Raw genomic sequence first — 144179 nt, forward strand, 5'->3', positions numbered from 1 at the left:
AGAGGGAGAGAGAGGGAGAGAAAGAGAGGGAGAGGGAGGGGAAGGAAATTTAAGATAATAGACTTATCGATAATGGTATGCAATGTGCTTTGCCATGGGCCACGTACATTGGTCTCTTTAAGATGGCTTAAAAATGGTCAATTCCTTCATAATGTCCAAGTAGGGGATCTAATTGTGATATGCATAATTCATTGTTTTTGTATTAACTTTATAGGCATAACAAATTAGAAATCATGCCAACTAGTCAACGGAAGGACTAAAAGAAAATGATACCCTAGCTAATGGTCATTACGGTAGTTCATCAAAATGAACCCAAAAGTATTGTTATAGAGGAAGAAACCCTTAAATTGAGTATAAGATATTTTCTCTCAGGTCTTATGACTATGAGTAGAATTGATTGAAATAAATTTTATTACTATAGTTATTAAAATTCATAGATGGCACGCATTAATTTTAATACGCGATCCTAGGACAAAAAAACCACATTTCTAAGATACTTTTTGTTGAGACTGATTTATTATTAGACTAAGAGATCCTCAATGATGCTCAAAATGGATTACTTATACTCAAAGTCAAGATATAACAAATAATTATCTACCGGGACAAACAAATCCTTGAGCATGATACAAGGCCGAGATATAACATCGGAAAATCTCTCAACTACTATATACAATGCAAGATTTATGGTTAACTTGCAACTTGACGTACATCTCCATAAAGCTATCCATTTAAGCCTCGTTTGCTGTAATGTAGATAAGATGGAAAACAAAGAAGGTCTTATTGTTCAAGACCGCGAGACGTATCTTAATCAGCGTGTCCCATGTCCTTGCTCTCAATGCAAGTTGGCAATTAGACGAAAACGCCGATTGTCTATAGAACACGTACGATGATTTGGCGAGTTTCAATCTGAGATCATTGATCAGGTGATTGCGGATTTTCAGCAAACGGTAATTTGAAGTTAATATTAATCATACATTGTACTCTCAAGCTAATTGAAAACCATACACAATAAGATTGGGTCTTGTTGGCAAATTTTCTATCCAGGGGGGTGATGTCTCGACCCAAGGGGGAGTGCACCCTTTGCAGCCAATTAGAAGAGTTCGTGGACGTGCGATGGATGGATTGCAGGAGCCAATCGACCACTCGCAAGGCCCATCTATACTGTCAATGCCAGAGGAGACAGACAACCTTCCCGACCTACCTACAATCTTGGAGCCTGAGATGGAGGCAATGATCGATGCATTGATTCCCATGGATGTTGAGACATCTGACCCACTTAGAGAGGAAGCATCCATACCATTATATGATGGGTGCCGAGTATCTCGGTTGAAGACATTTCTTGCACTCTTAAGTGTGCAAGCAAAATACGGTTGGAGCGATACGAGTGTGACTGAGTTATTCAGGTACCTTGCACATAGGCTTCATTGATTTTTTTTAACAGTATTATTGCAAACATTTGTGTTTTTTCAAGGTGTTTTATGATTTTTTTCAGGTTATTAAAATATCATATATTACCACCTGCAAATACCATGCCTGAGTCTCGTGATGATGCACGACATGTTTTACGGAAGCTTGGCATGGACTACAATAACATCCATGCATGTATCAACGACTGCATATTGTTTCGAGATGAATACGAGACTATGGAGACATGTCCAAAGTGTGGTGCTCACAGGTATCGACAGGACTTGCAAGGGAAAACCATCCCTCAAAAAGTTCTCAGACACTTTCCGCTCATCCCCCGCATAAACCACATGTTTCGCACGTCTGCCATGGCAAGCTTGACAACATGGCATGTGCAGAATAGGTCCACGGATGGAGCTCAACGAATATCAGCGGATTCGCGCGCATGGAGCCACATTGACTCTACCTTCCCAGGCTTTGCGCGAGAGCCAAGGAATCTTCGGCTCGGTCTCGCCATGGATGGTGTGAACCCATTCAGTTTGCGCTCGACTTCTTACAGTGTGTGGCCTATAGTGCTTGTCAACTACAACATGCCTCCATGGCTTTGTACGAAGAAAGGACATCTCATCCTTAGCTTGCTCATCCCGGGCCGCTACAAAGTAAAAAATATGGACGTGTATCTTCGTCCATTAGTCGATGAGCTTAAGATTTTGTGGGAGGGGGTCACTGTGCAAGATATGAGCAGGCGCGATGGTCGGCGGTCAGCCAACATTCGAGCCATTCTCATGTGGACGATGCATGACTTTCCAGGATTGGGAGAGTGCTCAGGTGAGCAGACCTTTGTTCTCGCTGGTAATATCTATATTTTATTTCATTCAATCAAGTATTCACTAGGTCGTGGCTCGCCTTACAGGTCTGGTTACCTCAGGTTATCATGCATGTCCACCACAGTTAGACTCCCGAAGGTCATGAACCATGAAGAAGATGGTATATCAAGGACACGCCGCTTTCTTGCCGAAGGATCATGAACTCAGGGAAGGTTTTCTTGGACGACCTCCAGCATATATGAACGCTACAAGCTGGTATGAGCTGAAAATGGTAAACACGGTATCTAAATTTGCTTGCTATATCTAATTTGAGTGTTTCAATGTACAATACAAAATATATAGTGCAGCGTGGTCGCGCGGACGGCATTTTCACGTGGAGCATATTGACAAAATGCGCTCCACAATGGACTATGGTGTCATGGCAAGGTTTGAGCAAGAGAGCCGGTGACGAGCAACGGATCCGAACACGGTTGTGGATGAGATGGAGTATTTTGGGAACTTGCAAAGTATTATTACGGTGGATTACCGTAGCTTCTCCATGATACTATTCGATGTGCAGTGGTTCAAAGTGGTACTTGGAGGAGCTGGAGCAACAGTTCGACGAGGTCCATCTGGATTTCTCGAAATAGATTCCGAAAAAAAATGGACGGATTTGCGCGATACCTTTGTGTTGCCGGCCCATTGTGAATAGGTGCAAAGAGTCATTTGCTTGCTAATTGTAATACGACATGGTTTATGTCACAATGGTTTGAACTCGCTTTGTAAGTGTTTGTGAACAGGTAATCTTCTATCCAAACCCCCAACAATCTCGATGGTGGTATGTTATACCTTCAACTCCTCGAGGTGCGAGAGTATATGATCAAAGCGATGTTCCAGGCATAGATGAAGAAAATATGCAAATAGAGGGGTCGATATTACAAGGGGTGGAGGCCACCGCAAGCTTAGAGCCCGCATCGGCTAACAATGATGGAAATACAGAAGTCCTAGAATTTTTTGAGAACAAGGCAGACTTGTTATTTTGTGGTGACATGTCTATCGACCTTCCAGTGTATGCAAAGTTGTGTCAAGAGATTAACATGGGACCATAGAATACTACATTCTTGGAGAATTGTATTACTCAATTCGTTGTTTAGATCTTTCATAAAGGTACATAAGATATGCATTTTAGGAGGCATTTTTCAAAAATGATTTATATTACTGTGCTTTGTATAGTTTAAATTGATTATTCTAACATCATTTTTTATCTGTGCAGGTGACATTTTCAGGATGAGTCAAGGGATGAGCGATGAGGAGTTTCAGGACATGATGGCACACATGTCTCCAGATCAGCTCGCGAGATTCAGAGAGATGCCAGACCAGGAGTTGTCTCGTTCTTCGTCAGGGCACTCTGCTAGATCTGCTTGAGCGCGATCAGATGCTTCAGCTTCGAGCAGACGATCTCGACGCTCACGACTTGGGCCAGAGGGAGGGACTGCAGGAGGATCAGGGGGGTGCTGCTGTGGAGACACGGACATGGTGTCTCTGTCTCGTCATTCAACTGGAGCTGCGTCACCTCCAGGATTTGTCATACCTGTGGGGACGTCTACTCCAGTTACTTCGGCTTTTACGCAGCCGTCAGTAGGTGGCATGCCTTTTGATGGCACTCCTTTTGGTGGCACCCCCTTTGGTGGCACCCCTTTGAGTGGCACTCCGGGAGAGGGTACCCCCGTCGGTACACCGGATGTACAGGGGTCTCCTGGATATACCGAGGAGCGTGGACGGAGATGGGAGAGGGCCCATCTTAGGCAGACTCCTAGGGGTTATGGATACCTAGTGGATAGTAGGTCAGGAGCCATCATCATGAATGATGAGGGGAGGAGGGTGATGGCTCGCATGAGGGAGTTGTGCCAACAAGTTTTTCGACACAACGTCCTGGATCATTGGAGGAACATACCGGAGGGGAGCAAGGACTACATAGTAGCATCCTTGCACGAGGAGTTTTCGGTGCCAGCCGCAATAGATAGATTCTCTACGGGCTGGCTGATGGATTGCATGCGTGCATACATGTCACATAGATGATCCGACGCACGCAAGGCAATCAAGAGTGGGGCTCCAAAGCCCGAGTGGTTAGATACAGACGACTGGTGCCGACTGAGGGAGGAGGCTACAGATTCGCCAGGACGTTGGAGTCAACAACGGAAGGCGGCGAGGGCATGAATCGAGGCCGGAGCAGTGCATCATCTTGGGAGTGGCGGCCACAGGACATATTTGGAGGACTTTGTAAGTTTCTCTTTTGTTTTGCTTATTTATTATTTTGAAATATTATTTGTACTGACAATCATATTTCTAACAGTTAGCATTTTGTTTTCTTTGCAGTACTCCATTACAAATCACGATCCATAAGGCCTTGAGACTCGATATGCAGAGAGGCACGGTCTCAGGGCATTGATCGACCGATTGTATAGACACGGCAGCCCTGTAAGTTACTCATCTTTCTTGTCCGTAGTTACCATGAGATATTTGAATGCATTATTGTATGGTGGATTGATATATTGTTTCTTTTTCTGCAGATTCCGTTTGATGCTCCTTTGCGACGGGATGAGCTTTCGGGGGACGAGGATTTTTAGCTCGCCCTTGAATCCTTAGAGCTCACACACCTTTAGTTTTTAGTCGCCTGATCTATGTAGACATTTTCTATGTACTGGTGATATCCTTTCATGATTGTACCAATCACATTTTATGCGATCATGTATTTATTTCATGTATCAGTTTTATGATTTCAGTATACATTCTTTTTTTTTGCAAGCGCTTTGTATGCAATAGTGCAGAAACTATTTTGTATGGCTCTCATACAGCACACAGTACTACACAAATTTTTTTTCCCCTATTACCGTCGCTATTTGCGTCGCAAATTTACTGCTCGCGTCGCTATTGGCGTCGCTATGAGCGTCCCAACTTTACTGGTTGCGTCATTATATGCGTCGCTATTTGCGTCGCTATCTGCGTCGCAAATAGCGTCGCATATAGCGACGCATGTAGCGATGTTTCTATGGCGTCGTCAATAACGATGTTTTTTGCGACGACGGGGGCAAATTTTGTTGTTTGTATTTTCGTCGCTTTAAACGTTGGTATAAGGTCTATATCTTGTAGTGTGCGTGAACTCTTTTTTTTTAAATTTTATTACGACATGGTATATGTCACAAATGTTAAATCTCTCTTATATGTTATTCTAAACAAGTAATTTTCTATCCAAAACCCCGACAACCTCAATGTGATATGTTATATCTTCAGCTCCCCGAAGTGCAAGAGTATATGATAAAAGCAATGTTCCCAATGTAGATGAGAATAATATGCAGATAGAGGGGTAGATATTGCAAGGAGTGGAGATCACCCAAAGCTTGGATCATGTAGAGGAGGCAGAATCGGGTAATGATGATGAAAAGACAAGAGGCCAAGAATTCTTTGAGAATGAGGTGGACTCATCCTTTTGTGGTGACCTTTCTATCAATCTTTCATTGTATGCAAAGTTGTGTTAAGAGATTGACATGGGACCATAGGCTACATCATACTTGTAGCATCCACCTACTCAATTTATTGATGAATTGCTTATAAGGGTACTCTAGAATATGCATTGTAAGTAATATCACTTTTTTCAAAGTTATATTATTGTGCTTTGCTTGAATCTTTATATTGATTATGCTAACATCAATTTTTATATGTGTAGGTGACCTTTGTGGATATTTGGATAGCACAATGAGTTTAGGGATGAGTGACAAGGAGCTACAGGAGATCTTCATACGTATATCTCTAGATTAGATGTCTCGATTTAGAGATATGGCAAACCAAGAGCTATCTCAAACACCATCAGGTTGTTCCATTAAATGTGCTTCGGTTTCTAGTAGACAAGGTCGATGCTCCGGAGGGAGTGGTTCTGGAGATACTGTGGAGACATGGATGCGGTCAGCCCACAATCGGCTCAAGATATAGGTGCTACTCCTCGCTCTCATGCAGGTTCGAGAGAGGGTGGCTCAAGTGGTTGTTGTGGAGGTATAGATGCAGTGTCTCCATCTCGTCATTGTGCTAGAGTTGCATCCCCTATGGGATTTGTCACACATGTGGAGACGCCTACTCTAGTCACTCCATCTTTCACTCAGTTGTTCGTAGTGGCACCCCTATGGGTGGTACTGTGAGAGATACCACCCCCATGGGTACGCCAGATGTACAAGGGTCTCCTCGATATGCCCAGGAGCATGGTCATAGGTGGGAGAAGACACATCTTAGACATACCCCAGAGCAGTATGGATACCTTATAGATGATAGGACAGGAGCCCTCATCATTTAGAGGGGAGAAGGGTGATGGCTCGTATGAGAGAGTTGTGCCAATAAGTTTTTTGTCACAATGTCTTGGATCATTGGAAGAACATAGTAAAGGGGAGCAAGGACTATATAGTAGCATCCTTGCATGAGGAGTTTCTCGTACCCACCATAGTAGATAGATTATCCACAAGCTGGATGATGGAGTGCATGCGTGCGTACATGTCACACAGATAATCGGATGCATGCAACACACTTAAGAGTGGGTCCTAAAAGCCCGAGTGGCTAGATGCAAATGATTGGTGGTGACTCAAGGAGGAGGCTACAGATTCTCCAGGATGTCAGAGATAGTAGCGTGAGGCAACGAGGGCAAGATTGGAGGCAAAAGTGGTCCATCATCTTGGAAGTGGCTAGCTAGAGAGGAAGCATGCCATGATTTGGCCTACCAAACAATGATAAAAGAAATATTTACCAAGAAGCAGAATCAGAAGTTGCAAGCTAAGTATCAAGAATTTTCCATTGATAATGGACTTGTCTACTACAGAACAAGGCTGTGTATACCAGCAAGCCAGTCACTTAAGCAGAAAATATTATGGGAAGCTCATGATTCTCCTTTTTCAGGACATCCTGGCTATGCTAAGACTCTTAATGCAGTTAGAAAGGGCTACCATTGGGAGAGGCTTAAAGGTGAGGTTCTCAAGTATGTCACTGAGTGTTTGTCTTGCCAACGTATCAAAACCGAACATGTCATGATGCCAGGGAAACTACAACCGCTTGACATTCCCCAAATGAAATGGGAATTCATCAGTATGGATTTTGTTCAATCATGGATTTTCTTCTAGATTTCAATGCTTACATCCTACCAATTTAATTTCACTTCTCTCTTAGGATTCCTTGCATTTAGGATGATCCATTCCATGCTGGAAATTCTCACTACTATTTACTGATTGCCTCACCCTAATCTCTTGACTTGTGATGATTGCTTGAGAAAATATTAATCCCTAAAATCCATTGTAAATTAGGTGAGTTAGCAGTGAGTCATTGCTCGGTAAGCCCTCTCTTTATTCCCAATTCAATTCCATGCACCTCATGAAAAGAATTACTTCCAAGCCACCCTGCATAGCATGCTGATTGCTTAGATAATAAATGTCTGCCATGTATACTCTGGGTGAGGAAAAAGCCCGATGCTAGGCGAGGTGGCAAGACAAAAGAGGGGTGACCCCCCCCTTGACATCAAAGACCCTGAAGGGGTGCACAACCCGGCCCGGGGGGAACTTTACCCACCTCTTGGTGATCCGAAGCCCAAAGTTGCTTGCAGGTGTAGGTACCCACTTGAAGAACCGAGATATTGACTTGGCACTGATGTATGGATGTATTAGTGGCTGCAAATATATGGAAATTTTATTGAGAATGTATTTGCAGACATGGGAATACATATGCAATCAATGGTAGTGAATGCAATGCTTGGGATGTATGAGAGATGTCTATGCATGGGAAAATTGTGCTAAGAGATGCTTATGACATGCTCAATTATGAAATAAGGCTACAAACAGTGAAATTAGATGACTAGGCAATGCATTATGCCATGTGGGATAACCCTTCAGTCATGCATTGACAAGATAATCCATTGTAACTCCTTTCTTAACCCTCACAGGGTGCTGTAAGCAGTTGTTTGCATTTACAAAGATAAACCTACTCCTTGGAACTGAGATGCAGGTCTTGGAGAGTGCCCACAGGTCCTAAAAAGGGCTTGGATCAGTTTTGGAACTCTATTTGGACTCCACAAGATACTTACAGGTCAAAACAGGTCTCCTACAGGTGTAGACAGGTTGCTGGACTACATAGTACAACAGTACTTTTCTTATTACAGAATTTTTTGTATAAAATCTGGGAGCGCATGCTTATGCTCAGTTCAAAGAGGGCATCCTTGGTTCCAGTTTGAAAAAAAAAATAGGTCAATCGAAGCTTCCTAGCTCAAGTTACGGGCAAAATAGTGACAAGTGGTCTAACGGGATTGCACCTAACCATGGCAGGGAATAAGGAAAAAATTAAGGCAAATGATGACCTTCAGCAACAAATAAGGGATGCATGCATCCCGAGGGCTAAAACTAACCCTGAGGTGGAAGATGAAGATTATTCTCATGGCATGGATAGCCTCAGTGCACTCACTAACACCCTCAGTTCGCATGAGACAAGGCATGCTGAGAGGCATAGAGAATTGATGGAAGGCATTGGTCAAATGAAGACTACTATGGACACCCTTGCTACCCAGCTCACTAATTGGATGGAATTCCAAATGAAGGGAAAAGAGCAAGAAGAGGAGTCACATGTACATGCTGAAAGAACCACCTTCCCATTAGTTAATGCAAATTATCATGGGTATTATGCACCCGATGCTTATGCTTATGGCCAACATATATATGCTGATGGTACACACTATGATCTGCATGCATTTTATGAATATGAATAGAAACAACATGCAAATGAACATGAGCAGTATGAAAGTATATTTGTACAGCATGTTAATGCTTATAAACATGATGTACCATGTCATAATGCAGAGTATCATTCCAGTGAACCTTGGCAGTAGAATGGCTATTATGGGCAACATGCTTATGCTTATGAGCATGCACCTTTTCAGCAACATCGTCATGATTATACTTGTGAACCTTTCTTAATTGAGCAGCCGAGTTCTTATGGACGTGACAATAATGGTCATGCTTATGAGTACTCTTCTCGCTTTGATCAACAGAAAGTTCATAACTACCATGGTACCCCATATCCCAATCAGTTCATACCTCATGATTACCCAAATGTAATGATGAGTTCTTTTCCAAGTGCTGATGATGAAGAGAGCAATGAGCAAGCTGAATAACAAGACTAGGATAATGAGCAACATGATCAAAAAGAAGATGGGTAAGAAGACCAAGAAGATGTACAAGAAAGGAACAATGAAGAGTAAGATGTACGAGCTGATGGCATCTTCGTTGATGAATTACACAAGGCACTCACTGATCTAGATGGTTATGTTGAAGGTTTTAGACTCTTGGAGAAACCTCATGATAATATTCTTGAGCATCAGTTTATACTTAATCAAGGTTTACAACAGCCATTGAACGCATTTGATAATGAGTACCTTGATCATGGCTATGATGATTGGCATATGTCCGATGATGATATAGTACATGATTTGGGCATACATGAATATGAAGATGGCATTGTGCTTCCCTATGATCCGGGAGATTATGGACGTGATCATGGACTTGATTGTGGGGATACTTCATTGTATCCATTTGATCCGAGGGGGATTGGAGTATGTGGTTGATGGGCATTCTCTTCTCTTGGACAATCATTATGACGGAATACCTTTTGATCCACGAGGTTAATGGATTTCTTGGGATCTCATTTAGACCAGCATCCAGCTTTTTGGTAGACTCTTTTGGCTGAAATCTAGCTAACTATGGCCCTATCTTCTCTCATATTAACTGCAGATAACTCTTTGTTTCAAAACAGATTTTACCGTGCACTATGGACAGCAATGGACACCATATATCAGCTGAAAGTACTCCTTGAGAGCTCCATTTTGATATATGGCCTACCCCGATCGGAGTCTCCTATAGAAAGTTATGACATATTTACTACAATAGGGTCCTGTAGTAAACAGCTTGCTATCCACTGTCTGCAATTCACATTTACTCAAGATACTTGGATCAAATTTCATTTTTATAATTCCCCAATAAGGCCCATGTAACATACATACCCCAATGACCCATCATACTCAATAATACCTCTTTATTCATTTGTATACCCTTGTAATAATGCAGCAGAGTAATACTCTGATTTGCTCTTGCCGAGTTATCATAAGTGCCCAAATTGTTTTTGAGGGAAAAAGCCTTCGGGTAGGGATGGAATGTAAGAGAGGGGGATTTAATAATGGGAAAATACTAGCTACACTGGCTGGTATATAAGGTGTTAGGGACTTGATTTTTGGACAACCAGATTTTAATACAAGTCTCCATTTTAATGCAAATGGTTCTATTAGTAGGTATAAGGCTAGGTCGGTTTCAAAAGGCTATGCTCAAATATATGGCATAGATTATGAAGAGACATTTATTCCAATTGCTAGAAGGGAAACTCTTAGATATGTGATTACTTTGGTAGTAGCTAAAGGTTGGATTATGTAGCAAATGGTTGTCAAGAATGCCTTCTTGCATGGTGAATTGCAAAAAGAGGTATATATGGAGTAGTCATAGCAAGTTATGAGGATTTAGAGTATTCCACATATATGTGTATGTTAAAAAAAGCACTTTATGGGCTAAAGCAAGCACCCAAAGCATGGGTTGACAAGATCATGGAGTATCTTGTCAACATTGGCTTTTATGTTTCTGATGTTGACCACTCACTTTATGTGAGAAAGGGAGATGCAGGTTTGGACATCATAGTTATCTATGTGGATGATTTGATTATTACAAGTGACAATGATAATGGGATTAGTGAAGTTAAGGAATTTTCAAAGGAGAAGTTTGAGATGAAGGATTTGGGGTGATAATATGTGACAATGGTATATGGCTATCCCAAAGGCGATATGGCTTGGATATGCTATCCAAAATGTGAAGTTGAGGTGATAAGATGTGACAATAGTATATAACTATCCCAAAAGTAATAAGGCTTGGATATGTTATCCAAAATGTGACGTTGAGTGCTGATATTGGGGATGAGATAGAAGTCCCTACTATGTTTAGGAGGATAGTAGGAAGTTTGATTTACATGACTATTACAAAGGCTAGACTTAGCTATACTATTAGCCTTGTTAGTCACAATTTAAATAGATGCCTAGAAAGCCTCACTTGAATGTAGTTAGATGCATATTGAGGTATGTGAAGTCCACTTTGCATTATGGAACTTTTTTATGAGGCAAGTAAGGGTATATAAGTGTTGGAACTTTTTTATGAGGCAGGTAAGAATATATAGGTGTTTGGATACACAAATAGAATTTGGGTTGGTTGAAAACATCTCTAGAAAATAAAAAAATTTACCAACAGGTTTATTTTTTAATCAAAAGCTACGATATAAAATGTAATAAAATAAATTTTGTTCCCTTTAGCTTAGGATATTTAACTTAAATGGGCTTGACTATAAAGGGAAAGAGTGTACCATTGTGAATATGTTTTAGTACATTTTTAAAATTCTTCATTTCTTGGAGCTTGAGGGTTCTTGCCTTCTCCACCAACATTGAGGGTGAATAATTAAGCCCACCATAGCAAGAAGTGGATTTCTTGTAGTAGCCTCTCATCCATGATTCTCATTGTACCTTTGATGTCATCTGGCTATTGCTTCATTATGTTGTAGATGTATTACATTTTCATCTATGGCACGACTATGGCCATTTCAATTTATCATTATTTTAATTAAGTCTAGGTAAAGGTCATTTCAATGGTATCAGAGCCTTGAATTTGATTCTTGGCAAGGTCCCTTTTAAGCCTAGATTTGGTTACTAGCACCATCCACGGTAGCTAGAGTTCAAGATTTGGTTATAAGACTTAGTATAGTTTAAATTGTGACTAGTTGGGGTTTTCTATAATTAGTTGTCTTCACTATTTTTGGAGCTCTTGGAGAATATCTAAAGAAGAAATGAAGGGATCTTGGATATTTTGGTAGCTTATGGACAAGAATCATACCACCTCCTTTCCAATCTTCCTTTTTTCATACTGAGGGATTGTTCTCTTTGAACTATGGTACGTTTATTTTCTCTTTGTACTCTCTATCATAGTAGTAATGATGACTGTTGTTGTTGGATGAACCACTTGATTATTGCCTTGGAGAAAGATTATCCAATATTGGTTGTCCATGGTTATTTATTAAAGGATTGCTAACCATTCTTGTTGTTGCCAAAAGAGAAATAACCAAATGAATCGGTTCCACGTGGCTGATAAACTATGAGGGGGATGAATAGGAGAAATCATATCCTCAAGAACATCATCTTAATGAATTATGTTCTCTCTTCTTGAATCTTTATGAAGGTATTGATATTGTATATTGCTTGCTCGAGGGAGGGGGGTGTGTCACTCATGAATATATGTATATATAACATGAGTTCAAAATAAGGGGTTTTTAAAACACCAATTTTTTACATTTTTTACATACAGAAGGGTGTCATATAAAGGGGTTACATTTTTTAAAACACTAATTTTTTACATTTGAATAGAAAAGGGTTGTGTTTTATTCAAGAAAAATTCACAGATTAGGATATTTATAAATAGGCCATGAACGCACATTATATAGAGAATATATATATAGTGAACCCCCCGAGATTGCTTGCAATAGGCATTTGTGAGTTTTGTGGATAAAACTGCTTATAGAATGAGTTGCACCCATGAATGTCTTCTTCTTTTTTAGCGTGCTGAGCTTTTTCAAGCTGTCCATGATCCCTTGAAGATTCAAAGTTTGGTCTTCCCAATTCCAAGAGTTAGAAGGAGACTAGAAATATTTCATTTTCTCTTGATGGATCAACTTGCTCATAGGTTGAGTACATAAACTGATGGGATATTCTTGACTTCACATTGTCATGCCAAATTGACTCCTCATTATCATTGAAAGGTGGAGTACTTTGCTACTTATTACGCAAGTTATTGAGAATGGAGACCATCTTATCAAACTTAGTGTCCAACAATTCATTATGATGTCCAAACTTCTCAAAGTGATTGACCATTTGTCCTAACTTTTCATCAATTTTTTGGTCCAATTGAATAATACTCTCTTTCATGCATTCAGTCCTATGAGAAATTTGTTGGAATTCATTTGAGTCATGCGATCCATTCACTTTAGACATATGTACCTCATCAATAAGGTCTTGTGGCCATTGTGATTCTTCATGTATATTTCCATTACTTCCATCCTTTTGTCCATGACACTACAAGATATAGGCCTTATACCAACATTTAAAGAGATGAAAATGCAAATAACAAAATTTGCCCCCGTCGTCGCAAAAAGCATCATTATTGGCGACGCCATAGAACAGTCAATATCACCATCACTATCAGCATCGGTATTGGTGTCGGTATCAGCGTCGCATTTGTGACGTTGATATTTCCGCTAATACCGGCACTGATAGCAATAATTTGCGACGTAAATAACGACACCAATAATGACGCGAGTAGTAAAATTTGCAACACTAATAGCGACAGTAACAAGAAAAAAAAAATTGTGGCAGGGCGGTTTGCAACGTAAATAACAACACCAATAACCACGCGAGTAGTAAAATTTGCGATGCTAATAGTGATGGTAACAGGAAAAAAAAAATGTTGGCAGGGCAGCTTGGCACTGTGTGCTTTATGAGAGCCATACAAAATAGTTTCTGCACTACTGTGTACAATGCGCTTGCAAACAAAAACAATGCATACTAAAATCATGAAAATGACACATGAAATAAATACATGATCGCATAATAAGTGATTGGTACAATCATGACAGGATATCACTAATACATAGAAAATGTCTACATAGATTAGGCGACTCAAAAATAAAGGTGTGTGAGCTCCAGGGATCCAAGGGCGAGCTACATATCCTCGTCCCCCGAAAGCTCATCCCACCACAAAGGACCATCGAACGGACTCTGCAGAAAAAGAAACAACACATCAGTCCACCATACAATAATGCATTCAAATATCTCATGGTAACTATGAACAAGAAAGATGAGTGACTTACAGGGCCGCCGCATCTATACAATCGGTCGATCAATGCAGTGAGACCGTGCCTCTCTGCATATCGAGTCTCAAGGCTAGCCGGATCGTGATTTGTAATGGAGTGCTGCAAAGAAAAAAAAATGCTAACTGTTAGAAACATGATTTTCAGTACAAAGAATATTTCAAAAAAATAAACAAACAAAACAAAAGAAAAACTTACAAAGTTCTCCAAATATGTCTTGTGGCCGCCACTCCCAAGATGATGGACCACTCCGGCCTCGAGTCGTGCCCTCGCCGCCTCGCGCTGCTCACTCCAACATCCTGGAGAATCTGTAGCCTCCTCCCTCAGTTGGTGCCAGTCATCTGCATCTAACCACTCGGGCTTTGCAGCCCCACTCTTGATTGCCTTACATGTGTTGAATCATCTATGTGACATGTATGCACGCATGTAATCCATCATCCAGCCTGTAGAGAATCTATCTACTGAGGCTGGCACCAAAAACTCCTCGTGCAAGGATGCTTCTATGTAGTCCTTGCTCCCCTCCAGTATGTTCTTCCAATGATCCAAGAAGTTGTGTCGAAAAACTTGTTGGCATAACTCTCTCATGCGAGCCATCACCCTCCTCCCCTCATCATTCATGATGATGGCTCCTGACCTACTATCGACTAGATATCCATAATCCCCTAGAGTCTGCCTAAGATAGGTCCTCTCCCATCTGCGTCCACGCTCTTGGGCATATCCAGGAGACCCCTATGCATCCGGTGTACCGACCGGGGTAATATCTCTCGGAGTAGCACCCACAGGGGTGCAACCTGCTAAAGGCTGAGCAAAAGCCAGAGTAACTGGAGTAGACGTCCCCACAGGTATGACAAATCCCTGAGGTGACGCAGCTCCAGCTAAACGATGAGATGGAGATACCACGTCCGTGTCTCCACAGCATCCACCTGAGCTTGAGCCATGCTCCTTGGAAGGGCCACGAGAGCAAGAGTCGCACATGTATCCCGTGTCGACCGTGAGCTCACTGCCTCTGTATCTCGTAGCATCCCCCTAATCCTGATGCACTCCCTCCCTCTGGCCCAAGTCGTGAGCGTCGAGCTCGTCTGCTCGAAGCCGAAGCATCCGATCGCACTAAAGCAGATATAGCAAAGCACCCTGACGAAGACCGAGATAGCTCCTGGTCTGCCATCTCTCTAAATCTCGCAATCTGGTCTGGAGACATGCGTGTGAAGATGTCCTGTAACTCCTCATCACTCATCCCTCGACTCATCCTAAAAATGTCACCTGCACAGACAAAAAATGATGTTAAAATAACCAATTTTAATCATACAAAGCACAGTAATATAAATCATTTTAAAAAAATCTCACTTAAAATGCATATCTTATGTACCCGCGATTGGTCAACGAATTGAGTAAGTGGATGCTCCAAGTATGAAGTATCCTATGGTCCCATGTTAATCTCCTGACACAACTCCGCATACACTAGAAGGTCAATAGACATGTCACCACAAAAGAATGAGTCCACCTCATTCTCAAAGAATTCTTGGACTCCTATATTTCCATCGTTGTTAGCCAATGCTGGCTCCAAGCTTTGGACGGCCTCCACCCCTTGCAATATCGACCCCTCTATTTGCATATTATCTTCATCTATGCTCGAAACATCGCTTTGATCATATACTCTCGCACTTCGGGGAGTTGAAGGTATAACATACCATCATCGAGGTTGTCGAGGGTTTGGATAGAAGATTACATATTCACAAACACGTACAAGAGAGTTCAAACCATTGTGACATAAACCATGTCGTAATACAATTAGCAAGCAAATGAATCCATGCACCTATTTACAATGGGCCGGCAACACAAAGGTGTCGCGCAAATCCGTCCATTTTTTTCGGAATCTATTTCGAGAAATCCAGATGGACCCTGTCAAACTGTTGCTCTAGCTCCTCCAAGTACCACTTTGAACCACTGCACATCGAATAGGATCATGGAGAAGCTACAGTAATCCACCATAACAATACTTTGCAAGTTCCCAAAATACTCCATCTCATCCACAACCCTGTTTGGATCCGTTGCTCGTCGCCGGCTCTCTTGCTCGAACCTTGCCATGATACCACAATCCATTGTGGAGCGCATTTTGTCAATACGCTCCACGCAAAAATGTCGTCCGTGTGACCACGCTGCACTATATATTTTGTACTATACATTGAAACACTCAAATTATATGTCACATATAAAATTTAGATACTACAGATTCTAAACCCCTCATCACCTTTGGACTACATCCCCTCAAGAATTCCCACTCCTCCATTGAGACCTCTGTCCCTTCGCAAGATACTGCGGTCAAAGCTCCATGCAACCATCGCATTGACATAAACCGTGGCATCTCATCCATGCCTTCGAGATATCAAATCAGTCGATGATGCGTACTACGTCAGAATCCAGCTCGTGCTTCCTCTCGATCTTGCCTAGCGATCTGGTACTTGGTGAGCCACGTCTCCATAGAGGCATGGTGCAACATACAAAAGCAATTCACCTTCTCTTCCATTGAGGCATCCATTCTTTTTTCTACCCCATTTCCAACCACCACATCTCAAGTTAGTCTATCATCGTCCTTCAGCGACCATAGCATTTCATTGTCTGTTTCCACCGTTGGTAGCCATTGTGAAATATACACTAGCATCTCAGACACCAACCAACCTTCGGCCATGCTACCTTCTGGCCGAGCTCGTTTTCGCACAAAGCCTTTCAGGGTTTTCATGAAGCGCTCCAAGAATAACATCCATTGCGTATGGACAGGTCCAACAATCTCCACTTCATCTACAAAATGCACAAGAAGGTGGATTTGTATCGTGACATGCTGGTGGGTAGGTATTTCTCAAAGAGACAGACCATCTCCACTGCTCCCCGCCTTGCAGATTCAATAGAGGACGTCTGAATCTCCTTCTGTGAGATCCATTGCACCAAAGTCGACAACCTATAAATGGCCCCGAGTATTTCTAGAGTAACATCCTGCGATCGCGATCGGTAGTACAAACTGCCGCAAATGAGAAAGCATTATGAATAATGGCTACATTCCAAATAGCAAAATTCCCACACTAATTACAATCCATTCGTAGTACAAAACTAACATATCTTATGCCAGTCATGGGATTTTAGCCCTGATAATTGGTCGTCTTTAGAAAATGCGAACATGAGAGAATGCATTATACCTGTCGGAGTGCGGATAGACTTGATTACTTGCTTCACAATGCACTCTTATTTAGTGGGAAAAACCCAAGGAGCGCGAGGAAGCTACACGCGACCATCAGCACTCGACTGCGGCCAAAGCGCCTCCATCTTACCTACCTCCTTCAAATCCATTCGTGCCCCTATAGTGTCTCTCTTTCCTGTGATGTGGTCCCATAGTTAGAGAGACATTTCGTAAACCTTTCCATGTACATTGAGGGCTTGTCTGATTCACACAAGTTGAATAAGTATATTTTTGGATTAGATCCAAACCTTTTAGTAGAGGTGGGGTAGCAAAGCCTGCAAATGTACATGCATCTATACAATATGTTGAATGTTATAGCCATAAATATAGAAGAGAAGCTATTTTTAGCCCAAGATAGGAGACACTTATCACTCAAATCATCCACCTGATGAGGTTTGGACAACAATTCTCCCAACAAAGAGAAGCTTATAGATACAAGAATAGGGCTTCAAACTCTTTTAACAAGATTCTTGCAAGAATCTTTTAACAAGATTCTTGCATATCCTACAATACATATTTCCAAGAAACGAAACAAATTCAGGATAATGTTGATCCAAAAGGAGACTTAAAGAGAGCTAAAAGTGGAGCTAAATAGGCACCCAATACCATTAGCACTAAGCTTTTCTCTAATGATAATATAAAATGACTATACTTCAAATGTGGAGAACAATGATCACCTAATCATAATTAAAAGTGTAAAGTTAAAAATGTAAAGTTTAATATGGTGATTGTAGAAGATTTAGATGAAGATGAAGCCCATGTGAGGAAGGTCCAAATGCAAGATGAGGCAACTCTTACTTGTGATGAGGTGCATGACCATGATGATTAGTTTGTACATGAGGATTTAGAGCTGATCAATAGGTTTTCATTCGATCCAAGTGGATTACCATTGGATAATTCTTCAGATCTTGCACATGACCCATGCTATGTTCTGTATCCCAAGATTCTTGGATGGGTTGTAAGGAGAGAGTACATTTTGGCTCAAAGGCATGATTAAATCTAAAGTTGCACATATTCTTATTGATACGAGAAGCACACATAGCTTTATCAATGATTCCAAATCATTATTTGAGTGGAAGTTATTACTTCAAGAGATAGACATCCCAGTGAAGGTACAAGTAGCAAATGGAGCTCAAGATTTGACCAAGAAGATATGCTTCCAAACATCCATTGAGCTCTCAGAGTCTTGTACCATTATGACATACCTAATTGTTCTAGATGTGGGTCCTATAGACATCATTATTGGCTGTGATTGGCTTAAAAAGATTAGAAAGTATTTATTAGATTGTAATTGAGTATTTTTAGAGTTTAGTTGTAAGGGAAAACAAGTAACACTTAATGGCATATAGAGAAAACAAGTGGAAGTAATTAAAAAAAGAAGATGAAGAGAGAGATCAATGCAATGTCTTGTATTTTCACACTTTTTCTCTCAAAGAAGGTGGATGACAATCAACAATATTTAGCACTTGAGGAGCATGATCCATGTCTTTATAAACTTTTGGAAGAGCTTAAAGACATATTTCAGCCTCCTATATCATTACCACTTAAAAGAGAAGTGGACCATGATATTGACACCTAACACTAAACCTATCAACAAACCCCCTTACAAGTTGTCAAATTTTGAAAGAGAAGAAGGGGAGAAACGTATTAAAGACTTGTTGGAAATGAGATTTAATAAGCCTAGTTAGGCACCCTTTGCTTCTCGCATACTACTTATTAAGAAGAAAGATGGATCCTATAGGATGTGCATTGATTATAGGGACCTCAATAAGAACACTAAAAAGAACATGTACCCAATGCCTTGCATTAATGATTTGTTGGATGAACTCAAGAATGCAAAGGTGTTTACCAAGTTTCACTCGAGGTTAGATGATTAGGATGAAGGAACGTGATGAGTACAAGATGGCTTTTAGAATAAAAGGTGTCTCTATCACTTCCTAGTTATGTCATTTGGGCTTTCCAATGCGCCTACTACTTTCCAAGCTCTTATGAACAAGGTTCAATAGCCATTCCTATATAGATTTGTCTTCGTATTCTTTGATAATATTCTCATATATAATATGAATAGAGAGGATCACTTGTAGCATGTCTGTGCAGTCCTTACATTGAGACAACACAAGCTTTTTGCAAAGAAAAGCAAGTGTGCTTTTATGGCTAGTGAGGTAGAATATTTGGGAGGACTTTAGTTGTGTCCAACTCCATTCTCACTCTCTTTTGTTAAGGAAGGATCCAACAATGGCTTCAATTTGATGATGACCTACTAAAATAGCAAGAAGACTGCCATTCTTTTGCCAAGATTCTCTGTAATGTCTTCAACTATAGCCATGGTTAATGGTAGAAGTCTTAGACTTGACACATCACCTAAGATTTGTAACCATACTTACCTATTCTAATTGTAGACTCTATATCTAAGCTTGAAAACAACATATTGGTTGGATCTAACTACTACCCTAATACTAATGAAAACAAGGCATGCTCTAACTAAACTAGACTAACATTTAATGTCTAGAAAATGAGATATTATTCAAAAATTGATGATTTCCCATTAGTCTAAGCTCCATGGAATCCATGGTTGCTACAAAGTAAAAGAAAAGTACAAATATGTACTATCTAGTACTAGACTAAGAGTTATTTATTGGATTCTTGTAAAATAAGCCAAAATTACAATTGAACCAGGGCCCCTTTTATACTGCTAAGAAAATTCTCTAAACCACTCTCCCTTTCTAAACAATTGTCTTCCTTCCAATTTAATAATGGTCCCCTGAAATAGTCTTTGATAGGCATTTTTCCTTCATAATATAGGTGATGAAAAATGCTTTTGTCAATTACAATCAAAATGTGTCTACTAATGAAGAGGGTACCCAAGGAGGTAGCTGATAGATAAGGTACTTGTGTGGTGTGGTGTAAGAAATTCCATATGTTGTAGGAGTCAAATGTTATATGGATTGAAAGATAGATTGCACCAAGGGAGATGGCTTTGGAACTGCATCTTGGAAATATCAACAAATGATTCAATAGGTTTGGACTGTAACAAATTCGAAATGATTATATGCCATTCGCATATGAAACCCCTCTTAGGGTAGGATAAGTCGTAGCGATAACTTTTTTTGGATAAATGAAAAAAATTTTAATTCCCCTTATCCCCCTAGTCGATTGACGAGCTGGAGAGGGAGGGGAATAGAAGGAGTGATTAAGCTTCTTGGTGGAGCTTGGAGTGAGGGAGAGCCATGCATGATGCCACGCAGGGGAGGGAGGATCCCCCTCCCCTCCCCTATTTAAATCGAGGGGGCGCAGGCTGAAGGGGGTGGCCGCCAGGAGATACAATGTGTGTGAAATCGTGAGAGTAAGTCTCTGTGATCAATTCGTGAGGGAGGGAGAGATTGAAGGTGGCTGCTGCCATAGAAATGGAGAGGGAGTGATGAGCCAAGAACCATTTGTGGAGGAGATGATCGTTGGCTACCGTGCAGTTGAAGGGAGATGCCACCAAACTACCAAGAGGGTCTGGAGGGGCTCTCTGCGTCCCCTGCCTGGAGCCGTAGGCCACGCTGCCCCCTGGCCTTCGTATCATTGCCTGGGGGAGTCATTTCCTTCCCCCCCCTGCCCACGTGCCTTTTCGGGAAGCTCCTTGGAAACTTCCAAGGATTGGGCTTTCTAAGCCTCCCCTTCCTGTGGCCTTTGGGACTACCCCCCCCCCCCCCCCCCAAAATTCCCCCTTAGGGCTTTATAAAGCCCCCTTTCCCCCCCAAAAAAAGGGTTTTACCCAAAGTTCCCTTGAAAGGCCTTAAGTGGTCTTTAAGGCCCTTTCCTCCCCCCCTAAAATTTCCCCCTTGAAGCCCTATAAGCCCCTTTTTTACCCAAAATATTTTTACCTTTAAGCCCTATTTTCCCGGATCTTAAAACTCCCTAAGGGCCCCCTTAGGCTTTTTTTTTTCCCATGCAAAAATACCCCTTTTAGCTCTCTCATACCTTTTCTTTTTCCCCCTTTCTTGTGAATCTTTAAAAGGCCATTAAGCCTTTCCTGTGGCTTTAATGGGTCTTATTCGCAAAAAATTTTGAAACACCCCCTTCCTGGTTTGGAACCCTTTTCGTGGTTTCTCCCCTCCTCCACAAATATCCCTTCAAAGAGCTACTATGAAAGGAAAGAATAGAAGACTCATAAAGGACAGTGGTATTTCAAAAAGGGAATTCGCAAATCTACATCCACGACGGGAAGGTTGCATTTGCGATGCCTCCTAAGAAAGCCCAAGGCGCAACCGCAGGAGGATCGTCTCCTACCATCCAGGTGGACGTCTCACCCCAAGTCCAGGTTTTCCTTCCTAATTTTTATTTGGTATTGATATATTCATGCGAGGATAATTGTTGGAAATAGGATGCATTTTTCATCTTAAATGCGTTATAAAAATAGATTAATGTCCATTGTTACAAAACAGAATTAAAATAATGTACTTTGTTTAAGCATGGAAGTATAAACTCCATGTTGTATTATTAAGCCATATCTTTTTCGCAATGAGTCATCATGAGAAGTGCTAAGAATCCATAGGAAAGTGCAAGGCATGAAATGATGCTTACGATGGATAACTCTAGGCAATTATCGTTTATCAATTGCATAAATTATTAGTAAAAGGTTTCTTGTTTAGCATGAATTTTTTTCGTAAGTTATAGGATGATTAGTTGGAATTAACCTAACCTATGCTTGACCTTAAATCGATAAGTTAGGGTTGAAAATCAATTTACGCATAGACAATGAGTCATGTGTTTATGGAAATGATAATGTAATTATCTTCAAGAATTAAACAAATTGGCATAAACCTAAACACCTAAAACGCGGAGTACTCGTTCAGAAAGAGTTAAATTCCAAAGAATTCCCTAGGAATTAATGCATGACCTAATCGCACATATTGCTAAAACTTAAACTCCTATACCCTAAATACTTTCCCACATTCACCGAATGTAGGGACAGCGGAACATACTTGAGAAGTGATCTAGGGTTTGTCCATAAGAATCTTACGCTAAAAAGATAGAACTTGGAACCCTAGGATTAACAATGTTAGCCTAATGTAATCAGGAACAGATTGTATCATGACTCCACTTGATGGGTAGAATAGTTCCATAGTTCGATGCGACACTTGTGCAACAAGTGCAGAGTCATATGATCTTGTGATTGGATCACAAGGGAATGGCCACCTCTCGGAATGAGGTTGGCAGATTCTTACGCAAGTTATCTTGAAAGAGGGTGAATAATCGTCCTAATATTGTATCTTTCTGGGGTAAAGATAATTGCTTAAAGCAAAAGACAGACCAATAAATTGGAATAACATATGAACTTCAGGTAATAACCAAGTCGGGTTAATAGGGTACGGCCCTAAACCAGGATATAGGGGATCTTGCCAAGTTGCAAGTCATCCCGGATCGAGTGTTGGATGCATTCAAAAAGAAGGATTCACTCCTTAACAGTTGGCCAACAATAAACGACCAATGGAAATGTTTATGCTTGCTACAGATTTAAGAGCATTGTTTTGCTTTGTTTGATCAATGAATTAAAGGATAAATGGATATCTAATGCTTCAGGTTGAAGGCCTGAAGGGAGAGGCAGCTTCAGTTACCCCCGACTGCATGCCTGACCCTAACCAAGGGGGTTGTTAACCGCACCGAGAAGGTGGAATGAACCCGCCACGAGAGGTCTCTTCGTTGAGTGCTACTTGGAGCAGGAAGATGCTTGGGGGCTCTGGCCGTAAATCCCTCGCCTTCCAGGCCCTGCACAAGAGGCTAACGTGACTCGGGATGGGATCTCGAGGCCCACATACTAGTCTACGGGTAGAAACTTGGATTAGTGATCCCTATGGGTTGCTGGATAGCCTTCGGGCGGGATTGTGAATAAGCCTACTAACAAAAAGTGTTTGGTTCCTTAATTTCCAATTTTTTTCTCACCTCTCCTTGCAAATTTTTCACAAAATGTTTTAATTTTAACATTTTCAGTGCTCTCTCTCTTGGGCCTAGGGATGCATTCCTACAATCCCAAAGTTTGGCGTACTCTAGAGCAAAAAACTCTATAGTCCAATCTTCTTTTTTTTGACAAATTTCTATTTTTCTCCAAAGGTCCTGGAAAGTTTTGATTTTCTTAAAACGATCAAGAAAGACCTAGTTGGTAGCTTCATATTCCATGGGAACGGGATAATTTCTCATTCTAAGGGGTTTTGCATAATCCTAAAACCAATTTTGAACTTCATTCAACAATTGAAATTTTAGAATTTGGAGTTTCAAGGTTGAGTCACTTATTTGCTGGATGATACATCTAAGCTCCAATTTTTTGAGGAATTGTTGAGGATCCTCTCATTTTTTGCCAAATAATTCAAAAGAGGAACTGGCATTGGAAAACAATCTCAAACAAGAAATCAATCCACAAATCACAAACAAGGTTAACTTTTTTTTACACTCCTTAATTGGGGCACCAAAAAAGAGATGTTTAGCAAGCAGGGATTGAAGGTTAGCCTCTCTCAAAACCCAAAAATGAGACATTAACGAGTGTCGGTGTCAAGGAATTGACTTTGTTGATGAACAACTCAAAACAAAAACTTTGACTTCTCAGCATCCAAATCTTCACAAGGTTTGACCAACAAACAAAAATGTCCATATACTTGTATGGGACACTGCACTCTCTTCCTTCAAAAGAGAACAATTAAGACTGCCAAGGGAAGGGCAAGGGCCACTCCTTTACTGATGGAGTAATCTTTGATCATCAAGCATAATAGAAGGATATTTTGCAATGGCACCCAAGAGAAGAGCAATTATAGCTAAGCAAGTCCCAATTATAGCTAGTATGGAATATATAGTTGCTATGATAAGAATAGCTCCCCTTCCACATCCTACTTTGGTATCCTAGGTACCTTCTCATATATTTGAATATTTTGTATTGAAATTGAAGATGATGCATAAGTAAGATGCACATTTCTGTAGATGGAAACATATTAAATGTTTGTCAAGGAATAACTTGGATTTTAGTCCAATAATACTTGCCTCAATGCATAACATGCCAAGTATATTATGAATCCATCCTAGAAGGGCTAGGTAAATGATGGTATGATCCATTTGGATATTCTTTTCAAACTATGAGGGGCTAGGAATACAAAAGAAATTGTAGAAGTCAAAGCTGACCCTATTACGGCATGAATAGGGAAGTTTTAATATTAAATAAGAGGTTTTGATGGCATGCAACATGCCTTGAGGGCTCTGGAGGATACTGCATGCAAGAAAACTACACTACAGCTCGTGCAAAAATTGTTAGAGGTAGAATGTCTCAGAACTTGACCATGGCCTCTTCTAGAAACTTGTTTGGACTTCACTCTTGCTTCAGAAAGCTTGGTGATTCGAGTTGTAGAATAAAAGATAAGATCAACAAATTTTTACAAGGCCATCTAGTCAACCAGATCTTCTAAAGAGGAGATATAAGTCTATCTAATAGGTAGATTCTTGGGGAGTGGATACATGTCCCTCCTGTCCTTCTAGGTTGTGGATAGTTTCGACTTATATGACCAACCTCACAACAGCTGAAGCAAGTTGGAAGTCTTGTAGGAAGACCTCTTCCAATTTTCCTAAGTATTTCTCCTTGTACTCCTTGATTTGAGAGGTCCTCTAGCTCCTTTACCCCATGGTCTATCTCTCAATGCTACAAGTCTCATGTTTTGCATTATCTTAGGCTAGAAGGCTAGGTGACTAAAAGGTGAAAGTCATTGTCCATGAATGCCATGGAGTTAAGGAAGTGTCCAATACTTGAATTGGGAAGGGCACTACTTGATATAATGGCCAAATTCAACTATTGGAAAGACCATCACATGGGCATGGTTTACTCCTATAGTAAGTTGTGAGCCAAGAAGGCTCTAGATGCTCTCAAGTTGGGAGATAGAAACCTCATTTGCTCTTATGGTAGTTCATGAGTTAGGAAGGCTTTAGATGATCTCAAGTTGGTCTTGGAATGGAGATAGAAACCTCAGTGGCCTCACATTTATGGATGTTAGAAGACCCAATTCTAGATAAGTGTGGATTATATTATCTAGTGCTTTGGATGCGAGTCACAGTGTGTGGGATGAGGCATAGTACCTTTTGGAGAAAGTATGGATTTGCACTTCTCTTTAGGGATTTTTTTTCAAAACAATTATTTTACACCTTTCAAAAACATAAATGGACCTCTACTAGAGGATTAATTAAGGAAGTTACTTTATTTGACTATAGTAATTGTGTTGTTAGAGACCTAATTAGATAATATTAAAGCTGGTTTGGGTGCATACATAGGAAATGCATGGATGGTTTTACTCATGGGAACATCTTACAGATGGGTGGGACATGATCTTGAGGGGTGCACCTATAACAAATCATCTATATAATGTGTATTAAAAGGACATTAAGGAATACCCTTTCTTTACATGCTATAAGGCCATAAAATGACTCTTTTTACTTTACTAAACTTATGGTTTTTTTCCAAATTATATTTTAAAACCCCCTTTTTAAATATAATCCTACAAATTTACTAAATAAAATACCCTTTCCTTTGAACTCATGTGGTATCTTGCATGTTCTACATGAACTCCCCAAGGACATGATTAGTCACGTAGCTTCTTAACAATGTTAGGGAAAGAGTTGAAACATTGACTTGCTTAAGGTCTAGGTCTTAGATCCTTGCATAGAATTGTTTTAGGGGACTGTGTAAGACTATGCATTATGGGAAGAGGACCCTTCTCTCTCCATTGAACTGAGTGCAGTGCTTGTCCAATCCAATAAGTCACTATTTTAGTTTGATGCTAGGTTTTTGATAGGTGACCTCAATTGAGTCACCAAGAACCTAGGTCAATCCTTGTGGGTCAAGCCAAGTACTTCCCTTGAGACTAGACCCAAAAGCAACCCAATTGACTAAGCCTAAACATTGCATGGGATATCTAGGTTGTGTCGCTTAGGACAAACAACCGTGTGACTAGTGAATGTCACCTACCTAGTTTTCTAGGTGGTATGCTTGGTCTTGCCAAAAGTGAGTTATTTCTCTAATGTGGTTATCAAAGCTTGGGTGGTGTTTAAAAACCAAGACCTTAGTCTTACCAAGATGTACTAGGAGGTATTTTGTACAAGATATCTATAGAGGATTTAAGTGTTGATGTAAATCCTTTGGTGAATTTGAGATGAGAACAATCTCATTAGCATACAAAAGGATGGATATGAAGAATTCAACTAAGCTTGCCACTTGCTCACTCCCCCTTCCCCTAGAAAAAAGAAAAAATTGTCGATATAGTTTTCCACTTCATCAATCTACTAGCTAAAAATCTTAGATGATTGTTAGTGGCCTACAATTCATGTGTGTTAGGCTCTTTCATACGCTTTGTATTGAGCATTTCTATGGGCAAGGGTAGCCCATTTAGGGCTAGGTCATTTGTCTCAAGTCTCACCCTACAAGTAATATGTATATTTCCCTTCTCCTCCACTCTCTTTTGTACTATGCTATGGATTCCATTATTTCTATAATTTGTGTATGTAAACTATGTTTGAACTATGGAAAGCTTGATTATTTGGGTTGTACCATAAATACCAAGGGATCTCTTCCTCTATTCTTTCTTATCTTCTTGCATATCACTGGATTTGTTTTATGAATTTTTTGAGTCGCTTGAGATTTCTTGACTATGGCCTAATCTTGATTTTCTAAGGATTTCTTTTTGAGGTTGGAGGGTGCTCGGTCTTTAGTTTGTGAGTTATCAACTTTTCACCTTTTTCTTACAATGTATTCCAAGCCTCATAGACTCACCCCACATCTCTTGTACTACTAGAGTCATCTTTGGACATTGGTGATTTAAGGCATACTTCATTGAGTTCTCTTGGTGGCCACTTTTTGATGGATTTATCTGTCCCATCTCTATGGTATTGAGATAATATGTTGTTGTGCTTCTTTTATAGTGATCATGTTAGTTGATGGACAATGGTGATTACGGTGACACCTATTTTTCTTCGATGCATGACTTGGCATGAATCAAGGATATCCTTGTCCTACAATAGTGGAGTCACTCATGCATTTGTAGGTCAAAGAGGGATGATTGTGAAAGGGCGACTGTTGGACATGTTAATACCTGCTATGCATCTAGATGGTGTACTAGATCATGAGGGAGGCTGGTTTGCATTGATATAGTTTGATTATTCAAATCTTGGAGCTTTTTTTACTTTCAGGTCCATGATAGAAGGTCTACAATGAATGGTGTTTTTCCCATAGTCTATTCCCACACGAGGACACATGGTCTACATAAATCCATGGCCATGATGTACTTTTACATGCCATTACTAATGTTGAAATATGCTTGTTTAACAAGTTCATATGGATCCTCCTCTATTTGGTGGAAAAATGGGAGATGTATCTAGACCCATTTGAGAGAAGTACTTGCAATTATGTGACTATAACATCACTGGTGATGTGATCAAGCAACTTGAATAAGCCTATATAAGAGGCTTATTCTCATTATAACAAACAACTCTTTGATCTATCAACTTGAATACAATTCTACTTTGCTTCTAGCTTATCTAGCTTGCTCTCTCTTCTTTCATCTCCAAATACACATTCTCTCTCACAAATCCATGAGCACTTTAAGGCATCATCTACCATATCTATGTGAATGTGTGGATACACAAAATTCTAACAACTAACATACATAGAGATTCATCTATTTCCACTTTCTATGATTAGGATTTTGAGTATGGTAAACATAGACTTGGTGCTTCTTTAGATATATTTGGTTTGGGGGTGGCTACCCAGAGATCGAGTTTTGGAGTATTTTTGGTGGTGCAATTGAATACTTTGAGTGTCTTCTTCAAGCATCAATTCTCATTGTTTTGTGTATTATATCGTACATGTTTTTGATAGATCATTGTTGTAGTATGGGACATGGGGATGGTTTCTAGGGGCTTGTTACCTTCCATAATTGTATGTTTACTTATACTAACCACCCATGATCTAAGAGAGAGTGTTAGGGCCTTAATTCTCATTGTTGTGTGTATTATAGTGTACATGTTTTTGATAGATCATTGCTATAGTATGGGACATGGGGATAATTTCTAAGGGCTTGTTACCTTCCATAATTGTATATTTACTTATACTATCCACCCATGATCTAAGAGAGGATGTTAGGGCCTTACCTTTTAGCATCATCCTTTCCTTTTGATAACTACTATACTCCTTGGCCTAATGTTCTATTTGTTTTGGTGTCTTTTGAAAATTTTGGATCATTTTAGAACATTTTGAATCTTTTCATACATTTTTGCCAAAATAGTTTTATACATTTTGAAACTTCATGGTAGATTTTGGTATATTAGGCTTGGTGTTGACCCTCATGTCCACTAAACACCTTATGGATCACCACCAAGTGAAGGGGGCCCTTGCTGCAGTGGAGGGTACCATGTCACTTAATGGTTACCCTCATGTGCACCAATCATCGTATGGGTCACCATCAAGTGAGGGGGGCCATCACTACAACGGAGGGCCTCCCGTTGCTTTGGTGGTGATCCTCATGTGAACTTTTTTGGAGGATCTCCCATCGCTTGGAGGAAGACTACCCATCGCTTGGTACCTTTACTGTATTTTTGGTGTTGTTTAGTACTTTTTATATTTTAATATAAAATGTTGTTTGGTATTTTCCATCTCTTAGTAGACTCCACATTGCTTGGTAGACCCCCATTGCTTGGCGAACCCTCCATCCCTTAGCAAAGGGTCCCCCATCGCTTTGGTGGTGACCCTCATGAGAACCATTTTAGAGAATCCCCCATTGCTTGGAGGAGGACCCCCCCATTGCTTAGCTTTATAGTATTTTTGGTGTTTTTTGGCATTTTTTATTTTTGAATATAAAATATTATTTGGTACTTTCCATCAGTTGGTGGACCCCCATTCGTTGTTGTTGGAGGGCTCCCCATCAGTTGATGGTGACCCTCATGTGAACTTTATCAAAGGATCCCCATCATTTGGTAGTTTTCGGTGTTTTTGGTATTGTTTTGTCCTTTTTATTTTTGAATATCAAATATTGTTTGGTACTCTATGATACTATTTGGTACTTTTTGCACACTTTTATTGCACACATTATAGTGCATTTTAATACCTTCTGAAAAGTTTTGGTATATTTTTTTGTTTTGGCACATTATGATTTACCTTTTGGTGCTTTTTCATAATATTAGTACTATTTGGTACTCTATTGACGACATTTTCATGTTTGTCCTTTGAATGGAATGTGATTCGCTCACGGTGTCGTGCCACTACGCAGACATGGTGTGAAAAACTCTGGAGTGCATCATCGTCCGACTTTCTTATTAATGTAGAGAGTCAATGTGATCTGAGTCATTAGTGCTAGTGTGAGTGGCATGAATGGTCCAAAAATACTAGATTTTTGGACAATTTTAGCCTATTTTTTATATTATTTATTGTAACAATCCAAAAAATTTAAAAAAGCTTCTAGATTAGGATGGCATGCAAAAAGCAAGTTGTTTTTTCAGCCAGTTATGGGATTTTTCATTAAAAATATTGATGGGAAAAATCATGCACGTTCACGATCGTTGTTAACAAGCTGAAAATTGCACTTTGAACTAGAAGAAGAAGAAGAACTGACCTAGGAGATCCCTAACCAAGTGTCCTAGGGGTTTAACCCCCCTTTCAAAGCCAACGAAGCCATCAGATTTGGGTTCTGAGTAGCACAGAAGGAGCTGTTATTTGGGGTTTAACCCCCCTTTCAAAGCCAACGAAGCCATCAGATTTGGGTTCCGAGCAGCACAGAAGGAGCTGTTATTTGGATGCACGTTTTTGGTCTACGAAGGAGCTCCAAGAGATCTAATGCCTGGAGAGTGCTTCTGAGTAGTGCTAAACAAAGGATTTCAGGTTCTGCCATTACATATTGATTCAATTCATTGTGCTTTGTCTTTGTTGTGTTTACCTCTTGTCTATTCTTTTTCTTCTCTTCCATCTCCTATCTCTACTTCCTTCTACCTCTGATCCCCGGTGGACGACTCCTATCTCTACTTCCCTAACCTCTGATCTTAAATTAAAGGTTGCAAAATTGGATGAAAAATGACAAGAGGAAAGGGGACGGGCAGCAGCCCCTAAGCCAAGAAAAAGGTGTATGTGGTGTGATAGTTTGTGGAATGAGAGAAAGGATTGTGTTGCCTATCAGAAGGCCTTGGCATGACAACTCATATTTTGGAAAGATGGCAAGATCCATGCACAATAAATGGGATTGCCTCTTGCTTTGAATTTTAGAAAGGGAGGTATGCAGAAGTTATTGGAAGACTTGGATGTTCGAAATGCTTATGCGACAGTACATGCTTCTACTTTTGGTCTACAGTTGGATAGAATGCATAGCCAAGTGATGGTTGGTCCAAAGGCTAAAATATGGACGCATGCTTTACAGGTAGCTGAAAAGAGAAAGGTTACTGATAGTGAAATGTCTCATGCAGGGCAAGACATTCGTGACATAACTTGTTGGGAATCACTGGTAGATGCATATTTAGTGTATGCATATTTAGCAAAGGTACAAAACACGGATATACTTGTGGAAGAGAAACGAAAGAGAGATGAAGATAATGCAGGGGCATCTAAAAGAGTGACAAGAAGAAGTGTGGATCAGCCTAAAGCCACAAATCAACCACCTCCTGAGCATGTTATGGATAGCAAACAAGAGGGCAAAAAGAAGGGCAAGCAGCAAGGATATAAGTTGCAATCTGACATTGAAACAACCACAGATCTTAAGAAGGTTCTTGAAGAATGGATCTTAAATAGTTGGGTGGAATTCACCTTGGGAGAGATGCTTGGCATCGGCAAGCGAGAATTTCATGATGAGCATTGACATAATTAAGAGGAAGCATTAGTTTCTTGGTGATACCACTAGTGCATTGCTGCAATTTGAAGAGAAAATTGGTTTGTTGGGTATTCAAGTTGAATATGAGCATGAAGTAAGTACTAGATTATCTATGCAAGATGCTACTAATCAGTGGACATCATGTGGAAAAGAGAAGAAAGTGGCTGAAAATGCATTGTCTTGTAGCAATATGCATAGTGGAGTAAGGCAGATGGAACAATATGGCGAAGAGACTCTAGGATTTATTCCTCGAAGTCATTATACAAGAAATCATTGGGCCAAGGCTACCACTGAAACGGTAGTGAAAATAGGGGAATGTGAAACTCCTTGTGTTGCTTTACTTAACCATGGGTTTGAGATAAATGTCATTGAGCGTGGATTGTATGAAAATGGTGCATGTCCTGTAGATACTGATCATGATTGGCCTATGAGGGCTGTAGATAATTCTTTGGGAGAGCTTTATGCTGCATGTCCTAATGTAAAAGTGACGATTGTGATGTACAAGAAGAGCAACACTTCTTTGTGCAATAAAATTCCTCATATGCAATGATTTTGGAACAACCCTATATTACAAGAGTGTGTGTATGGAAACAAAGGTACTTGATAATGGTTCTACTTATGCAAGAGTCAGAAGTAAGGATGGGAGGAAAGCAATCCAATTACTTATTGTTTGTGTTAATCATCCTACAAATCGTGATACGCTTCGAGAGTCTCCTTTGGATCCAAATGCAAGGGAATTCAAAGACCTGGGTTTTCATTAAGCACTGCTATAATGCAGGGCTACAATAGTGCTATTCAAAGGATATACTCACCTCTTGCTGGAATGAAGCATGTATTTACTATTGGTTATTCTCAGTTTACAGCAAACAATTCATGTTGGTTTAAGCCTATGGAAGCTATGTGCAAGGCTGAACACATATCTATGAAACGGGCTACTAAGGATTTAAGAGCATTGGGACTATTAGCTGAAAATGAAGGCATTTCAGGCATCTTTTATGGGCTGAATATTAATGACACTATGGCTGAAATTTCAGCAACTATACATGTAGAAAATGAGGCTAAAAACATAGTGTTGTCAGTATGTTCTTTGGACATGTATGATGTTATAGCATCGTTTGCTCAATAGGAAGGATTACAATGGGCTGAAGCACTTGTGGAGACAAAGTATACGACAATTGACAAAAAGGTGAACCAATTGCTTTGCCACTTCCACCAAAAAGTGAGGGTTTGTATGAAAAAGTGTCAAGGCAGCCAAGCTTACGGGATCCTAAAGATACAGGTCATCAGTTTACATCTGAAACATTACAGGAATTGAAAGTTGGTGTAGAAGGGTTTCTTTTTCCTGCTGAGAGAGATTGTTTTATGCATATGTTGGCTAGGCATGGAAAGGCATTTGCATTTCAGCCAACTCAAACAGGTTGTGTGGATCCAAATGTTGTCTCTCCTATGGTAATATTTACTGTGCCACATGTACCATGGAACTTGAGGCCTATTCTAGTGCCTAAAGCTTACTTGCCAAACTAATGGATTTGCTAAATGAAAAGATTCACATGAAGATCTTGAAGCCCTCTTCAGCCCCATACTCAAATCGTTGGTTTAATGTGCCCAAAAAGAATGGGGCTTTGAGATTTATTCAAGACATGCAACCGGTCAATAAAGTGACCATAAGAAATGTGGGTGTAGGTCCTGTGATTGATGAATTTACAGAGCCTTTTGTAGGTAGAGTGATCTATTCTTTGGGTGATCTTTACTCTGGGTATGATCAGTTTCAGCTTGCAATTGAAAGCAGGGATATCACAACCATGCAGACTCCCTTGGGGTTAGTATGGATGTGTACTCTCCCACAAGGTGTAACAAAATCAATGGCACATATGACAAATGCTATGAATAGGGTACTCAGGGATTTTATACCACAATTGACAATGCCCTTCTTGGATGATGTTCCAATCAAAGGGTGTGCAATGGATGAAAAGAATGAAGAGATGGATGCTCATGGATGCTGATAGTTTGTTGCATACCATATTGTGGACTGTGAGAGGATTTTGACGCATCTAGAAGAGGTGCATTTAACTCTTTCTGGAAAAAAATTTATATTTGGAGTTGAAGAAGTTTTGATTGTTGGGCATATGTGTGGGCCCTATGGGCGAAGACCATCACCAAGAAAAATAGATGGGATTGATAGAATGCAAGATGTATGCACCAATGTATCAAAGGTGCATAGATTCTTGGGTGCATGCGTGTTCTATTTGATATGGATTCCTCACTTTGCACATGTAGATGATGATCTATATCAGCTTTTGAGGAAAGGTTAGAGATTTCATTGGGAAAGGAAGCATCAAAAAGCAATGAGGAAACTGAAGCAGCTCTTAAAATCTACTCCTACATTGAGAATGGCTAACTATTCACATGGAAAGCCTATCATTATTACTGTTGATACAAAACAATCAGGATTGGATGGGAAATTGGGCAAGATGATGAGAAAGGGAAAAGATATGCAATTCACTTTGGTGCTAAAGTATGTATTGAACAACAAAGAAGGTATCCACAGGTAAAAAGAGAATTATGGGGAATTGTGACAGCCCTTAAATGTGACAAGGAGTATTTTATGGGTGCTCGTGTAGTCATTGAGACTGATTCTTTGCCGATATTGGGTATGATTATGCTTTGATGCATTTAGATCGGCCTCCACTTCATTTAGCTCTTTAGCATTATGTGGTCCTTTTGCAAGTGTAGCTCCTCTAGGCATTGTTCAAATGTGTTAATGTCACCCTTAATTCTTTTAGCCACAGCATTGGAGCCCTCAACTCTCAATAAGCTCTCCTTTTTTTGTTGGAGAGATACCCTCAGCTTATGTAACCTATGCAACTTCTACATGCAACTTGTCAAAACCCTCTCAACAATGCTCCACAAATAGAAAATGTAATCTAGTTCAGAAGGTTTGAAAGGTAAGAAGGATTGAGCAAGAGAGCACGGAGGTGAGAGCTATGGCAGATGGAGCAAGAGCAAGAAAGAGAGAGACTCCAAATGCGGGAGCTTCAATGGTCTGTGACCAGCCTTTCCTTTATTCAGATGTCATTGAAAGAATAAAGAATGAAGTGATGGTGATGGGCACTCGCCACTTGCAGTGTGTAGATGGGGGTACTATCAATGTAGTAATACACGGGTGGCTAGGCAGAGTCCCCTCAACAACCTCCCACTTAAAGGAAAATCTGCCTTAGTGAGGAGTGAGAAGAAAAAAGAAACAAGATAGTACAACATGTACATAGATACAAGAGGATGAGGAAAGACGTCATCTCATCAACACCCATCAACTTCCTAAGGAAGGCAAAGAGCTCTATAGAGAGGCTTTTTGTGAGCAAATCTATAGGATTTTGGTTAGTTAAGATCTTGATAAGGTCAATAGACTTGTCCTCAATGACCCCATGAATAAAGTGATATCTCACCTCAATGTGTTTAATCTTCACATTGAAAATCGGATTCTTGGCTAATTGGATAGCACTCATAGAATCCGAATGCAATGTAGGGATATCATCTACAGTACCAAGGTTAGTAACCAAACAATCCAACCAAATGGCCTGCTTGCAAGCCTCGGTGGCTGCAACATACTCGACCTCTATAGTAGGAAGGGTCATGCATTTCTGAACCCTAGACATCCATGAAACAACACCTCCAGCAAAAGTAAACACATAGCCAAAGGTGGACTTTCTACTATCTGCATGTCCTGCATAGTCAAAGTCAGTGTATCCCACAACTCTTGTATCCTGGCTGCTATAACATATGCACATATTAGCAGGTATCTCATGATACCCTTCATGGCATCCCAATGCCTCTTGCTAGGTCTAGCCATATAATGTGCCACAACACCAACTGCAAAAGCAATATCTGGATGGGTGGCTATCATGGCATACACAAGACTACCCACTGCAGATACATAGGGAATCTTGGCCATCTCGGCCTTTTTCTCATCTGTCTACAGACAATTGGCCTTTGATACCTTCGCACGAGAAGGCAATGGATAGCCAATAGGCTTTACATCTTGCATACAGAAGAGCTCAAGGACTTTATGAATGTACTCTCTCTCCGTGATAGATAGAGTAGTCCTTGATGCCTATCACACATAATGCGTATACCAAGAATAAGAGAGGCCTATCCTAGATCTTTCATCTCAAAGATCTTCTTGAGCTAAGCCATAAGAGCATCTAGCTCATCATGAGCTTTTCTTGCCAAAAGAATGTCATCCACATAGAGTACCAAAATCAATAAAGATCCATCATGGGCTTTCTCCATATACAAGCACAGATTCATAGCACTATGGTTGTAGCACTGTGTGAATGCATAACTGCATTGAACTTATGATACCATTCCCTATGTGCCTGCTTCAAGACATGAATACTTTTCCTCAATTTTCACACTAGGTGTTCCCTACTAGGCTCTACAAAGCCCTTAGCTTGCTCCATGTTAATCTCATCATGCAAGTCCCCATGTAAGAAAGTTGTATTGACATCCAACTGATATAAATCCAAGTCAACCTGTGCAACAAAAGCCAAGAATAAGCATAGGGTGGTCATCTTAACCACAAGAGAGAAGACCTCATCAAAGTGAACACCATGCTCCTTAAAATTGCTACCAATCTGGCCTTGTATGCCGGCCTGGGGTGTCCAGGGGTACTTTTCAACTTGTACACTCACTTGCAAGGCAAAGCCCTCTTACCACTAGGCAAGGAAACCAAATCCCATGTATGATTCTTATGCAACAAGTCAATCTCAAACTGCATAGCCCTGTCCCAGGAGTGACTCTCACCCCTGCGCATAGCCTCATCATAGGTGAGAGGCTCTCTTACATCTATAACCAAGGAATAATTTATGGAGGGTTCATAGTGGTCAAGAGGTTGTTTATCTCTAGTAGAATGCCTCAATGTAGGCTGTGCTACCTGTTCAATATCCTTTCTAACATATTGTGTAGCATCATGTCTAACATCCTGGCCATGAGGATCAGCTGGTGCAGGTTGTCTAGCTAGCTATGCGAGAGCAGGGGGCTCCTCTTGAAAGATAACCCTACATATCTCAACAACTTTCTCAGGCTGCATATGCATTTTATCCTCGTGGAGCACAACATCATGACTGCAGATCACTTTCTGCACTTGCGAATCCCAAAGACAATAGCCCATCTCACCTGCATCTCCATAGCCAAGGAAAATGCATTCCACACTTTTAGGATCTAGCTTATTGAGTTTATCCTTGGGCACATGGAAAAATGCCTCACATCACATCCAAAGACATGCAAATGAGCATATGAGGGAGGATTTCCTGTCCATACCTCCTCTACAAACCTAGAAGTCAATACCACTACAAGATGACCTGTTAATGAGATGCACAGTAGTAGAGACTACCTCAGCCCAAAAATGCTATGGTAAGCCTGCTTGGCTAAGCATACTGTAGACCCTCTTTTGGATAGTCCTATTCATACAATATCATAGGGGTTTTTGTTGAAAGGTCGTATCCACTGGGGATTAGAGATAGAAGGAAGCATACATAGGAGATGGAAGAGAAGAAAAGAATAGATAAGAGGTAAACATGATCAAGACAAAGCACAATGAATTGAATCAATATGTATTGACATAACCTGAAATCCTTTGTCTGGCACTACTAAAACAATCCCCAGGCATTTCGATCTCATGGAGCTCCTTCGTAGACCAAAAATGTGCATTAAAAAAATCAGCTTATCCTATGCTGCTCGAAACCCAAAGCTGATGGCTCCATTGGCTACGAAAGGGGGTAGAACTTCAAGACACCTGCTCCGGGATCTCCCAGCTCACTACTTTTTCTTCCGGTTCAAAGTGTAGTTTTCAACTTGTCAACAGTGATTGCGATGCGAGCAATTTTTCCAATCTTTCTTTTTTATGAAAATCAATGCACCACTTGGGTCAAACACCCATAATGTCAACTTGTCCCTTATCATGCGTATAAGAAAGCATCCCTTTGGATCATAGATCAAAATACTTGGCATTTGAACTCTTGAGCCATACCTAGTACTCCCTCTAGGTTCATAAGGCCTTGGGTGCATATCATACACTAGAGGTTGTTGAATCTCCATATACATACTATCAATGCATCCATCAACAAATACATAGCAACATGCCTGCTCTTTCAAAGTCCATCACATGGGAAGTTTCTTTTGATAACCTTTTTTCCCCTCATCCAACATAAACTGAGTCTCACTTGCATTCAACACATTCTCACCATCACCAAAAATAGTGAAACAATCCATATCTTGAAGCATCTTAGAATTTTCAATCAAGGTCTTTGACAAAGCATCTGAAACATTTTCCAGCTGTAAAGCATTACATCTAACATCTTGTAAATGCATATCCTCAAGCTCATTAACTATTTCAGAAGTGATAACTTTATCATCCTGCAAATCATGTGCATCCAACAAGTCACCAATCTCTGTTTGAGTATGTGCATCATCAAGTAAAACATAATCTTCACAAACCTCTTCAAATGCATTAAGAAAATCTATAGGTGCAATGGTTGAATCTTCCATTACAGGATCTTCCAAGGCATTTGTGGTTGTCTCAATATCAGACTGCAGCTTATATCCCAACTGTTTGCCCTCTTTCTTGCTATCTTATTTTTGCTCCTGATGACTGACCTCTTCCATAACATGTGTTGAGATATTTGCAATCACACTTGCTTTAGTCCCTTTATGAGGAGCAGTGAGGGCTCAGGATCAGAATCCCATATGCATAGTAGGAGAAAGTACCACCACTCAAATCCTATAAAGCATTGTACTTGCACTCTTTTTCTAATGCAATGATAGTACTCTTTTCTTTCTAGTAAAGTGTCATGTCACTGTCAATACACAAGATTGTGTTTATGAGTCCAAGTCTCAATCTTGGAACCTAATTCACTTGTGTAACAATTTGTCCTAGTCAGGGTCAATGTCTTCATGAGTTTCTTTTTCCTCTTTCAACCTCCATAGTTTCCGCATCTGCCATGCTCTAGATCCCGCGTATTACACATGGTATCAGAGCTCAGTTGAGCATGGCCCAACTCTCCTTTCACTCCTCTCAGCTCCTTTCCATCTTTGCTTAGCTCAGTTTGAGTACTGGACCCTATCTCCAACTTCATTTGCATTCTTACCTTCAATGAAGCTTCCATGGCAGCCATAGCTAGCAGCACCCTGTCAGCTTGAAGCTTTCATATCTCTCTCCATAGGCCAAATCTCTTTCAATTTCCTTCTAGAGAAGTATTTTTCTACTTCTATATCTCCTCCTTGGAATCTCAATCATTGAGTTTGGGCACTATAGCTTCAGTATTGCCTCTTTTTAGAGTTGCTGCCATAACTGTGTTTGTGGACAACACCTACCTACCTTTGTTGGAGCAACCATATCTCATCAACCAGGCCATATCTCTTCAATATTTCTCCTCGAGAGTTGTTCTTCAGGTCAAGGCACAACTTGTTGGCACAAAAATCAAGGAGATTGATGCACATCATGCTCGATATTTGCATTTTTCCAAATCTGGGTGCAATTTTGACAACGACCACTTTGAAGGCTTAGACCTCTCAACTCGAGAAAAATGAGTACAAACCCTCTTAGGGAGAGTTAGAACCATTAGTGAGGGTCTTCCATCTCAAAGGGTTTGAATAGATTCAACTTGTGGAGCTCATGGGAGCTCATTTACCAGTCATTGGTCCCTATTTTGACAAGACAGCCATAGCCAAACTTCACCAAGCTTAAAAATCTCATCATTTTCTCTCTTCTGCCAAACTGGAACAACCCACTTTCACTCAGACATGAAGGTCCTAGCATCAAATCAAGAAGGGGAAGATCTAGATCTGAAAGAACTTGAAGGATTTTTGCATGTTTGAAAGACTCAGGGAAGAAACATAGTGTCTATTGACACTCATTTTTAGTGATCTAAACACTTGTGTCTCTTGACACATCTCAACCAACTCTTCTACTACTTAAATGTGATAAGTCTGAAGCTGATTTTCTGCTAGTCTCTCAAGTCGAACATGGGAAAAGATTCTCCAACTACCCGTTTCAAAGGAGTCGAGTTTCATACCTAACAGACCCGCATCAAATTGATCCTGATGAAGAAGGGCCTCTGGGCCATTACCACTGGAAAAGAAAGGAAGCCTCATGATGCGGATCTTGCTATCACTTAGCAAAAGAACGATGATAAGGCTTAGGACATTATCAAACTGGAGCTAGACGACAGCTATATCCACCATGTGGATAACTGTGAGACTTCACATGATACATGGAAGAGACTTGACACTTTGTTCATTGCACAGTCTAAATCATCAAAGTATGGTCTCCTGATTGAGTTTTTCAGGCTTGAAATGAAGTCCAGCACATCACTTGCCATAGATCTAAATTACATGGAAGGACTTCTAACCCAACTTGCAGGAATCAACATTAAAATGGAAGAGGATGTTTGCATCAGTGTTCTTCTTAAGAGTTTGCCTCCTGAATATAATATTGTATCAACAACTCTAATTAATATGTCAAACCCTGAACTTGTTGATATCCAGGCATCACTGTTAGATGAGGAAAAGAAGCTAAAAACTAAGGAAGAACCAAGTACCTCTAGAGATGAGCATGCATTATATGTTGGCAACAAGTACAAAGGCAAGAAGGATCAGCTCTTCTGTGATTTCTATAGAAGGACCGGACACACCGAGAAGTTTTGCCACTCTAGAAAGAGGTCCCAAAAGGCCTATCTAGTTGCAGTCAAAGAAGAAGAAGAAAACGGAGAAAAGGAAGAAGAAGAAAAAGATCACTAGGAAAAGGACAAACCTCATCAGTCCTTCTATTCAGATAGACTTTTTTAGCTGTGTATTTCCTAGCCCTAATGCCTCAGACATAAACTTGTAAACTCCTCAGTTATCCTTGTACTACAGCCTCTGTACACTTTGTGAGGCCCCTGCTACAGCCTCTAGATATCCATCATGTTTGTGGTACCCACACTTAGCCTTTTCAATGACAGCCTCTAGTGTTTTTCCATGTTTATGGTGTGCCCACACTTTGCAGGTGTTGCTTTCACAAAAGCCTCTACACACTTTGTACTTTTGGTTGTGATTGAGGAGGGGTGTTGAGATATTTGCAATCACACCTACTTCAGTCCCTTTGTGAGGAGTAGTGAGGGCTCAAGACCAGAATCCCATATGCACAGTAGGAGAAAGTACCACCACTCAAATCCTATAAAGCATTGTACTTGCACTCTTTTTCTAATGCAATGATAGCGCTATTTTCTTTCCAGTAAAGTGTCATGTCACTGTCAATACACAAGATTGTATTTATGAGTCCAAGTCTCAATCTTAAAACCTAATTCACTTGTGTAACAATTTTTCCTAGTCAGGGTCAATGTCTTCATGAGTTTCTTTTTCCTCTTTCAACCTCCATAGCTTCCACATCTGCCATGCTCTAGATCCCGCGTATTTCACAACATGCTCAGGAGGTGGCTAATTTGCAACTTTAGACAAACTGGCACTTCTTCTTGTCACTTCCTTAGATATTCCTACATTATCTTCATCTCTCATGTGTTTCACTTCAATAAGTGTATCTGTGTTTTGTCCTTTTTCTAAATATGCATCCACTAAATATGCATCTACCGGTGATTCCCAACCAGTTATGTGACTAATTTCTTGCCATGCATGAGATATTTCGCTATTAGTAACTTTTCTCTTTTCAACTTCATGCAAAGCATGTGTCCATATTTCAGCCTTTGGACCAACCATCACCTGGCCATACATTCTATCCAACTATAGACCAAAAGTAGAAGCATGTACCCCCACATAAGCATTTTGAACAACCAAGTCTTCCAACAACTTCTGCATACCTCCCTTTCCAAGATTCAAAGCAAGAGTCAGTCCCATTTCTTGTGCATGGATCTTGCCATCTTTTTGAAAGATAAGCTATCATGCCAAGGCCTCCTGATAGGCAGCACAATCCTTTCTCTCATACTACAAACTATCACACCACATACATCTTTTTCCTGGCTTAGGGGCTGCTGCATATCCCCTATCCTCTTGACCTTTTTCATCCAAATTTGTAACCTTCAATTGAAGATCCCACATTCCTTTGACCAGTTCATCTAAGACATCTTCCCTAACAGAGGGAACGATAGCAGATATAGTCATAGGGTTAGCAACAGAAGTGGGTGGCTTACTGGATACTTCAAATGTTTTACCCGTAATAGTGGGCAAGCTAGAGACATGCAATCTTTCTCTTCTTCTATGCTTTTTCACAAGTGTAGTAATAGCTTCCTTGACATGTCTCCACTCTGTTTTCAAACTTGTCTCTGTAGTATGATCCTCTAGCAAATCATCAAGCTTCTCTTGAAGCTTAGGATCTGCTGCTTGTAGAAACGATTCAATTTTCTAACTTGCAAGAGTGTATTGTTCTACAAGATCCAACTACTCAAATTGACTTTCAAATTATCTTAACAATTATCTAGCCATAAGACCCTTATTAGGTTGTAAAACCCACTCCTGAAAAGTCTTGCACGTAATCAAACTGGTATCTTCAATGTAAAATTCTTCCCTGAGTGTCTTCTTGAAAGCTACCCAATGAGCATCCTGCATGTATAATTTAATAATTCACGCTTTCAGTTCATGTACAATAACACGTACAAAATACCGACTCCATGAAAGTTGAGCCACTCCAAAGAATTCCATCTTTTGAGCATAGGTATGTACATATGCAGATACATTCCTGCCATTGAATAACCTCATCTCACACTCAACTGCTTGCAGTGCATTCATCACAACACTTTTTGTTTGAGCAGAAGCCTGCATCACCTGTTGTTATTGTTGTTGTACATGCATAAGCATATTCATATTTTGCAACAATTATTGCAAAACATCACTAGAAATTGTACTCAAATGTTCTCCCATCTTGTCTTTCCTTTTGACGACCTTTCATGTCTGGTTCACCAATGTCGAAGGGGTTTTTGTCAAAAGGTCGTATCCACCAGGGATGAGAGATAGAAGGAAATAGAGATAGGAGATGAAAGATTAGAAAAAGCATAGACAAGAGATAAACACGTTAAAGACAAAGCACAATGAATTGAATCAATATGTATTAACAGAACGAAAAATCCTATGTCTTGCACTACTCAGAAGCAATCCTCATGCATTAGATCTCTTGAAGCTCCTTCCTAGACCAAAAACATGGATCAAAATAACAGCTTCCTCTCTAATGCTCGGAACCCAAATCTGATGGCTCTATTGGCTTCGGAATGGGGTTCCAGACTCTCCTAGTTTACTCCTTCTTCTTCTAGTTCCAGGTTCAGTTTTCAGCTTGTTAACAGTGATCGCAATGTGCACGATTCCAACCATCTTTCTTTTTTATGAAAAATCCCAAAACTAGCTAAAAAAGCCACTTGCTTTTTGTATGCCACCCTAATCTAGAAGCTTTCTTAGCTTTTTCAGATATTTACAATAAATAATAGGCTAAAATTGTCCAAAAATCTAGTATTTTTGGACCATCTATACCATGGACACTAGCACTAATTACTCAAATCACATTGACTCTCTACATCAATAAATAAGTTGGATGATGATGCACTCTAGAGTTTTTCACATTATGCCCATGTAGTGGTACGACAACACTCAACCATACCATTCTGGGGAGGGGTGTAAGGGGTGGTCAATTGATGCTTAATACCCCAGTCGTCACAGAACTACTCAAAGGCATGCAAGACATACTCACCCCTGTTATCGATCCTTAAGCATTTCAGCCTATGCCCATATTGATTCTTTGCTAGAGTAAGCCAACGCTGAAAGACGGCCAAGACATCAAATTTTTGCTTTATGGCATAAGGCCAAACCTTACGTAAATAATCATTAATAAATGTGACAAAGTACTTCACACCCCCTAATGACTGATAGGGCATGGGTCCACATACTTTTGAATGCACAAGAGCCAAAGTCTCACCCATGTGTGGAATACCAAAATTTTTATGCAAATTCCTAATCTGCCGGCCATATAAACAATGATCACATGACTCAAAATGCGAGTAGTCAAAAGGCGGAAGATACTGCAAAGCACTAAGAATTTTTATTCCCTTAAGTGATATATGCTCGTGGAAAAAATGGAATCTTGAAAGCATGAAGCTTCGCACTTCAGCTGACACAAAAGATGCTAGGAAGCAAAATCCTTAGTGCCACAGTCCTCATTAAGCATGAAGAACAGACCACCGAGCAAGAAGAACATACTTGAAAGAATAAGAACTACAAGAAGCCCAATCATTGCATGGCAGTCTAATCATGTAGGTAGCCATGTCTGATCGGTGTGAGCCTCAAAGCCCTATCATCACAAGGATGTTCAACAATCTAGTCATGTGGGTAGCTATGTCTCCATGTGAGAATTTCTTCTTTTGATTTTATATATTCCATTTTAATTCCAAATTTATATTATGTGGGTTTCTTTGAAGGCATAAAAAGAGATACAAAACTCTCTCCAAGTTTGCAGAAAAGAACCAAAAGGAAAAACTAAAAATGGGTACAATCCCTAAGAAGTAAAATCAAATATTAGATACAATAGAGGTTTGTGATGTCATGAAAAGACCAAAGTATTTTTATTGAACCAAATATGCCAAATGTATAATTCCCTAATGCACGTCCTTTGTAGAGTTGGGAGGTTGTTTGCGTAATAGTAGCTAAAGTAGATCCTTATGCTCACCCACTGGGAGACCTTGAGTTTGCTTGTGCTATCACCATGCCATAGCTAAGCACATGTCCTCCCCTGACTTTGTTTTTGGTGACCTTGCAATGGTCCCATGATCCCTTTCTCAGCTTCTTTGCCCACGGCTCTTTATAGCATCATGTTGGTGTTTGGAGAAACATCCATGGGGTGCACTAGCTCACAATCATTACACCTTGGGAAACACCATAAAACCAAGATTCCCCATCGAGAGAGAGAGAGAGAGAGAGAGAGAGAGAGAGAGAACATGCTATGGAGCTACTTGTTGTTACAACATGTATAAATCGTGAGCCTAGTTCTGTGTGTGTGTGTGTGTGTGTGTGTGTGTGTGTGTGTGTGTGTGTGTGTGTGTGTGTGTGTGTGTGTGTGTGTGTGTGTGTGTGTGTGTGTGTGTGTGTGTGTGTGTGTGTGTGTGTGTGTGTGTGTGTGTGTGTGTGTGTGTGTGTGTGTGTGTGTGTGTGTGTGTGTGTGTGTGTGTGTGTGTGTGTGTGTGTGTGTGTGTGTGTGTGTGTGTGTGTGTGTGTGTGTGTGTGTGTGTGTGTGTGTGTGTGTGTGAGCATGCTATGAGTAGTGAGCAAACCATGCATGCAGCTTATCTCTAGAGAGAGAGAAAACACAGAGAGAGAGAGAGAGAGAGAGAGGAGACGTTGAGTCCTAACCTTGACCCCTCCATCTTAGTCCCACCACGTCCACAATGAGTTGCAATGGGCATTAATAGGAGGCCATAGTACTTCAATCCTTAAGTTTAAATATTTTAATCCTTCCATTTCTTTTAAAAAAAATCTTCTAGACAATGAGGTGGTAACATTGTATTTTTTGTGTGGGTTTAGTTTCACCAAAGGAACAATCATCAAGCAACTAAAAATTGGTTTATTCTATACACAATTTACCAAACGCATGTGGTTTTGTGCCACCAAACCGTTCTTTTGGCCTAGTACTTTTGTTGTCTATCATCATTGACAATGAACTTTGAAGACGTCGCATGGACTAACTTCAATGCCTTGCCATTGCATAGAAACTACCCTTCCATGACTCTCTCACAATCTTTCCTCTCGTATTGCTATACTTGTTAGCATTTATCTAATGGTATAGTCTTTCTTGAGTAGAAAAGCCCCATGAAATGTTTATCTTTCTTTTGAGAAAAATACACATGTCTATAATTGTGAAAATGCTAGTTGATTTTGATTATAGTTGGGCTAATTCAAGTATTTATTGTGTGCGGTGAACCCCATGAGGGTCACCATCAAGCAAAGGAGGCCCCTCCCTACGTCAGAGGGCCTCCACTTTGCTTGGTGTTGGCCCTCGTGTGCATTGAATGTTGTATGGGTCACCATCAAGTGATTGAGGCACCTACTTGGGGCGATGGCCCTTCTATTGGCTTGGTTGTGACCCTCCAAGTGTAGATTGTTCAAATTTGGTGTCATTCTCAATGAGACTTAGCTCTAACTTGATTTTCTTACAACCCAAAGTAGACAAGTACACCTTGATATGAGAGATTACTCAAATAAGGCATAAGGAACCTGCATATATGAACCTATTTTTCTTGTACAAAAAGTACCTAGATGCCACAAAAAGATAATGTGGGACTACCAAATTTGGTACTCAAAAGTACCAAGACTACCAATAATGGTAAAGTGAGATAGATAGTAATAGTACTAAGGAAGTACCAAAAACTACTAATTTTGGTACCTAGGGATAGAGAAAACCACTAGTAAAGATAGTCCTAGACATAAGTATGAAATGATTGTAGATACAAAATAAGTATTGAGAGCTAGGGAATGTGCTATCCAAATGCAGATTGTGATGATTAAACTTAGTTATATTCTACTTTATGTATGTATGACTTCTATTCTATTTATGTATTCTCACTCTCTCTCTATCCATCTCTATCAATGTCATTGTAGTAGCTGTATCTATTTATAGGAGTGAGGTTAGCTTCATTTTGTGATTGCTGGGTAGATGGAATTCTTAGGTGATGATGACATGTAACTTTCTTTCACAAACCAAGCCTTGACTTTAGGTGTATCTCCTTGAATCTTGCAAGTAGGTGTATGCTATCTTGTAACTGTGTAGTCCTTAGAGTAGCTTTGCCGGGCTACTAATGGCAATGCAAATGCACAACATTGTTTGCTATCTCTTTATACATGAAGCTCTTTTTTTTCTTATTGGGACCTAAGAGACATCAAGAGATTGGTTAGAAATAAAGTGATGCAAAAAATCCCTTTCATCATATGAATGTAAAGCAAGATAAATAATGTAAATAGCAATGCACCTTTTTAGCATCAACATAGAAGCTAAACAAAGTGGAAAGCTGAATGTCTTTATTGTGCAAGTCTATCCTAAATTATCATAATGTGCACCTTGACTCTACCTTTATAATGATCAGAAGTTCACCATCATGGCAACACTATCGCAAACTCTAGGATAGTGTTTGCATTTAGGTTCTTCACTAGGAATATGGTTCTTGAGGTTTCGACTTCAGTGCTAGAGAAGGACATGAAAATGGCTATAGGCATAAAAGTGGATATTTTGCTTTGACTACTTGAAATGTTGTGGTCTTTTGGCATTTGTGCACCTCGTGAAATATTTTACATGTGTAACTCTTCATAATCTAAAATCTGTTAATAGCCACTCTATACTCTTGAAATCCAAAAGGGGAAGGTTGGACAAGGCTCCCCATTGCCCTCCTTTTCAACATTTGATCTTTATTTATCAGTCTTTGGAATACATCATATAATCCAGCCCAAAGACTATTCCACAATCCGCCCGAAGGCTAATCCATAATCCGCCCGAAGGCAATTCTAGCAATCCTCAAGGATCCCTATTCCAAGTTTCTGCCCATTGACTAGTATGTGGGCCTCGAGATCCAATCTCGAGTCACGTCGGCCTCTTGTGCAGGACCCGGAGGCAAGGGATTTATGGCCAGAGCCCCCTAGCACCCAAGCGTCCTCCTGCTCCAAGTAGCACCCACGGAGAGACCTCTCGTGGCGGGTTCGGTCCACGTACCCTGCACGGCTAACAACCCCCTTGGATAGGGTCAGGCAAACAGTCGAGGGTAACTGATGCTTCCTCTCCCTCCAGGCTTTCAACCTGAAGCATTAGTTATTTTCCAGCATTAGTTCCTTGAGCAAAGAATAACAAACAATGCTCCTAAGTATACAAACACAAACACTCCAGTGGTCGTTTATACGACCAACTACTAAGGTGTGAATCCTTCTCTCCAAATACATCCAGCATTCGATCCGGGATCAATTGCGACTTGGCAAGATCCCAAGGGTTTCGTAAACTAAGTTGTTTGTTTACCCTTTATCCTTTGGTTAGGGTTTATACCCTGTCAACCCAAATTGTCAATACTTTAGGCTTCCATATATTATGGTTAATAAATCCTTGACAACCCCGTTGTCCTCACTTGATTGGTCAATTGCTTGCTAGGCAATTTATAAATACCCTAACTTGGCAAATCAGTCCTAAGGAAGGGTGATGTAGCAGGATGACTACTCATCCTCTAGAAAATTAAACTTGTATTTAGAACTTGCCAAATTTGTTCTACGGAGTGGCAATACTATTTTTGTGATTTAGGCACAAAACCATGCGACGTTGCAACTTGTTGCACAAGATAGGTGTCGCATCTAACTTGTGGGATTATTTCTCCCATCACACGGTATTCCTTGGCCAAGAATACCTTTGACCAAGATATAGGGTTTGGGAGTCCTATTGACCCAATCCAACCTTAAACCTACTAGGCCGATAATGCTTTGGCCCTACGATTCCTAATTTCCTTGCGGAAATCTAGCATTTGGTCATTTGATCATTAGGGTAAGAACCCTAGATCAAACTTGCACGAGCGTTTAGCTAACCCTAACATTCCGTGAATGTGGATAGGATCTTTGGGATCGGAAATATTACGTCGGCAATCGGAGTGCGATTCTAGACAGAATTTTACCATGGCTTAATCCTACCTAGCACATTGAGGTGATCATCATACACTGACTGATCATACCTTTATGATTCTCATGTAAGCTATTCAACTATACTTGAATTACTTAGTTGATCTAACTAACCTGTGAGTAAAAATAATCTCCACTTTAAAAATGCAAATACTTTCTCCTAAATTTTCAAGTACTTACCTCCTAAAAGATGTAAGTAACTGCAAGAGAAGTGGGATGCATCATTCCATGCAAGTATGCAAATTCAAGTCCGTAGACCTTTTTGCAACTAAAGGATCTTTAGTGAACTTTTCTTTTCCTTGCCTTATGTGACGTTGATTTACATTCAGAACTATGCTTATAAACCCTACGTTTAATGCATTGAATTCAAGCTTTAATATGAAGATGCATCATTTCCTAAATACAAACTTTGATAAAAGAACTACATGCATGAGCGAATGCCATGAGACCATTATTGATCTAATCCGTCCTTTAGCACTTAACCCGACCTAGGATGTAATTATCATCGCATGCAATATGCAAGGTACATAAATCCTTTCCATGCATTGCAACTATTCGAACATCATTTAATGTCCGTCGATGACTACCTTAATCGCGAGACACAACCAAGAATTTAATTACATAAATGCGTTACAAGTTATATGTCCTATCCCTTGCGAGATGCCACAAGGATGCCTTCACACAATTCCGTCATATAACTTATGCATCATGCATTGAAAATTGCAGCTACTCTTGACCACGGAGGTGCAAGCAAAATACAAGTGCTCGACATGCCACTAAGTTTTTTAAATCAAATTAGTAAATGCATTTAAATTTCCCTAAAAACCAACATGCTTAATGCATCCCTTCATGTGGAATTAATCTTTAAGAACCTGGGCATTAAGGATCGGAGCATTGTCCACACGTGTACTTGGGGTGGAAGCTCCCGCGTGTGCGCCTCGCGACTTTTGCTTAGGAGCCATCGATGACGTAGATCACGACTCAACAAATCTTCTTCTTGGCTCTCTTACGAGTTACAAAGCTACTTCTGTCCGATATCTCCTCCTCCACGCAAGACACAAGCCTTACAGGACACGGTTTTAAAAACCGGGGAAGGCATACGTAAACAAGGCTTATGGAGGCCTTCAATGGAAGACACAAGCCTTACAGGACACAGTTTTAAAAACTGGGGAAGGCACACGTAAAAAGGCTTATGGAGGCCTTCAATGGAAGACACAAGCCTTACAAGACACGGTTTTAAAAACCAGGGAAGGGACACGTAAACAAGGCTTATGGAGGCCTTCAATGGAAGCTTCCAAAAGAAGCTTCCAAGCTTCTGTTCCAGATGACATGGAGAGAGAGGATGATAATTGGGAGGATGAAGATGACGATGCTGAAGAAGATGATGATGTTGGTAATGATGATGAAGATGATGGAGATGGTGATGGCGGTAGGAGGCGATGATGGCGGCAGCTCTAGGTGGCGTGGCAGCGTTCTCCACGGCAGCAACATGACTCTCTCCTCTCTCTCCTCCCCTCAAGCTTGAGAGAGGGGGGGTCATATAGGTTGTGAAGGGGGGGATAGCCACACACGTGGCTAGTTTGCATGCTCCCCTCCCTCATGCTTCTCCAACACCTACTCAAGCTCCTCTCACACTCCCTCTCCCCCGCCATGAAATGGCTGAAGGGGAGAGGGTTTTAAAAAAATTTGCACTAAATTATCCATTATCCCTTTTGTTTTTCTTGTGAAGGGTGTTCCCACGTGGGCTTGCGGTTTCAAGCCACGGCTTTCTACACACGAAGCGGGGTGGAGTTTGCTAGTGCACACAGAGGGAGTACTTAGCCCAAAATTTTATCGTTGTGAGAGATTATTTTGAATTGCTTTTGCGTGTGATTTTTGGGTCTTCAATATTTCGTAGTGGAAATATTACACATCTCCACTGCCAGGTCTATGACCTAGGTGGATGCCAGCAACCTAATGGCTTGGGTCCAGTACTTTGTGAATAAGGAAATGGGCAAGGAGTAGGACTAGGAACCCCCTGGTAGGGACCAAAAGACCGGATGTAGCGCAGAGGCCAAGTCAAGGTGAGACCCTAAGAAGCAAAATGTGGCAAGTTCTACAACCTCCATCCCTACAACAGAGAGGCCGCTCGAAGAATATGCTGAGTACGTCAAAGAGCTCCTCTCGCAACTAGAGAGAGCTAAGGAGGAGAAGAGAACCACGATAGCAGAGCTTGAAGTTGAAAAGGAGGCCATGGTGGCATTTCAATTGGAGAGAATACGCCAAATGGCCATGGCCCAAAGGGAAGTCAATGAGCTAAAAGAGCAGCTACAAGCTAAGGAAAAGACAAAAGTTGAATGGCAAGTGTGCTTGAACGGAAAAACCAAGGCCACACAATGCCTATGGTAGCACAATGAAGAGATTGTGGCACTCTACAAATGTTTGCAAGTTCAAATGGAGAAACTCACTAAAAAATCATGTACGCAGAAATAGCTTTCTTCATTTCTTTAGAAATGCTAACATGACCAACCATTGGCATAGGCCAATCTCCAGCATCAGCAATGCATACTATGTTCCGATCCTTGAATTGAAATGCAAGAATCTTCTTAACAAAATCGGGAAGAGGTCTAATCTTGTAATGCCAAGGCATGCCTAAGATAACATCACAATTACCAATGGGTGCAATTAGGAAAGTTTTCTTGGTCACGGTAATCCCCAATTCTAAGATTCAACTTTCCTTGGATAGGAGTAGAATTGGTTGTAAGTCCTTCAAATGCCGAACCTGATCCAATTGGTATTCCCAATTGATCCGATGGAATTTGTAGCCTTTCAACAGTATCCGTTGACACAAAATTATCTGTGGAACCTGGATCAAAGAGTATCAAAACTCGTTGATTGCTGAGGCTCCCAACCCTTTAAGAGTTGTCTTTTCTTCTCATTTGAATGAGTGTTAACTTCATTTTCTTCTCTTCATCGCTGATCTCCATAAAAGGAGTAACCTTGAGAAGAGTAGACCAAAACTTGTTCACATAACTAGTGACCTTCTCATGCTCTTTCTGGCCTAGCCAATCCCACTCCTTCTTGAGATCATTTTCAAAATCATGAGGAAAGAACTGAGCATAAAACTTCATCTTGAACTTTTCCCAAGTCGTGGGTTTCCTTCCCTCCAAAATGACAGTCAACCACCAATTGCTAGCAGTGTCTTTCAAGTGCATGCCTACATGCCTAAGCTTAGACTTTTCTGAGAAATTACCATCAGAAAAAGCAACTTCAAATTTCCTGACAAAGGCTAACACCTTAACAGGATCTCTCTTACTGGAGTAAGAGTCAAACTTTATGTCCTTATCCCCAGACTTGAAAGTCTTAGTCTTCTTAAGCTTGCTCCTATTATGGTCCCTCTTTGTCCGTTTGCGGATGCGGATTATATGAGACTTAGAACCAAGAGAGTAGGAACTAGAAGTTGATGAGGAGGATGACTCCATCCTTATCCGCCTCACTCGAGGTGAGGTCTTTTTACTCTTCTTGGTCGGAGAGTCCTTCCTTCTAGGAAGCATCTCAATAATTGGATGATTTGCACCTGCACCATCAATTGGTGCAATGGTGTTTCTTCCAGTATCACCATCTTTTGGAGGATTGGGTCCTTCATAAGTAGCTTCTTCCCTTTCCCTTAAGCTGTCAATCAATTGACGTACTTTGAGAATTTCCAAAAAGCTATGATACTCTGTCAATTGAGCCTGTAATTGCTCACTTGTAGGCACTTCATCAGTTTCCATCTTTACCTTCTTTTGTAAGTATTGCCTTTACTTTGAGAAACGCAAATAGATCTGCTCTGATACCACTGTTATAAGATTCAAGATACATGCTAGAATTTCTTATATATTTAAAATATATATGGTGAATATTATACTAGCACAGAGGGAGAATAGATGAGAGAAAAGAAAGATGTAGAGAGAGAGAGAGACGTAGAGAAATTGGTAACACACTAGGGACTGGAAGATGGGCCAGTCCCCCCCCCTTGTGGAGTTATATTATTGACAAGGAGAAAGCTCCTCTGTTACATATAAGCCAGTCCTTACTTATAGATCTTGGAAACAAGATCATGGTTCCTTGAACGGTATACAACCGGCTAACACTTGCACAACTTGGAAGTTGGCACCTTTTGATCCATGTCACTAAATTGATTGCTTATTATGCATTCTCTATTTAATAAATTCATGTCAATAAATTAATACTCACTTTTCTTTAAGTATTGATGATGATCTAGCATGGCCATGAGACCATTTAGAGACCAATATTCCTAGTGCATCACTTAATGGGGTGATCAAAGCACTGTGACAGGGATATCTGGTACATGCAGTACAAGTTATGAAGGGGGAAAGAAGTGTCTGCCAAGTGTAAGAGTGTACACAAGAACCAAGGAGTTACACATAAATGAATATGTGTTAAGTTCTAAGAAGAGGAAGTGCATTAGCATTGTGTATATCTATTTATGTGTGCATATGGGGACACCTGGGAACGTTTACTTGTGTGTAATGAACATTGCATTCATTTGGGGTCATCTTCTCCCTTAAAAGTCAAGGTTTAAGGTCTTTTGTTTCATTAAGAAAGAAAAGAGAGGTAATTCTCTCACTAAGAAAGACAAAAGATAGAAGCTTTTGTGTGGAAGTCAATCTTAAGGTTGAGGCCCAAGGCAATTTAATGAAATCTCCTTAAGGTGATTGTATGGACCACAAGTTAAGAGTACACTTTAAGAAGCTATTCTTTTTAAAAAAGACATGGTGAATCCATTTTTAAAATATCTCACCATAGAAAGACGATCTCTAAAAACGGGTTGTGTGGATTATCGAAAAGAACGAAATCTACAACTTTTGTGTTGGACGTTTTTTCATCCGAACAATGCATAGAGAGATATCTCCAAATTAGTGCTCCAGAGTAGGTCCTAGAACAACCACATATTGAATGAAGATCAACTCAAGTCTCTATCCAAGAAGAGAAGCTCTTGAAAGCCTATAAAAGAGGAGGCTCTCCTTGGGTGTGAGAGAGGAAAAGGAAGCATCACTTTGCATGCATCCAATAGGAGAAGAGAAGGTGCAAGTGTTGCGTGGAAGCTCTACTGAAATCAAGTGCTACAGAAGCTCTACTGAAATCAACTTCCAAGAGGAGAAGAGAAGGTGCAAGTGCTGTGGAAGCTCTACTGAAATCAAGTTCCAAGAGGAGAAGAGAATGTGCAAGTGCTGTGGAAGCTCTGTTGAAATCAAGAGCCAAGAGGAGAGCCCTACACATATTGTGTAGGAGAGAAGGAGACTCAAGAAGGATCAAAAGGTGCCAACTTCCAAGTTGTGCAAGTGTTAGCCGGTTGTATACTGTGCAAGGAACCGTAATCTTGTTTCCAAGATTTACAAGTAAGAACTGGCTTATGTGTAATGGAGGATCTTGTTGTTTGTCAATAATATAACTCCACAAGGGAGGGGACTCTGGCCCATCTTCCAGTCCCTAGTGTGTTGCCGATTTCTCTACCTCTCTCTCTCTCTCTCTCTAAATCTTTCTTTTCTCTCATCTATTCTTCCTCTGTGCTAGCATAATATTCGTCATATATATTTTAAGTATACAAGAAAGTCGAGCGTGTATCTCGGATCTTATAACAGTAAGGCTTTGCTTATGAACCTCATCATCAGAGATAATTGTAGAAGTTAATGGAGGGCTTATGAAGGTTTGGTCTAGAAATGTTGATGCCTCCCTAGTCCTCCTTGAGTATGGTTCCAATCCATGAATCTCTCTTCCTTCCATTAGCACCATGCCAAAAGCCTCCTCCCATGACTTTTTGATAAATATAACTTGGTTACAGCTCTCAACACATATTTTTCTACATTATGAGTGTACTTCAAGAAAATTACAATTGCTTCAACTTTTTGCAAGTATCAATCCAAAGGATCTCCTAGCTTGTAAGGAAGTAGGTAATGAATAAGTATCCTCCATCAAAAACATTGGGTCCATTAACTACGAGACTTACTATGGGGAAATCATGAGATTTAGCAATGTTGTGGCATGCTAACCTAATAACATGTGTTTTTTTAAAACTCTAGTTTACACAAAGCCATGCTAGCAATGCTGCAGTCTCTTCTTATCTTTGTCTCTATCATTTTTAGGCCTTCTCTATAGTCCCCCTTCATCCTTGAAACCTCCAAGAAATTCATTTTATCTTACTTTCAAAAAAAGCATTGAGGTACTTAGCAAGATCACAAGTTGAATTTATCAAGATATGAACTCTCCTTCCAATCAACCCACGCTCAGTTGCAAGCTCTTCAACACTAGAACGAGCACTCATATGAGCTTTCACACACACAGACATACACATAGTTTATTTGCACTTGAGTATATTGATTAATGAATACAAAAAAGTTAAGATGAAACCAAGTCATCAAATTTTCAAACTAGTAGTTCAAAATGAATGGCAAACAAAAAAAAACACACAATAGAAAACAAATTTCTAATGATACTGACTAAGGAGTTCAAATTCATGGCAAAAAACTCTGCCCTTAGGTTCGCAGTGGTGGACAAGTAGCGTCACGACAACATTGTCAAGATCGCCATGCACGACATAGGAAACATTGACGTATACACACTATAAGTGGAAAGTGTCTAAGAACTTTTTGAGAGATGGTTTGCCCTTGCAAGTCCTGTTGATACCTATGAGAACCACACTTCAGACATGTTTCCATAGTCCTGTAGTCTCCTCGAAACAGCACACAATCATTGACACATGTATAAATGTTGTTGTAGTCCATGACAAGCTTTCGTAATACTAGTCATGCATCATCACAAGACTCATGCATAATGTTTCCAGGTGGTAATATATGATACTTTAGTAACCTGAAAAAAAAATCATAAAACACCTTGAAAAATCACAAGTATTTTTTATAATGGAGTAAAAAAGATCAACAGAGCGTACACAAAATATAGCTAAACAACTCGGTCACACTCGCATCACTCCACCCGTATTTTGCTTGTACACTTAGGAGCGCAAGAAATGTCTTTAGGTAAGATACTCGGCACCCATCATATAATGGTATGTACACTTTCTCTCTTAGTGGATCGGATGACTCGACATCCATGTGCATCAATGCATCGATCATTGCCTCCATCTCAAGCTCTAAGATTGGAGGAAGGTTCGAAAGGCTGACTATCTCCTCTGGTATATCGTGGGTGTAAACTAAGTTGTACCTTCCAATTGGTGGATTGGCTTAGGCACTCCATCCATCACATGCCCATGAACTCTTCTAACTGACCACAATAGGTACATTCCTCCTTGGGATGAGGTGTCATCTCCCTGTATAAATTTTATGGGCATGTCTAATATTTTTGTATATGATATTCAATTACTTTGCGAATGTAAGGCATGATGGATACATATATTTCTTACCATTTGCTCAAAGTCTGAGATCGCGTGATCAATGATCTTCGATTGAAACTCTTTGAAGGGTCGTATGTGTTCTATAGACAAGTGACACTTTCATCTGATTACTAGCTTGCATTGAGAGTAAGGACACAGTACATACTGAGATACACCCTGTGATCTTAGACATCACGACCATCATTGTTCCCCATTTGGTCAACGTTATGACAAACAACAGGTCTTTGTTTTCCTCATTTATGATCTTTCTTTGTTTTAATCTCTACTCCTCTTTCTCTCCCTTTTCCTTTATTTGTTTGCCTCCCTCCATCTCTCTTTATCCCTTCCTTTTCTCTCTTTGTCCCTTTGTCTTTATCTATACCCCTTTTTATTTCTCTCCTTGTCCCTCTTTCTCTCTCTCTCTTTCCTTTTTTAATTTGCCTCCCTTTCTTCTTATTTATTTCTCTTTCTACCTTTCACATTCTCTTTCTCTTTCTCTTTTTTTATTTACCTCCCTTCATCCTTCTTTGTTTCTCTCTCCCTCTCTCTCTCTCTATGAATGTTTCTTTCTCTCCCCCATCTTTCCTCCCCATTCTCACTTCTTCTCTCTTTTCCTTTCCCTCCCTTCTTTTCTCTATGTCTTTCTCTCGTTTCCTCTCCAGTCGCACTTGATGCATCTCGTTACAATCAAAATCAAAGATAGAAAATAAAAACTCATAAAACAAGACATTGAAAGACCCTCTCTTCCCACCCCTCTTCCTGCGTCTCTTTCCCCTCTCCCTTTATTTTTCTATCATTCTGTTCTCTCTAATTCACTCGTTGTTTCCGTTTTTTTCTCTCCTTCTCTTGCTCTCTATTTGTTGTTTTCTCTATCTCTCTTTTTCTCCCTCTTTTTGTCCCTTTTTCTCCCCTTCTCTTTCTAGCTCTCTCTTTTTTTTTTCGCTCTCCTTTCTCTCTTTACCTCACCCTTTTATCCACCTCTTCCTTCACTCTACATTTCTTTTTCTCTCCCCCTTCTCTTTCTTTCTCTCTTTCTCTTTCTTTGTTGCCTCTCTCTTTGTTTCTCTTTGCCACCTCATTGTTTCTCTCACTCATTCTCCTCTCTCCCTCCCTTTGTATCTCTCTTTCTCTCTTTCTTTGTTATATTTCCTCTTCTTTCTCTCTCTCATTGTCTCTTCTTTTTCCTTCCTTCTTCTCCCTCTCTCCTTTCCTCTCTTTCTCTCTAAATGCATCTCATTACAAAGAAAAATAAACAAAAGAAAAGAAAAAAACACAAGAACAAAGCAAGATGAGGCAATGTACCTACCGCAAAGGCCCGAGGATGGATTCTTTGTCTCTCCTTTGCAACGTCCCTTCTTTCTCCCTCATGCACTTCTTTCTGTTCTTCGCATATTGTAGCGATGGCAGCTACGGTGGTGAGAAGCTCTCCTTCTCTATCTTTCCCTCTTCCTCTCCCTCTCCCTTTCAAAACCACGATCTCTCTCACTCTCTCTTGGAACTATTTATAGCAAATGCCGCACTCAGGTTTTCAACGTTTTTTTTAAAAAATAATGGCATCACTATTAGCATCACTAACAGCGTCACATTAGCGACGTTGTTAGCAACACTAACAATGAGCGATGCTGCTATTTTCCATCTTGCAAACCATGGTCGCTATTTGTCCATTCACTTGTAGTGATGGCTCAAGTAGGATTTTTTTTTAGAGCACAAACAAGGCTGCTCTACATAGGAGAAAATATTGATAAGAAAGGCATGAAGCATGCCTCATTAAGGTGGGAAAAAATAGAGAAACAAGAGGGTTGTAATGCAAAGAGAAGAAGATACAATCAAAGATCTACAAAGATAAATAAAGGCACAATTGTTAACAATAGGAACATACTTGAACTATTCTAATAAAGATGAACACTATTGTCGTAAATCAAGAGGAGTGGTCCAAGACTAACTTGAATCTTCATTTCATGATTGTTATTCGTGCTCAAGCTTAAGCTCAACATGGAGGCAATACGTCTCTCTCTTATATCTCTTTGACGGAAATTTGGGCATTGCTATCTTTTTTTATAATGATCTTATCCTAACCATCTCTATTTGTGATCTTGATTCAATCCTAGCCATCCCTATTGATTATCCCTAGCCATATCTGTTTATAATGTTTATTTGGCCCCATCCATTCCTATTTGAGATTTTTGTGAAGTTGCTTTCAAAAAATGAGAGAGTATACATGAAATGTTTCATAATGTAATGTGGTGAGCATAACTCAAGGCTTCATTTAGTATTTTGGCTCATCTTTTGAAAAAAATAAACTATGCCATTAATCCCAATCAGTCTAGATATGAACGGTCAAATTCTCAGCATCAAACATTTAATTCCAGGTATTGATCTCTAGATTCTTAATGACGACTAATTGGCAACTTATAGGATATGGGATAATTTGCTATTTTGAAAAAAATGAGAAAATTTTAAAACTTTTAACTTATTTATTATTATTATTATTATTTAAATTATTTCTCTTTATGCTAAGGTGGAATTTCTAACAAGGTCTAAACTTGAGTCCAAATTTTCTCTATGGCAACCTGAAGTAATTAGCCTTGCAATATTTAGCATGATCATAAAAGTATGATATCTTGATAATTGAGACTCACTTACTTGAGCACTCTCATAACTGGAAAGCCATACATGGTGCACATTAGAGTAGCCCTTATACTAGCAAATCACCTCCTAAAAGTATTACTCATGTCTTCCACTATAATTCCCTCCTTCCACAATAGCTTAAGCTCAATGGACAAAGATAGACATCCACATTCTTGACTTTATAGTGTCTAGGCATGCATAAACTAAGGGACATGTGTCCTTTCTTAGTAGAAAGCCATGGCAAAATGTTGTGGTTAACAAGGACTACTATCCACATACTGTAAGAGATTGAGGGCAATCCAAGTGGGTTTACGATGTCAAGTGTTTTTCAAAAATTGAAAACCCCTAGAACAACTATAGATAGGTTTAATTTTTGTTAACTTAAAGGTTTGGATGACTATTTGTTTTGGTGTTTTTTGTAGTCAGATTTTCTATGTTTGTTTAGTTTAAAAACTAGTTTTGTCATTATTTTGGATTTTTTGAGTGTGGAAACTTGATAAGCTTGGTGGAGATTGGAGTCATCTGATCAGCTTGGAGCTAAAATCTCTTAGAAGCTATCGAACATCTTACAATAGGTATACTTTTTTGTCAAGACTCTTGCACATCACAAGGATTGTGGATTCACGAGCACTTCACACTTAATGAACTACACTAAAGGGTTGTCTCCTAATCTTATCAATTATTTATATACCATGGGTTGGCTTTATGCACATTTTGCACCATCATTGAGCACTAGCATGGCACGAGACTTGCTATAGCTATATGCAGTAAATCTTAGTTGTACATGCACTTGAGAGAGCACCTTTCAATGAGCACACACAAATTTTTTACACCCAAGAAACTTAGGATTTTCATCACCAATTTAGGAATCTCTAGTTGAGTGGAAAAGGTAGTTACTTGGGTGAGTTCGAGGGCCGTGAAGGATGCCACAAGTTGTGAGACATGTTATTTTCTTGGTTGACATCTTGAAGACCATTATTTTCTTGAGTGACTGTGAGATTTTGGGTGGGTGGAGCAGAGTACAATATTTGTCTTTTTGAGTGTTGAGAGGTGAGGTTAAGGATTCAATTTAATGAAGGAATCGTGTTTGCATTTTGCTTGATGTATGGGCACAAGTAGATAGGCTAGGCACTATTTTTCCAATGCATCCATTTTTGTGTGTGTGGAGCATTTCTTGTTTATTTGCATCGCATAGATCCAAATTTGCATATTTTCTCAAATCATGGATGCTTAAGTATGGCGTACAATTTCAATAGTATATTTCTACTAGGTCACATTGCATGAAACCCAAAGCAAGAGGATAAAAGGAGATTATCATCAAAAGAGAAATTGTTACAAGAGTTATGAAGGAAACAAAAATTGCATGATATATCAAGGTCAAGTTTGGAAGGGAAACATTTGGAAACATCAAAGTGCTTTGGTATTATAAGAAGAGCTCACCTAGTAAATATGACAAGTTTTGACTTGGCAAGAAGAGATCACTTGATAAATATGACAGACATGGCCTTATTGAAGGGACAGATTCAAGGGACACTTCTAGGAATTATGCTGAGATATCAAGCCGACCTGAGTGGTACAAGTAGAAGTCTGAGCCTACCATATATGGAGAGCATCAGAAGCACTCGCCTATAAGGTACAATTGGGAACACCATAGCCCAAATGAGATGACTCCCAATAAGTTGTCTTATGGAAAAAGACCAAGATCTCCAGAAACACAGGGTTATGTTTGGGATACCAAAGCACAAAGCTTAAGGCATGGAAAATTTTTTGAGTGTGGAAACTTGATAGCCTTAGTCGAGATTGGAGTTTTCTGGTTAAGTTGGAGCTAAAGTTTGTTGGAAGCTACGGAACATCTTACAACACATATGATTTTTTGTCAAGACTTTTGCACATCACAGGGATTGTGTGTTCACGAGTACTTCACACTGCATTTGTTTGATGCATGCACTTGAGGGTCGTCCCCTGATCATATCAATTATTTCTATGCCATGGGTTGGGTTTATGCACATTTTGCACCATCGTTGAGTACTAGCATGGCATGAGGCCTGTTGTAGCTATATGCAATAAAGCTTAGTTGCACGTGTACTTGAGAGGGCATCTTCCAATGAGCACACGTAGGTTTTTTGCACCCACAAAACTTGGGATTTTCATCATTAAGTTAGAAACTTTTGGTTGAGTGGAAAAGGTGGTTGGGTGAGTTTGAGGGTCGTGAAGGACACTGCCAATTGTGAGATGGGTTGTTTTTTTGGTCAACATTTTGAGGACCATTATTTTCTTGAGTGGCTATGAGATTTTGGGTGGGTGGAGCGGAGTACAATATTTGTCTTCTTGAGTGTTGAGAGGTGAGGTTAAGGATACAATTTAATCAATGAATTTTGTTTGCATTTTGCATGACATATGGGCACATGTACATAGGCAAGGCACTATTTTTCCAATGCATCTATGTGAAACATCACTTGTCTCTTTGCATCACATAGATCCAAATTTGCATATTTTCTCAAATCATGAATGCTTGAGCATGGCGTACAATTTCAACAACATATTTCTACTAGGTCACATTACGTGAAACCAAAAGCAGGAGGACAAAAGGAGATTATCATCAAAAGAGCAATTACAAGAGCTATGAAGGAAGAAAAAATTGGATGATATATCAATGCCAAGTTTGGAAGGGAGACATTTGGAAACATCAAAGTGCTTTGGTACTATCAGAAGAAGGTCACCTAGTAAATACGACAACTCTAGACTTGGCAAGAAGAGATCACTTGATAAATATGACAGACATGGCCTTATTGAAGGGATAGGTTCAAGAGACACTTCTCGAAATTATGCTTAGATATCAAGCCAACATGAGTTGTACAAGTAGAAGTCTAAGCCTACCATATATGGAGATTATAGGAAGCACTCGCCTATAAGATACAATTGGGAAGGCCATAGCCCAAATGAGAGGACTCCTAAAAAGTTGTCTTATGGACAAAGACTAAGATTTCCAGAAACACAGGGTTACATTTGGGATGCCAAAGCACAAATCTCAAAGGATGGAAAAACAACTAACATATTGGTGAGAGAAGGCTAGGATAAAATAAAGTATCAAGGAAACTGTTCCAGTCACAAAATTGATCATAATGACAAGAGAAAGGATAGCAGAAAATGTAAATTTTCAAGGGGCAATAATGAATGTAACAAGGTTGTGAAAGCTACCAGACTGGACTTCAAAAAATAGATGCTCGTGGGAAGCCAAGACATAAGCCAAAAGGGAAACATGAGATACAAAGTCAAGTATGGAAATCACATGAGAAACACACATGAGAAACATAGGTCAGATGCAAAAAAGAGAAATGACATGAAAACCGCCAAAAAGGCATCTAAACAAGCTACCCTTAGTGACATTCATAAACAGATGACTAAAGATACTACTTTGATGGATTCCTAGAAAGCCCAAATCAAGGAGCTAGAAACTAAAGTAGCTACATTGGAAGCTGAGAATGTGTCTTTAACTAAAGAAAAGAATGCAGCCCTTGAGGACATGATAGAGTTAGCTCGTAAGTTGGGTACTTGTGAGGGTCAATTGCAGCATTCCCAAGACATTGTTGACTCCCAAAAGAAGCTTATTGAAGAGCTTATTAACCACAAAACTGATGCTCTCTTGATTCCTCCTCCAGCCCCTGTAGTTTCTTCTGTCTTATCTTCTAAAGAGGAGCTTGGCCAATTACAGTAGAAGGCTAAGCTATGTGATGGGTTTTCTACTAAGGTGGAATGTCTTCAGTAGTAAATGAACTGTGTGTAGGATGACTTTACTTGCTATGTTGAATTGGTGTCACCTCCCCCCCCCCTTTTGGATTAAGTATAATCAATAGATGTTTGCCTTGTACATTTCCTTGAGCAATGTGGATTTGGAACCTCCAAAGGATGGGTGGTGGTCAAATCTATGGTCTGCAAATTTGATGAGAGCTGTCTTTGATAGATTTGTGGATGAGCTAGTTTTACCTAAAACCTAATTATTGTATTTCATGTATCTCATAGGACATCTGCAAATTCCTGATGAGGAGGATCTAAATGTTTATGTGGGAGATGTCATTTTGCAAGCAATCATGTATGTTCATTCAATGGAGCTCTTGTTAGCAGAAAGCTTGAAGACTTATCATAAGTAGATGTCTTGGTGTAGAGGGCATGCTTGGCATCTGCCTTTGGAGGATGATGCTTTCAAACCTTGTAATTTAGGGAGTGTCTTCCATTAGTATGATATCCAGCCATTGCAAACCCAATTGTTGAGCTATATTGTTGATTACTGATCCCTTTTTCCAAGCCCTTAATTTTTGTTATTCTATTCACCCATTGGATCCTGCTAAAATTCTTTCCTATTCTCTCATGTCCTATTAGTTTCCATTGTATGTTTCCCTTCTTTCTTCTAGCTTTGGTTCAAAGGAACCCTAACCCTAGGCAGAGGACCCAACATAGTGGTGCTGAAGTTGTATGGGTCGTAGAAAGGTAATGGATCTACCTCCATTGAAGTCTTATCAGACTCCTCCAATGAAGGAATAGATGGTACATTAGGAGACGAAGAGGTTGTTAAATAGATATTTTGCAAGAAAATAGAGGCATAGTCCCTAATAGTGGGCACTGTAAGCCAACTACCGAAGAGGAAGCAAAGTCTTTGTCCATGGGAGAATACCTCCTACCTCAACCTGAATTGACTTCTGAAATCACCTCTGACAGCAAGATAGAAGCATGGATGTACTATTCTCCTTGTTACATGGCAGAAAGAGAATGTTTGCATCCAAGAATGAGGTACCCATCTCCTTCTTGGGAAGAGAGTTGGCCATGCTCACATGAATGAAAGTGATTCTATGATGATCGCATCACATTCATTCAAAAATTACATGAGTAGATGCTCAACATGAATGAGGTGACTCAAGGTGAGATGGTGAGATAGTGAACATCACCTTGAACTATGTGCAAAATTCATACCTTGGTTTCCACACTTCATTTAATTTGTCATCGCAAGGGGTAGATCAACCTCTTACGTTTGTGGAGTTGACCATCATCTTCCTTCAAGAGAAGCAAACTTGCATGAAGCAAAGACAAAGCCTCTAGAGGAAGAGGATGAAAATGATGAGGAAGAAAACGAAGTAGGTTATGAAAGTGCAGATGAAGAAGTTCCTTTGATAGCAAACGATGATGTCCTTACAGAGACCTCAGAGGCTTCATCTTGGGGTGTTGGATGGAATGACCATGGTTCCATTTGGGTTGACCGATGGACCACAAAGTATGCAGAATCTGCATAAGTAATGGATCAAAGGTATAAAAATTAAGTTCACCAGTGGCTCCTGTCACCTTGACCATTCATTTCGAAGAAAAGATGATGATGATGCCCCTTGTCAAAAGAAGCTAGAGCCATCAGAGCCATGGCTTCTAGAAGGTCTGTGCTATGTGACATTCCTAGACGTATCCTCTAAAAATGAATCCCTAAGTCCAAAAGAAATCACCACTCATACAGAAACAAACAAAGCTCTTTCCAATTGATTATATTAACCTTCCTCCCCAACCAATGTTGGATACACTTGGATATGACAATGACATTCTTTGCCAAAGGCAATGGACATGGTATGACTCTTTGACAAGACCGATGTTTAACTAGCCTCTTATTCCAGGGTCCTGGGAGATGTCTGCTACATGTTCGACTTCTTGTCTTCATTTGGCTTGGCATCTTGCTTTCATGCATTAGCAGTCTCATCTAAATACTTGAAAGAGTATCACACAATTGATCATAAATCCAAATGTGGACGCGACTATTGCTCAAATGAATGTAGTGTATTACTTTGCATAGGCTTTCCCTACCAGGTTCATTATCTTGCTAGAAAGGATGTGTTGTTTACAGTTCCTCCAAAATGTACTTCAGTATTTTATAGATGAGAGTAAGCTCTGGAGAGTCTCAAGGTTAGCATGCAGTTTAAAAAGAAATATCTTTTTCCTGATTTAAAGTGAAGTCTTTTCTTGGTTGTATCATATTTTCTTAATGGAAAAACTTTTTCTTTGCTCTCCATTTTTTGGGGGCATGTGTCATTCAGACTACCTGGTATTGTGTGTTGAAAGACGCAAGATCTAGAGCATGGCTATGGCGGATGGAAGATGAAGATTAGGTTCATGATGACATAGACTAAAGACTTATGACCTGTTACACAAGTGAATTAGGTTCCAAGATTGAGACTTGGACTCATAAACACAATCTTGTGTATAAGACTGACAATGACCAAGACACTAACTGAGATGGAAAAGCATCATGATATTGTATTCATCATATATAAAAAAGTGGTAGTCAAGTACAATGCTTTATAGTTGCTGGATGGGTAGCGGTTTCCCTCTCTATGCATATGGGATTTAGTCTACCTGCATGCCCTAATCCTAGAACTACCTCATACAATGAGGCTACAGTAGGTGTGATTGCAAATATCTTAACATTGTGTATGTATAAGTTTTATGTATGTTCTGTGATGTATGTGTGGTATATTATCCTTCTTACATGGAGTTGAAGATGATGATGGACTTGATTGATAGATGGAAGTAACCTCTTATATCCTTTACAAATTTGTCATGATTTTTTGTTATTTTTTAGATGTGTTAATGGATAAAGGGTTTTCCTTTCATTATATTCTTTATTAGATGTAGGTTATAAGTTGGATGGTGTTTCCTAACGATTGTTGTTGAAGATCAAGTTGAGTTGATTGATGATCTTGTATTCTCTTTTTTCTAGGTTGCGAGGACGCTCCCTTATTAAGTGTGGGGATATGTTGAATGCTGAAATGACCTGTGTTTTTTTGTTGATTCTTGTTGTTTTTGAGGGCTGAATGGATGGTTTTATATGATGATTGATTGGTTTGGAAGTGGTTTGAGAGTGTTTTGGATAGGGTGGAATCCTTTTGATAAGTTCATGATGTTTTTCAGTAGACATATGAGGTTTTGCTAGGTTCTGTTGAGGTTTTGTGTTTGTTATGTTTTTCTTTTGTATAGAAAAATGGAGTAATGATTGATAAAGTTTGAGGTTGTTTGAAAGCTCATTGAATGGTTTTTGATGGTTTGGAATGGTTTTACTATAATTTATGTGGTTCTATTGACTTTCTGTTGACCTTCTGTAATATTCTATTGAGCTTCTGAAGTAGAGCCTTTGTTCCTATTCTGTTATGTTCTATATGCCTCTGTAAGTGTTCTATTGGATGAGGGTATAGCATGGGAAATTTTTTTAGAGTTGGAAAGAGGTGAATGTAAGTTCAAATGAGTTTAAGAAAGTGGAAGAAGTAGCTAATGAAGACTCAAGAGAAGAATGGAGTGAAGTGATAGTAGTGAGCTATGAAGAGTCACTGTAGTGGCTCTAGTGACCTTTCCTATCAGACACACCTCTTGGGAGGGGTATTGACGACTAAAGAAGGGTTATTGTGAGTGATTAATGAGTGTTGTAGTGAGAAGATGATGTACTATTGAGAGACAGAGTCAAATATAGCCAATTCTATGCAAGACAATGTATCTACTTATGAGAGATTGTGAGAGAAAGCTATGGAATCTTGGAAGATGAATCATATGTGATATCTTTCCATTCAAAGTGGTGTATTATTTTGTATTTTTGTGCTTATCAAAGAATTTTATGAAGAATATGAATAGCACAATGGATTTTGTTAAAGTTAAAGCCGTGGGAGAATTGTTTCTATGAAGCTACGTGAAGATTTCTTGTTCGTGGTGTTCTTTTCTTTGTTGTGATTATATCAAATATGAAAAAGATGGTTGTTGATAGTACAATATAGATTTTCTTGTAGTAGAATCCTTGTTTTCCTTGGTGTTCCTTTTGGGGCTCTAAAGCTTCATTAACGAGAGTTTGAGGTCACTTTTCAACATTTTAGCATGTAGAGAGAGTGTGTGATACACCAATGGAAATCATTTTGTATTCTCAAAAAAGTAGATTAATTGTCCCTTTCTAGCAATAAAGCGGAGCATTGTCATTTTCCAATAGTAATTTTTTACCGTCATATTTCAACAGTTTCTCTTACTGGGGGGAAAAAAAGGTGGTAGAAGCCTCTCCTCATTTAAAATCTTTGAGTGCTCAATACTCCTTCCCTCTCTCTTGCCTCCATTCTACACCCTTTTTTTTGTATTGTTTTTTCTCCACTCAATTGCACAATTCTGACCTCCATCTTCCTACTCCATGGAGGCCTCTTCTCGATAGGGAAGACCCAATGCTACCATCAATTCCATAATCACTTTCAATATGCTCGATGAGCACGATAGGTGGGTTTCCTTGACCATAATGAAAGGAAGTTGGATAATCATGTAGTGAAGAAAGAAAAAGAGATCTTCAAGAAGCCAACCCTTTTTTATCATATTGGAAGGGCACAGTAAGAAATTCAAGGCTTGGTGGCTTTAAGAAGATAATCAAAGAAGTGCCTATGTAGTATGTTTTCATGCATAAAGAGCTTCACCTTGAGCCTACTACCTCTAATCTCCTACTACTTTATAGACCTAGTTGTTGGTGAATTTTGGTTGCATCTACTTTTTGGTATGAATGAAGGTCCATGTTTCTTATTCACCTTGTAACTGACAAGACCATTTGATGTTAACAGAATTGTATCCATCAAGCGTCCAAGAGTGGCAGCTAGTAGAATGTGTGGTAGGTATTCTAGATATCATCCATGGCTCTATTTGCAAAGATTTTTATAAGCGAAGGACCAAAGTTGCACTAGTTGAGGGGCATATTCTTTTACGACCATTTTTACATAGCACCTCCCTCCAACTTGTTTGACATTGTTTTTCTATGTCAGTACTACCTAAGTTACGTGAAAGAAGTAGTGATTAATTGGTTAATTAAGGAAGTTATTTTTGCTTATCAAACTAAATGTGGTAGGTAATTAGATAACTAAAGCAACCTGAGGAAAGTGCGTGGATGTGTCCCTGGGTCCGTCCTACGGAAGGGTGGTCCCGATTGGCCGGGAACTTTTCTCAAAGGAATTGATAGCAAGGTAAACGATGACCTAGAATCTTTAGAGCTAGAGTCCCGATTTGTGTTGTTTTAGGGGAAGAGAATAGGACTATGCCTTACGGGTAGAGAGGTCGAGCTTCGCATCCCTCTCATTTCCCATTCTCCTTGAACCAAGTGCAGTATAAATTCGCTTTGACCGTGATGTTTCTGCGTAAAGTAATTCGCCTGGGGCTCGATGCTAGCTACCATTCTAGGAATTTGACCACTAGGAAAACCCTGATTCACGTTGGTCCTAAGTGGGAATGGCCGAAATGCTTCTGCTTCATGGCAGACTTGGAAAGACCTAGATCGCAAACCTCGTGACATTCCTTGGGAGTGCCGGGCGGCACTTTCTAGACTCTCTTCCCGATGGGCTGCTAAGACGTGTCCTACAAGTAGACAGGGGGACACTTTACAGTTGGTATTAGAGCAAACCAGCGGATCTAATATTTACAAGAAAACTTAATGAGGAGAAGTAGAGCAAATGTTGTTGTTAAGAACATTTCCTTACTTACTTATCGATGCTAGCCTGCAGAGTCGCGAAGCATGTGATGCATGTTTCGGATTATCGACGAAGGCTAGGTATGATGAATATCCTAGACCGCATCTACAATCCTTCACCCCTGTACGTGGAATGGAGACGGACGAGTGATTCAGGAATTTATTACATAGTTGCTCGTCGACTTGCGTACCTTCGGACCAACTTGAAGAGAATCAAGTGGATGGAGGACTTAAAGATCGTGAAGCTGTTCATCTTTGTTGAGGCTCACAGAAATGCAACCCTACATGTCGGCAGTCGAAAGGTTAAGCAAAACGAGTATGTGTACGAGGAAGTGACTCGAATAATCCCTGTCAACAGAATCAAAGTGTTGGGATGTTATGAGAAAAACGGGTATCAAAGGAAGGGATACCCTAAGCTTCCTATGACCTATCAATTCCTGAAAATCTATGACCCCAATCCATATTATTACTCAGTTCCCGTGGCTGAATGTAACACAATCTTATTCTCCCCAAACTAATGTATCAGCTTGCTCTACCTTCCCAAATAAATGTACTCAAAAGGGCTATGCCCACATGAATGAAATAGATTTTTATCACTTTCTGTCATGGCTGTAAGTGTTGGTAAAGGAGTTAAGTGATTGGTCACTTGGCTAAAAGCTAAACTAGGCATATTAATGTAATGTGAGAAATGCTTAGTAAGTTTTTAACGTAAAGAATCTTATTGCCCAGGCACAACCTCAAGTGCAGATTCCTAGTCCAACCCCTACACCAAGTATGGCCGTATTCAAGAGAAGAAGTTTCTTCTCAAGCAAATCAAGCCACTAGAATTTGATGGTAAGGGAAGGACCGTCCAAACTGATGCCGAGATCTGGATTGAATCCATGGAGGATTACTTCGAAGCAGCAGGTACTGCACCCACTAACCAAGCAATGCTCGCCAAACTGAAGCTTACCAGTGAAGCAAGACTTTGGTGGAAGCAATGGTGTAGAGACCAAGGGATCTCGGAAGGGTCAGTTAGTTGGGAGAAGCTTAAAAGAGCTATGCGAGGGAGATATCTACCACTTGCCTACCGCACGCAGAAGATGAATGAGTTCTATGAACTACTGAAGCAACTTGTCTATCTCTTGATGCTTACTATTCGAAATTCATCTCTCTTTTAAAGTACGCACCACAAATGGATATGACACAACAGGTGTCAAAGTTTTGTGCTAGATTAAACCCACCCATAAACACCCGCCTAGAATCAATGTGCCTAACAGACCTTCAGGATGTGCTCATTTGAGCTGCACCGGTAATACAGGAGGTGCAGACTAAGCCAAGAATTAACAGGACTTGGTCTTACAAGGATCAAAACAAGGGAGTGTATAGGTCTCAAACCAAGAGAGCGCAGGGCCAAAATCAGGCACAAAGGAAGAAAGCTAGGGCGAACGTTGCCAATAACTTCGTCCCTACCCAAGGTAATGGCCGCAATCTCTGTTGCTTCCATTGCAACGAGCCGGGTCACTTTAAAAGGCAGTGTCCCAAGCTTAGTAGAGGATAACGTCAAGGACCATTCCAAGGAGCCGCCCATGGGCAAGGAGCCCAGTCCAGAGGGAGAACCGCCAGTGTTGCCAACAAGGAGCTCGGTGATGAAGAAGATCCAAACATGGAAGCTATCTTTGAGAGGGCAATAGTACATGCCGCTCTTCACAAGAGAGGCCCGAATCGCCAATTCTCGGTGATTCAAACTCCATCGGACTACCAAGGTAAAAGCTTCAAAATTTTGATTGATTGTGGCAGTACACATTCTTTCATTTCACCAATCTGTGCAAAAAGATTAGGAATAGCCACAATAGATGCACCTACCTTACTTATGGAATTAGCAAATGGTTGTGAGGTCACTTGTATTAGGCAAACTGCTAAGGTGAAATTCCTATTGGGTGGAAAGTCGACTTGGGTCAGATTCAGGGTTATGAATCTGGGTGTCCACAAGTGTTTGCTTGGTATGGATTGGCTAATACCCAATGACGCCTACATTCAATGTGGAAAGGGCTAAGTCTCCTTCCGAAATTCTAAAGGGGAACTAGTTACAACTCAAGGAGAGGCTGGTATGCCAAAAATTCAACTAGCCAAAGCATCTCGGATAATAAAAGGAGTTAGAAAGGGGCTACCTTTCTATTTGATTAAGCTAAATAAGCTAGATCAGAATCAGGAGTCTAGGAAAGAACCTTCATGGTTAAAGGAATACGCCGACGTATTTCTAGAAGAGCTTATAGAACTTCCTCCTCAAAGGGAAGTCGATCACGAGATCAAGCTAGTGCCAGGAGCTACACCAATCGCAAAGAGACCATATAGGATGTCCATCTCGGAAGTGATTAAGCTGAAGGAGCAACTCAAGCAACTGTTAGACCAAGGCTACATCCGTCCTAGTAGTTCACCATGGGGAGCTCCAGTGCTGTTCCAGAAGAAGAAAGATGGAATGCTTCAGCTATGCATTGACTACAGAGGGTTGAATCAATTAACCATTAAGAACAAATACCCTATTCCAAGAATAGATGAACTTCTTGACCGTCTTCAAGGTCCGAAGATCTTCTCTAAGATTGATCTCAAGTCTAGATATTATCAGATAAGAATTAAGGAAGAAGATATTCCAAAGACAGCATTTAGCACAAGGTATGGACACTTTGAATTCCTAGTCATGTCATTCGGGCTAACAAATGCTCCTGCTACCTTCAATAGGCTAATGCAGGATATCTTTAGGCCCTATCTTGATGACTTCGTACTCGTTTTCTTCGACGATACCCTAGTCTAATCCAAACAGGAAGAAGATCATGAACCCCAGCTTTGCATTGTTCTTGAAACAATGAGAGCACACAAGCTTTATGCCAAGAAGAAGAAGTGTGCATTTTTCAAGCGATAGATTGAATATCTGGGATTCATTGTATCAGCGGAAGGAATTTCAGTAGATTCGGCTAGACATTCTGGAGTGGCCAACACCAACTTCTGTCAAAGAGATACGTAGTTTTCTTGGATTGACAGGATGGTACAGGGTCTTTATCAAAAACTATGATTTGATTGCAGCACCTTTGACTGATCTACTAAAGAAGCAAGTATCAATTGTATGGTCACCTGCTGAACAGACCAGCTTTGACAAACTAAAGCAAAGCTTGGCATCAGCACTGTCCTGAAACTTCTGGATCTTAGTAAAAAGTTTGAAGTGATAATGATGCTAGCACACTCGCCTTAGGATGTGTGCTGGACAGACCAGCTTTGACAAACTAAAGCAAAGCTTGGCATCAGCACCGTCCTGAAACTTTCAGATCTTAATAAGAAGTTTGAAGTGATAACTGATGCTAGCATACTTGCCTTAGGATGTGTGCTTATGCAAGAAGGTCATCTCGTAGCATACTCTTCAAGGAAACTAAAGAGCCATGAAAGGAACTATGCTACCCACGATCTGGAATTGTTGGCTGTCCTACATGCTCTCAAACTTTGGAGACACCACTTGCTGGGTAACAAGTTTACCTTAGTGACGGACCACAAGCGTCTTAAATGGATTTTCACCCAAAATGAGCTCAATATGAGGAAACATCGATGGATTGAAGTGCTAGAAGAGTATGATTTTGAAATCAAATAGTTGCCAAGAAAGGAGAATGTAGTTGCTGATGCACTCAGTCGCAAGGCATTTCTGAATTCTCTAATTTTGCAAGATCCATCAACAGCAAGATCTCTAGCCACAAAGGCATCCATGCCAAACAATCCAATTCTTGAGCTAGCTAGAGAAGAGGCATGCCATGACCCAACCTATCAGAGAATGCTAAGGGAGATCCCCATCAAGGATCAAGACCCGAAGCTACAAACAAAGTATCAAGAATTCTCTATCAATAGTGGACTTGTCTACTATAGAACGAGATTATGTATACCAGCAAGCCAATCACTTAAGAAGAAGATACTTTGGGAAGCCCATGACTCCCCTTTCTGAGGACATCCTGGCTATGCCAAGACCCTCAATGCGGTCAGAAAGAGCTATTATCAGGATAGACTTAAAGGTGACGTTCTCAAATATGTCACTGAATGTTTGTCTTGTCAATGCATTAAGGCCGAACATGTCAAAATGCTAGGGAAATTGCAACCACTTGATATTCCCCAAATGAAATGGGAATTCATCAGCATGGACTTTGTTGTTGGCCTACCCCAAGTTTAGGGAGGATACAACTCCATTATGGTTGTGGTAGATATGCTCAGCAAGGTTGCACATCTTATTCCTATTAAGACAAACTATAAAGACTCAGACATTGCAAGGTTATTCATCAAGAAAATATTCAAAATGCATGGGTTACCCAGAAGAATCATTAGTGATCGTGACTCTCTCTTCACGTCACACTTCTGGAGGGCTATCTTCAAGGCCATTGGGACTCAACTCTGTTTCAGTACAGCTTATCATCCCCAAACTGATGGTCAAACAGAATGAGTCAACCAAGTCATTGAAGATGTGCTTGGGGCACACTATTGTCGCGAACCCAAAAAGTGGATTCAATATTTGCCATTGGTCGAGTTTGCCTACAATGCTTCCTACCAACAAAGCATTCAGATGACCCTTTTTCAAGCTTGTATGGGCACGATTATCGTAGTCCTTTAAGCTTTTCAGATCCAACCTTGAGGGTTGAAGCTTCAAGCCAGATGCTGGAAGATATGGATGACCAAATCATGTTAATAAAACAGGACATCCAAGCTGCCAAGGATAGATAGAAGGCTTACGCGGACCTGAAACGGCAAGATAAATCCTTCGTTAAAGGTGATATGGTCTTCATTCGTGTGTGCCCAAAGAAGAATTCCCAATCCTTGGGTGAATGCAAAAAGCTAAGTCCAAGGTATTGTGGACCCTACAAGATTCTCAAGTGCCTAGGGCCTAATGCTTACAGACTGCAACTCCCTGAAAACCTAAAAGTTCATAATGTATTCCATATCAATCTATTGAAAAAGTATGTACCTAACCCTAGTCATGTGCTTGATGATCAACAAGTTGTAATGCCTAGCCAAGGAGACCTTGAGCTACGGCCTGATAGGATCTTAGATGTTAGGGAGAGGCATTTAAGATCTAGGACCTTGAGAGAATACCTCGTCCAATGGAAAGATTATTCCGAAGAGGATGCCACTTGGATGGATGAAAGTACTCTCAACCAACAATACCCCCAGTTCTTCTCGAGATGAGGACATCTCGATTCCTCTAAGCCGGAGAGAATGTAATATTTCCACTATGAAATATTGAAGACCCAAAAATCACACGCAAAAGCAGTGCAAAATAATCTCCTGCAACGATAAAATTTTGGGCGAAGTACTCCCTCCGTGTGCACTAGCAAACTCCACCCCGCATCATGTGTAGAAAGCCATGGCTTGAAACCGTAAGCCCACGCGGGAACACCCTCCATGGGAAGAGAAAAAGGGATAATGGATAATTTAATGTAAATTTTTTTAAAACCCCCTCCCCTTTAGCCATTGCATGGCAGGGGAGAGGGAGTGTGAGAGAAGCTTGAGTAGGTGTTGGAGAAGCATGAGGGAGGGGAGCATGCAAACTAGCCACGTGTGTGGATATCCCCCCCTTCACAACCTATATGACCCCCCCTCTCTCAAGCTTGAGGGGAGAAGAGAGAGGAGAGAATCGTGTTGATGTCATGGAGGACGCTGCCACACCGCCTAGAGCTGCCGACATCATCGCCTGCTGCCACCATCACCATCTCCATCATCTTCATCATCATCACCAACATCATCATCTTCTTCAACATCGCCATCTTCATCCTCCCAATTATCATCTTCTCTCTCCACGTCATCTGGAACAAAACCTTGGAAGCTTCCAAAAGAAGCTTCCATTGAAGGCCTCCATAAGCCTTGTTTACGTGTGCCTTCCCCGGTTTTTAAAACTGTGTCCTATAAGGCTTGTGTCTTGCGCGGAGGAGGAGATATCGGACAGAAGTAGCTTCGTAACGTGTAAGAGAGCCAAGAGGAAGATTTGCTGAGTCGTGATCAACGTCATCGATGGCTCCTAAGCAAAAGTTGCAAGGCGCACACGCGGGAGCTTCCACCTCGAGTACACGTGTGGACAATGCTCCGATCCTTAATGCCCAGGTTCTTAAAAATTAATTCCGCATGAAGGGATGCATTAAGCATGTTGGTTTTTAGGGAAATTTAAATGCATTTACTCATTCGATTTAAAAAACTTAGTGGCATGTCGAGCACTTTATTTTGCTTGCACCTTCGTGGTCAAGAGTAGCTACAAATTTCAACGCATGATGCATAAGTTATATGACGGAATTGTGCAAAGGCATCCTTGTGGCATCTTGCAAGGGATAGGATATATAACTCGTAACGCATTTATGTAATTAAATTCTTGGTTGTGTCTCGCGATTAAGGTAGTCATAGACGAATATTAAATGATGTCTGAATAGTCGCAATGCATGGAAAGGATTTAAGTACCTTGCATATTACATGCGATGATAATTACATCCTAGGTCGGGTTAAGTGCTAAAGGACAGATTAGATCAACAATGGTCTCGTGGCATTCACTCATTCATGGAGTTCTTTTATCAAAGTTTGTATTTAGGAAAGGATGCATCTTCATATTAAAGCTTGAATTCAATGCATTAAATGTAGGGTTTATAAGCATAGTTCTGAATGTAAATCAACGTCACATAAGGCAAGGAAAAGAAAAGTTCACTAAAGATCCTTTAGTTGCAAAAAGGTCTATGGACTTGAATTTGCATATTCTCATGGAATGATGCATCCCACTTCTCTTGCAGTTACTTACACCTTTTAGGGGGTAAGTACTTGAAAATTTAGGAGAAAGTATTTGCATTTTTAAAGTGGAGATTATTTTTATTCACAGGTTAGTTAGATCAACTAAGTAATTCGAGTATAGTTGAATAGCTTACATGAGAATCATAAAGGTATAATCAGTCAGTGTATGACAATCACCTCAATGTGCTAGGTAGGATTAAGCCATGGTAAAATTTTGCCTAGTATCGCACTCTGATTGCCGACGTAATATTTTTGATCCAAAAGATACTACCCACATTCACGGAATGTTAGGGTTAGCTAAACACTCGTGCAAGTTTGATCTAGGGTTCTTACCCTAATGATCAAATGACCAAATGCTAGATTTTCGCAAGGAAATTAGGAACCGTAGGGCCAAAGCGTTATTGGCCTAGTAGGGTTAAGGTTGGATTGGGTCAATAGAACTCCCAAACCCTATATCTTGGTCAAAGGTATTCTTGGCCAAGGAATACTGTGTGATGGGAGAAATAATCCCACAAGTTAGATGCGACACCTATCTCGTGCAACAAGTTGCAACGTCGCATGGTTTTGTACCTAAATCACAAAAATAGTATTGCCACTCCGTACAACAAGTTTGGCAAGTTCTAAATACAAGTTTATCTTTCTAGAGGATGAGTAGTCATCCTGCTACATCACCCTTCCTTAGGACTGATTTGCCAAGTTAGGGTATTTATAAATTGCCTAGCAAGCAATTGACCAATCAAGTGAGGACAACGGGGTTGTCAAGGATTTATTGACCATAATATATGGAAGCCTAAAGTATTGACAATTTGGGTTAACATGGTATAAACCCTAACCAAAGGATAAAGGGTAAACAAACAACTTAGTTTACGAAACCCTTGGGATCTTGCCAAGTCGCAATTGATCCCGGATCGAATGCTAGATGTATTTGGAGAAAAGGATTCACACCTTAGCAGTTGGCCGTATAAACGACCGCTGCAGTGTTTGTGTTTGTACACTTAGGAGCACTATTTGTTATTCTTTGCTCAAGGAACTAATGTTGGAAAATAACTAATGCTTCAGGTTGAAAGCCTGGAGGGAGAGGAAGCATCAGTTACCCCCGACTGTCTGCCTGACCCTATTCAAGGGGGTTGTTAGCCGCGCCGGGTACATGGACCGAACCAGCCGCGAGAGGTCTCTCCATGGGTCCTACTTGGAGCAGGAGGACACTTGGGTGCCAAGAGGGCTCTGGCCATAAATCCCTTGCCTCTGGGTCCAACACAAGAGGCCAACGTGACTCGAGATTGGATCTCGAGGCCTGCATACTAGTCAACGGGCGGAAACTTGGAATAGCGATCCCTGAGGATTGCTAGAATTGCCTTCGGGTGGATTATGGATTAGCCTTCGGGCGGATTATGGAATAGCCTTTGGGCTAGATTTTATATGATGTATTCCAAAGACTAATAAATAAAGATCAAATGTTGAAAAGGAACTTGTTTGACATTGTTTTTTTATGTGAGTGCCTAAGTTACGTGAAGGAACCAGTGATTAATTGGTTAATTAAGAAAGTTGTTTTTGCTTGTCAAACTAAATGTGGTAGGTAATTAGATAACTAAAGGAACCTGAGGAAAGTGCGGTGGATGTGACCCTGGGTCCGTCCTATGGAAGGGTGGTCCCGATTGGCCGGGAACTTTTCTCAAAGGAATTGACAGCAAGGTAAACGATGACCTAGAATCTTTAGAGCTAGAGTCCCAATTTGTGTTGTTTTAGGGGAACGGAATGGGGCTATGCCTTATGGGCAGAGAGGTCGAGCTTCGCATCCCTCTCATTTTCCATTCTCCTTGAACCAAGTGCAGTATAAATCCTCTTCGACCCTGACGTTTCTGCGTAAAGTAGTTCGCCTGCTCGGACTCGACGCTAGCTACCATTCTAGGATTTGACCACTAGGAAAACCCTGATTCAGGTTGGTCCTAAGTGGGAACGGCCGGAATGCTTGTGCTTTGTGGCAAATTCAGAAAGACCTAGATCGCAAACCCCATGACATTCCTCGGGAGTGCCGGGCGGTGCTTTCTAGACTCTCTTTCCGATGAGCTGCTAAGACATGTCCTACAAGTAGACAGGGGGACACGTTACAAGATGGCAGTGGTGATGGCAGGCGTCAGGAGGGTGGGTATGGGGGTGATCGGGGCCTTGCCCTTGCCTTCTTGCACTGCAGGTGGCACGATCTCAAGCACACATGTGCTTGAGCTCAGCCCCTTGTCTCTGATGGGGCTCACAAGTTCTGGCTCATCGTGCATGGACTGCTGCTCAATGGACCTGCGCGTGGCAAGAGCCATGTCTTTCTCCTCTTTTTTCTCAGCTCCTCCTCCTCCTCCTCTTCCTGCTTCCTCTTTCTTTCCTCCTCGGCATTTCTAGACTCCCTACGGGCCTTTTGCAAGTCCATCTTTTCTTGTCTTCTCTTCTTGTTGGTCTTGTGTAGTTTTCTTTTTCGTTTCCCTAGCCTTTCCCCACCTAGTTTTCTCTTCTTGTTCTTTGCTTTCCTCTTCTTCACTCAACTTCCTCTCGTTGGAAGGTGCCTCCCGTTCTTGGTGAGGCGGTGACCTGCTTGGTGTTTCATCCACCCCCTCTCCTCCTTCTTCCTGCCCCTGTCCCAAGGCTTCCCTGATAATTGCGATGAGGACTCCACCGAATCCAATGGTTGTAGCCTTTGAAGACGAAGCTTTCCTTTTAGCTTTGGTGGCAGGAGATTCTCCTTCAACGTGTTGCCCTCTTGTCGCCAAGGCTTTTGTTGAGGTCTCAATGGTCTTTCTCACAAACCCGTTGAGGTTGACCTCATCCAGTGACTTTGTTGCAATACTCTCTAGCAGGGGGACGTTGATGCGTCTCATGATGGAGTTGTATCTTTGGCTAGAAAATAGCGCATGCACCATCTTGGCTTGGAGTTGAATTTTGGGATCAAGAATGTCCGCCAAGCTGATGTCGTCATTGGTATGGACTTTCACCTTGTCCATCCCTAGTAAGGAATATACATCTCTTTTTTGGCTTCCTTTCTACTTTGTTTGCTAGGCCCAATACCTTTTCCACCAGCTCTGGGGTCAATTCAATCTGCACTTGACAAGTTCCCTCCCCCTCATACACAGTTATGGTGTCGTGGTTCCTGTGGAAAGTCCTCAAGAACTCTGCATAGTGGAAGTAGTCCACCCCCCGGCTCACTACTTCCACATATTTTTGCAGATTGCATTACTCGATGATGTGCCTTACTCCCCATTCTTCAATGGCCACATCATCTAGGTTGAAGATATGGTGAAATTTGAACTAGTTGAAGGCTCAGATTTCCACCAAAAGTCCATACTTTGCTTGTTCTTCCTCTGAAAAAGGCAATTTGCTAGCCTTGTCTTGGCCTGCCATGATGGGTGCCTGTCATGAAGCCATATTCACCATTAGTGGTTTTTAGAATAAGCAACAAGAAATGACTACATGCTTGTTGAGCTGAACTGCTTGCATGCAGAAGTAGACTTTTCCTTCCAGTATTCTATTGATTTTAACTTTTATCGACCTATTCCTTAATCACAAGTTGTTGCATTTTACCCTTGCAATGTGTGCTTTTCCTTTATTGTTTTCTATATGTGTTTGGTTTGATTCACCTTACCCCTGTTTGGTTTGATTCAACTTACCCCTTTCCCCTTTGCAATGAAAAGAGTCCTTCCAAGGATGAAATGGTTAGAGGATGAAGGGCCTTAGCACACGATCTTAGTGTTTTACTTTTGCATGAGCCAGTCATAGAAACTTGGCTAACCAAGCATAGTGGTCCATATCAAAAGGGCAGATGCCCACATGTGTAATGTAAGTGAGGACATCAAGTAAGAAGTCACTAGAGGCCACTCTGCTGGCAACATGCAACTCCTCCTCGGTGAGGATGTGATCTAGATAAGGGTGTTCTTTAATGTGGTCTTCCATGGGTCGATTACGGAGGGTAGTCAACACCCTATATGAAGTTGGAGCAACATAGGTTGGGTCATATTCAGATGCCTCTTCTTTGCTCGGTTAGGGTGGAATTGGGGTCTATGAGTTGGTTTCAACTCTAAGTGGGGTTGGACTCTTGACTAGGCTACTAAAGGTTGCCTCTAGGCCGTAGGTCATAATTTCTCATGTTCTCAGCTTCTGTAAGCCGATCGTTTATCTAGGGGGGTTTCAAGGTCTAGTTCAACTGGTTCTAGTTAGAGGCTGGGTGATTTGTCATTATTTTTATGTTCTACCCTATTGGTTCAATTCCAAGAATCAGATGGTCTCCAATTATGGGTGGTCTGACTCTGGAAGTCGGAGGTCCAACTCTGATTGGGTATGTCCAATCAGATGGCAATCCAATTGAATCAAGGTAGTCTGATTCCTAAGTTTTATCCGAATGGGGTGTCTGATTAGACAGAAAGTTGTCCGTCGACTGGCCAATCAAATGGTTCATGCAATCGACAAAGGACGCGGGGTCTTGGGATCCAACTAACTAGTCAGATGGTCTGATTCTACCAATCAGACTATCCAAATGGTCCAACTCTAGGAGTCAGACATCAATGGGGTGGTCTAATCATGGCAAGCGCAAATATAGATGCTAGTGTGATCAATGCCAGGGGCCCCTAGGGTTTATGGTATAACTTGTACCCTTCCAGAACAAGCAAATAGAGCACAAGGAAGACCTAAAGATACTTGGAATGGAAGATGGACTCGAAATCAACATGCTTGATTCGTTCTATTCTTGCAACTCTCTCATTCTCTCTCTCAAGCTCTCTCTCTCTCACTAAAGTGTAGAAATGAGCTCTCCCCTATCGGTTTTGGGCTTTTAAGGCCCTTTCCAACCCCATCATTAACCCTTCAACTCCATGTCTTGCATGCATTAAACCCCGAAACTCATTGTTTCCCTTTTCTTCTCCCTATTCTGTCTATTTCACATGAGCAAAACCCTACTATTTCCCTACAAGTTCTTGGTCCTAATCTACCTAAATGCAACCAAAAATCACAAAGTAATCCCTGCATTGAAGTAATCTACTTGTCTACTCATCAAAAAAATCCAAACACTTACTTGTTTTGAAGATCAAAGCATCTAAATCTCCTACCTATATCAAGCATCGGTTCGGGGGTGAAACCCTACTTCAATTCTTGATTCGAAGCGTGCAAGTGCTCAAGGCTCAAATCTGTTGGTCCCGAAAATGGAACCAAAATGTTGGAAGCTCACAGTCGACCGCTAAGACTCACTGGCCGCTTATTCTTTCAAGCATTTCAAGCTGAGCACTAATGGCTACCTCTCACATAGCCAACATGCTATCCCTCTCTATGAGTGTAGTAAGCTTACCTCAATGCCCGATTGAGTACCCTCCTCCCTCGTGCACACCAGTAGCTCCACGATTTGTGATGTGAGCTCGAGCAACCTTAATCCCTCTCCTTCAAGCTCCATTCTCCATAGCCGCGCATGAGACAAGAGAAGAGAAGAGAATAGAAGAAGAAGAGAGGAGATGATGGAGAGCTTCTTCTCCAAGATCCCTCACCCTCACACACTCCCTCACACTCTCACACCCCCTCTCTCAAGCACACACAAGGAAGAAAGTAAGAAGAAGAAGAAGAAGAGATTTTTCCTTACACCAAAGAATGAACTTCTCATTCACTTTTTGAGTTCATATACAAAACCCTATCCATTTTGGGCGATCATCCCCTTTTTTACATGTCTGGTTATGGCCTAGGCCCTCTTTCGTAGTGTCCTCCTATCTTCCTAGCTTTCTTTCTACTGCTGGTTTACCCTTACAATTTACACAAGAGGGAGCCCGGCACTCTTTTACAAGGACTTGGGGCTACGCCTTTACATTCAAAGGTGCACCTTCTCTTTTTTAGCATTGTTTGAGCTCTGATGGGCTGTGCCTTGGACTTCTTGTGGCCATGCCTACGCTTTTGGGCTCTTCCAGGTCCAATTTCCTTCTAGGCCACCTCTTTTAGCTCCGGACTTACACTTTTCCGCTTTTTTTACTTTTTCTTGTGCTGAGGTTAATAGAGAAGAAGCCCCTGAATCTATTAGCCAACATTGAGTATACCCTAACAAAGCATCAATCAACTGCTATGAAGTATCAAGAGAAGAAGCTATAAGTATGAAATCATCATCAAAATTAGTCTCTGTACAATATTAATCTCTTCAATCTTAACATTCGACTTACTAGGGACAATGATGTGATTATCATTTTTGTATTGTACTTTATTATTGCCCTTTTCCTTGCGCTTATCTTTGTGCATTTTATGGCAGTGTGGTCAAATATGCTCTTACCATTACTGCCTCTAACTATCAAAGCATGAGAGATGTGAGAAGCATCGACTTCTTTCTGTTAGCATCTTCAATCAAGGGTACACCCTTTACATCTTGCAATTATATCCCATCTATAGGCATGTTGGCATACATGGTAGTACAAAATGTATCCCATGATGCAAGTAGTGTAACTAAGAGGAACAAGGGGAGTAGAGTATCCTTGAATTCAATCCCCTGTGAAGACAAATGACTGATAATGGAATGAAACTCATTTAAGTGAGTTGGTATAGAAGTGCCCTCCTTCATGCAAAGGTCCATGAGTTGCTTCAACCAATACATTTGAGAAGTGGAGCTCTATTAGTCATAGACATTGTGAATCTTTTCCCATGAGTCTAATGCAGACTGCCTATCAGAAACGACATTATAGAACACCTGCTTAGAGAGGGACAACATGATGGTGGACTTATGTAGCCCATCTAACTCATCCCAATTCTCTAATAGGTTTGGGCTTGATACCCTTATGTTTCAAAGGTCTGACCTTTTTTCTACATTAAAATTTGCCAAATTTGGGCTTTCTAGTAGCTGTAGTTGGTGCCATCCATCTTGTCAATATTAAAGATATCACTATCACTCAAGCCACCAAACACCATAATGAAGGCAAACAAGTGCACGAACTGTCAAAGCAAGATACTGTAATTACTACAAACAGCCCTAAGACAACTACTAAATCAAGCTAAAAACAAAGGGTGTTAACCAAGTAATGAACTATCCACAAACTCAATGCAAAGCACTGTCAAATGGAAGTGACAACTTGCATAAATTGCAATTACAGCATGCTAGAAATGAAGTATACGAGTAAGAAATCAATGCCAAAGATGGGAAATCACTGATATAAGACAAATTGCAATTGCCAAGAAATATCTCTAACTAGCAGTAAGTGAATATGCAACCAACAGTAAGAATTGTCAAAGAATCAGTGTGTCAGAGTCCATAGGCATAACCATTACGCATAGAGTGGGTCTCGTGAGTAACAGAAGAGACCAACTAAAGGCACAATGGACTAAGCAATGTAACGGAAGCTCAATATATAACCAACTAAGATGCATACATAACTGACAACATCATGATGACAAAGATAGGTTCTCGACCAAGAGGAATGTCAAATCATCCCACTAAGCATCAACTACATAAATAAATCTTGATAAGAGTATGTACATATCACCAAGTTCCACGGTCTCACTAGAAGACCCTCAAGCTCAACTTCATAACCAAATGCTCAATGTAATATCCAAGTGTCAAGTAGTAGCTCCCACATTGGAACAAGAGTCAAATGCCAAACAAGCAAACAAAGCTCAAAACATCATTTAGAGGGCATCCAAGCATCCAAGATCCAAGTAGTGTATATCTAGGATCATCCGATCCAAGTGACTTGCAAAGCTCCTATTTGACCATCAAATAGCCATACATAATAGTGAATGACAACCAATGTCAAGATTCAAAGCTTTAGAATAACTCAATGCAAGTCAAGGCGCAAATCCCAAATGTTTGTCATACATAGCCAAGACATATAGCATCCGTATTAGACATCTAATATCCAAGCGAGTAGCCCAAGTATCATCTAATGATAATATGCATAAATTGTCTCAAGTGGATGCTTGCTATAGCAAATGGCAAACAATGGCAATCAAAATGAGCTTCAATCACTACTCATGAAGCATGCCACATCATGTATAAGCATTGGTACATCCCCCGAATAGTCGATAAGCACACAATAGCCATATTCTTTTACTAGTAAAATAAGCTTCAGCCACCTTGTTATGAACAGTAGTAAATCTTCGTGCAAACTGAGCAAATCAAGTGCTCTAATCAGGCCAAAAAGATCTTCAATGCATTGACATAACATCGAGAAGTGATCCCATACCAATGGGCATCAATAGAAGCATCACTACATAAGTATGTAGAGACATTGTGGAACTTAGGGCAAGCTATCCCAAAATTGTGAACAGCAATGATAGTGAATATAGAGATCAAGTTTGATGCCCAATGCTGAATACAAGTGCCAAGAGGTATTTCTAATGATCACTAGTGTTGACAAGAGTGCTAGGAACCTTTTAGAGGCTAGAGAAGTAGTTAAACTGATCTAGAAAAATCATGCCCCAAGAACATGCGCAAATCATGCAGCCTATCCTAAGGATATTGCAAGGTACACTAAGGCACATAGGGAAAAAGGAAAGCTTGAAGGGTTGCCATTTTAAAAGTATATAAATTTTATAAATTATAAGTATATTTATACTCATGTGTGATATATAACTTTATAGCATATCCTTGAGGTACATGGACCATACTTTGTAGAAAAGGGAAGCATCAAAGTTTGGTTCACACAAGGGATGGAAATTTCACATTGGATAGCACATGGTGCATACCAAAGAAAAACCAATCATGGTGGAGGGGTGAATGGTAGTAATCCAATGATCCAATTGTTATCTTGGTTGTACATGATCATAGTAATAGATAAGTCTCAACTTTTGCAAAAGAGAGTAAATGAAAGTGTTGTTGAATCGACTGCAGACATAATTGAATCACTTCATGTCACTAAAAGAGTGTGTTATAATGCCTCAAGTGAGAAAGAAAACTATGCCAAGTAGCTAGAAAGAAAGCTTCAAGAAGGCAACAAATGGGTTTGAAATAAGCTAAGATAGTGTCAAGATGAAGATTGTGTTAAGTGTGAACACAATGCATTATTTAAGAGAGAAAGAGAGTGTATCGATGTGAATGAGTCTTAAAGTTTAAGCACTATATAAGAGAGCTTCACTTTCTATCTTATTCATTGAGATTTCAAATGTCTTACTATGTAGGAAAGATGGCTAGGTCTAAGGTAGCCTCAAAGAAGCTTCCCCTCAAAGTCCCATATCGTACTTAGTTACATGGAGTATCTACTAGCTCAAATATAGTCTTGGACAATGGCACTTCATAGCCTACAAATGAACCACCCCCTTCTTTTGCAAAACCTAACCCATGTTTCTCAAGCCACCCTAAGAGTAAGTGAAAGCCAAGTATAGTGGCTTGAGAGAAACCAAAAACTATTAGCACTCTTTTAATCTCATCATTCTAAAGGCAATACTTGTTCACGAGATTGTGCAAGACCTCTACCACACAAAAAGCAGAAGCTGGTTTTTAGCACATAGTCTGTAGTGTGCTACAGAGAGCTTTTTGGTACTTAGACTTAATGATTGATACTCAACATTATGCAATACATGTGAAGCACGTCACTCTAACTCCCAAAGACTTCCAACTTGTAAGAAATCTTCAAGCAGTGAAGGATGTATTTGTTCCAACGAAATCAATGTAGTTTATAATGTTATCTTTTTTAGAATAGTGTTCTCCTTGTACATTGGACACGTAACTGTGTCCCAGTACAAAACTATTATAATTGCATAAAAATATGAATCAACTTTTTGCTCTTGTCCTTCACTCTCAACTTCAACGTACATCTTCATTGTAGTTTTTGCTAGCACTATCAATTTCAATAGGAAAAACATGTGAAATTTTGTCATTTCTCATGTGCAAACTCTACGCTTGATATCTCTATGTGGTGCGAAGTTTCTAAGGACCAACAATCATAACGTTCATTCTTCGATTATCAATCCGTCCATAATTTTGGTGCAATATAATTTAAAAATACCAAACTATATCAAAATACGATAAAACTTCACATGTGCATCTGTCATGTAGCCAAGAGTCCAATATATTTTTTTGGCTGCCAGAGCCCTTTTTTTTACCCCAAAAAATGGCAGGAGACCTCTTGTCCAATGTCTAGCATCTGAAGTCATTGAAGTCACTTTGGTAAAAAAAGTGGCTCTAGACACGGGATTTCAAACAAGGGGTCTCCTAGCTTTTTTTGCCAAAAAATATATATTGGGATCTTGGCCATCTAACAAATGGACATGTCAAGTTTTGTCACATTCCAATAAAATGTTATGGATTCACGATCATACAATGGACCATGCATATGAAATTGTATTCACATGATTTTTAGGTTTAAATGGGTTAAAAGTTCATTCTTCTTCTCATTTTCACATCTTTCTTTCATTAATTCCTCCATTCTCACATCCCCAACCTCCATCTCTCCTCCATCCTACACTCCTCGAGCTTGCATGCCACACACCAAGCAAGCCCCTCGCAATTTTTCCCACCTAGAGCACAAGGTGGCAAAGACCAGACGTGTTGAGTATTGAAATGACTATTTTTTGGTTGTTTTTTGTTGTTTTTGAGAGTTGAATGGTTGATTTTATGAGATGATTGATTGGTTTGGAAGTGGTTTGAGAGTGTTTTGGATAGGTTGGAATGGTTTTATTAAGCTCATGATGTTTATTAGTAGAGATGTGAAGTTCTGTTGATGTTCTAATATGTTCTGTTTGGTCCTGATAGCTTCTGTTGAGCTTCTGTTTTGTCCTGTTTTCTCTCTGTAAGGAAGGATGGAGTATTGATTGATAGGTTTGAGATTGTTTGAAAGCGCTTATTGAGTGATTTTTGATGGTTTGGAATGGTTTTGGTATGAGTTATGTGGTTTTGATGCTTTCTGTTGACCTTCTGTAACTCTCTGATGAGCTTCTGTGAGCCTCTGTAGACCTTCTGTATGCTTCTGTATGTGTTCTGTTGGATGAGAGTATAGCTTGGGAAAGTTTTCTAGCCTTGGAAAGAGGTGAATACGAGTGCAAAAGAGCTAAAATAAGTCAAAGAAGTAGCTACTGAAGACTCAAGTAAAGACTGGAGTGAAGTGACAGTGGTGAGCTATGAAGAGTCACTGTAGTGGCTCTGGTGCCTCTTTATATCAAACATACCTCTTGGGAGGTGCATCCACGACCTAAGAAGGATTATTAAGGGTTATTATTGAGTGATTGTAGTGAGGATATGATGTACTATTGATGGAGAGAGAGAGAGAGAGAGAGAGAGAGAGAGTCAGAGATAGTCAAATCTATGAAAATAGTGTGATTGTATATGAGAGATTGAGAGAGAAGACTATGAAGACATTGAAGATGAATACTATGTGATGTATTTCCATTCAAAGATGGTGTATTCCTTTGCTTTCTTTGTTATATTGATGTATTTTATAAAGATATTGAAGAATATGGTTGATTCTATCAAATCCGTGGGAGATCTACATGATGCTGCATGAAGATTTGTTGTGCCTGGTGTTCTTTTCTTCATTGTGATCATATAAATCCCAATAAAAAAGCTTGTTGATGTTACAAGATAGATTTTCTTGCAAGAGAATTCCCTTTTCCTTGGTGTTCCTCTTGGGGCTCCATGTTTTTGGTGCGCAACTGGGGAAACTTGCCATCAACAAGGACCAGAAGAGGCTGAAAATGAAGGAAATGGCATTGCCAAGAATAGAAGAATTCAATGGATGTTTGTAAAGTTTCTTCTTCCACTGAAGAGTTGGAATTTCTCATAATCAAAGCCAATTTCCACAAGAATTTCATCCCACAATGGCGGAAACACATCACTATCATGATGCATGCTCTATGTGGTGGACATTTTCCTCTTCATGTTGAAGCAACAGAAACTTGCATCTTAGTGGCAAACTGTTTGGGAACAAACTGAAGAGCAGAAACAAAGAGAATGACCATCCATGGAAGATTTGGCATTCATTGAGAAGTTTCCAGACATCATCAAGTGGGAGATTGTGAAGAAGCTTCAGGAGTCGTGGTCTATGGAGGTTCACAAAGACAACAAGGAAAAGAGTTGGAATTTGTTCGTGGATGCTCAACAGCAAGATACGTGGGATGCTTGGTGCACTGATAATCTTCTATTTGTTCAATTAGCAACCCACTGGAAGTTGGTAGACAAAGTGTTCTTTACAACATACACTGTTGAAACCATCAGAAGCTGGGATTACTATGATGATGGCACCACTACAATGCTTAGACGTATGCATTTTGACACCTTCAGAACCGAATACCTTCCTATGTGCAGTGGCATGAAAGCAGAATTCAGAGACATTGAAAAGGAAGAAGTAGAAGAAATGTTGGCAAGAGAGTCCTCCAGATACTGAAGCCTTCTATTATCCCTCTGTGGAGCACTAACAACATAGTGGAGCCAACCCCCTGATGAATGACGCAATAAAGAGGCAAGCGTTAGAACGAGTCTAGAGGTACATCAGAAGAGAGAAAGCAAAAATCAAAGCTGAGAACGAGCTCGCAGCAGAAGCCGCCTTTGACGCCCTTGCGGAACTCTTTACAGAAGTCCCAATGGCACATCAAGCCCTTCCTCCTCCTGCTGGAGGTCCACTTCCAAGCCAGATCCGTCCTGAAAATATTGATGACAGGCCAGCGAATGTAGTTCCATTGCCAGTTTTTAAGGGAGAGTACAATGAAGACCCTGATCTTCATGTAGCAGAGTTTATGGTAGCATGTGTGGCTAACAATGCCAGAACCCCTGAGCATTGGTTAGCAATATTCCTCGCCACTTTCAAGGGTGCGGCGTTTCAGTGGTATGCGAGACAAGAAGCATGAACTTTTGGCACATGGAACGACCTGAAGTTGGCCTTCCTCACTAAATTCAGGTGGGAAGGTTTTGAAGAGCGGATGCGAGAGGAATTTATGAATTTAAGTCAGTCCTCTGGAGAAAGAGTAGAAGCTTATGTCTCACAAATGGAATCCATCCTGAAGGGATGGACTAACCATAATCTAGATGATGGCATTTAGAAGGGGATGTTTCTCAGAGGATTACAACCAGAAGTCCGTAAGTTTGTGGAGCTGCAAAGACCAGCCACACTGCAAGCTGCAACAGAAGGTGCAAGACTGTACGATGAAGTGGAAGCTAGATTAGCGATGAATCCAGGAGGAGGAGTCCTACCTCCACTGATGCCAGGAATGATGTACCCACCAAATGTAGTCCCACGGACAGTCCCCTACCCCTACCAACAGATGCCCCCAGTATCACAGTACAGTGCACCAAATCCACAGTGGCCACAATCAATGCCTCAAATGATAGTTCAACCACAACAAAAATGGTCCCAACCAATTTTCCCAATGCCAAATCAGCAGCAACAGTGGAACCCTACCAACTAGAGCCAACAGCCAATAGTTCAGACAGGAGCTCTGAATCAGAATCAGAACAGAGACCCCTATGCACCAGCCCAACCTGTTTATGCAGTGATTACAGAGACTCCTCAAAACCCTACTGCCAGTACCTCAGGAGAAGAAAGCTTGAAGGATTATTTATCCAACTCAGTTGCAAATATCAAAAAGGAGTTGATGGATGTGATTATAGAGCAGCTACAGATGCTGAAAGTGAATACCGCTAGTATATCCAACGTTGCAGGAGCAGGAAGAGATGTGATGCGGTCAAATACTTGGTGTGGTAAGTATCATCAAGCAGGCCATTTAGCCACTGAATGTACATGAAATCCAACCATTCCTGGAGCCTTCTGTTCCTACTGTTTGCGGAAGAACCATACAGAGGATATTTGCTCTCTGAAGGAGATGCATGATAGGAGAAGGAAGGAAGAAGACGCAAGATTCAACTTGTTGGAATCCAAAATGACAACACAGGATATTGGACCAAAGCCTAGAGAGTTTGGTCCTAATTTCAGTCCAAGGAGGTTTCCCTCCCAAAGTTACAGAGGAAGACAGTCTGGTGGTGGTCAGAGATCAGAAGTGGGGTGTTACAGATGCGGAGAAAAGGGACACATTTCACCAAATTGTCCAAATCCCAGAAGGTCAGTGGATTACAAGCCCTTATGCAGTCGATGCAAAGGAGAAGGCCACACTACAAAAGACTGTCCAAGCCCGGCCCTAGTGAAAAACAATGCTATTGATAATCCGGCCAAGGCCCAAGAGCCTACCTCCAATTTAGTGGAATTGGAAGTTGCTGCCATCACGCATGCAAAGAAGAAGGAACCCTCTATCCAGAAAGAAAATAATCCTCCTGCCAGAACAGTGAAGCTCAATCTTCCACCAGAAGAACAGAACATAACAGAGCCTGACAGTGTCGTAATGAGCACCACAGTGCCATAGAGAGTCACAAAGACAGTTCCAGAGACACGACCAGAGGTCCAGGAGATAGAAGAGGAGGAAGTGCCGCAAGTGGCAGAAGAAGGCCCCATGATGCCCCTGTTGGAAGAAAGAAGGAAAATAAAAATGGGTGTTGCCCCATTCCCTAACTAGTTAGAGAAGCCAGTGGATCCTATTAAGGAATAAGATCTGGTCAGAGATCTAGATACCTTTAAACCAAACCTCACGTTTTGACAATTATTGATTTTGTCTCCCAATTTCCGAAAAAGGTTCAAAAGTATACTGACAAGAAGACGTGGCTTAAGGATTGCTCCCTCAACAGCAACAAAGTCCAACAAAGCTTCAGAGCCTGTAAAAGAAGTGGACGTGGCTAACGCCTTCCTAGATCCGGGTACCCCAGAGACTGGTGTGTGGATAGAAGGCTGCTTTATTGCAAATTCATTGATTGATGGTGGGTCATCAATGAACATTATGACGGATGTGACAATGAAGGATCTAGGCCTACAAGGTGTGCAACCAACCCAATGGCTCATCAGACTGGCGGATCAGAGCAGAATCAAGCCTTTGGGCATTCTCCCATATGTGAAGACAACAGTAGCCGGAAAAGATTATTGGCTAACCTATCTGGTGGTGAAGCCAAACTCTTATGGTACATCCTATCCCCTATTACTGGGCAGACCATGGCTTTTTGAAGCCAGAGCAAGGACGGATTGGTTCAAAGGAACCTTGACCTTGGGTAGAGGACCCAATAAAGTGGTGCTGAAGCTATATGGTGCTCAAAAAGGACATGGATCCACCTCCTTGGAATTATCTTCTGACTCCCCTGATGAGGCTACAGATGGAACATCAGCAGATGAAGATGCTGTCAAACAGATCCTTCCCAAGAAAATAGTGGCACGTTCCTTAACAGTGGATATTCTAAGCCAACTCCCAAAAGATGCAAAGTCCCTGTCCATGGGTGAATACTTCATGCCTGAACCAGGAATGATTTCCAAAATCACTTCTGACAGGGAGATAGAAGCATGGATGTACTGCTCTCCCTGTTACATGGCCATAGCAGAGCTAGAGACAGAGGCAGAAGATGAAACAGAGAACCTGTTCCTCTCTTACAGAGCTCCTACAAAGACAAAGACAGAGACAGAGACCGAAGAGGATGGAGATAATATTAAAGAAGAAGGTTATGAAAGCGAGACGGAAGAGTCTATCCCACCCGAAGAGGATATATATGAAGAAGAAGTTCCAGAAGCATCGGAAGTAGACGAGCTCATGCTGTGGGATAGAATGGCGATGGTACCATTTGGTCTGGTAAATGGATTTTCTCATATGCAAAATCTTTATAAGAAATGGTTAAAGAAGAACAAGCCATCTTTCAGCAGTGGCTTATGCCGCCCTCAACCATCCTTGCCAAGAAAAGATGATGATGATGCACCGTGCCAACAAGCACCAGTCTCACAATTCCAACAGGCATCAGAGGGTCCATGTTATGTGACATTCTTGGATGCGTCATCAGAAGATGAGTCTTCAAGCCAAGAGGTAACTAATCTTGAAACCAAATCCGAAACGGCTCTAATCCCATTTCAACATCTCAAGGAGCAACCTAAGTCTCCACCAAAAGAAGAAGTTGGTTCTAGTGGGACATCAAAAGAGGACACCACCCCCTTGAAGGAGCCGGATCTGTATCCAAAAGCAGTCCGTGGGACCTTCATCCGTGAAGTAGAAGGCGAAAGGCAGTTAACTTTTGTGGATGCAGATGGCACTGAACGCCACTTGAAGGTGGGTAGCAGCCTACCGGAAGAGGAGTTATCAACTTTCTACAACTTGTTGAAAGAGAATTTGGACGTGTTTACGTGATCCTACAAAGACCTAAAGGGGATTGATCCCACAATATGTCAGCATCATACTGACTTGGAGCCTGATGCCAAGCCAGTACGGCAATGACAAAGGCGAATGAATCCAAATCATTCCACATTGATGAAAGCAGAGCTGCTGAAGCTTCTGGAAGCCGAGTTCATCTATCCAGTGGCAAATAGTGAATGGGTCTCACCCATTGTGGTTGTACCCAAGAAGAATGGCAAGCTTCGTATATGTATGGATTTCCGCAAGTTGAATTCCAAAATGAAGAAGGATCACTTTCCTATCCCTTTCACAGACCAACTATTGGACACAATGGCAGGACATGAGCTTTATTCCCTTCTGGATGGATTTAGCGAATATAACCAAGTCCAAATCGTAGAAGAGGACCAATCTAAAACAACCTTCACCACAGAATGGGGGACCTAAGCTTACCGAGTGATGTCGTTTGGGCTCTACAATGCCCCTGCTACTTTCTAGCGAGTCATGATGGCTGCATTCCAAAATCATCTGCACGACTTTATTGAGGTCTATTTGGATGACTTCTGTGTCTATAGTTTGATCCGTGAATACTGGGGACATTTGGAACAATGCTTTGACCGATGCCAGGAGTATGGGATTTCCCTCAACCCCGACAAATGCATCTTTGGGGTCTCTTCTGGAGTTCTGTTGGGCCACATTGTCTCTGCACAAGGGATATCAACAGACCCTGCAAAGATCGAAAAGATCGCAGCTCTGACAGCACCCACCAACCTCAAATAGTTGAGGGGATTCCTAGGCCATGTGGGTTACTACAGAAGGTTCATAGCCCATTTTGCAACAAAGGAAACCTCCTTGCACAAGCTTCTGAGGAAAGATGCAGAGTTTATTTGGACGGAAGAATGTGACACAGCCTTCAATACTCTGAAGCAGTGTCTGATAGAGGCACCCATTCTGCAGCCTCTTGATTAGACGAAGGAGTTTCATGTGCACACTGATGCATCCATTGAAGGGCTAGGTGCTATCCTATGTCAAAAGGGCTCCTCGAAGCTGGATCAGCCCATCTACTACGCCAGCCCATCTACTACGCCATTGAAGGGCTAGGTGATGTCCTATGTCAAAAGGGCTCCTCGAAGCTGGATCAGCCCATCTACTACGCCAGCCAAAAAGTCACTGATAGGGAACGGAACTACACAGTGACAGAGCTTGAGTGCTTGGCAATGGTGTTTGCCCTAGAGAAGTTTTGCCACTACCTATTGTCTACCCACTTTAAATTTTATGTGGATCATGAGGCCCTATCCTTCCTGATGAACAAAGCGGACGTGAAAGGTTGAATGATGAGATGGCTCCTTCTATTTCCGGAGTTCGACTTTGAGGTAATTACCAAACCTGGTCGCTCCCATGTTCTAGCTGATCATCTGTCGCGTATCCCACAAATTGCAGACAAGGAGCAGGATGATCCAGACCTCCCTAATGCTTCCCTATTCCTGGTAGAAACTGTAACCCCTAGTATGCAGACATTGCCAATCTACTAGCAACCCAAGAGTACCCTCCTGGTATTTCTAGTCGAGAAAGGAAGAAGCTTATGTTAGAATCAGCCCCCTACACCCTGTTAGGCGGCACACTATACAAGAAAGGCAAAGATGAAGTGCTCAGAAGATGTGTTGCAGGAGATGAGATTGGGATTGCTCTAAAGGCTTGCCATGACGAGCCATGTGGAGGCCACTTTGCAAGAGAAGCCACAGCCAGGAAAGCTCTGTTAGCAGGTTACTGGTGGCCAACCCTCCACAAGGATGCCTATGATTACTGCAAAAGATGTGATGCCTGTCAAAGAATGGGGAAACCAACCAAAACAAGTGATATGCCACTGCAACCTATCCTTCCTAGAGTTGTATAAGATCCGCCATCACAAGTCCACTCCTTATTACCCCAGAGCCAACGGCCAAGTCGAAGTCACGAATCGCATCCTCTGCTCGATTCTGACAAGGACGATTGCTACACGTCGTCGTGATTGGGATGATCGACTTACAGAGGCCCTCTGGGCGTACAGAACCTCCCATAAAGCAGCAACAGGACACACACCCTTCCAGCTGGTGTATAGTACAGAAGTTATTTTCCCTGTTGAACTGGAATTGCCCTCTTTGCGAGTGGCTATCAAAGAGCGTTTGGGGGACAATGATTCACTACAACGTCGTCTCCTGCATCTGGAATGTTTGGACGAAAGTCGCAGGATGGCTCTACAGTGCATGGAAGCCACGCAACCCGACGCAAAGCTTACCATGACAGCTTCATCAAGCACAAGGAGTTCAAAGAAGGTGATTTGGTCCTAGCCTATGATTCACGATTTGGCAAGTTTCCTGGCAAGCTTCAACAACGGTGGATGGGCCCATATAAGGTACTTGCTGTCAACCCTAATGGCTCTATCCAAGTGCAGACCGTTGATGCCTCTGATGTTCCCTTCCTGATCAATGGATATCGCCTGAAGAAGTACTTCCCTCCTTGGGGATCTTGACAATCACGGTCACCTGATCCTTTCCCCCGTTGGCGTGGCACTGTAACACTTATGATACTACTTCTGATAGCCATTCTTCAGCCACTCCTGATGAGGTGGGCACAACCCTCTGTCCCCTTAGCCCCACCTTCCAGCCTTGATCTCTTATCCTCTATTTTCCACCAGCGGCAGTGGCGAGGTTGGTTCTGACAAATGGTATTTCTACTATTCCCTTGCTTAATTCGAAAGGAAAAAAAAGAAAAAAATATATACATATCGGTCATGGGAGAAAAGGACTTAGGTCCCTATCATGCCAACCTATTCTTCGAGAAAAGGTGGAGACACCCTGTGCACTACACCATAAGGCTCCCTGGCCTTTCTTCTTGCACTGTATGCCGGCAAGGGCAGGATGCACAGTTGCACCATCAAATGCGCACAAGGCATACAACCTCCGCACAAGTGACCGTGAGGATTACATCAATGGGTTTCAAGACATGGTTGCCCTCTGTATCTTTCAGCAGAGTGTGAGAGAGAGGGTGGGCTGAGTGTGACTGGTGTTTCCTCAATCACTCATTAAGAGTCGAGATTTGAGGGACGTTACGACACTTGGAGTCAGGTATGTTCCCGTTTCCTTATGCACCCACGGGGTGGGTTTCTACCATCATCACAGGACACGTCACCCTGTTCTGTATACTGCACTGTAAGGCTCACTTGCCTTCCTCCTTGCACCTATGCCAGCCGAGTTGGACGCACTAATGCACCATCAACTATGCACCCTGGCATACTCCCTCTACACCATCCCCCTTGTCGATTTCTAAACCGGGTATGAGATATGGGTTTCAATCATTATTCATCGAGTGATATTAGTAATGGGGCAAGTGACTGTTCTCTCATCCCGTCTGAGTACTGTAAGCTGAGTGACTCTCCTTCGTCAGCGACATCGACTCGATGTGATTCCTTCAACCAGCTACCTCCCTGGGTACTGCCGCATGGTCCCTGCCATGAAGGACGTGTGCTGGAGAGAACCTTGGTACCTCCTGCAGCCAACAACACAGGACGTGCCATCGACAATCAACCTTGATTCTCTATAATATGGGCCAAGTTTTTCTAACCTTACACCTTCTGTTTCTCAGTGACATTCATGTTTTAAGTGTGGGGACGTAAGCGGTTGGTTTTTTGAGTGGTCCTAGGTCCCTGTTGCTCGGTCACCCCTATCCGTTAAGGGTTTAAGTGTGGGACGTGTCCCTGCGCGTCTACATTGCATACCCCTCTGCATATGCCTCAACCTGCTCATGCATATATGCCATCCCTTGCTTTTACCCTGATGGGGTCCCTTCCCACCCACCTGTTCATTTTTCACCCACCCTCGGGGCTGTTCCCTTGCAGTTTTCCTTCATTTCCTAATTTTGTTGTCCTGCCATGTGCACGTACTCTATGTTCACCGAAATCCACATCCAACCTTATAACCGTGTTCATCCCTTCGAATTGACCCTTTTTCCTTTTTTCCCACCCCTGTTCCGGTGCATGGTTCTCGAGTTATTAATTTTTGAAGCATTTTGTGCATAGTAGCCGGTTTTCCATGTGAACGTAATTTTCTTGCTTTGGAACCATGATCTGACATCATAGCCCTGACAACAACTTTTCCCCTGACATTTTTCCTTTTTACTCCATGTCCTTCCGATACACGGTTTGTCCAATATTAATTTTTGTGGTTTCTCGAGACTTTTTCGTGCGTCCTTTTGACATTTTTCCATGTGAACCTGCCGTGTTTGCATCGGAATTCCAATTTGATTTGCCAGCCGTGTCCCGCGTGCCTTCCCCCACCTTTTTCCTTTTTTCTCCACCCTCTTTCGACTTCTGGATTTTTAATTATTAATTTTTAAATGTGTTTTCGGGTGTATTTTTGGTATTTTTTGCATGTGAACCCCTCCTACTTCCGTTAGAACTGCGTTCTAACATGACTACCCTGTTCCACCCCTTCTTGCGGACATTTTTCCTTTTTACTGCATGTCATTCCGGCATGCGGTTCGTCCAATATTAATTTTTGATTCCATTTTCGGGTCTATTTTTTGGGTTTTTTCCATGTGAACGCGTCTGATCTCCGTCGAAACTATGTTTCGATGTGATAGGATTGTCGGGCACGTCTTTCTGCACATTTTTTTTTCTTCCTGCACCTCGTTCCGATACATGGATCTTCCGCTATTAATTTTCGTTTGCGTTTTTGGGGCCGTTTTCTGCGTTTTTTGCATGTGAACGCCCTTTACCCCTCCCGGAACCCCCATTGCCCGGTTGCGTCCGCGTGCCCCGTACCGACATCCCGGCGCTATTTCAATCCCATCACGGTAAATTTTTTTTACCCCGCCCCGCGCACGCGCGCGGGAGGGGGGCACGCCTTTCTTTTATGGCGGGTACCCACCCCCCATGGGCACCCACCATCCCCACCCCCCATGGGCACCCTCCTCCCACGGGCACCCCATGGGCACCCTATCCCCCCACACCCCATGGGCACCCACCATCCCCACCCCCCATGGGCACCCATCCCCCATGGGCACCCCTTCCCCCCCCACATTCATTGGCACCCTCCCCTATCCCCCCCTATCCCCACCTTTCACTCTCACCGACCCCTTCCCCCCAACCACCTCCATCTCCCTCTCACCCCTGCGTGCCCATCTCCCTCCTCTTCTCCATCTCCACCTCCCTCTCCCTTCCTTCTCCCTCCCTCTCCATTCCTCCTCCTCATCTCCTCCCTCCTCCTCCTCTTCTCCTCCCTCCCTCCTCTCCTACCGCCGCCCCCGCCCTGGAAACGTGCCCTGCCATGCATCTGACGCCCGCGCCCTGCCCCACCACCCCTCCTCGTGGGCCTCCCTCACGCCCTCGCCACGCCGTGCAGCCCCCTGTCGCCCCTGCGCTCCGCCACGCCGTGCAGCCCCCTGTCGCCTCGTCACGCCATCCCACCGCCCTCCAGCAGTTGCCACGCCGCTGCGCCTGTGGCTTATGCCCCCGCTTGCCCTTGGTTGCTAACGCCCCGCCCCTGGCTGCTGATGACTGCCCCGCCTCCCTGCTTCGCCGCCTGGGCCACCTCACACGGCAACCTCTGCCGTCATCTTCTCTCTTCGCCGCCTCCCCCCCCCCCCCCCCCCCACGTGTCCCACACCCCACATCCCCATAACACCCCCACCCAAGCCCCCCATTCCACCCTCCTTTACCCAACCTCCCTTACCCCCCCCATAAGCCCCCAGCCCACCCATTCCCCCCCATACACTACAATCCCCCCACTCCCACCCCGTAGAAACCCCTTCTTAAGCCCCCCTTCTTACCCGCAGACACCAACAGAACCCAACCGACCACCGCAGAAACACGCAGAAACTGCAGATCCCCTTTTCTGCCCCTAGCCCCTTGTCCCAACCGCGGCGGTTGTGCGGTGTGTGTGCGCGTTTGGTTGTGTTCGTGTGCGGGTTCGGATGCGGGAGTCCGTTAGCGGCTGTTCACGCGCGGGGACGCGCGTTAGCTTGTCCGTGCGGTAGTGTGCCCCAGCCGGCTATTCACACACAGCTGACACGCAGTCCATTCCTGAGTATATTCCCGGATTTTTAATTTCCAAAACCCGAAAACCCTAAAAATACATTTAAAAAGTAAAAAATTCATTAACAATCAATTAAAATTCAAAAAAATTACAAAAAAATCTTTAAAATTTCTTAATATTTCTGTAGTAAATTGCAATCTTTTTCTAAACTGAAAATTTCAGAAAAAAAATTCAAAAAAAATCAAAATTAAAAATTCTTTTAAATTACACACAAAATGTGAAAAAAATTCATTAAAATTGGTAAGAAATCCAATTTAATTGCAAAAAATTTCTTAAAATTTCCATTAACTTTTTTACTTATTTTTAGAATATTTCTAAGCTGAAAATGATGTGCCATTTTATTCCATTATTATTTTATGGTAAAAATGCTTCATTAAATGCTAAATTCATGAAAAATCCTTTTTAATTCCAAACACAAGCTGAAAATTCTAGAAAAATCCAGATACCTTGGTTCTTTTTGGATTGCTGACCTACATTTTGGGGATTGAGAAGTACGCATTCATTGCATACACATACACCCACTTCCAGGTATTTTTCCTTTTATATTTTTTTTTCCGCTACCCCAAAATCCACGTTTAATTTTTAACATGAATCCTAAACACCACCATGGCACGCGCGCTCGCACCAAACACACCTTTTTCTAATTAAAATCAACCCGTCGTTCACTTAGCACGCGCTAAGTGCGCTTAAGAGGCACTTTAATATTTTTAATAACAATGAACCAGCCGTCACAAGAGCACGCGCTGGCAAAAAAGCGCTCCACATCACCTTAATTTTTAATAAATGAATTTGCATTTAGAGACCCAGTCTGGGTATCGAAGTTCGGGATTCAGATTAATGCACCGCTCCAACCTAATAATTTGTAATCAAAATTTTAAGAAGGAACCGTCGTTTTCTTGTTAAGGTTTATCACTTAATTAAAAATTCACCCATTTCTTAATAATTCATAAAATGAACCTTTCATTAAATTAATTCCCCCTCACTGCACTTATTTCCCCTTTTTAATAAACTCGTTTCGTGGGATGGGTACGCGAAGTCTTCGGAGTTGTCTCCATGGTCAAACCTGATTATCAAAGTTGTGGTCATGATATGTGTGGGTTGTTGTTATGTTTTGGTTCAGTTTTTTCATTACGGTTAAGGGAATGATGTGTAGTTTTTCCTTTATTGCTTGATACGCGGATTTGGGTGTTTGCATGTTGCATAGCATGAAGCTTTCAGTTGCATATGTGTAGAGGTCATGTCGAATTTTTTCTAGGCTATGGTTTGCTTGGGGATAGTTGGTCGAGTCATGTTTTACCACCTTGGTTGATATCTTATCCTTGGTTTTTGTCTGTTGCTTTACAGGCATTCTCTTTGTTTGTCTGTGTTTGTGGTGTGTGTGTGTGTGTAACCATCTGAATGGCGCCCTCTCGTACTCCTCCCCCGATCCAGTATATTCCTTTGGATGTACATGATTATTCTTTGTTACTAGATTCGAACATTGTCACTAAAGCGGGCTTGTCCAAGTTCGTGAGCCTGTCTTTCCCACTGGTTCCAAATGATCCTTCCCTTTGTGACGGGTTTTTAACATCTTACAGTAAGAGGTCTGGTCCAGTCCGTGGCACTACTGTTCTTCTGACACCGAAGAGTCTAGGCAAGGCTCTTAGTCTGCCATATTGTAGGGAGTCTGTCCCTGCCGCCAGACAGTTGTTCACCAATGATGATATTTTGAAGCTGTTGCAGAAGCAAACTCAAGATATTCTTGATCCGAAGAAGGTCATTACCACGTCAGGAGTGGGTGTCTCCATGATTTCCAATCCCCTATGGAAACAGCTATGCCAATTCCTTCAGGACAAGTTCATGCCTGCAAAATCCCCATCTCATTATCTTTCCGAGGAGTTGTTTACAGCTTCACGAATGATTTTGAAAGGCATAACTATTGATTGGAGTACCTACCTCCTCTCCAAGATGGATCACCACTTTATCCGAGCTACTCGAGGAAATGTGACTAATGTTACATTTGGGTCCTTCCTCTATGTCTTCTTGCTACATGTTGCCCCTGCAAAGGAAGTTCCTTTACCTCCAGTTGATCCTCCAGAAGTTCCTCCTCTGCCTCATAATGAAGATGATGATGTGATAATTGAGGATAATGGTTCTCCTCCTCCCCTTGTCATTTAGAGAAAACGCCTCAAGAGGGTGGCTGAGTCAATGCCTATTCCTCTAGTTCTAGTGACAATTCCTGCCCAGTCTTGCAGCAGCTTGCCTACATTCCTTCAGACGCCAAATCTTTTCAGAGCCCATAGAGATGGGATGCTAGACCTTACTATTCCTTCTGTTCACCGCCTGGTAACAAGAGATGCTATTCCGTTCCTGTGCTAGGATATCCAGAGTTCTATTGAACTTTCGAGACTGCCTGTATCTAGCAATTATATTCTTCCTTTTATGATGAAGTTCAACAGTCTAAGGAGAAACTGAATAAGACCACTACTGAGTTAGCCTCTGCTCAGGAGAAATTCTCTGACCTTTTTACGCAAATGGAGCAGCAGACTAAGCTCATGGATACTCAGAAAGCATAAATCTCTAAGTTGAAAGCTAAGTTGGCAGAAGCTAGGACTCAAGTGGTTGCTGTAATAGAGGAGAGGGATAAGTTATAGAAGGAGAGTCAAGAGATGAAGGAGGTGATAGCTGCCCAAGCAGAGAAGTTTAAATCCATCACAGCTATTTTAGACCAGAGCAATGCTCAAATCCAGCAACTCAAAGAGCAGTTGTGATGCCAGGAGGCATATTTCACGGTGGATTCCGTGCCACGGTGGATTCCGTGAGGTTTTACGGTGGATTCCGTAAACTTTGATGACCGGGGCTCATACACAAAGTGGATTCTTTGTGCGAGAAGTTGATGGGGACGCCTATCCTTTTCGGGCATTTCATTAATTTAGTGTGTACATGGGTGATTCCATAGCGGGTGATTCCGCAAAATGCATACTAAATTAATAAACGTTTATGAGTTTAGAGTGCGCACTCGTAATAAATTAAGGTTAGGATTGATTTCTAACCAGTTGATTTATTTATGTAGCTGAAGACTGCTAGGTATTCACTTTTGTCGGTTTAATTGTATTATTTTACTAACGATTGTGAATGCTTTAGTTGATGTGTAGAGATAGCAGCAGTGGCGGAGGAAAGCATTGGAGGATAGCGGGTATTCCATTTATCATTTATATTTTGATGGGTGCATACCTTAGGCATAGCGCCTATATTTTGTCACGCCTATTTATTGAGGCGTAGGATATTTATTATTATTTTGTATGCGCATAGGCGCACGATTATGTTATTTGTATTTGGACATTGTATTGGGCATGCCAGACTCTTTGGGCATCGCCCACTAGCTTTATTTCTATTTTGTGCTAAAGCAAACTCAAAAGCTAAAAGCTTACTATTTTGTAATTTGGGCTATTATTTGAGTTTGAAGATGATTAATACATAAAATACATGCTTTGTGAAGCGCTCACACAAGGCATGGGGGGAGATTGCACCCAGTTGGTCTCTTGTTCATGTCGTTCATGCTTTTTACATTGAATTTTGTGCAAAAAGTAGAGGTCTATTGTTCTTGGGGACCTTCCAGCATTCACTACGCGAGCGCACAGCATCCGATCTGCCCACCAGTGGTATTAGAGCGAAGCTGAGATCAAGAGCTTCCAATCGCTACCCATCTTGTGCGAAGGCGGAGCTCCTGGAACGATCGAGCTCTACGGTCAATCTCGTCGTGAATGGTCGATACAGATGGATTCCTGGCGATCAAGAACCTCTGTTTCCATCGTCAGATCGCGAAGGACCAGCTTGCAGAGGCGGAGGACCACTCCTACATCCTCTTCTTCAAGTCGTGAAGTTGCAGAGATAAGTTTCAATCTTGATATCTTCAAAGCTTTAAAATTTAAAGCTTAGAAAGCTTAAGAGAAGCTTTAAGCTTCAAAAATCTCATCGTGAGGTGTCTGAATATATCCGAAAATTGCATCGCCTGAAGAAAAACGCCCCCCTCCCCACGACTCGCCGTTTTTAACTGATTAAGCCTAAAGCTTAATCACCTAAGCTCCAATCACATTAGTCCTCTCAATTCTGCAAGTCACACACAACCAATCAAATTCTGCAAGTCTATCAAGTCGAAGTTCTGCAAGTTACATAAAGCAACCAAGTTCTGCAAGTCTACAAACTCTGCAAGTCACATAAATCTGCAACTCTGCAAGTCAGACAAGTCATCTAAAGTCAAAACTGACTTCTATTCAAAACTCATAGAAGGGCTGTTCCTGCGCAGAAACTCCAAACTGCAAAGTTGTTCATTGGAAGGTACTCTACGCATACGCAAGTTTGCTGAAGCATTTTCAGCACATGCAGAAGATTAAAACGCAGATTTTTCAAAAATTACAAATCCCGCAATAGTCGAAGACGAAGATTGTGAAAGCCACACCCAAAAATATATAAGCCTTGTATTCCCGATCTTAAGCTACGCTCATCCCGCTAACTTGATTTTGAGAGTGAGAGGTCTTTTGAGTTTTACAGGATGACGGAACCACATATGGAGATTTAATGGCTGAAGGTGACCTACCTGAACCTACGATGGAGTAAAAGCTGGATCTAATTATGATGCAATTGGATGAAGAACGACGAGCTAGGCAAGCATTGCAAGTTCAATTGGCTAATTTACAAAGATCGACTACCGACAAAGACGAACCTCAAACTGAAGATCTTATTCGACATACCATCGATGCGACTCTCGAAGCTCAATCCATCCGCAAGGAAGCAAAGATAAGTAAAAGAAATTTCAAATTTCGTACTTTCAATGGCACTCAAGAGGGAAAAACTGTTCTTGCATTCATTAGTCAGTTTGATGACTACTTTCATGAGGAAACCTATGCAAAAAAAGATAAAATCAAGTGTGTCACTAATCATTTAGTGGATAGAGCCTCTCTTTGGTGGACTATAGTTCGCAAGAGTATAGATTGTCCCACTACCTCGGAGAATTTCAAGAAGTTTATGCAGAATTTTCTTCCTCTACAATTCCATGAAAAAGCCATAAAGCAATGGAACCTTCTTCAGCAACGGGATCGTGAGCCTATTCCTCAGTACACTGAGCGTTTTTGGAATGCATTACTCCAGTTACGCATGCTTGAAGATGTACCTGAAGCGACACACAAGCACAAGTATATGTCTGGACTCCTTGGGCATTACTACGCTGAAGTTAATATGTTCAAGCCTGCAACTCTAGAAGACGCAATTTCATTAGCTCACGACACTGAAGACAAGCTGCAAGGTAGAGACAGATGTCCACAGCAATTCCAAGCCAATGGTAACTATGGATCTAAGCAATTCAACTCAAATTTTAGAAGATTTAATCAAGGTCGTTTCCCTTCATTGTCTTTCCGTAAAAATTGGGCAAAACCACCTGCTTTACCATCCAATGCCAATCAAAACCCTAAGCCTATTCCACAGCCAAATCCTAATGTCCCTAGACTTCCCGCCATTGCAAACAATGTAACCAAAGCCAAGCCTATAGTATGTTATAAATGCCACCAGCCTGGACATCTAGCAGCAAATTGCCATTTGAAGAAGCCACCTGTCCATATCAACTACCTTGGAGCAATAGAAGATGATGAACATGAAGAAATGCATGATTTCACGAAAGATGAGGACGACATTACCACTCATTCGGATACTTTACCAGATATGCCAACTCCACATTCTTTATTGACAATGAAATGTTTAGTGCATGGAAAGGAAAAGATTATTTTGCATGATGATGGTAGTACTCATGATTTTATTTCTGCAAAGCTAGTAAAGGAATTGAAGTTACAGGATGTACCTATGCATTATCGCATCAAAGCAGCATTCTTAGGCACTAGGTATAATGGTACATAGGAAGTGCATGATTTAGAAATTCAAATTGGTCAATACACTGAAAGAAGAAATTTTCTAGTTGTACCACTACAGTGTAGTGATATTATTTTAGGTATGCCTTGGCGTCATCAGCATAACCCTGATATAGATTATTCCACACATTCAATTAATATTCAATTTCAAGGAAAATATATTACATTGTATGGTATGCATGAATCTAATGCTTTTCCACTGCTTTCGCATACTCAAGCTAAACGTGCATTACGCAAAAGTAGTAAATCTTATCTCATTTGGGTGAATGAACTGCAAGTTAAAGAAAATCATATGCACCCTAGGCATAAAGAATTTCTTGCACATTTTAAAGACTGTTTTGCAGAAGATCTACCACAAGGTCTACCTCCTTCACGTCCAGAAGACCATATAGACATAACCAAATAGAGCAAAAAGAAATTCAGAGTCAATTTGAGGAATTACTAAATAGAGGATTGATTAGACCTAGTAGTTCTCCATTTGGTGCACCTGTTCTGTTAGTAAAGAAAAAGAATAATACCTATCGTATGTGCATTGACTATCGAGCTTTAAATAAGATCACTGTAAAGAACAAGTATCCAATTCCTAGAGTCGATGACCTTATGGATAAACTGCAAGGTTCTGCCATATTTAGTAAAATAGACCTTAAATCTGGTTATCATCAGGTGAGACTAGATAAGTCTGACATATTCAAGACTGCATTTAGGACACATTTTGGTCATTATGAATTTTTAGTGATGCCTTTCGGATTGACTAATGCACCTGCTACATTTAGTAGAATGATGAATCGTATATTTTTGAAATATCAGTATTGTGTTATTGTATTCTTTGATTATATTTTGGTGTTTAGTCAAAATGAGAAAGAACATTATGAGCATTTGTCCTTGGTTTTTCAGTTATTAAAAGATAATCAACTGTATGCAAATCCGGAAAAGAGTGAATTCTTTAAAACAGAAATTGAGTATTTAGGTCATATTGTATCATCTGATGGAATTAAAGTTGACCCTAAGAAAATAGATGCAATATTGAATTGGCCTGTACCTAAAAATGTGCATGAGTTACGATCTTTCCTAGGTCTTGCTAGTTTCTATAGGAAGTTTGTGCGTAATTTTTCATTACTTGCTTTACCATTGACTAAACTTCTGAAGAAAGGAATTGTCTATCATTGGTCCGATAATCAACAAAAATCCTTTGACTTATTGAAACATGCATTAACCCATGCTCCTGTACTTCAATTGCCTGATTTTAATAGACCATTCTTTTTAGTAGTGACTGATGCTAGTGGATCAAGAATAGGAGCCGTACTTATGCAGGATAATCATCCCATAGCCTATTCTAGTTGTAAGTTGAAACCCTCTGAACTGAAATATTCCACATATGACAAAGAATTATTAGTTGTCGTACAAGCCTTAAGACAGTGGAAACACTACTTAATGGGTTCAGAATTTATGATAAAGACCGATCAGCAAAGTATAAGACATTTACTTAGCCAACCCCAAATATCTGACAGACATATCAAATGGGCATCCTTTATTTAGAGTTTTCATCCTATTATCCAATATCAACCCGGTAAAGAAAATGTAGTGGCTAATGCATTAAGTAGAAGACCTGCCATTCATAATATTTCTATTATATCATTTGATTCTTTGATTGCTATGAAAGATACTTATCATCAGGATATTACTTTTCATGCTGATTGGAATAAATTAGTTCGAAATAACTTGATTCCTATTTATTCACTATCTTATAATGATGGATTTATGTTTTATGAAAAGAGATTATGTGTTACAGGTCAAAGAATTAAGAGACATCATGGTAAACAGTATGGATTACTTATGCCTTTATCTATTCCGTCAAGACCATGGGAACAAATTTCTATGGATTTTATTACTGGTTTACCTAATGCTAAATCTAACCATGATATGATTTGGACAGTAGTAGATAGGTTTAGTAAACAAGCATATTTCATTCGATGTAAGAAAACTTTAACAGCATCACAAGCAGCACAATTGTTTTTGAAAACTGTTTTCACTAACCATGGACTACCAAAAGTTATTATTTCTGATCGTGATTCTAGATTTTGTAACAACTTTTGGATTACTCTGTTTGCTAACCTAGGCACAAAAATTGATTTTTCATCTGTATTTCATCTTGAAACTAATGGACAAACAGAAGCCACTAACAGTACTATACTAGATCTTTTACGTGCTTATACTATTTCTAAACCACAGAGATGGGACACACATTTGTATTTATTATAGTTTGCATATAACAATACACCACACACATCTACAAAGAAAGCACCATTCGAAGTGATTTATGGTTATAGATTGTCTACACATGTTGCATCTTTGTCAAATAGAATTCAAAGTGCTGACGATATTGCTAGTATGCATAATACTATTTTTGATGGGGTTAAAGACATGATTGACAAAGCCCAGCAATCATATACCAAACAAGCCAATAAGAAAAGACAAGCAATGAATTTCAAAGTTGATGACTATGTTTGGTTGAGAATAGAAAAACGTAGATTACAAAGTGTAGATAGACATCCAGTTGTCAAATTAGCACCTAGATTTTATGGACCATTTAGGATCATTCATAAAATTAATGACAATGCATTCAAGTTAGAATTACCACCTCACTAGAAAATTCACAACACATTTCATATTAGTCTATTACGACCATTTAGAGGCCAATTACCTGTACACCCTGTTTATGAAAACCCACCTTTGTTAGAGGAAGAGACTGAAATACTTGAACCTGAAGCTATCATAGATACTGATTTTATGACCACTAGAACTGGCCGAAGATATTCTAGATATCTAGTTAAATTTAAGAACCATCCTGTAGAAGAAGCACAATGGATGCACGCTAGAGACTTAAATGCTTTCCCCACTCTGTTAGCTCCACATTGAGCTAATAGCAATTGAGGTCAATTGCTATCCCACCCCGGGGGTATGATGCCACGAGGCATATTTCACGGTGGATTCCGTGCCACGATGGATTCCGTGCCACGGTGGATTCCGTGAGGTTTTACGATGGATTCCGTAAACTTTGATGACCGGGGCTCATACACAAAGTGGATTCTTTGTGCGAGAAGTTGATGGGGACGCCTATCCTTTTCGGGCGTTTCATTAATTTAGTGTGTACATGGGTGATTCCATAGCGGGTGATTCCACAAAATGCATATTAAATTAATAAACGTTTATGAGTTTAGAGTGCGCACTCGTAATAAATTAAGGTTAGGATTGATTTCTAACCAGTTGATTTATTTATGTAGCTGAAGACTGCTAGGTATTCACTTTTGTCGGTTTAATTGTATTATTTTACTAACGATTGTGAATGCTTCAGTTGATGTGTAGAGATAGCAGCAGTGGCGGAGGAAAGCATTGGAGGATAGCGGGTATTCCATTTATCATTTATATTTTGATGGGCGCATACCTTAGGCATGGCGCCTATATTTTGTCACGCCTATTTATTGAGGCGTTGGATATTTATTATTATTTTGTATGCGAATGGGCGCACGATTATGTTATTTGTATTTGGACATTGTATTGGGCATGCCAGACTCTTTGGACACCACCCACTAGCTTTATTTCTATTTTGTGCTAAAGCAAACTCAAAAGCTAAAAGCTTGCTATTTTGTAATTTGGGCTATTATTTGAGCTTGAAAATGATTAATACATAAAATACATGCTTTGTGGAGCGCTCATACAAGGCATGTATTTTATGTATTAATCATCTTCAAGCTCAAATAATAGCCCAAATTACAAAATAGCAAGCTTTTAGCTTTTGAGTTTGCTTTAGCACAAAATAGAAATAAAGCTAGTGGGCGGTGCCCAAAGAGTCTGGCATGCCCAATACAATGTCCAAATACAAATAACATAATCGTGCGCCCATGCGCATACAAAATAATAATAAATATCCAATGCCTCAATAAATAGGCGTGACAAAATATAGGTGCCATGCCTAAGGTATGCGTCCATCAAAATATAAATGATAAATCGAATACCCACTATCCTCCAATGCTTTCCTCCACCACTGCTGCTATCTCTACACATCAACTGAAGCATTCACAATCGTTAGTAAAATAATACTATTAAGCCGACAAAAGTGAATACCTAGCAGTCTTCAGCTACATAAATAAATCAACTGGTTAGAAATCAATCCTAACCTTAATGTATTACGAGTGCACACTCTAAACTCATAAACGTTTATTAATTTAATATGCATTTTGCGGAATCACCCGCTATGGAATCACCCATGTACACACTAAATTAATGAAACGCCCGAAAAGGATAGGCGTCCCCATCAACTTCTCGCATAAAGAATCCACTTTGTGTATGAGCCCCGGTCATCAAAGTTTACGGAATCCACCGTAAAACCTCACAGAATCCACCGTGGCACGGAATCCACCGTGAAATATGATGCTAGGGCATGGGGGTAGATTGCACCCAATTGGTCTCTTGTTCATGCCGTTCATGCTTTTTACATTGAATTTTGTGCAAAAAGTAGAGTTCTATTATTCTTGGGGACCTTCCGGCATTCACTACGCGAGTGTACAGCATCCGATCTGCGCACCAAGTTGGCTCAGTCTCGGTCTAATACACAGAGTCCTGTGCAATCAGTTTCTCTTTTATCCCCTGCAGACTTGGCAGCTCTTCAAAGACAGCAGGCTACCTTATGTCCCTTATTTCAGGCCAAGGTGGAAAGATTGCAATCTCGCATGGATTTGTTATGGTCTTCTTTTGAGCAATATCAAGAATATGTTCCACCAGATCATTCCTTTTTTATCCATTATCAACAACAGAAGTTGGCCTTCTATATAAAACTTTCCACGATGGATTTACCTATTCCAGAGGATGGATGAAGTGGGGCCTGGTCATCAGATTTGCTTATCGAAGTAGTGAGGATGGTTTTTGAAGACTCTGTCACTCCAGATACGATATAGATGTGGTATTGCAAGCTTCTTTGTATGTCCGCCATTTGGAGTTGAGGATTGATGAGATATTCCAAGGATATTCTTCAAAGGTGGCTGAGTGTCCTGAGTTTTCATGGCACACTATGGTTGATGCTATCATTTTGAATCACCGTCAGGTCAAAGCTTCAGCTCATGCCCAGAACACTAACCAACTGAGGGTGGATCTTTTAGCCTATCTCTCCAACCAACCCCCATTTGATACTTCTTTCTTTGAAGCCTATCATCGTAGATCAGCTTTAGGTCCATCCTTACCATGCCTAACTCATTATCAACAAATGGCTCATAGGTATGATGCTTATATTTCCCTTTTTCAATCTAACCCAAAGGTCATTTTACCCCTTCTTTTCCAACCTCAAGGATCTCCTCAAATTCCTATTTTTACCCATTGCTCTTTAATTGAAGATCGAGTTTTTCTACCTCCTGATCCTTGTTCTTCCCCATCCCCTGACATTCTATCAACTTTTCCTGCTTATCTTTTAATGCCTTTCTTAACAGAATCTCCTCAATTTTTAGCAAATCCATCTTTAATCCATTCTTCGTTTTATGATTTTGCCTATCCATTGCTTCATCATCTTTCATTAGTCCCTCTTCCGTCTCCTAACACTTCTATTCCTAATCCTCCTCAGTTGGTTAGTGGGTATCTAGGTTTTGATCAGAAGATTCTTCGAAGACGAGGCTGGAGTTCAAATGATTCCCTTACTGGACCTCAAATCAATTGGCCATTGATCCCAGGAGAATGGATAAGTGCTAGTCAGGCTTATCAGAATTATATGCATTTTGCTCAGTAGTATTCTCAGTCTGCAGATCCTTCTGTGCGCTTAACTGCTCATTTTACTTGGTACCTGGCGTATATGCATAGGCATTCTCATAATGATTCAAAACCTATTCCAAAGTTGTGCATAAATGTCAATGTGAGCATTGATTCCCAGCAACTGGATGTATTGTACTTTCATGCCCTCTGTTTGCCTAGCAGATACCTTGTCTTGTTGAAAAGGATGTGCTGCCTTCAGTTTTTTCAGAATCCTCCCAAGACATTTATAGATGAATCCTTATCCATGGATCGTTTTCGAAATCACCAATCTTTCAAGAGGGATCATCTTCATTGATACCTTTGCAATGTATGGTGGATGATTTTTAATGATAAATCTCTCTTTTTGGAGGATTCATTCATATGGTTGTGTTGTGTGTAGTGTTTGTGTTGTGGGTTAATTTCTGTGATAAGATCGTGGTGGTTGCCTATTCGATTTACTTTCGTGCAAGCTATATTTTTGGAGAATTGCGGTGATGGTGTTGCTGGTTGGATAGTTGAAGATGATGATGCAGAAGAAGAAGAAACCTCTTATATCCTTTACAAGTTTGTTGTGATTTCCAGTTTGATAAGAAGGGTTAATGTATAAAGGGTTTTCCTTTCATTGTATTCTTTATATCAGATACATGTTATAAGTTGGGGTCGTGGTTGGATGGACTGTTTTTGAAGATTTATTGAAGATCAAAGTTGAGCTCTTGAATGAACTTGTATTCCCTTTTTCCTGGGTCACGAGGACGCTTCCTTATTAAGTGTGGGGATATGTTGAGTGTTGTGTGGGGATATGTTGAGTGTTGAAATGACCTATTTTTTGGTTGATTTTTGTTGTTTTTGAGAGTTGAATGGTTGATTTTATGAGATGATTGATTGGTTTGGAAGTGGTTTGAGAGTGTTTTGGATAGGTTGGAATGGTTTTATTAAGCTCATGATATTTATTAGTAGAGATGTGAAGTTCTGTTGATGTTCTGATATGTTCTGTTTGGTCCTAATAGCTTCTGTTTTGTTCTGTTTTCTCTCTGTAAGGAAGGATGGAGTATTGATTGATAGGGTGTGAGATTGTTTGAAAGCTTATTGAGTGATTTTTGATGGTTTGGAATGGTTTTGGTATGAGTTATGTGGTTCTGATGCTTTCTGTTGACCTTCTGTAACTCTCTGATGAGCTTCTGTGAGCCTCTGTAGACCTTCTGTATGCTTCTGTATGTGTTTTGTTGGATGAGAGTGTAGCTTGGAAAAGTTTTCTAGCCTTGGAAAGAGGTGAATACAAGTGCAAAAGAGCTAAAAGAAGTCAAAGAAGTAGCTGCTGAAGACTCAAGTAAAGACTGGAGTGAAGTGACTGTGGTGAGCTATGAAGAGTCACTGTAGTGGCTCTGGTGCCTCTTGATATCAGACATACCTCTTGGGAGGTGCATCCACGACCTAAGAAGGATTATTAAGGGTTATTATTGAGTGATTGTAGTGAGGATATGATGTACTATTGATGGAGAGAGAGAGAGAGTCTGAGATAGCCAAATCTATGAAAATAGTGTGATTGTATATGAGAGATTGAGAGAGAATACTATGAAGACATTGAAGATGAATACTATGTGATGTATTTCCATTCAAAGATGGTGTATTCCTTTGCTTTCTTTGTTATATTGATGGATTTTATGAAGATATTGAAGAATATGGTTGATTCTATCAAATCCATGGGAGATCTACATGATGCTACATGAAGATTTGTTGTGCCTGGTGTTCCTTTCTTCATTGTGATCATATAAATCCTAATAAAAAAGCTTGTTGATGTTACAAGATAGATTTTCTTGCAAGAGAATTCCCTTTTCCTTGGTGTTCCTCTTGGGGCTCCAAGACGCCATGGCCCACCTAGAGTACAAGATGGATCCTCCTCTTGTGCACCAATAGATGCTCCCCCTCAACCACAAAAACCACCATAGAAAAAGAGGGAATGGAGACTAGGGACTATTACCCTTTGAGAGATAAGAAGAATCCATCATGGCTATGAGCTTCTCATCCCAAAAATATCCTTCCAAAAGGTCATTCAAGAAATATTGCAGGACATACAAATGAAAAAGCTGGGAAGGTTTTGGGTGCGAGTGGCTGATAGCCCATTTACCGTATAAGTGAATTATTGTAGCCATGGAGGCCTTATAAACAACTATAGAAGGATTTCTCGACTTGTTCGATGTTAGACACCTGCTAACCATGCGTGCAAAGTGCATCACAATTATAGATAAAGATACGAACTTTATCATTGGGCTTCAACATGGCAAGGGGACTCTTTCATAGGTTTTGCCATGAGTATTGCAGCGCCATCATACTTGAAAAGCCAAAATATTTTGTATACTATGTAACATCAAAATATGTTTTTTTAAATCTCATGTAGTGTGTATTCAATTTAATTAGTTTAAATAAAGTATTTTATTTTGTTTCTTAAAATACATGATACTTTTTTTTTTGTTTAACGTATGTATGCATCAAAAGTAGTAATAGATATGGATATGAGTTATGTTATCGTCTATACATGATGTGAGTATACGTACTATGTGTTGACATAATTAAATCAAATTATGTTAATATATGTGAATGTGTAATTAGCGTACCGCATTATCGTCACACTTACACAAACCACACATTTATTCAATGAATATTTATTTATAGGGTCAAAGTAAAATATATTATATTCATCAAGAAAAATACATGCAATGTTTGATAATGATGATAGATACAAAGAGTTGATGACCAATAAGAACTCTCATTTGTTCGTTGGCTATTTCATCAATGGCAGAGAGGAGAAGCTAGCTTTTGATGAAAATAGAAGTTCCTTCTTTTCTTCAAAAATGATGTGCTTCCCCTTTAGCTTTTCCTCCAAGAGAAGAAAATCTAACACTTTTGTGAGCTCACTTAATGTAGTACATACATTACTTCACCGTGTGCTTTGTTAAATAGGAAGAGAAGCATTGATCACTTTACTAGCACCATCTTCTCCAAGATAAATATTGGAGGTATCGCTCAAAAAGATCAAAACTTGGTCAGTGTCCAAATTTTCATGATTATTTTCTCTCCTTGTAGTGAGCACTTATTGTGGAAGACCACCAAGTCGGCAACAAGGTTTCCAATATACTTCTTTAGGGCTAAATCCTTCCATTGATCCAATGTCGAGATCCTCCTTGCCTTGATGCAAACTCATCTATATATAGCATATCATGAATGACACAGTCAAATCAAACAACATGATTAGTAACTAATCTAGAGTTAATGGAACACAACAAAACTTGATCATAACATACATCAGGTCCCTCAGAGTCCATGGATGAAATCTTGGCAAAAAATGATGCATATAGCTACCCTATTCATATTCTAGTTTCTAGGGCTGCTTTCCTCGATGGAATTCAAGGGACCCAATACATCCTATGGTCAAGTTTTGTTGCATAAAAATGTATAATAGTTAGAAGTCTCACCTTTTATAGATCATCTTGTATCTTCATTTCCTTGTGTGTCAACAAGGCATCTCTCTAGGTAGAGGATCCACAAACTCCTTGTTGGTAGGAAGTTGGAACCTTGGTCTAAACAAATCATGATGTAGTGAGAGTGGAGTATTGAGCTCGGGATGTGCCTAAAATTTGCCAAAAAAATCAAAATTTAGGAGAAAAATATTCAACATCAAAGGCGACGGCTCCAACTAGGACGATTTTAAGTACCAAGTGAAATACGACTTTTAAAAGGCGCCTGAGCGACACTTGTGGATTTTTTATCATTTTTTAGACTGTTGTGGGGGATGTGAGGAGTTTTCGGTCAATGCGGGATGACAAGCCGGACGCCTAGGATTTCTCAGAGCTCAAATTGGAGCCAGGACGGGGAAATGGCCACAAGATAGGTAAGATATGAAAAGGTGGACACTTGGGAGGCCAAAATTGGGCATGCCTTTTGAGTTTGGACCCTCCCCCTTCAAAATTTTAAGCATACAAGATGAAAAAACGTGGAGAGAGAAGATGAAGGAGGAGATGGAGGCGCCATCATCTTCATGCCAAATTTTGCGCCCTCTCTCCTCTCTCTCATGATTGGGGGGTTGCATACAACCCATGGAACAAATCTTGGGCCTTGATTCCCCCCTGTGGGCCGAGTATATCGTCGTCCTTCGCTCGTCAAATGATGGCCTGGATGAAGATCTCTGATTTTAGTCTTTCTCTCTCCTCCTTCTCTCTCCCTTAAGGGGTTGTTCTTGTGTGGAAGAAGGCAATGAAGAATGATGGAGGAAAGCTTGTCCAGATGAGACCGGATTGCTTCCGGATGGATGAAGACATGAAGAGGGCTGTTCTTGAATATGCTGAGCATTAAATGCATGCTGGAAATCAGTCCCATAGTCAAGACCAAGAAACCGAGACCTAAAAATAAGCAGTAATGCTATTTTTATAAAGAAAAATGATCTTTTTATGCTATTGGCTTTATGAAACCTTGTTCATATGGGATGAAAGTTTATTATGATATTGTTTGCCATGAGTTTCAACTATTTGCAATCTAAAAAATCAGAAAATATAAGGCTACATAGTCGAAAATAGTGTTAAAATACATAAAAACACGCGTTTTAAGGGTAAAATTGGGAGTTTTGCTATATAAATGAGAAATATGATATGTCACACCAACTAAATCTGAGTTTTTGCTGTCAATGAACTTAAGGGAAACAGCCCACAATCAATTTTCATTTTCAGTCATTATTTATTAAAGAAAAATAGGAAAAATGCCTAAAATTTAAAAAAATGGGTTTAAAACTAGGAAAAAATGGAAAATGGGCTGAGGAAAATTAGGGAAAGTTATATCTATGTTTGTGCAATGTATAACGATGGCAAAGCACGAGGTTGGCCTCGGTTTGTCCCCGTATCTATGTTTTGTGCATGTTTATTGTTCTTTTAAAAGGGAAAAATACATAGAAACCCTATCTAACCGATCAATGATGCAAAATGTTAAGAGTTGGATGAAAAGGGGCTGAAACACTGAAAGATAAAGAAAAGATTTGATTTTTGCATTGCACTTTGCATATGGGAAACGGTTTGAATAAAGAGGATGGTAGCATGAGCATATGGCTCGGTGCCTCCTTTCAACGCAGCACGCGCTAGTAAAATTCATGGAAAGAATGCTTTATGCACCATGCACGATGCTGATCTTTCTTTTGTTTGAGCACATAGCCATACACGATTTGCATTAAGCATAATAATTAAAAGGTATCAGAAAAACCTCTTGGATGCATGGCACCTATTTTCCTTAGGTTGTGACCAACGATGAGCGTGAGAGAATGTCCTAAGCTGTAGGTTAGCCGTTGGGTCCTAAGGGGAAGGTGTAGTGAGGAATGGTACATCCTGGAACGTAAAATATTGGTACCTTGAGAGGAGTTTGTGCTCGTTTGTGTTATATGTTTAGCAGCACATCAAAGGGCCAATCCCTGCGATGTAGGAGAGTTGCAGTGGGGCTCCGACTATTAGTCAGTGGAGTGCCTCCTATGTGTGTGTGACGAGGCGTTATGCCTATGTACTTTGGGTTCTCCCTTGAGGAGTTTTAGGGAAACGTTGGACTATAAACTATAAACGTGTAGATTAGGCTTTAGGGCAGTTTGTCCTTTAGCATTAGATTGACGCTCTTGGTCCGCGAGGCCGTGAGGGTGTTTGTGTGTCATGAGCATGAGGTCCGGCTAGTGCCATAGCTAGTGCCGGCCCATTTCAGGTCCCATCAGTGGTGCGTCTGTCGGGAGCTACCGATAAGTGGCGGTCTCCGAATCTTGGTCTCATAAGGGACCTGTTAGCTTTATTCTATTGGGTCGATAGCCGCCTTGAAGCGGTGGATATCAAGTTAGTCTGATAAAAACATTGGTCATCAGTATGACGGACAATCCAAGAAATTCCCAACACCCAAAGGATACTTTGTCCATCTTGAACAGTCTAGTGGGATCTTTGACACGTCGGGTGATTGACTTTTTTACCCTTTGCCCTGAAAGTGATACAATGCTTGAGTTTGGGTCACAATGGGAAAATACCCATGGAGCTACCTCCAAGATTAACAGCCCATGGAGATTAGAGAAAAGGGAAAGTGAAAGTAGTGCTACGATGACACAGTCATCTATGATCATTCATGATGATAATGTCATAGAAAAGACTGTGACAATAATGGTTAATATGCACATAGGAGGACATGATGATTATGATCTAAAGAAAAATCCGATGCTAGTGCCCAACGCAGTTGGGTACCGTAGTGTGATTGCCAAGATCCATAAAGCATTGGATGATGTCCATGTGTGTGGAAAACCATCGTTAGTAAGGAAGACTTCATTAGGACCTATCCTAAGTTCTAGCAAAGTGGTGGCAGATGAGAATAGGCTTACTAGAACACCTCTAGCAGATGATGGGATAGATTCCCTATTGCATAGTGTTGGACTCCCTAAACCACTTTGTGAGTTGGCGGAAAGGGAAGTTCATGGAATTAGTGACTCTTCCACACTAGTAAAGGTGGAAATGGAAGAGATTAAAGACCCTAACACACTGGTATTAGGTCAAGAGGAATATGAAGATTTTGATGACCCAGTCTTGATCCCAAAGGAGAGGACTAAATGCCCTTCTCTTTATAGGGATCTCCCAGTGTTTTATGGGTTGCCAAATGAGGATCCGATGGTGCATCTGAGAGAATATGACCTAACTTGCTTGGCAAGTGGGTTTAATGATATACATCGAATGCTCGTATTCCCAAGTACCCTAAAGGAAGAGGCAAGGAAATGGTATTGGAGCCTCCCAAGAGGGTTGATCAAATCATTTGAGGAGTCTTGTGATAGATTTCTAGATGAGTATGAAAAGAAGCTCCCTATGATTCAGGTTTTAGGGCAGCTTATGCAGTTTAGACAGGAGTCTTATCTTTCTGTTAAAGAGTATGCTAGAGCCTTTGATAGTACTCTTAGGCTTTGGCCAAGAAGAGCCAGTGCACTACCAGATGATGTGCTATGTGAGCTCTTTCTGAATGGCTTAGAGATTAATACGCAAATCCAAGTGGGACTGCAGAATCCTAAGTCATTAAGGGAAGAAAAAATGCATGCCATTGATTATGAGGGTCATATTCAGAGATGTTGGGAAAACTTTTGGAGTTTTCCCTGCTCAGTACAAGTGCATCCTAGCTTCCTACCATTTCTGCAAGAAGAGAGCTCACTTGGTGATACCATGGTAGCCTATGAGGGGAACCTTGGTGGCCAAAATCTCAAAGCAGAAAATGGCCATCCTATGTGTAGTAATGACATGCCTATCAATGGAAAGGTTCCAAGCCATGTAAGTCCCATTAGGGCTTGCAACACTTCCACGAGAGGTAGTTGTGATGGCAACATGGATAGAACCAATGGGCCTATGAGTGTTGATAAGCATTCTGTGTGTGGTTCTAATTTTGTTGCTAGTAAGGCTCTTGAGAGACCTTTGGTGTCGGAATCATGCTTCCGGGTGGATGTTGTTCCCTTCAGTGAAAGCACAGTTCTTATGGGGAAAATTTTGCAGTATGGACGTAAAAAAGTAAAGACATCTTTTGTAAAGAGGATGCAAAATTCTAAAAGTCCACCTGTGCTTCACAAAGTTCATAAGGATGTGAGGCCATTTGGCCATAGGGATAAGTTTGCATTGAGTTCGTTAGACCAGTGCAGCAAATTGAGGGAATGCAAGAATATTAAGGGAAATGTGAGATGGGTTTGGAGACCCAAAATCTCCAAAAGTATGGTAGGAGTGTCAGATACAAGGCCAAGGATCCCACCTGGATATATTTTGTCGAACCCCCAAGAGAATAAGATTGGATATACATGTGACAATATACACTGCCTTGGGATACACCCATGTGATCTGCCTAGGCTTGAAGCTCTACCTAGTTTGGGTCGCAGCACGGATTTATGTGAAAACCCAAATAGGGGAGGTTCGAATGAGTATAAAGCTATCATTATTTCTGCCAAAGGAGCCACTCAGCCGCTAAAACAACCAGTTTATTCGGATGACAATAAATATGGGACATGGGAGCCCCCACTGAGGCCGTTCATTCAACTCATAGTGCCCAAGAAGGGATTGGCCTTATTGATGAGTTATTTGTGGAAAGGCTTGGATTAGTAGCTCTACAAAAAAAAAACCTAAGATTAAAAAATACAAGATCAAGATTTTAGCCAACTTACATGAGTAGCATGGGGCTAGTCGACCTATGATATGTTATCCTTGGCACCCTGGGTAGTCTGATAGGGTGTGATGTATATGCCCAGGACATCAGTATTACGTGGACTGAAATGACCTATCTAGTTTTAAGCTAGGAAGGCTAGCTGCTTTGGATATTATGTCCAGATTTCGTTAGGCCAAGAGGGCCAGTTGTCAATTTAGTGCAGGTGCGGTTAATGTTTCTTGTTTGAGTCTTGTGCTAGACAGGGGAAGAAGAGCTTGGAAGGAGCCTTTTGTTGCGTGGAAGCTTCTCATGGCCCTATCCAGGTGATATTTTTCCTTTATGAGTACCATGATTTTTATGCTATATATGTGTCTGTGTACTTATAGGGGATTTTCTTTCTTATTGGGAACCGGAGTCCAAGACATGAAGTCCCGAGGTTTAGGTTAGGTATGTCTGAGGGAGGTCTGAGTAGTCGTTGCCTCCTCAGAAAGTAGTCCTAGTGACCCTGTCCTACTAGCTTGCTAGGCAGCCGTTCTAGGAGTTCTTCTTAGTTGTGAGGTAGTTAGAGAAGCTTCCCGAAGGATAAAATGATGATGATAGGGGAAATAAAACCCTGAATATCCTAAAGAAAATAAATATATATGAAGGTGTGTAAAAAGGAGTTCTAACCCCTCTAAAACTAGAAAAGAAAATAAATGAAAATTTATAAGCAGTTGATCATCGCCTTGCGAAGGCATGGTAGGTTCCTGGGGACTAGTCAGACCCGGGGCCGATGCCTTGTCTTCCTAGGGGTGGCATCTTGCTGGAAAAAAAAAAATGAAGGTTGGAGCAAAAATAAAAGTGAGTATCAGAAAGGATTAAGTGTCGCCTTGCGAGGGCTTGGTAGGTTCTTGGATACCGAGACAGGACCTGAGGCCGATGCCATGTTCTCCTTGGGTCACTACGCTCAGCTCCCTCCTTTTTACATGCCCGAGTATGGAAGAATAAAAACCCTAAAAGAAGAAATGTGCTGAAAAAAATATTTCTTAATCAGGCCATAGGAGTCCTCACCTAGTAGGAGCTCCTAGTTGGGTTATCCTTAGTTAGGTAGGTAGTTCAGACCACCACTTAGAGCAACCTCTTTGATAGTTCTTTTTAGTTTGGCCGTGTTAGAGCAGTTGGTTAGTGGCTAGCTTCAGACTTTCTATCAGATTATGCTAGGCCTACTCCTTGTGGATGTCATGCCTTGGTTTTGTCAGGGGGTAGGGTGAACATTGTGATGTGTTTTAGTATATGTCTATTTTGTATCAGCTTGATGCTTCCTTTGGTTGTTTTGTGCAGATCTATTGTGGGATTCGACGGGCTGAGTCGCCCTATCCCATGGTCGCCAATGAGAGCACAGTTTTGAGCTCGGGATGTGCCTAAAATTTTCCAAAAAATCCAAAATTTAGGGGAAAAATATTCAACATCGAAGGTGGCGGCTCCATCTAGGATGATTTTAAGCACCAATTGAAATACAACTTTTAAAAGGCGTCCGAGCGACACTTGTAGATTTTTTATCATTTTTAAAACTGCTATGTGGGATGTCAGGAATTTCCGGTCAATGCGGGATGACAAGCCAGACGCCCAGGATTTTTCAGAGCTCAAATCGGAGCCAAGACGGGGAAATGGCCACAAGATGAGCAAGATATGAAAAGGTGGACACTTGGGAGGCCAAAATTGGGCATGCCTTTCGAGTTTGGACCCTCCCCCTTCAAAATTTTAAGCATACAAGATGAAAAAGCATGGAGAGAGAAGATGAAGGAGGAGATGGAGGCGCCATCATCTTCATGCCAAATTTTGCGCCCTCTCTCCTCTCTCTCATGATTGGGGGGTTGCATACAACCCATGGAACAAATCTTGGGCCTTGATTCCCCCCTGTGGGCCGAGTATATCGCCATCCTTCACTCGTCAAATGATAGCCTGGATGAAGATCTCTGATTTTAGTCTTTCTCTCTCCTCCTTCTCTCTCCCTTAAGGGGTTGTTCTTGTGTGGAAGAAGGCAATGAAGAATGATGGAGGAAAGCTTGTTCGGATGAGACCGGATTGCTTCCGGATGGATGAAGACATGAAGAGGGCTATTCTTGAAGATGCTGAGCATTAAATGCATACTGGAAATCAGTCCCGTAGGCAAGACCAAGAAACTGAGACCTGAAAATAAGCGGTAATGCTATTTTTATAAAGAGAAATTATCTTTTTATCCTATTTGCTTTATGAAACCTTGTTCATGTGGGATGAAAGTTTATTATGATATTGTTTGCCATGAGTTTCAACTGTTTGCAACCTGAAAATCAGAAAATATAAGGCTACATAGCCGAAAATAGTGTTAAAATACATAAAAACACGCGTTTTAAGGGTAAAATTGGGGGTTTTGCTATATAAATGAGAAATATGATATGTCACACCAACTAAATCTGAGTTTTTGTTGTCAATGAACCTAAGGGAAACAGGCCACAATCAATTTTCATTTTCAGTCATTATTTATTAAAGAAAAATAGGAAAAATGCCTAAAAATGAAAAAAAATGATTTAAAATTAGGAAAATTTAGAAAATGGGCTGAGAAAAATTAGGAAAAATTATATCTATGTTTGTGCAATGTATAACGATGGCAAAGCACGAGGTTGGCCTCGGTTTGTCCCCGTTTCTATGTTTTGTGCATATTTATTGTTCTTTTAAAAGGGAAAAATACATAGAAACCCTATCTAACCGATCAATGATGCAAAATGCTAAGAGTTGGATGAAAAGGGGCTGAAACACTGAAAGATAAAGAAAAGATTTGATTTATGCATTGCACTTGGCATATGGGAAACGGTTTGAATAAAGAGGATGGTAGCATGAGCATATGGCTCGGTGCCTCCTTTCAACGCAGCACGCGCTAGTAAAATTCATGGAAAGAATGCTTTATGCACCATGCACGATGCTGATCTTTCTTTTGTTTGAGCACATAGCCATACACGATTTGCATTAAGCATAATAATTAAAAGGTATCAGAAAAACCTCTTGGATGCATGGCACCTGTTTTTCTTAGGTTGTGACCAACGATGAGCGTGAGAGGATGTCCTAAGCTATAGGTTAGCCGTTGGGTCCTAAGGGGAAGGTGTAGTGAGGAATGGTACATCCTGGAACGTAAAATATTGGTACCTTGAGAGGATTTTGTGCTCATTTGTGTTATATGTTTAGCAGCACATCAAAGGGCCAATCCCTGCGATGTAGGAGAGTTGCAGTGGGGCTCCGACTATTAGTCGGTGGAGTGCCTCCTATGTGTGTGTGACGAGGCGTTATGCCTATGTACTTTGGGTTCTCCCTTTGAAGAGTTTTAGGGAAATGTTGGACTATAAACTATAAACGCATAGATTAGGCTTTAGGGCAGTTTGTTCTTTAGCATTAGATTGACGCTCTTGGTCCGTGAGGCCGTGAGGGTGTTTGTGTGTCATGAGCATGAGGTCCGGCTAGTGCCATAGCCAGTGCTGGCCCATTTCAGGTCCCATCATGTAGTGCTTCCAACTTTGTATCTAGCACAAGGTAATCTTCTTCAGTCTAAGGAAATATGCTCCTGTGCTACTATAATACCACACACTATATCTAAGCTTGTGCCACCATATCTTTCAGCCTTCACTATTGTTGGATACACATCCACGTAATCATAATCAATGAGGTCTTCCATTCAAACCATGACTAGGACAAAGAACAACTCCCTTCATTTTCAAGTACTGCAGTACTACATCCAATAGAAGCAAGTACTCCATGACATCTACTTCAATGGGTATCAAGGAGGAAAGGTTGGATTTATCGATTTGTGGCTCTTCTAAAAAGGATGGCACCATAAGATCCCACCACCACTTGGTGTTCCTCTTGAATATTTATCGGCTCTTCTCCCTTGTATGTGATACCCAGGGGACACATCTTATAGAACATGTAAGATACTATGCAATTTCAAAAGAAAGGGTATTCTATTTAGTAAAACTTACAAGATTATATGTATAAAATGAGTTTTTTAACTATAATTTAAAAAATATAAGTTTAATAAAGTAAAACGGATCATGTCATGGCCTTATAACATGTAAAGAAAGGGTGTTTCTTAATATACTTATACTAATGCATACTCATGCTCCACGATCGCCAAAGCTGCTATACCTGGTGCATTGCTCATGGTAATAGTGCACACTCTGTGCGAAAGATTGGGGAAAGTTCCACATGGGCCAAAGTTCATCTATTCACTTCTTTTTGGTGGTTCTTCCTTGCTTGAAGTAATATGAATTGTTTTAGAGGCACCAAGTCATGTTAGATCTCTCAATGGAGTAGTGCAGGTGGCAATGGTGGTCACAAAGTCTTCCAAGACCTAAAGGGGCGGTTCCAATGATAAGAACACATGTTCAAGGTTGAAATTCTTTGAGAAGACATAAAAAATCTTGTCACCCTAGCTAGAAAAGAGAGTCTCATAGATCCATGTGTCAAAGTGTACACAGAAGAATCTATTACATAGCAAGGAGGGATGTGGTGGATGTAAAGAGATAAAGAGAGAATGTGTGAAATGAAACACTGAAACAATAACTAAAGTAGTTCCACCTTAAAACCCCTAAGTTTTAAACCATTAAAGGATTGTTAGCATATGATGTTTATTTATGACTTTACTTGATGTACTTGTGCATATGTAGATGTATCGATGTGTCAATTGTACATTGCATTAGCTATGATCTAGAACGAGCCCCCTCCCCCTTCCCCTCGTTATGTAGATATGTGCGTGTATTCAAATGTCAACAAAAGGATGTTACATGTGTTCAAAAATTCCATTATACATTGCAAGAATATATACTTACTCTATCAATTACCGTGAAAAGGTAGGTACCTTCTCCCAGTCCCCAGGTGGATGCTTGCATATCTACATCTTATCTTGATTTAAGAAATGTGTATGCATGTTCAAAAAAATCAAGGTTAGGGTAGACATCTCTCTTCCCTTGATGTGCAGTTGGGCACATGCATCTTATCTCAAAATTTAAAGTATGTGTACACACACACACACACACACACACACACACACACACACACACACACACACACACACACACACACACATATATATATATATATGAATACTTTTAAATATAATTATATAGACACACGACATGTTAAAAAGTTCAAAAGTTTAAAATATTACGTGTATGATTTTTTAATGCGATAATATTCCATTTGCTAAAAAAATCTGAAAGTTTTCAAGTGTTGGATATGACAACTTGTGGAGTTGATGAATCTTCTTACCATCCACTTTAAAATAAAGGCTAGTAGGTGAGTTATCCATTAACATTGTGATTTCCTAGCACATTATACTCAAGGGCCAATCATCCTCCGTCTACAAGACTTGGGACTCACGAATCTCACAGATGATAGTAACATCCATAGTTGTACTTTCACATGTGTCTTATAATCAAAGCACATCCAGTCACCCTTGAGCATCCTCCATCTACGATACTTGAACACTAGGCATAAAGTCTATTGTACGATAAAGTACTTGCAATTGTGATAAAATTTTACTTGAAAGCCATGTCCCTTGTTGTGACTCGACATGATCTATTGTGTCAAGACTATGAGTGATTTTTCTGATATCCAAGTTTTGCCTAGAATCCTTGTTACATAATCCTTTGATGCACTTTTCATTATATAAGTTCTTTTATTACATCTCAAGCCCTCACATTTCTTGAAAATATGTGCAAAAATTACAATTGGTTTGAACCAACTTAAGTGTATTTTCTTTGACGCAGTGCTTGGCTTCATAAAGTTTGATTTGTCTACCAAATTTTTTGTGCTATACATATGTGCAAAATATCACTGCTACACAATGGCCATTCTATACTATTCAGATTTGATACATGTATAGACTCAAGGATTCCATATTCTCGACCACCCTTGGGCAATATGTAGTTGGAGTCGTAGAAGAATGCAAGGTTCTCTAATCTGCTTGGTTGAATGTCCCTCAAAGACCAGTCTATCAATTTCAAGGTGGTAAAACTAAAAAGAACTTGTGAAACTCTTGACATTTGGTCACTCACAATAATTCGAAGGCTATATTTTTGTAAATACAAGACAATTAGTTACATAGATATCATGAAATTTCTCATTCTCAATGTACTACAAAGATTTACTATTTGAATGTTTCATTGAATGGTTGCAATGGATGCAATATGTATTTGCTTTTGCATGAATACATGTTGTACCAATGCCTCTATTACAAGGTGAAAATCAACCTTCCTTTGCCTAAGAGCTAAAATTTTTCCCTTCTAGTGCTTTGATATATTTGCAATTACAAATTATTTTACCCTAAAAGCTCCCTTTATATTTGAACACATATGTACCCAAGTTAAGCAATGGTACGTATCCATAATCCAATTCCCTTTTTCATCTTTCGTGTTGCATACTTCTATCGAGAGAATGCTTGTTCTTCTCTCAAGCCTTATAACCTAAATAATAGATATAAAGAAATATATGTCAAGCCCTAAACAGTAAGCATCTTAGGTCCAACTAGTAATCACCAATATGCCATATAGATCAACATGGCATTAAGTGATGTTTACACTTTTATAAATAGACACAAACATTGATATCGAAGCATATATAGATATATACATCGACACAAAGTAAGGATTCAATCTCAAGGCATCATTTTAATCAAGAGTCTGGTTTGACTCAATACATTACATTAAAAACGTAAGTATTAAAGGGTAGTCAATACAAGGATGGCAGGCAAATTTGAATAGGCACATTAAATTGACACATGAGATATTCTATGAATCAGCAAGTTGTGCATTATATGGATGATATGATACAAGAGTTTCATGGATCATAATCGATTGGCATAGTGATCAAAATGGACACGTAGGACCAATAAATCAAAGGACTTTTGAACCTCAACTTCCAAGAGATCCATATCATCTAACATAAAGGAATTACTCACCACAACAAAATATTTGATCAAGATTTTTATGCTTCACCTAAACCTTACACAATACCTACATGTCATAGAATTCATGAGTTCTTATAATATAAAAGAGAGAATTTACCTATAAGGCAGAATATTTGTAGTACTACTTTGTTAATTGTAGAAACAACAATAAATATAAAATTTATGATCATCAAATTCTATTAAAATCATAGATATTAAAAAACTATGACTAAATTGTTCAATTAATGAATCCCTTTTAACAAAAAAATGTCTAGATAGTTACATGAATAAAAAGCATAAAATTGGGCATATTTACCTATAAGCTATAAGATTGAATCGTTGCTAATCAAAATGTAGAGCTATAGAATTTCTGCTCTACCTTGTGTTAACTATTGCAATAACAATCAATCTGAAAGTTAGAATTAGCATCATGCCCTCTTATAAAGATAGCAAAAAAGAGAAAACGCAAAGAGGAAGAAAGAGAGTGTGAGTGAGTGAGTGGGAGAAAGAAAGCAATGAGCACCTATCCAATCTTGCCCAAATTGATCTTTGCAAAAAGAGGGAGCAAGCAAGAGTTAGTTTTTACATGAAGGTATACAAAAAAAACAATAGAAAAGGGGAAAACACAAAGATAGAAAAAGAGAGAGGGAGAGAGAGATTAACACTTATGCAAACTCACCCAAAATGATCTCTACAATAAAACAACAACAAGGGTTAGAACCAACAATATGATGTATTGGAAATATAGTAGCAAAGAAAATCCACACACACACACACACACAAAGATCAGAACCTTCACCTCTTTCTGCAAATGAGCTCTACAAGAAATCAATTAGAATTAGAACCAATATCAAGGTCTATTGAAAACACAACAAAAAAGAGAAACAATGCATAAAGGGGGGAAGAGAGAGAGAGAGAGAGAGAGAGAGAGAGAGATACATGTGCCTCCTACCCAAAACCACCTTTGTAACAAAACAACAATAATAGTAAGAAACAACATCAAATCCTACTAAAAAATAGCAAACAAGAGAAATCGCAAAGAGATATGCACACCTGTGTTTTGCCCAAATTCTAGAGCTACAAGTAGAAGAAAGTGGAGATGTAAGAAGAATGCTCAAAACCCTAGTTATTCTCACTAGAGAGCTTCAATGGAGACAAAAATTCACCAAAATGGAGAAGAGAGGGAAAGTAGTCTACAACTAAGCATTCGGGTCAAACTAATCGTGTGAGAGAAAATAAAATAAATTTGAAAACTCACCAAAAAAGAAAAATTACAAAGTTAGAAACTCAAATTTAGTGTACTATTCATTCACCCCTTTTTTTAATCCCTTACTACCCCTTTTTTGAATCAAGAACCCAAGATTTAAAGAGAAAAAATTCACCCTCTATGGGGGATGAGGCAACATCTAGCCTTCCTATTGGACAATCCAAAAGGTCCAAATCTTAAACTATATTATTTTTAAGGGCCTATTTTTTAGTCCAATTTTTTCCTAATGGCTACTACATAGCTTGTGTATAGCATCAGACTACAACATCACTCCTCGAAGGCTCAAAGTGTGACATAGCATCTTGTAATCAAGACTTGGATTGGTTCTTATACCTTAATCTTTGACTGTCGTGCATTCATCTTACATCATTTTTTATCATCCATCCTATTTTTATTGTTGGTTAAGTTAACCTTAGATAGCATCCAGTTTTGATTGGATTTTTCACCTTTAAGTGCATTTCTTCTATGTCATTTTTTTGACAATATTAGACATCAACTTTTCATTGATTGTTGCTCAAAGATATGAGTCACTTGTCAATTGTTATCAACAAGTCTTGATAGAGCAATCAGTCAATGTATAGTAGAATGATCATTTGATAAGGGGGCACCATCAATGTGGCTATTTAGGTTTAAGCTTTTATATGTCAATCCTTGAACTTTTGGATTTCTCTCCAAACATTCGAATAACAATTTTCAATATTTTCAACATATTTTCATTTGCATACTAGTTCATGTTTGATTTGCTTAATAAAAAGTTTGGTAATCATGTCATGTTTAAGAGTCAAAATCGCTTAAGATCAATTTAGATTTGTTATCTTCTAATTAATAATGACAGGTAGATATATTTTAAAAAATAAAAAGTATTTACATTAGCCCAACTTCAAAAGGAGAGGAACCTTTCATAGATTAACTATCGCTTTCATGGCCCTATAAACAAGCCCGAAACATGTTATTTTTCCTAACCAGCCCCATCAAAACTTCTAAGCTTTCTTAATTACACATATCGCTATCGAGGAGAAAGAACTTTTGTACCCTTTGAATATTTTGAGCATTTCTAAATGTCCAAAGGCTAAAGATTGTTATCTTATATAGAGCTTCTTGATGTCATGATGCTCATTTTAAACAAAGGTTGAAGGTGCCATCATTTTATGGCTAGAAAGAGTGGTTTGGTGCAGACTGATGTTGAACTGTACATGATGTGGGTGGCAAAGCTGTGCCAAGGCTTCGAGTTGCTATTTTCTCTTGGGGGTAGGCAATATTGTGTCATGAGCTATTGTACATCGGATTGGCACTGTGTCTACAAATTGAGGATGAACTGTGTGTGTCTCGAGCTCAAGTGAGCTGGTGTCCGTGTTTTCTACTCAACTAGAAACAAATTGTGTGTATCGAACTTGGAACGAGAGAAATGAAATTAAATGATACATTAACGTCTACGAAAGGCCAAAATGACCTATGAGATCATGAGTTACGATCATGTGTATGATGGTACAATTGTCTAGGCAAAATATGTAGCACAAAGCAAAAATAAGAAAGGAAACTAACTATGGCTATGTAAAACATAGAGCTCTATCTAGTAACAATGAGCTCCAGATATGGTACAATCTCATGTGGGTATGGAGGGCCTATAGCTCTAGCTCGAGCAATAATCCCATGTATCCGCCTATCAAGGTGTCATCAGTGTCTGTGTCAAGACCTAGGACATCTAGATTGGCTAAGCTAAACAGCCCAATCAATCAATACTCCTTATTTGTGTGTAGACTATGGCAGCAAGAGAGTCTATCGTGTGGAATGGGGTTGTAATTGTATTGGAGTCTCCTAAGTCTCCTTTGCAAAGATTTCTGTGAGTTGCCTTTGCAAAGGGTCTCAATGTCTTGGAGCAGTTGTACTCCTAAGGCACATGTCATGGAGTTGTCGTATCTTAAGGAGAAAGAGGCCAAGGCATCACCAATCGGTAAAATCCATGATTCTGGATAGTGGTCCAAATCTGTCTCTAAAGAGACAGTGGAAATAGCCATAGATCTCATAATACACTAGGCATTAGTAGATATAATGCTCCTCTATCTCTCCGGTTCTAACTAACATATCTGGCATAGGCACTCCTCTAGTGGGATGGATATATATCTACCAATCTCAATCTCTGGCTGATGTGAGGAGAAGCGCAACTGGTCAATAGTACATTTGATACCATGGGAATACGTGTCCATGTATCTCGAGCGAACAATGAATCCATCATCTATAGTATGTAGGAAATCCTCGCAGTAGAAAGCCATATTTGAGAGAGAGAGAGAGAGAGAGAGAGAGAGAGAGAGAGAGAGAGAGCAGGGGCATAGAGTGGGGGGGACTGCTTGTGTCGAACTAGGGCGAGTGGTGTGTGCTAAACTATGTAAACGGGGACTAGGACCAAAGAGAGAGAGAGAGAGAGAGAGAGAGAGAGAACTATGTAGCAACTTCAACTTGCTATGTAGGAGGCTTGACCTATTGAGAGACAGCTTTGACCTGCTATGTAAAAGGCTCGACCTCAAAGTGTGTGCACGCACGTGCAAGCGTATGTGCATGTTTGAGAGAGAGAGAGAGAGAGAGAGAGAGAGGGGGGGGGAGGGGGAGGGGGAGGGGGGAGGGATTGATACTCGTCTAACACACCACTATTAGAGCTGCATCATCTCCAAGTTAATTTTATTACCACCAAGTTTACATAGTCAAAGTTTCATAGCAAGAAATTGGTTTATTTCATCTCTTATTTTTGTGTCGACGTTATAGGAACTTTGAGAATGTCTAAAGACTTGCTAATTATTCCAAAAGGCTAAAGACCTTTGTCTCCCCGTAACTCACCTTTCTCTTTGTTCTCTAAACTGCTCGCTCACCTCAAAGACCTTCTCTCTTGTTGGCACAAGTGGGGTCATTGCAGAGTCAATATGTGGGTACATCTAGTGTTCACATTCTCACTTTCTCATGTAAGTCTTTCAGCTTAGGCATGGCACAACCCTTACCCAACCTATTCTCATCAATTCAATAGCTCATTTACAAATCAACAACAAATTTTTACTAAATGTTTCAAAAATACATTGGCTAGAAAGTAAGTGGATAAATAAGGCAAGCCAAAACATGTTACATTTATTTTGAAACCATCTTTACAAAGTCGCTTCTACCATCATCACAATCAAGGTTGTTACTACTAGTATTGTTGATAGGCCCTTTCATTATACTTTTCTAGTATACTCTAATCGTGGAATATTGCAGGTTATAAGTTTGTAATTATTTGTTGTCAAGATAACCAAATCATAAGTTGTTGGTAAATATGCATGAGAGCACTCATCACACTTGTAATACTTGGGATAAGTGTTGCAAAAAAGTCCTTTTAATGTCATGCCATTTGAACGCTTCCATTTAAAAAAAGGGAAGGTCACCCAAATCAACCTACATATCATTTTTCCGAAAGGATTATGCATTATGAATTTGCTCATTCAAAATTGCACCAACAATCCCACGAAACTTGCTCAATCACTCCTCCAACTAAGCAATCATTGACGTCACTTGAAACATTACTCAAAAAAGTGATAAGCTCAATCAACGAGTTGAACAATGTGCTCTCGTAGGGTTGTAGAGGAGAGCATGTTGGTAGATAGATCCAACCAACTTTGTTTTCTTGAGACATGCAACTAATTTGGAAGGACATGATAGATATAAAAAGTGCCAATATTGATAAACATCTGCAAGAATTAGAATCCATAATTCAAAACAATTGGATGTGGTCACTTTGATTGGCCCTTAATGTTCTTGTTGCTTCCCAATAGGCTACACATTTATATATCAACCTAGAGCATGGGAACCTAAAAATAAGCTAGTACTACTTAGATGAGATATTATTGCTTATTCATACTCCAACATTCTTAATAATATATTGGATGGCTCCGTCCAAGTAGAGATCCACAACAATATTACAAGCATACTCAAGGCCAAAAGACTTTGGTTGGCATTCATTGACATTCTCCTCTACAAAAATTACTTTCTTGACCTAGATGCAACACAACCATAATGACTTCTTACAGATTGGCATTATATGGCACCTATGTAAGAAGCTTCAAAATAGTTCACATATTGAAAAGTTTCATGAATAGGTGCACAAACATGTACTGGGAGACACCATTGTCAATAAATTCCAAGGAGTTGTTTGCTCTAAGCAACCATCGTACATCATTGCAAAGCATGGCATTGTGATACTCCTTAATATAATCAAAAAAATGAACACAAAAAGGGTTGAGCATAGCTAAAAGTTATAAAGGAAGAGGAGACTACATTTAATCAAGCAATCAAGATAAGGCCATTCTAGCTACTAAAGCAGTGAAGATTACATGTGCTTTTAAAGGTACGTAAGCTTGGGTGCATATGAAGCTATATATGTCCACAATTGAAAATCATTAAGATAAGAAATTACTTCTAATGTGATTTACATGCATCATAGATAAATTCAAGCTTTGACTTTAATGTGATATATATATGCTTCATAGATATGGAGCTTTTCTTGGTACCTATAGCTCCTAATTTAATCCTCTACAGTCCATTGCATGACAACAGCAGTACCTCTAGAGTCACAATGTCATTCAAAGACGAATCGTATGGACTCACCTTCCTTTTCTCAAGAAATCTGCCAAGAGTTAAACCTAAACCCTAAACCTTTACCAAATTCCACTAGTTCAGTCTCTCTCACTTGTTGCACACACTTGTGTCCTAAGTTGAACTTGATAAGCAAGCCTCTTTGAACTTACGCAAACTAAGGAAGTCAACGACCAAAAGCACATCCAGGCAGGTTTTTGGTTGGCAATCACAGAAAAACATGTTATACAAAAATAATAAAGTGCTTACTGCTTAGAAATTGGCATTGATTTCATGATGGTTCACATGTTTCTTCAATTTAAATTTCAATGAGCCAACTGACTATAATCATCTTTAGAACCAGCTACTTCCAGTCATGCATGCCTTGTCATGAGGAGCCAAAGGCTCTGGAGAGCGGATTGAGCCTTGACTCACTGCAAGAGGATGCACTTTATACCGAAATTGCTCGAACATTGGAAGGGCAAAAAGCCAGGCAATTCAAGACCATTTCAAACTGGATCAAGTTTCTCAGAAGAACTCATATGATTTCAGAAATTCAGACCTCCATTTGGCATTGCACTTGGGCACATCTACAAGGCCTTCTGTCATACTGTAGAAGTGATCACAGTAGCTTCTTCAATGCTCTTTCTTCTTCATTAGCTTACTCAACACAGTATCATCAACCTTCCTGTAGTGCTTATGCGCTTGGTCAAATGCAACCTTTGCATAAGCCTCGATCTGGTCCTCATATTTCTCGTAAACAATTGGAACAGAATGTGCAAACACAATCACTGCAAGAGCAAAAAGCAAGCAGGGACAGACGTGTTACATGCCCAAAGGGTTTCCCATGCACAGTACAAGAAGGAAGATTTGTGAAAGGAGGTTGTGAACTTACCCAGATAGATTAGGGTCAGAAAGTGGAACCACCCACCAATCTTTGCCAAGCCCCAAAGAACTGCCATAACCTTCTTGCCACAAGATCTTTGATGATCAGTAAGTGCCTTTGATAAATGTAAAGCATGAATGAAATGTTGCATACAGCTGGCTTATCACCTTGAGAAAATGCTTGAAATCTTTTCCAAGCACTATGTCATGCGCTATTGCCAAGACTCTATTGAGCTCTGATCGGATGGCCAATGCAAGACTGGTAGCTTCCTCCTCAGAGATGTTGAAATTAGGGATTGGAGGAGGAGACCTGCGTTACCATATCAAAATATGGATGCACAACTAAGAGAAAGGCCTTTCTTCAAAGATTATACAACCATACTTGAACGGGAGCTTTCTGATAGCATACCTATTAAGAAACCCAGCAGCATTTGACCAAACAAACAGAACCACAAAAGTGACCAGCAACAGATTGCAGAGTATCGTGATAATTGTGTAGCCTGAGTACTCAAACAGAAGATACACCACAGTGGCCCCTGCCAATATTCCAGCTGACATAAACTTATCCCTCCAAAGAAATGCATCGGCAGCTGAAGAGCAGCACAACAAAAATCTTAGTCCGAGTAGCAAAGCATAACACCGCATGGTAATGAGAAGACATTCCAACCATCAGGAAGAGCACTCGTGGCATTCTCAAAACAGTGGCTTTTGCTAACACATACTATCATGTACTGAGGCTTTTTATTTGAGCTGAAAATGGGCTGAAGTTTTAACAACATGCAAAACAATACTAGCCTTTGCACAAATGTAACCGGCTACGTGAGTTGGTCTCAGAGGAGCATAAATGCAAAGACATGACTTGGCCTCAGAGGAGCACAAAAGCAAAGACACAAGCAGACAGCAGATGGCTTTCTATGATGCAAGATCATGTCAAGTGCAAAATACACGTTCATTTTTTTAAGCTTTTCTTAGAGCAATAGTCTATATTACTATGTTTAAGACAAATTCTCACATAGTTCCCACCTTGTGAATTTTGAATCATGCCTAGCTATGTGCGGTCTGAGGGCAGGGGGCTGTCAGCCTTGGGAGGGGGCCAGCAGTCCCCCCGGCCCCAACCGTACCTAGCTAGGTATGCAGTGCGTCCCAGGAGAAGCTCGTGATGCTGAACACTAAAGAGAAAAACCTAGGAAAAGAGCCCCTTTTCCCACCTGGGAAAATATCAAAAGCATCTTGTAAAAAGTACAAAGAATTTACAAAATCCAGCTGACGTCAGAGGCCAACACTGTGTAAGCGCACAGATGCGCAGATATGTATCGACCTGCACACATCCCAGAGGGATGGGCTGGAACTGCCATTACAGAATATACACCCGTGAGTCGTGACGCAGCGAGAGAGAGAGAGAGAAGCACTCACGCTTGCCGCCTCCGAGAATCTCATGGAGCGATCTCTGCCTGTTGAAGAGGCGCGATTTGCCAGTGGGCGGGGGGGGCGAAGGAGTATCCTCGGCGGCTGCCTCAGACTGGATAGAAGCCGGCAGATCATCGAGCTTCTGGGACACGGCCTCCGGGACAGTGGGCTCTGACTCCTCTGGCGACATGGCGGAGTAGCTGATCCGCTAGGCAAGAATACAGGAAGAGGCCTCAGGGGAGCAAGATCTCTCTCTCTCTCTCAGAGGACTTAGATCTCTTTTGACCTATGCTTAATGAGACTCCAGAAAGAGAGAAGATATCAACGGCAACGAATGGGGAGTCGCTAAGTACATATAAGAGCACGAGCACAGGCTCAATAGTATCTAGCACGGACCTTTAGTGGGGCAGTTTATTGGGGTATTGGGATCAACGATAAAATTGAAAGCAGAAAACCATTCTTTAGTGTATTTTTTTCAAGCAAGATTCTCTGAAAATCGGTTGAAATTGAATCTCATCTTGATAAAAATCAGCTATTTTTTTAGTATTATAGTTATAAAACTTGCTATTTCCCTCCCAAATGGTCAAGGTTAAGCCTCCTCCTTTTTTCCATTGGATGGGAAAAAAGTTTTTCGTGAGCTTTGCTTTAAAGAAATATGTTGTCCTACATGGCAATCATAGAATGATTTCAAACCTCTCAAATTCTATAGTTCTTTGGAATTGAAAGAAATACTTTGTCTTACATGGTAATCATAGAATGATTTCTAACCTTCCAAATTTCCACACTAAAATGTAGTTTGTATTACATAAACTAAGTGCTATGTGCCTAGGACCCGCACAAGCGTTGTCTTAAGGGTGTATGACAAGCGATAGACTAAAACCTACCTCTCTCTCTCTCTCATTCCATCAAATACTAATTCACGAACTCTCCTCAAAAGCTCAGCAACATGCTCATCTTCAGGTCAGCATAGGCATGCTATCTCCACTCATCATAGCCGTAGTATAGCAGCCTTGTCATGGGGTCCCACATGTATTCCTCCATCACCTAAACTATAGGGCTATGAAGCTTGATGCATACATGGGAGATTCCACCCTACACATGCCGTAGAGCTGGACCAATAGCTATTCTCATAGACCAGCATTCCTATGATGTACTTCTTTCAACAAGGCATGACTAAGAAGGAGAGAGAGAGAGAACACACACACACATCCAAGAATTCTTCCTTTGGAGAGCTTTTGCATGTGTGTGTGTGCGTGCACGCATGCGCGCACACTTGCACTCTTCATCCACCATAGCCAAAAAGGATGCTTCGATTTGTGGCCTCCACTCCCCCCATCATCCTTATCGAATTATTAGTTTGTAAGTAATGGTAAAACTTTCACTTGCAAGATGGAAGAACTTCCATCACCTACGTGTTGGTTGAGGAGAGTCAGGGTTTTGGCAATGGAGGTAGAAAAAAGACAAGTCTCTCTCTCTCTCTCTCTCTCTCTCTCTCTCTCTCTCTCTCTCTCTCTCTCTCTCTCTCTCTCTCTCTCTCTCTCTCTCTCTCTCTCTCTCTCAATGATGCCTAACATATCGCCTTTCATTGAGCCTTGTGAAGTGTCCCCAACTAAGATGTTTCGACATTGCACCTCTAGTTTTTCTAGACTTTGGATGTCTATTCTCGGTGGAAGCTCAGAAGACATGTCAACTTTCCATACATTGAAGCACAACACCTCATCAAGCCTTGTTTTATGAGAGGATGAGCTTTGCCAAGCAGTTGACCCTAAAAGCAAGTAGGCTGCATACTCAAACCAAGACATGCTAAGACTCGAAAAGGTGATGATTAAAGGCTTGCCATGGGACCATGCAGACTACAAGGCAAAGAGAGAGAGAGGGTGTGAATTTTGAAAGGAGAACGGTACTTTAATGCACACACTATCGAAGGGGTTTTAGTTGAAAGGTCATATCCAACCGAGGATCAGAGAGAGAAGGAAGTAGAGAATAGGAGATAGAAGAGGAGAAAACGAATAGGTAGGAGATTCAAATGAATCCTAAGAATATTAGAAATCAAGTTCTCCTCAAAACATGTCCATACATCGTGAATCAATCGTAAAATCTTCTGGCAAGTCTGCCAAAGCCATTACACAATATAAAGACAAAGCTCAATAATTCGAAGCACTATGTATTGATAGAACGTGAGAAAGTAAACAAAATCCTCGTATGGAACTCCAAATGTACTTCAGCCCTGTATATTCCTGATTATTACATGAGTGCTAAGCTGATTATTTGATGGCTAAACTCTAAGACAAATGGTTCTTGGATCATCTAGACAATGTGTACTACTACTCGGAAGCAATCTCCAAGAATTAGATCACCTGGAGCTCCTTGTTATACCAAAAACGTGCACCAAACACTAGCTTCTTCTCTGCTCTCAGGCGACAAATCTAATGGTTCTGTTGACTCTGAAAGGAGGGTAAACCCCAAGGACACCTAATTAGAATTCTCCCAGATTGCTCCTTCTTCTCTCCTCATGTTCAGAGTGTTGTTTGTTGTCTGAAAATTGCCATCGCGCGCCGCGTAAATTCGAGAGGCCTTTGGTTGAAAAGCCACTTGCTTTTTGCATGTCACTCTATTCTAGAAGTTTAGTACACCTTTTTAGGATATTTATAAGAAATAATATCTAAAATATCAAAAATAGGCTAAACTTGGTCCAAAAATCCTATATTGTTAAACCATCCATACTATGGATACTAACACTAATGACTAAGATGGCATTGACTCTTTAGATTAGTAAGAAAGATGGATGATTATGCACTCTAGGTTCTTTTCACATTGTATCCGCATAGCGGCATGATGACGGCAGGGGAGGTAGAAGCCAGGGGAGCTTGCAAGTTACAAGGCACACAGAGAGAGAGAGAGAGATATACATATATATATATATATATATATATATATATATATATATATATATTCTATTTTTTCAAAAAAAATAAAAAGATGGCATTGGAGACTTGGAGATGGTTCCTTGCTTGCCATATAGGATTGGTAGCTAACATGTAAGTTCTGGTCTATACCTCATGAAATATGAAAATAAGAGGTAGTATAGATAAATACCCGCAACTACAATTCACTATGGGCAAATGTAAAAAGAAGTTCTTGCCACATCATTCATGCTAAGTTTACCTACTCTACCATAAAGGTCCCACAGGCTCAAAGCCTTATAAGCAAGCTCTTGCCAAGATACAAGGTTACAAAAACCTCAAAAGACTAGAAGATTCCTATCATCCCAAATACACTAAAGTGAAATAATCCTAACTGATTGGATAGTAAGAAATCTATGCCTATCCATAGCATTGAAGCCACCAAAAATCCAGCATTGCACAAGGTTTTCCTCACCGTGTAGGGCACTAAAGTGCCTCAAGACCTGGTTCCACAGATGCCTAGTAACACAACCTTCCTACTAAAAGGAATGTTTGAGAGACTCTTCCTCCCTACATCTACAACACCCATTAGTAATGCCTCTCTTTTCTAGTTAAGATATCTGGCAAACAAGGTGCCCCTCATTAGTTTCCATAGAAAGAACTCGTCTTTAAGTAGAAATCTTAAAACCCAATTGCTTGCAAAGAAGAAAGTGAAATAATCCTAACTGATTGGATAGTAAGAAATCTATGCCTATCCATAGCATTGAAGCCACCAAAAATCCAGCATTGCACAAGGTTTTCCTCACCGTGTAGGGCACTAAAGTGCCTCAAGACCTGGTTCCACAGATGCCTAGTAACACAACCTTCCTACTAAAAGGAATGTTTGAGAGACTCTTCCTCCCTACATCTACAACACCCATTAGTAATGCCTCTCTTTTCTAGTTAAGATATCTGACAAACAAGGTGCCCCTCATTAGTTTCCATAGAAAGAACTCGTCTTCAAGTAGAAATCTTAAAACCCAATTGCTTGCAAAGAAGAAAGTGAAATAATCCTAACTGATTGGATAGTAAGAAATCTATGCCTATCCATAGCATTGAAGCCACCAAAAATCCAGCATTGCACAAGGTTTTCCTCACCGTGTAGGGCACTAAAGTGCCTCAAGACCTGGTTCCACAGATGCCTAGTAACACAACCTTCCTACTAAAAGGAATGTTTGAGAGACTCTTCCTCCCTACATCTACAACACCCATTAGTAATGCCTCTCTTTTCTAGTTAAGATATCTGGCAAACAAGGTGCCCCTCATTAGTTTCCATAGAAAGAACTCGTCTTTAAGTAGAAATCTTAAAACCCAATTGCTTGCAAAGAAGAATTCGAGCACTTCTTTAGAGAGCTCAACTCTCCACAAGTGAGAGAGCAACAACACCCCAATTGGCCTTCCTAAGCTATTGTTTTAACAACCTTGGTATTTAACATCATATGTAGATTTTTAGCCCCCAATCTCAAGAAAAGCAAAAGATGCATTATTGGAGGAAGCCACTTTGAGATTATTGGTCACAAAAGCCACCCAATTCCGCCAAAGTTGTCAACTTACAAATAGGTCAATGATTGGCATATCTATTGGAGTAAGCCAATGCTCGAACTTGAACATGCCTTTTTTGACCAAAAAGATGGCTCACCTACCAAGAACTTATCCTAGGGTCAAATATGCATGACCAGTAGACATTTTCTTCCCCACATATCTCAAAGACACTCTGAATACTTGCCAAGCCAGTTGGGTAGAAAATCTGCCAACCTTCACCTTCTTGAGAGTGTTGTTTCACGAGTGGTCTTCAAAGATAATCCTCTCACACAACCCAAAAATGAGATGACAAGGAGTGCCAATAATGTATATGACTTTGTTTAGTTGCTAAACTTAACTCAAACTTCGACAATATATGGCCAATCCTCACAAAAACAACTAAAATGCCTCTAATAGCCACAAACACATTGAAAACACACACAATGTAGAGTAACTTCAACCTCAAAATAATTGAGCAAAGACCTTGAGTTCAAAACAAACCTCATACATAATCTTCTTACCTCATATTCTGATTGTTGTGATACATCGTGCTATTCACATCATGCTTGTAGAAGTTCGAAGAATAGAACATTTGCTCCAAAAGTTTGGGTATGACCTTCCTCTCCTCACATTCATATCTTTAGCAAAACCTAGAGAAGGTCCCCCTCACTTCTAGTTTCTTCCCCCTTTTATAGTTTTTTCTCTCTTCATGATCAGTCATAAGTTGGTAAAAGCTATAGCTTTCTTATTAAACATTTTTCTTTATACAAAGCATTAAGGCTCTTTCTCTTCCTTTATGATTTTACTTTTTAAAAATTTATAGCTTTTTGTTTTTCCAAATATACTACCACCTTGAGAAACACAGCCTCCATTCACCTGAGTCTTCATGGTAGTTTGTCATCAACCACCCCATCTCCCAAAAACGGCATTGTAGTCTCTCCTCTTTGACTTCAACACATCGACTTGCTCTCCCAAAATTAGCAAGTAGCTCCAAATAATTTGCACTGAATCTCGTTCGTAATAATACATAGATTGGGTTTATTGCATATAGTCGTAGCGGGCATTCTACCGTACTAGTGCTCAACAATGGTGCAAAGAGTGCATTAACCCAACCCATGGCATGGAAGTACTTGATAAAATTAGGAGATGACCCCCGAGTGCAATGTGTCCAACAAGTGCAACATGACGTGCTTGTGGACCCAAAATCCCTGTGATGTGCAAAGATATCGGCAAGAAAATATACATATCTCAGGATGTCCAGTAGCTATCATCAAAGTCTTGCTCCAATCTATCTAGAAAAACACCAATCTTGACCAAGGCCATCAAGTTTTCAAGCTCAAAAAATCAAAATAAAATGACAAAAACAATTTCTGATCTAGACAATGGGGATGGAGAAACAAAGAGAGAGGAAGAGAAATAAACAAAGAAAGGGAAAGAGAGACAGAAATAGGGATGGGGAGAGAAATAGGGAGGGAGGAGAGATAAAAATGTTGAGAGTATAGGCATATGAACTCTCCTTATGCAAGAGTGGATAAGGGCAAGCAAATGTGAAGGGTCCTAAGGGAAAGGGAAACCATAACCCTAGCCAATCGGGGCTATATAAACAGCCCAAGGGTCTACATCAACTTTTGAGTGAGAGTGACCTAAGTTGTACTTTCATAAGCAACTGAATAAACAAGACTTGTTCATGTACTTGTGTGCTCTTCTCTCCCTCTTGTGCACACTCTCTAGCTTCCACTCTGATTTTGCACATGGTATCAGAGCCATCTCTGATCCTTCAGCTTCCCTTAGCCTCTCTACACACCTAAGTGCACAAGAAGAAATCTTGTCTTCTCATTTACCCTTATTTCTACCATAGCCAACTTGACCCACCTCTGTTAGAGGACCTGGGGAGAGCAAAGGAGAGCATTTCAATTCCTGATTTCTTATGAAGAACTCCTCCCCAGCTCAAGACGCAGTAGTGTGGCATGAGAAACCCCAACATTGTGGGCACAGGAGGGCGACATTGCTGAAAGAGCAAGAAAAGGCCCAATCTGGGCAGTGTGGCATCTTTGAGTGTGGCATGATCTGTAGGTGGTGCATTCTTCTTGGCCACCATAGGACTTTCATAGCCCCCGTAGTGGGCCATCTCCCTTTAAGAGGATTTGACCTCATTCCCTCTCTATTGCCCACAATAAGTAAAACCCTAACTGTGGGTTTCTTGGTAGCCATAGCCAAGAAGCTTTAAGCTCTCTCATTCTCTTTTTTTTTTCAATCTAGGCATTATCAACAGTGATTTTAATCACTAAAAAACCCTTATCAAGATTTGTTACTACCATGTGGAGCTTAAATGCAAAGTTTCTTCACATTCCATGGGCAATATTAAGCTCGTAAAGATCGATCTACATTATGAGTAAAAGAATGGAAGTTGATAAGAGTGCTTCTTAGCACTACTAATGCATTCAACTTATGCTTCTTACTGTTTGCTATTGGTAAATCGGAGAAATGAGTGTTATTGTAGTCTCCTCCAATTCATCCGGTAGCATAGAGTTGATTGATAAGCCATGTTCCACCAAGAACTCCTCTAATAGGCCACATTATCAGGAGGAGCCAGAAGTCCAGTCAAAGTTCACCTCATTGAAACCTAGGAAAATAGTAAAACTTAAATCAAGGGTTGTTCGAAGGATGGGACTGCCAAAATCCTACCTTGAGATATTACATATGTATGATTTCCAACCTTTTTCATCATTAAAGCTTTAAAATTGGTTATCATTTGTAGGGCTATCAATTCTCTCATTTGGTTCGTACTTGGCCACCTATAAAGGACTAGACACTGCCATTGCCTAAGGCAATAGGTAAGACCTTCCTATAATGGCCATGGCCTATGCAGATGTAAGGCCTCAAATTCGCAAGTTCAATAGAAAAGACTTCCATCCCTGACAAGTCCTGGTAAAATATAAAATGATGGGACGAGGCTACTGGCCCTTTATAAAAGGGACCAAAGTTATTGACCCATCAAATTCCCTTGATGTAGAAGACGATGAAAGAGTTGAGGCCATCATCATGCTTCATTTGGATGAATGTATAATTCATCATATTGACCAACTCTCCACTGCAAAGGAGAAGTGGGATGAGCTTGAAAGGCTCTATGGCGCTACAAGGAAGAACTCCAAGATCTTTCTAAAGATTGAGTTTTTTAGCTTGGAGTATAAACAGGGAGAAGATCTAAGTAAGTTTATTTCACATATGAAGGGGCTCATGGCATAGCTGGCCTTCGTTCAAACACCAATTCATGATGAAGATGCCATTGCCATCATTCTGAAATCTGTAAAGAAGGTCTTCCAGCCCTTGTTACTACCCTCACTAATATCCCAAACCCAACTTTGGCAAGTACCATTCAGTCATGCCTAGATGAAGAGAAGAGGAACCATAATGATGGTTGTTCCACATTTACTTCCCGTGAGCAAGTGTTAGTCCATACAGCTTCTACAAAGTGCTCCTTCTGTCATAAAAAATGGCATATTGTAAGTAATTGCTAGAAGAAGTATCCTAAAAAAATGAAATGCAATAAATGCAAAAAGACTAGGCATATCACCAGTAAGTGTCCCAGTGTTCCAGAAGTAGCTAACGAATTGGATGCCAAATTTGCCTCCTAATCCACAAATGATCAACTTCTCTGAGTCATGTATCCTTTCTACCTATAACCATCCTTGTAAGCTTGCTCTATAAAGGCATCCAATTTGGGATGGGGGGCATTCTCTTATGGTTTGTATTCCAATGCCACTTGGCATTGAGGGGGGGTGTTGAGAGTATAGGCATATGAACCCTCCTTATGTAGGAGTGGATAAGGGTAGGCAAGTGTGAATGGTCCTGAGGGAAAGGGAAACCCTAACCCTAGCCAATTGGGGCTATATAAACAACCGAGGGGTCTACATCAACTTTTGAGTGAGAGTGACCCAAGTTGTACTTTCATAAGCAACTGAATAAACAAGACTTGTCCTTGTACTTGTGTGCTCTTCTCTCCCTCTTGTGGACACTCTCTAGCTTCCACTTTGATTTTGCACAAAAAATAGAGAGGAGGGTGAGTGAGAAAACAATGAGGAAGAGAGGGGGCGAGGGAGAAACAAAGAGAGAGGAAGGGAAGGAAACAAAGAAATGGAAAGAGAGAGAGAAAGAGGGGTGGGGAGAGAAATAGAGAGGGAGAAGATATAAAAATAGAGAGAGAGAGAGAGAGAGAGAGAGAGAGAGAGAGAATAGATAAAAATAGAGAGGGGAGAGAAGGAAGGGAGAGAGAGGAAGGAGAGAGAAAAGAAGGGTGAGGTAAAGAGAGAGAGGAGAGTGAAAAGAGGAGAAAGGGAGGGAGACACAAATATAGACATGGAGGGAAAGAGAAAGAGAGAGAGAGAGAGGGAAGAAGAGAGATATAGAAAGATGGAAAGAGAGAGAAAAAGAAAGATAGGTGGAAAAATAAAATTGAGAGAGAGAAATGAGAGAATGAGAGAGGGGAAAGAGAGAAAAATAGAGGGAGAGGGGGGAGAGAGAGAGATAAAGAGAGGGAAGGAGACATTGCTTCCCATTAGTTTGTTTTTTAACTTTTTTATTTTCTCGCTTTACTTTTATTTGTAGAGAGATATGTTGAGGGAGAGGGGGAGAGGGAGAGGGAGAAATAGAGAGAAGAAGGGAGGGGAAAGATGAGAGAATTAAAAATTGGAAGAGAGAGGGCTTCATGAAAAATAGAGAGATGGAGAGAGAAGAGAGAGAGGGATGGAAAGAGAGGAATAGAGAGATGGAGGGAGGGTGAGGGAGAGAAAGAATGAGAGAGAGGGGAAGAGAGAGAAACAATGAGAGAGAGGGGGAAGAGAGAGAGGGAGGGTGAGGGAGAGAAACAATGAGAGAGAGATACAAAGAGAGATGAGGGGTGTAATATTTCCGCTACGAAATATTCAAGACCCTAAATCTCACGCAAAATCGGTTCAAAGTAATCTCCCACAACGGAAAAACCTTGGGCTAAGTGCTCCCTCTGTGCGCATCAACAAACACCAGCCCCGCATCGCGTATAGGAAGTAGTGGGTTGAATCTATAGTTCACCGCGGGAACACCCCTTCACGGGAAAGAAAAAGGGATAATTTTTGCAAATTTTTTAATGTATTAACTCCCTCCTCTTCAGCCCTTGCATGGCGGGGAGAGGGAGTATGTGTAAGCTTGAGTGGCAGAGGGGCATGGGGAGGGGAAGCATGCTGCCTGCCACTTGTGTGGCTATCCCTGCCGTCATCATCACCATCATCTCCCCACCTGCCGTCATCATCACCATCATCTCCCCACACTGCTGTACCGCCCCTGCCGTCATCATCACCATCATCTTCATCATCATTACCATCATCATCATCACCTTCCTCAGCATCGTTGTCATCCTCCCAATCATCTCCCCACCTCATCTTCATCATCCTCCCAATCATCACCATAATCTTCATCATCATTACCATCATCATCATCACCTTCTTTAGCATCGTCTTCATCCTCCCAATCATCTCCCCACCTCCACGTCATTTCCTTGTACTTCAGAAGCTTGGAAGCTTCCATTAAGGCTTCCATAAGCCTTGTTCACCCATTCCTTTCCCGGTTTTTAAAAACCGTGTCTTGTAAGGTCAATTTCTACACAAGGGAGAAATCTGCCTAGTAGGTAGTTTTGGAAATCGCAAAAATGGCGAGGAGAGTTCGCGGAATCCAAGTCCACTGCGCCAATGGCTCCTAAGCAAAAGGCAAGAGGAGCACACGCGGGAGCTTCCACCCCGAGTACGCCAGTGGACAACGCCTCGATTCTTAATGCCTAGGTTTCGATAATAGTCCCGCATGAAAAGGATGCATTTCATTAAAAGACTAAAGCCCTGAATTTGATACATATACGTGGGATTTACAAGAAGTAGTTCTGAATGTCAACTAATACTGTTTAGGGCAAGGCAAAGAAAGACCATTGTAGATCTTATAGCTGCATAGAAGGAAAAGGTCTATGGTCTTGAAATCACATATTTGCATGGAATGATACATCACATACATCTTGCAGTTACTTACATCTTTTAGGGGAAAATGCTTGCAAATTTAGAAGTATTTGCATATTTAAAGGAAAGGTCGTCTTTAATCGTAGGTTGGTTAGATCAACTAAGTAATTTACGTATAATTGAGTAGCTTACATGAAAGTTGTAAAGGTACGAGTAGTCAACATATGACGATCACCCCAATGTGCTAGGTAGGGTTGAGCTATGTTAAAATTCTGCCTAGTATTGCACTTGGGATGCCGACCTAATATTTCCGATCTCAAATGTCCTACCCACATTTACGAAATGTTAGGGTTAGCTAAACGCCCATGCAAGAATGATCTAGGGTTCTCACCCTAAGGATCAATTGACCAAATACTAGACTTCCGTATGAATTTAGGAACCCTAGGGCCAAAGCATTATCGGCCTAGTAGGGTTAGCGTTGGGTTGGGTCAAGAGGACTCCCAAGCCCTTATCTTGATCAAAGGTATTCTTGATCAAGAAAGATCGTACGAAGAAAGATATAATCCCACAAGTTAGATACTGACACAAGCTGCAATGCTGTACGATCTTGTGTCTAAATCACAAAATAGTATTGCCACTCCTTAGACCAACTTGGCGAGTCCTAAGTACAAGTCTAATTTTTTCTAGAAGTTGAGTAGTTATCCTGCTACTACACTCTTTCTTGGGACTGATTTGCCAAGCTGGGGGGAAATTATGAATTACCTAGTAAGCAATTGACCAATCAAGTGAGGACAACGGGGTTGCCCAGGATTTATTGTCTATAATTTAAGGATACCTAAGGTAGTGACAATTTGGGTCAACAGGGTATAAACCCTAACCCAAGGAAAAAGGGGTAATCAAGCAACTCAGCTTACGAAACCCTTGGGATCTTACCAAGTCAAAATTGACCCAGGATCGAATGCTGGAAGCATTCGAGGAGAAGGAATCACACCTTAGCAGTTGGCCATACAAACGACCACTGGAATGTTCTTGATTGTACACTTAGGTGCACTGTTAGTACTTCTTTGCTCAAAGAACTAATTTAGGAAAAATATCTAATGCTTCAGGTTGAGAGCCTGGAGGGAGAGGCAATATTAGTTACCTCCGATGTCTGACTGACCCTATCCAAGGGGGTCATTTAGCCGCGCCGGGTACGTGGACCGAACCCGCCGCAAGAGGTTTCTCCGTGGGTGCTACTTGGAGCAGGAGGACGCTTGGGTACCAAGGGAGGCTTTGGCCGTAAATCTCTTGTCTCCAGATCCTGCACAAGAGGCCGACGTGACTCGAGATTGGATCTCGAGGCCCGCATACTAGTCAACAGGCGGAACTTGGAATAGAGATCCCTGAGGATTGCTGGAATAGCCTTCGGGTGGATTATATGGTGTATTTCAAAGACTGATAAATAAAGATCAAATGTTGAAAAGGAACTTATTTGACATTGTTTTTCTGTGTCAGTGCCTAAGTTACGTGAAGGAACCAGTGATTAATTGGCTAATTAAAGAAGCTATTTTTATTCGTCAAACTAAATGTGGTAGGTAATTAGATAACTAAAGCAACCCGAGGAAAGTGCAGAGGACGTGACTCTGGGTTCGCCCTACGGAAGGGTGGTCCCGGTTGGCCAGGAACTTTTCTCAAAGGAATTGACAGCACGATAGCATTGACCTAGAATTGTTGGGGGTAAAGGCACCTCTACCTAGCCGCCTGTGTATTACTACACTAACAGTCACCGCCACTACACACTGCAGGTAGCGAGAACCCGTCACCGTCACTTTATTCTTTATTCTTTTAGTGATAGTTCGAATAAAGGAAGGACCGGTCACACATTGTGATTGTTGGAGTTCCCATTTCTAGTCTCTCCCTTTCTTGCTCTTGCTCTCCTGCTATAGCTCTCAAGTCCAACCCTCGATCTGTCGCTCCCTTTCAACTGGTATTAGAGCTTTGCTTTTCGGCTCTTGAGCTTGGTTCATGGCATTCTCAGCATCCCATCGACTCCCTACTTGCATTGGGTCTCCTTCCCGGCATCCATATTCGACTCCTTCGAGCTCCCGTCACTCCTCGGCTTCCCAAGCACCTTCTCGGTATTGTTGGGCACCCTCAGGGCATTACATCAGAGGTATTTGATTATTTTCTTCAGGGTTTACTTCAGTTCTTAGGTCTCACAGGCTGTAAACAAGTTGTGGGCAGCCATAGCTTACACCTCTTGGAGCTTCCTTCACCTGGATCTTGCTTCCAGCCTATCAAGGCTTGCTGAGGCTTGGTGTAGGCCTTCTTTGGCCCTCATTTGTGCCCCCTTTGGGCCCCATTGTTGACATGTGGGACAGTAGACCCCCCTAGCCAGCTCACGTTTTTTTG

At 40.7% G+C, this 144179-nt stretch overlaps 1 protein-coding gene across 2 annotated transcripts; it reads right to left on the reverse strand.

Annotated features, from left to right (window-relative positions):
* Positions 1–129309: 129309 nt before the first annotated feature.
* LOC148040589 (reticulon-like protein B6) lies at positions 129310–131696 on the reverse strand. Of its 2 annotated transcripts, none has more exons than XM_087701123.1 (5): positions 131357–131696; positions 130353–130533; positions 130112–130253; positions 129954–130023; positions 129310–129849 (listed from the first exon to the last, which is right to left on the reverse strand). In XM_087701123.1, exons 1-5 carry the CDS (start codon positions 131538–131540, stop codon positions 129695–129697), a joined length of 732 nt encoding a protein of 243 aa, XP_087557249.1. In that variant the 5' UTR covers positions 131541–131696; the 3' UTR covers positions 129310–129694. The 2 variants fall into 2 exon arrangements, with proteins under 2 accessions (XP_087557249.1, XP_087557256.1); XM_087701130.1 differs by lacking the exon at positions 131357–131696 and adding an exon at positions 130967–131125.
* Between the last annotated feature and the right edge of the window lie 12483 nt (positions 131697–144179).

Source organism: Lygodium microphyllum, chromosome 2, assembly GCF_053477565.2.
Source record: "Lygodium microphyllum isolate KBCC chromosome 2, Lygodium_microphyllum_v1.1.10, whole genome shotgun sequence".
Taxonomy (NCBI): domain Eukaryota; kingdom Viridiplantae; phylum Streptophyta; class Polypodiopsida; order Schizaeales; family Lygodiaceae; genus Lygodium; species Lygodium microphyllum.

Coding starts and splice junctions, on each gene's coding strand:
- LOC148040589 (XM_087701123.1), bottom strand. CDS start 131,540: ATGTCGCCAGAGGAGTCAGAGCCCACTGTCCCGGAGGCCGTGTCCCAG. Junction 130,534..131,356: donor GATTCTCGGAGGCGGCAAGC/GTGAGTGCTTCT, acceptor GCTGCTCTTCAG/CTGCCGATGCATTTCTTTGG. Junction 130,254..130,352: donor GCTGCTGGGTTTCTTAATAG/GTATGCTATCAG, acceptor ATGGTAACGCAG/GTCTCCTCCTCCAATCCCTA.